The 130,932-nt window shown below is 49.7% G+C and overlaps 11 protein-coding genes across 15 annotated transcripts; 6 read left to right on the top strand and 5 right to left on the bottom strand.

The window, feature by feature from the left end:
• The first annotated feature begins 217 nt into the window (after window positions 1-217).
• LOC135442458 (cytochrome P450 2D14) lies at window positions 218-10,416 on the top strand. Its single transcript, XM_064702291.1, has 9 exons — window positions 218-613; window positions 2,671-2,842; window positions 3,567-3,719; window positions 4,331-4,491; window positions 4,626-4,799; window positions 6,615-6,756; window positions 7,299-7,486; window positions 8,375-8,516; window positions 8,643-10,416. The coding sequence occupies exons 1-9, from the start codon at window positions 401-403 to the stop codon at window positions 8,819-8,821; spliced, it is 1,524 nt and encodes a 507-aa protein (XP_064558361.1). The 5' UTR covers window positions 218-400; the 3' UTR covers window positions 8,822-10,416.
• Window positions 10,417-28,705: 18,289 nt separating this feature from the next.
• Window positions 28,706-38,849, top strand: LOC135442459 (cytochrome P450 2D17-like). Its single transcript, XM_064702292.1, has 9 exons — window positions 28,706-29,107; window positions 31,712-31,883; window positions 32,605-32,757; window positions 33,369-33,529; window positions 33,665-33,838; window positions 35,647-35,788; window positions 36,332-36,519; window positions 37,413-37,554; window positions 37,681-38,849. Exons 1-9 carry the CDS (start codon window positions 28,895-28,897, stop codon window positions 37,857-37,859), a joined length of 1,524 nt encoding a protein of 507 aa, XP_064558362.1. The 5' UTR covers window positions 28,706-28,894; the 3' UTR covers window positions 37,860-38,849.
• Window positions 38,850-39,417: 568 nt separating this feature from the next.
• On the top strand, window positions 39,418-41,777 carry NDUFA6 (NADH:ubiquinone oxidoreductase subunit A6). Its single transcript, XM_064702303.1, has 3 exons — window positions 39,418-39,625; window positions 39,800-39,915; window positions 41,104-41,777. Exons 1-3 carry the CDS (start codon window positions 39,499-39,501, stop codon window positions 41,233-41,235), a joined length of 375 nt encoding a protein of 124 aa, XP_064558373.1. The 5' UTR covers window positions 39,418-39,498; the 3' UTR covers window positions 41,236-41,777.
• Window positions 41,778-43,207: 1,430 nt separating this feature from the next.
• On the bottom strand, window positions 43,208-45,790 carry SMDT1 (single-pass membrane protein with aspartate rich tail 1). The gene is made up of 3 exons (XM_064702302.1): window positions 45,564-45,790; window positions 44,859-44,999; window positions 43,208-43,499 (listed from the first exon to the last, which is right to left on the bottom strand). The coding sequence occupies exons 1-2, from the start codon at window positions 45,717-45,719 to the stop codon at window positions 44,862-44,864; spliced, it is 294 nt and encodes a 97-aa protein (XP_064558372.1). The 5' UTR covers window positions 45,720-45,790; the 3' UTR covers window positions 43,208-43,499; window positions 44,859-44,861.
• A 197-nt stretch (window positions 45,791-45,987) lies between these two features.
• PHETA2 (PH domain containing endocytic trafficking adaptor 2) lies at window positions 45,988-52,660 on the bottom strand. Of its 2 annotated transcripts, XM_064702300.1 has the most exons (3): window positions 52,178-52,660; window positions 51,110-51,205; window positions 45,988-50,588 (listed from the first exon to the last, which is right to left on the bottom strand). In XM_064702300.1, exon 3 carries the CDS (start codon window positions 50,578-50,580, stop codon window positions 49,783-49,785), a length of 798 nt encoding a protein of 265 aa, XP_064558370.1. In that variant the 5' UTR covers window positions 50,581-50,588; window positions 51,110-51,205; window positions 52,178-52,660; the 3' UTR covers window positions 45,988-49,782. The 2 variants fall into 2 exon arrangements, with proteins under 2 accessions (XP_064558370.1, XP_064558371.1); XM_064702301.1 differs by lacking the exon at window positions 52,178-52,660 and having other exon boundaries at window positions 51,110-51,401.
• Window positions 52,652-57,947, top strand: NAGA (alpha-N-acetylgalactosaminidase). Its single transcript, XM_064702293.1, has 8 exons — window positions 52,652-52,935; window positions 53,300-53,474; window positions 53,617-53,794; window positions 54,074-54,168; window positions 54,932-55,093; window positions 55,555-55,752; window positions 55,964-56,107; window positions 56,367-57,947. Exons 1-8 carry the CDS (start codon window positions 52,766-52,768, stop codon window positions 56,547-56,549), a joined length of 1,305 nt encoding a protein of 434 aa, XP_064558363.1. The 5' UTR covers window positions 52,652-52,765; the 3' UTR covers window positions 56,550-57,947.
• Window positions 57,948-59,016: 1,069 nt separating this feature from the next.
• On the bottom strand, window positions 59,017-68,868 carry WBP2NL (WBP2 N-terminal like). Its single transcript, XM_064702299.1, has 8 exons — window positions 68,710-68,868; window positions 65,647-65,755; window positions 64,963-65,098; window positions 63,374-63,466; window positions 62,352-62,561; window positions 61,831-61,959; window positions 61,436-61,512; window positions 59,017-60,549 (listed from the first exon to the last, which is right to left on the bottom strand). Exons 1-8 carry the CDS (start codon window positions 68,766-68,768, stop codon window positions 60,502-60,504), a joined length of 861 nt encoding a protein of 286 aa, XP_064558369.1. The 5' UTR covers window positions 68,769-68,868; the 3' UTR covers window positions 59,017-60,501.
• A 2,870-nt stretch (window positions 68,869-71,738) lies between these two features.
• On the bottom strand, window positions 71,739-83,483 carry SEPTIN3 (septin 3). 4 transcript variants are annotated; one of them, XM_064702296.1, is made up of 10 exons: window positions 83,278-83,483; window positions 77,525-77,716; window positions 77,144-77,272; window positions 76,335-76,416; window positions 75,822-75,959; window positions 75,351-75,468; window positions 74,812-74,907; window positions 73,872-73,971; window positions 73,347-73,398; window positions 71,739-72,134 (listed from the first exon to the last, which is right to left on the bottom strand). In XM_064702296.1, the coding sequence occupies exons 2-10, from the start codon at window positions 77,685-77,687 to the stop codon at window positions 71,999-72,001; spliced, it is 1,014 nt and encodes a 337-aa protein (XP_064558366.1). In that variant the 5' UTR covers window positions 77,688-77,716; window positions 83,278-83,483; the 3' UTR covers window positions 71,739-71,998. The 4 variants fall into 4 exon arrangements, with proteins under 4 accessions (XP_064558366.1, XP_064558365.1, XP_064558364.1 ...); XM_064702295.1 differs by lacking the exon at window positions 83,278-83,483 and adding an exon at window positions 82,752-83,016 and having other exon boundaries at window positions 73,872-73,968; XM_064702294.1 differs by lacking the exon at window positions 83,278-83,483 and adding an exon at window positions 82,752-83,015.
• Window positions 83,484-87,941: 4,458 nt separating this feature from the next.
• Window positions 87,942-92,387, bottom strand: SMIM45 (small integral membrane protein 45). Its single transcript, XM_064702304.1, has 3 exons — window positions 91,914-92,387; window positions 89,405-89,477; window positions 87,942-88,850 (listed from the first exon to the last, which is right to left on the bottom strand). The coding sequence occupies exons 1-3, from the start codon at window positions 91,959-91,961 to the stop codon at window positions 88,642-88,644; spliced, it is 330 nt and encodes a 109-aa protein (XP_064558374.1). The 5' UTR covers window positions 91,962-92,387; the 3' UTR covers window positions 87,942-88,641.
• A 6,069-nt stretch (window positions 92,388-98,456) lies between these two features.
• CENPM (centromere protein M) lies at window positions 98,457-105,499 on the top strand. The gene is made up of 6 exons (XM_064731956.1): window positions 98,457-98,590; window positions 98,764-98,843; window positions 101,410-101,508; window positions 102,544-102,623; window positions 103,625-103,716; window positions 104,518-105,499. Exons 1-6 carry the CDS (start codon window positions 98,534-98,536, stop codon window positions 104,641-104,643), a joined length of 534 nt encoding a protein of 177 aa, XP_064588026.1. The 5' UTR covers window positions 98,457-98,533; the 3' UTR covers window positions 104,644-105,499.
• Window positions 105,500-117,476: 11,977 nt separating this feature from the next.
• TNFRSF13C (TNF receptor superfamily member 13C) lies at window positions 117,477-120,081 on the top strand. The gene is made up of 3 exons (XM_064731971.1): window positions 117,477-117,621; window positions 118,032-118,193; window positions 119,768-120,081. The coding sequence occupies exons 1-3, from the start codon at window positions 117,477-117,479 to the stop codon at window positions 120,079-120,081; spliced, it is 621 nt and encodes a 206-aa protein (XP_064588041.1).
• The last annotated feature ends 10,851 nt before the right edge of the window (window positions 120,082-130,932 follow it).

Raw genomic sequence — 130,932 nt, forward strand, 5'->3', positions numbered from 1 at the left:
TATGTACTTCTCCTTGTCTGTCAGAGCAGGCAGCCAGGGCTCAGCCAGCCCTGCCCCACTGAAGGCATTGTTAGCACCAGCTGCCGCTTTCAGCAGGAACGGAGACCTCTGGGCTCCGGCTTTGGAAGAAGAGGAGGAGGAATGTCCCCCATCACCACTCCCCTAAGGCTGAGCCAAGCAGAGGAGGAGCTTAGAGGTAGAGCCAAGTTTCACAGTCAAAAGTCAGCAAGTGCAGGGAGAGAGGAGCAGCAGAAAAAGGCAGTGTGGGGAAGCGGAGGAAGCAAGGAGAAAGGAGCAGCTGTAAGGGCAAGAAAGTGAGAGAGGAGAAGAGAAAAGGCAAAAGGAGGCAGCAACAGTCTTGGGTCAAAAGAGGAGAAACAAGGAGTAGACAGGCTACAAAATGGCATTGCTCCTGTGGCTGGGGTCCCAGCTGTCATCCATCTGGAGCAACATCTCTATACTGGGAGTCTTTCTTACAGTGTTTACTTTACTGCTTGACTTCATGAAGCGCAGAAAGAAGTGGAGCCGTTACCCGCCGGGCCCAGCCTCGCTGCCATTCATCGGGACCATGTTCTCCATTGACTTCCACAACCCTCACCGCTCCTTCGGCCAGGTGAGTGGCAGCCTCTGAGCAAAACCCTCCACATACAATCCACCATGGGCCCAGGTCACACCCTGGCATCAGCTACAGGTACATAACATGGAGAACAGGAATTTTCCTTTCCCCTGAAATTGCTAGAGAGAGTTTTAAGACTAACTAGCAAAAAAAGGTAAAGGAATGTAAAAGTATGCACACAGGATGATAAACATGGCTAGATAAACTGTGCCCCCAGTGACACAATTGTAGAGCTGGCTGCAAGCCTGACCTGTGGTCAGACCGGGAGGCAAAGGAGCAGGGAATTGTGCAAACAATGGAAGACAAATAAATATCTGTGTGCTGGGAATGTGGCTGCAGGAATGGCAGGCTTCCCTGGGAGTTACTGAAGCATGCTTGCAGGCATGTGACATTTTCAGTTAAAGAGACCAGCTTGTGGGATTTGCCCCTGCAGCAATGCCCAAAATTAGAGTAGGTTCCTATTCAAATCAGGGTTTTGCTTTCCTGAAAGGGAAATCCGGGCTTTCACAACCTGCAGCAGATAAAGCACGGGTGTTTTGTGCTTCAGCTTGCAAATTCTAAAGGCCTCTTTTCAAGGACAGCACTGTTCAGCTGCCTATCCAAAACCTGCCAAGTGGAGAAACTAAATACAGCATTTGTATGTAGTTCAAAAGCTTCTCATTTTCAAATCATATCACGTCAGTTCATACTAACCACAGTCTTGACCAGTAATAATTTTTAATGATGTATTTCTAGTGCCAGTGAAGTGCTAATCCCCTTTTCAACCCTACTGCAAATACTGTTTTAGTCCTTCAGTTCCTTTCAATGCCACAGTGAAGAAATCAAGAATCTTAACTTTTAAACAAAGAAAAAGACAGGAAAAAAAAAGTAGAAGAAAATTGTGGGGTATTCCTACTCTTGCACTGTCTTTAAACAATGTGCTTCAGAGCTTTGCTCAGTGTTCCTGACTGGCAAGGGAGCTTTGACCTGCCTGCCCAGGAGTCCATGTCCCATTAAAGGGCTTGTCTACCTGGAGAAGGCTTTGCTCCATGGCCAGCTCCCATGGAGCTGACAGGATTCCCTGTGCAGCCATCCTGATTCAGCTGTATGAGGCTCACAGATCACAGCAGATGTAGGGATCTAGTTACCAGTTGTATTAGATGTGTACACTCTTCTTAGGGAGAAAGTTGACCTGGAACTCCAGTGTGGAATTGCCTTTCCCAACCATGTTTCTGGAAACCTGTCTCTGGGTAGATCTTTAGGTACAAATGCATCTTGAAACGCAAATTACATATCACTTTAATATCAATACTTTCTTCAGCAAAAGTACACTAACTGAGAACTTACCTAGCCTTTCAGATCAAAACAAATAGAATGATTAGGAAATAATTCATTATTGAGCATGCAGTCTAAAAATTCCCACAAAGGTTCTTGACAAAATTAAAAATACTCACACAATGTTCATGACAACAGTTTGGCCAGGGTAGGTGTGTTCTAAATTTTTCCACTTACAGGGCATTGATCCCTGCTACAGCTGCTGCTTGGCACTGTTTGGAGCTGATACATTGCAAAGTTCAAGGTCAAAGATCAGCTGAATATCTCTAAAGAAAAGTACCTCAAAGTTCACTCAGTAGTAAATGCCCTAAAGAAAGATATGGTGATATTTCTGACTTTACACTCAGCTCATTTTCAGGGACATGGGAAGCGACTGCCAGAGCCTGGGCCAGCTCTTGGAACGCCGGTGCCACGCCCAGAGGGAGGAACTGCTTCGGTACAGGGATTTACCAGAGGCAGAACCTTTAGAGCCACTTGCTCTAAGGTGCCAGACACAAGCCATGACACGAACCAGGTTTAAGTGGTTAAAGTGGCAGAGAAGGTTCAGGAATCAAGGGCTGGGTTACCATGAGAGGCAGGGAAGCAGCTGGAACAAAGGGCGGGGAATGGCATGAGGGACAGCTTTGAGGAAGGGTAACACTAACTCGGGGAGAACATGGGGGTACAACAGAACAAACCACATAACAAAGAATCAAAACATAAATTCAAACCACAACAGACATGCTTTTTTATCTCGGCAGCTTCAGAAGAAGTTTGGAAACATCTTCAGTCTCCAGAACTGCTGGACCAACGTGGTAGTGCTGAATGGGTATAAAACAGTGAAGGAAGCCCTGGTCCACAAATCAGAGGACTTTGCTGACCGGCCGCACTTTCCAATATACGAACATGTGGGCTATAGAAAGAATTGTGAAGGCAAGTCCCATGACAATGGACATTCCTTGATAGCACTAGCAAGGGAAGGATTGGGTAGAGGCAAGGTTTTCTCAATGCAGTGCACCTTTGTGTGTCCCCCTGGTCCACCTCCTTGAATGTCTGGCACCCTTCAGTGGTGATAAACTCGGATTTGATTAAAGGGGGGCTCTCCTTCATGGCTGTAGTAGAGCTCCAGCAATCACACACTTCTTCAGCTGTGTAAGGACACTGTACATGGTACAACCTTTCTGCCAGCTCCCAACAGCCACAAATTAGTACTTACAGTGCTTATGTAAGACAAAATGCTTATGGAAAATGGTACATGTAAGTTGTTGCAAAAAAATGATAATTTAATTCAAGACAGAGTATTTTCCTGCATCCTGCCCACATCACATCCTCAGCTCCTGTGTGGTGGCACATGCTGCTACCCAGTTCACACAAGCTATGGGAACAATGCTGAATGTTTTGGAGAGGTGATTGCTTTATCCTTAGCAGCCCTTGTTGATCCCTTTGAATCCCCCTGCACCTTTGCCAGCCATGCACAAGCTTTAGAAGGTGCAGTGATCCTTTTCTGAATTGCTGTCTGAACAAGCTGCACAAGGTCAGACTCTTTCATCTATCCATACAGACCTGTATCTCCAGACTCACAACTACTGTTCTCTAGCACCATTCACTTGATGCACAAGCCAGATATCTGACATTTCTTGCTCATCCACAATTCCAGGGATTGTTGTAGCAAGATATGGGCACGTCTGGAAGGAGCTAAGGAGATTTGCACTCTCTACGCTGAGGAACTTTGGGATGGGAAAGAAATCCCTGGAGGAGCGAGTGGTAGAGGAAGCTGGATTTCTTTGTTCTGAAATCAAGTCTGAAGAAGGTTTGTGACATCCACAAGGATGGGGAAATCACAGAAAAAGGCCATACAGTGATGCAGAGAGAAGTAATGCTACAGCCACTGCTGTTTGCATGCAGGGCTCTCTTCCCATGCAAATGCAGTGTTCCTAGTCTATGTGCCCTCCTTGGAGCCTCTTCTGCTTTTCACAGTGGGCCTACTATAACACTAATCCATTTGAATCAGTAAACAAACAGGAAATTAGAAATAGAGAGGTAAAACAGAGTTATTCCCAGAGCTCAGTAACTCTACTTGATGAAGTTTAGTGGAACATACTGATATTATCATATGCAATAAAAGTGCAGCTGAGACTTGACAGCCTGTCATCCAGACACAGAACAAAGAGTTACCTGTCAAGTCACAGAACAGCCCCACAGTTCAGTTTTTCTTGGGAATTTTCTTCTTTAAACATAGAGCAACTAAATATTAGTAAGAATGAGATTCTTTCACTTCCTAGAGGGATGCTTTGAGTGGTTTGGGGGCATTGCCTCCTGGTGTCATCAAGGTGGCATTTGTGTGTTCTCACTGCTGACAGATGAGGTTCAGCAGTTTGGTGTTGCTGAGCTTCATGGCTTGGTCTCCATTTCCATTTTCAGGTAAATCTTTTGATATACATGTTCCCTTAAATAATGCTGTCTGCAACATGATCTGCCACATTGTCTTTGGAGACCGTTTTGACTATGGTGATGAGACATTCAAGAAGCTGTCACGGTTATTTCAAAATTCCTTGGATGAAGAAACTGGATTCTTGCCCCAGGTAAGCCACAAGCTGTAAGAAGCTGCCCTCTATTACTTGAGAGAATTGTGTTTTCCTCTTTTTTCTTTTTTTGCGTCATGTAATAAATATCTTCTCTCTCTTTCTTTGTCCCCTCTTTGGTTCTCACACCCCAGCTTCTTAACGTGGTGCCCATTTTGGTGCGGATCCCTGGAGTGGCACAGAACATCTTTCGAGCCCAAAAGGAGTTCATGGACTTCATAGATGTGGCCATTGATAAACATGTGAAGACCTGGGACCCTGCTTACACCCGAGATATCACGGATGTATTTTTAAAGGAAATGGAGAAGGTAGGGTGATACTAGCAGACCCTCCAGGATCAGGAGTAGTTCCTTGGCCAGTTCAAGCTTGTGAAGCTGACTTTCCTCCTAGAGCTGCACAAAACCTCTTACCAACTAATTTCCTAATTTTTCACTCCATGCTGTACTTTGAGAAGAAAGGTATTCTTCTTGCGGAACCTCTTTTATTGTCTTAGGACACAATATTATCTATTGATGTCCTTGTTTCCATTTTCTGCCTTCACACTTCCTTCAGAATCTAGGAACTTCCTTCTTTCCAGCCTACAAAAATACGAAGGCTTCTAAAAGGCAATAATTGAGAATTCGCTAAATGTCCTAAGTTTGCACCAGGGAACAAGTCAGCATGCAAGATTCTGTGTAATGTCAGCGCCTCAATGACTGATGCCTCAAGATCAGTCTGAAACTGGAGAAACAAACTGACTTTTTGGAGTCATTGCCCCATCTGCAGCCTCCCTTTAAACCAAGATATGATTTGAAAGCAGGGTCTCCTTTGGGATATATATATATATATATTTTTTCTATTGCTTGCTAAGACGTAGTTTGCTAGATCTCAGAGGAAGGCCTAAATTTGGAACTTCACTGAAATTAAAAGGAGTCTTTCTTTGAATTCAGTCAGGCACAAAGTCAGTATAAAATCAAAGATATTTGGGTAGGTCTGTCCATCTGCCATATGTTTCTGGACATGGATTCACTACATTTCAAGTGCCAGATAAGCAATATTACCAAATTCTGCTTGCAAATCACTTCCCCCATCCAAGTCCTCAGACTGCACTGCTGCTCTGCATTACAAACCCTGCCATGCTGTGGGGATTGGGCACCTCCAGCCCATGGGCAGGGCAACGTGATCCACGTTACTCTGCACTGAGAAGTACAGCCTGGGGGGGTGGGTGCTGCCTTTGTCACATCTCTCTTCTGTTCACTAACATCACCTGAAAGCCAGTCTGATAAATCCCTCTCCTGAGTTAACTTGGGTCAAGTCCGTCCCAAACTCCCTTGTCTGAGATCTTTTCTTGGAATAACAGTTGAGTCTTAAATGCATTATTAATTGCTATCCAGATTACAACAGCATCTAAATATACAGAATAACTTATCAGAAGCTAGTCCCTAAGAAAGGGAAGTATAGAGAGGATTAGAAAAGACAAGCAGGTGAACTCATGCAGAGAGCTTGTCATATCTCATGTGCTAACAAATTTGAGCTCAATTAGCATTTGGATGGGGGACCAGTTTTGCTAGAAGTGGTGTTGCAGATTTAGTACGAAGCAATAATCCTTTAATCTGGTAGCCCTGATCCTTGCTTTTTATTTTTCAATAGTAAGAAAACACCAGGGCAGGAGCAGCGAGAATCTGTAATGCATAGCTAGAGATAACCTCCTTCCAATAATGCTAATTTGGCATTTGCCACACCAATGAAGCCTCCTCTCTGCTCTGTGCCTTTTATCATCTGATCAAACCTGAATAAGTGTGCTCCACCTCCTCTGGGGGAAGATGTTACAGTGAGTGGCAAGGGCCTGCTGTCTGTTTGAGCTGAAGGCACAAGGTGTTTACTTCTGTCCTGAAGGCAGGAGTAGCATTCTTCTCTGAGGATACTGGAGGTGGTTGAGAGCCTTCAAATACGGGAGGTAACAGAGTTACAAAGTACATCACTCATGCTCAGACTGTTGCTTGTGCGGTTGGCTGGTCTCCCAATAGAAAGCAGGAACACATGCTAAAAAATTGATCTAGTGCTTCTCAGTACGTCTCTGGACAGTGATCTCCTTCCCCAGCAAATACTGCAGCTCAGATCACCCACTTTTTTGCTCTCCACAGGGTAAGGCAGCTGAAGAGAATGGTTTCCACTATAACAACCTTCGTCTGGTTGTTGCAGATTTGTTTATAGCTGGTTCTGAGACCACCTCCACCACTCTCCGGTGGGCATTGCTGTACATGCTTCTCCATCCAGAAATACAGAGTAAGTCTGAAATTTATTTATGGAAGTGTAGCCTCTTCCTTTAAAAACTTATTTTTACACAAGCATTACACAATGAGGAACAGCTTTGATGATTGTTATCTAGCAGAAACAGAGGAGAAACACTTCCCAAACAGCTGTTCTGGCACAGGCTAGCCATGATAAAAAGACTGGAGTTTGAAGGGCAAGTTCGCTCTCGCCTTCATCTTGAGGCCTTCATCTGGGGACTGGCTGAGGTCAGTGTAGGCTCTTCCAGTATTTGGAACAGATGCTGATTGGTTTAAATTCTCTAATGCTGCTTATCCAGGCTGCATAGAGGAGGGGTAAGGTAGCATATCAAGTGGCAAGGCTTTAATAAGGGTGCTATGAGCAAAGAACAGTTATACATAGCCACCGATCAACTGAAAAATGCCTTCCTGTCTCTAACTGCTTGTCCTGTTCTCACACAGTGCTTACAATCTCCTGCAGCCACTCTTCCTTCAGCTTGTACCAGCTGCCTCTGGTTCTCTAAGGGTCCTCTAATTCTTTATCTCTTCTGCTTTCAGGTAAGGTCCAGGCAGAGATTGATAGAGTGATTGGCAGAGAGAGACCGCCCAGCATGATGGACCAAGCAAGCATGCCTTACACTAATGCTGTGATCCATGAAGTGCAACGCTGTGGGGATATTGTTCCTGTTGGGCTACCTCACATGACATACCGGGACACCGAGTTGCAAGGCTTCTTTATTCCCAAGGTGACTGTGACCACACAAGCAACACAGCAACCTCTCCTTTTGCAGCTGCCATGCACAGGGTGGGGATGATCCCATCCAACCCTTCAGCATTGCACTTCCAGCCCCAATTACAGTCACTGCTGAGCACTAAAATAGGACATTTTGCAATGCTAAATTCAGGCAGATGGTCACATCTGTGTTCTAGGCTCACACTTGTTGTATGGGAACACAACTGCAGTGGCAGCTCAGTGCAAAGGGTTCCTTTCCTCTCAATGAGCAGTGATATTCACTGCCTGTCAGAAGCAGCCTAACAGACTCTCTGGAGGCACTGAACACCAGCTTACTGGCTTTCCTGAGATGCTAGTAGTTAAATTCTAATCTCTGAAGCTACTCAGATGCCATTGGCATTCAGGCCAGTTTCACTGTGACCAGCAGCTGCCCTGGCAGCAGTGGCAGAATTTAAGCCTGGGATTTTTTTGTAGCCACGTGGTATCTCCTCTGATTTAGAACCTTGACATGTGAAACAGGAAAGCTTTGCAATTTTCCCTGGTCCCTGCAAAAGTTAGGCTTTGAAGTCTGTCAGTCAGCTTTTTCTCTGCAGCTCTAAAACAAGTCCAGGAGGATCTGAGAAGCAGAGGCTGTTTCCACTGTGTAACCGTGAAAATGGCATTTGCACGCTACAGCCTCTGTAAGGCTACAAATTGCAAAAGTTCAGGTGCTTCAGAGTGTTGGGCAGGCACCAAATGCCATTGGAAATGGGCCCTGCTTTACCTCTGCTTCAAATAAGATGCAAAAGTGGAAATGAGTGCTATTAGTTGGCAGTCAGGGACTAAAGAGGGACCAGCACTGTTCTGTTGTGCCAAGATAATGCTGCTGATCTCACTTGTTTCCTCTTGTGGGGGAGTGCAGGGGACGACAATCATCACCAACTTGTCTTCGGTGCTGAAGGATGAGACAGTCTGGGAGAAACCAAACGAGTTTTACCCCGAACACTTCCTGGATGCAAAGGGGCAGTTTGTGAAACCAGAGGCCTTCCTGCCCTTCTCAGCAGGTAAATCTGAGGGGAGGATCCAGCTGCAGGTCAGAAGCACAGCTGGAGGGTGATCCGGTCCCCCCGTGGAAATTCCAGCATCAATTATTGCCCTCTCTGATGCACTTCCTCTTCACTTTCTTGCAGGTCGCCGTGCCTGTCCGGGAGAACAGATGGCCAGGATGGAGCTCTTTCTCTTCTTTACCACTCTCCTGCAGAAATTCACTTTTGTGCTCCCTGAGGACCAGCCCAGGCCACAGCAGGACGGTCACTTTGCACTCACCAACTCTCCACACCCATACCTGCTGCGAGCTCTCCCAAGATAGGTGCACACCACTCCCCTTTCACTGACAGACCACCACCGCCCAAACCCTGTCAGGAGCATTGCAGCTCTAGGCAGGATCATGCCTCGTTCAATCTCAAGTCTCTGCAGAAGCCACAGCTGTGTAAAGTAAGGATCTAGGCCAGTATCTTGTTGAGCTTAATTCCAATTGTGCTTCTTGAATCAGACAAGAGACCTTCAGCTTCAACAACAAAGTGACATTACAATGTAGTTTCAGCATAGTGCTTCTGGAAAATCTTACCATCCAGGACATTCATGTCCCCTTCATTCCTTCCTGTTTATTACACACTTCTGTGTGTTGAACAAATATTGCACTGTCTTCATTTCTAGCCTCAAAGAAAGTAAGTTTTAATCCTGACAGCCCTTATGTCACACTATGTCTCCAGTAGGAGTAAATACCAAGGAGTACATAAATAATCCAGATGGTGTTTTAGCCACAGAAGAAGGTAATTTGTGAAATACAGAAATTTCCATAAATACATTTAAAGAGAAATCCTGGTGTTTAGATTTATTATCTCCTTCAATTAATTTTTTTTTTTAAATTTTTGGCATTACATAAAGTCAGCTCTTGAGCATGTTTGGAACTCACCTTGGGATGGAGTTAACACTGTTTGAAACTGTATGGCCACAGATTTCAGAGCTGCCTCTCTCTTCTTGCAATATCCCTGACAAATTGTTTGCAAGATATAAAGATATGTTGTTGTTTAAATTAGGAGTAGCCCACTGTCCTGGGGTGACATTATGATGCTTGTATATCCCCATTCATCTGTTCTGTGCCTTTAAGACCGGCTCTGAAGAGTGGAAGTTTTGTTTGGGTTTCTCTTATCAGGAACACAGAGACAAGCGGTACATAAGGCTGTTTTTTCACTTCCAGCTTCAGCTTGCTGCTTTTGCTTGCTCTCTTTTTCTGCTCTGCTTTCCGCCTCTGCTTATTAGCTAGTTCTAGGTAAAGAGTCCACATTGCTTCCTGGACTGTTTCTCCTCGCCTGTTTCTGTGACCATCTCGAACCTGCTCCGGACTGGGACCCGGGAACACCGAAGGTTCGACTGTAGCAGCTGGCCCAGCGCCGGAGGGACGGAGAACAGAGCAACCACCCCCAAAAGAGACTTTCTGATTTTGCCATCTTTCTCAAAGCGGTGTCATCGAGTATTGTTCTTTTTGTGTGCTGGGGGGTGCTGGGCCAGTCAAATAAACAGGTTCTTTCCACCTCTCTCCAAGGAATTTTTTCCCAAACTGGTTGGGGGGAGGGGCCGTGTAGATTTCGCTTTCTGGAGGGGCCCTCCTTTGCAGATTCTTTAACAAATTCGCCCTAAACCAGGAGACCCACTTACCATATCTAAAGAGATAGTAGCACAAAGGAGCTCCTACATATAACCACCACTAAAAACTGATATCAAGTGCATGTGTGGAGTAGTAATTTTGTGCAATAGTAATTTTGGAAGCTATGAATGCTATGGAATTATGCATATACTTACTAACAAAATTAAGATCTGAACTTCAGCAGGAACTGCACATTTGCACATTTATGCTTTTCATCGACAAAATAACTTGAAAGAATAAAAGTGATGTGAAATCTCCTTTCTCGCCTCTCCTCTTTCTGGTTGCCTCAGTCCAGCTGTGCTCCTGCCTCAGATACTCACCTGAGATTTCTCTCCTCACAACCAGCACCTGCGCCTTTCAAGATCATTTCAGTGTTACTTTTCTGGTCTGTTCAGTGACACCTAACTGCATGTGTTCGGATTCATAGAGGCCAGCACATACCCCAATGTCTTTAAAGGGAACTTAACTTTGGAGAGGTTCCAGCACTTGCTTATTTGGATAAAACATGGGTATAGCTAAAGTAGGGAGCATCTTTTCCAGCATGCAAGAGTGACTGAGAGAAAGTCCACTTATCTGACTGAACAGCAGCCGATTGTGGTGTTCCAGGGCAAAGGGAACAAATGGCTCACTCCAAATCACAGCTCCAGCCCTGCCCTGTGGGAGGAGCGGGCTCTGAGGGGCGGGGCAGACCCACGGCCTCAGGAGGCGGGGCCCGGTGTGGGCCCAGCCAGCAGCTGCTCAGCCCCTTGCAGCACGGTGATTGGGTGGTTGGCGTTTCTTCTGACCAATTGAATAGGAGGCAGCCGGCCCAAAAGGCTGGAGTAGCCGCTCAGCCGGCCAATAGGAGCAGCTACCTTGCCCTGTGCACTCCCATGGGCTGTGGGGAAGGTGGCGGTGGCATCAAGATGGCGGTGGCTGGCAAGGGGGTGGTGTCGACTGCCGTGAAGCTGATCATCAGCCGGGACCTGGGCGAGGCAAAGCGGTGCATCAGGGACCTGTACCGGGCCTGATATCGCAAGGTGTCCAACACAGGTAGATTATGTCCTAGGTTACAATATAAAGATATATTATTTCCCCATCCTCAAGAGCTGTTGAAATCAGGGGCATTGCTTTTTCCTTATCTCCTGTAAATGGACGCATCAATGCCTTGCCACATGACTCTGAGATAGCTCCTTCAGGAGTCATTTCTGTCTAATGGGTAATCAAGGACCCACTGCATTACTCGTAGAATGATATCAGCTCATTGTGAGATGCCCCCCCAGGTGGGAGGAGCTAAACATCCCCACCTGGGTATAATCTGGAGTTTGGGACAGAACAAACTGCCCATACCCACTGGTTTTCAGAACACAAGAGCTACCAGATCTTTTCCACAGGATCACTACTTCCAACAAGACCATTTCATCTGGACTGCTACCACCACCCTAACTAGCAGAGTGTCAGATTGTATTCTGACTCAGTCAGTGTTTTTTTTCTTTTGTATTATTGCATGTATTTTGGTTTTTTTCCTTTTTTCTCCCTTTTCTTAATAAATTGTATTTCTGACTTGGAGTCTCTCACTGGCTTTGCTTTCAAACCAGAACATCATTTTGGCGCCCAAAATGGGGCACCAAAGTACTGAGAAAAGTAATGATAGTGGAACCCTGGAAAAAGTTAAAGATAGAATCTAAAAATATTGTGCTTTCCCAGGCTTTGTGTTTTCCCAGATCAACTGCACCTGCGTAAGCAGTATGATAAATTATAAAATTGTTAGATGCGATGATTGTTTAGTAATTAAATGTAATTATTATGTAACCATAAGAAGAATAGTGAGAAACTATGTTGGAAATTCAGAGAGGGGCTAAATTTATGTATACAATAGAACAATATAAGTTTAATAATTTACATGAAAGTTATGTAACGATAAAGTATAAAACATGATCATTTCGGATGTATGGTCGGAATCAGATTTGGGTTGAATATACCCCGATTCCCAGAGCTCTTAATAAAAAACACCGCATATAGTCCCCGTGATTATGCGTTTTTGAACGCTAACAGTAAGAGTTACAATTCTGTGTTGTAGAAGCCACCTATTCTCTATAATCCTCAGTATGCTTATATGGGTCTTATACCTAGCTCTCTATATTTTTCTGCACATAGGGAATTATCTCCCGATTGTAATGCTCCTGTGTAGGCCAAGGTATGCTATAATAATTGCTTTATTGTTTTATTATGTCTATTGCATGATAACCTCCGAGGCTATGAACATAATTTGGAATATGCTCTCAATTTTGTTTGCTTGTCCTAATCTAGGCTGATACGTCTGGGGCCTTAACAGTTGCACCCAACCTTTCGGGGGAGGGGTAAAGAATTATTTTTTCCAGCCTTTGAGGCTTGACACAACAGTTTTTGAAAATGCTGAGTTCTCTCTGGATGCCAAGGACAAAGTATTGTTGTTAGTTCTGCTTTGTCTTCTCTGCACAGCCTGCAACATGCTTAGAAACAAAGCACTACGTGGTGTAGTGCAGCGTCTTCTTGAGGAAAAGAGAAGCAAAGCAACGGCGTCCATGTCCACACAGAATCCCACAGAGGAGGAAAGGACCGAAGGCGAAACAGCATCTATGTCTATGCAGACTGTGGCAGAGAAAGGAACCAAAACCAAAACAACACCATCTGTGTCTATGCAGGCTCTCACAGAGGAGGAAGAAACCAAAAGTGCCATCAACATCTCCATACAGACCGTCACCAAACCAGAACATCCTGAACCAGTAGCAGTTGCCGCTGTTCAAAAGAAGAAATCAAAGAGCAAATCAGTCTGCTTAGTGACTGGCAAGGATGTGGCAGGACCTTTGCACCCAGTGGAACAGACAGACCCAGAAATCATCACTCGCTCTCTATCCCTGGGTGAGCTGCGTGACCTGTGGAGGGAATTGACTCGCCAGACAAACGAGTCCATCCTGACCTGGCTGCTCTGCATCTGGGATGCAGCAGCCAATGACACCATTCTGGATGGAAGTGAGGCCGGGCAACTGGGATTGCTGTCCCAAGATGTGGTCACTGACCAGGGGACTGGGAGAACCCAAGAAACGCAGCCTCTGGCGGCGACTGCTGACAGGTGTGAGAGACAGATACCTTTGTAAAGAAGACCTCCAGGTGCACCAAGGAAAATGGAGCACAATGGAACAAGGTATCTGATGCCTGGGGGAATTGTTTGTGCTGGAGATAATTTTCTCAGAAGATGAAAGATTTCCTAAAAGCCCAGATTGTGTCCAGTGCACATCGCAGATGTGGTTGAGATTTGCGTGGCTGGGACCAGATATATACTCCTGTTACCTGGAAGCACTACAATGGAGGGAAGGCAAAGACAGGGTGGCGTCTTGGCCAATAAACCAACAATTTATGAGAACACTGTCACCACCCCATATCCTACCCATGTCTCGTCCATGGAAACAAGGCTGGCTGAGCAAGTGCAGAGTTTGATTGAAGAGGGAACTAAAAAAGGAACTTAAGGAAGAAGTCTACCACATCTTGCCAGAGCCAACAAGAGTCTCTGCCATTAGGAGCTGGTGTCCCCACCCAAGGAGAGAGGATACACTCCACGAGGTAAACTCTGGTTTCTTTTCAGGAGCATGGAGAAGACACGAGGAAGTGGGATAGAAAACCCACCTCCTCCTTAGCCGCCCGGGTACGTGAACTGAAAAGAGCAACACCTAACACAAGAAGCTCATCTAGAGTCAACGCTGCTGCAGTCTCTTGCACACAGAATTCCAGACAAAATAGGAACGATGATATCACTGATCCTCTTGAAGGAACCTCAGGAACCTATTTACAGGAAGAGAGCAACGTGTGCCACCATCAGGAATAGAGGGGCCCTGCCTCTAACCAGGGACAATTGGATCTATTGGACTGTGTGGATCTGATGGCCTGGCACATCTGACCCACAAAAATATATGGCTTTGGTTGACACCAGTACCCAAGGTACCCTGATGCCATCAAGGTATGTAGGAGCAGAATCCATTTTTATTTCTGGAGTAACAGGAGGATCCCAGCAGCTGACTGTATTGGAGGCTGAAGTGAGTTGGACTGAGAATGGCCAGTGCATAAGTCCAGTGGAGAATGGAGACTGGTGGTGGATTACCATGGCCTGAATGGGGTCACACCACCACTGAGCACTGCCGTGCCAGACATGTTGGAGCTATGAACTGGCGTCCAAGGCAGCGAAGTGGTACGCGACCATCAATATTGCCAACGCCTTTTTCTCCATTCCTCTGGCAGCAGAATGCAGGCCTCAGTTTGCCTTCACCTGGAGGGGAGTGCAGTACACCTGTGTGGTGGTACATTTTAGTTAAATGGTATGCTCTGTTTCACGCCTCAAAAATGTACGGTTTATTCCAAGCCTGTGATCCTCCTCTGAAGTATCATGTATCTGTAATCCCATTGGCCCAAGTCTTATTCCACACCCACTCTGAATCTCCCTGTTAAGCTGTGGGGGGAGACCACAGGCTTTCCTTTGGCCCTTTGCTCTCTCTCTCTTGGCCCCTTTTTCCCCTAGGCTCTCCCTCTCTCCTCCTTCCTTCCCCTTCCCCCCTTCTCCCTCAGAAACCATGCTGCTCCTGGGGGTGGGACCCCCAATTAGCACCTTCAGCAGCCGTGTGGAGTCTCCTTGCCTGCCTACTGCTACCAGCGAACTTACACCTTAGGGGGCCAGGGCCTCTCCGGGAATCCCCCCTAAACGAACTGCAACAAATGGCTCCCAATGCGCGGGTCGAGCACCAACAACCCTAAGACGAAAATGGACATCCATTGTCCTGCCGGCACAGTGCAGAATCCCACGGAACACCGCTTCAGCTCCAAGTCTGGCATTGCGGGGCGGCCGTGCAGGGCCGCAGTTGCGGCCCCAGGCGGCCCCTCCACCACCGCGCAGAGACTTCGCACCACCATCCCACCACCGCCAACCCGCCGCGGTCCCGGGACCGGCCCGTGCGTGCACCCCGGCACCCAGAAAAGCCACGCGGAGCACGCCCGGCCCGCCGCTCACAGCACCACGCCATGTGGCCGCCACGTGGCTGCTCGGAGCCACCGCTTACCGGGAGCCGCCGCGGCGGTGGCGGAGATGACCCTGCCGCCCTCTGCCCAGAGGCGGCGGGGGGAGGCTCTGCGGGCGGGCCATGCAGATCGCTGAGCCCAAACAGCCGATGCCCTGGTCCACAGCAGCAGCGAAAGAACGAACCAAAGCCCACCAGTTTCCGCGAGAGAGCCACCAGACAAGCAAGCAGCAGTTTTCAGCTTTGTCTGAGTCCCGCATCCCCCAAAACTGCTTCCGTCAGTTCTGTGACCTCCTTCCTTGGTCTTAGTCTCTCGCCCCCTAACTGCTCCCTCCCCTAACTCCATCCCTAACCCACCTTCCCCATAACAAACCCCTGGGAGTCCACTCCGTCCTGCTAAGCCCAGCAGAGCAGCCACACGGCTAAGCCTCAACATGGGTACCGCCGTGTGTGATGTGGCCGCATGGCCTAAAGATCCAACATAGCCGTGACCACGTGTCAGCCAAGATTGCTCCAGCCATGGCACCATCTTCTACTCCTCCCCAAAAATCCCTTTCTTCCCGCTTTTTCTCCCCTATGCTCCGCCCCTTCCCTGTCTCTCATGATCCACCCCCTCTCCAACTCCTAGTTCCCACCTCCCCCCCTTCCAAATCCCACAAGGTAAGAACTGGAATTGGAGAAGAAGCTTAGTAACCAAAACCCAAAGCTAAAGTAATTTTGTAATACCAGTTTTAACAGCCTTGTATATTTCATTGAATTGAAAATTCTGCTTTATGATCTCCTTCCCCTGTTACTCCAAGAGCAGGATAATATCCTTCTCTGCAATCCATATGCCTTTTTTCCTTATTTTGGGTAGTTAACCAGAAGCAAACTGCTTGAAGGTGCAGGGTACCCCAAAAAGGTTTTTCTTTCACAGAGTCCTTGGCTACCCTTAACCTCCCCAATTCCCAATCCCTATCCACTTGTTCTAGCTAAAAAGAACTCATCAGCTAGGACTTTTCTCCTAAAACACTCTAACCGTTTTATCATTCTTATCCAAACCTGTCTTCTCTCCATTTCCCTCTCATCTCCATGAAGTAGTTTTTACAATAATGTTTTTCTAGTTTAAATGTGTGTTCATATTGCAGATTGTCCTGTCTTCAGTTTTAGAAAGCGGGGGCCTGTCAGGTCACAAGGGTAGATCCAGCAAGAAGCAATTTTCTATTGTTTCTTTAATAGCGAGTGTTCAGATAGCATTAGACTGCTGAATCATAATTGCTGTTGGGTTTATGCTATCCTCAGTAGGTTCTGGGGGTGACTGATAACCTAAAATGGTGTCTGGGAAAGTATTTTGATGGTTTTTGTGGTGAATGCTCCCTGAGTATAGGTAGTAGCTGAAGCCAAATTTCTTTTTTTCTTTTTGTTTTTCTTTAACGACCTAAAACTGGGGGTCTTCTGGGTTAAACCGGTTGGAAAGTGAAAGCAGCGGTAAAGCTCAGATCCAAGGGTGAGAATCTGAGGCTTCAAACCTGCCTGGAGTCTGGGGGGCTCCAGGTGATTCCCTCTCCCTGAGAGGGGGAGTGGAAGTTGGCACCTCAGCCTAAAACTGCAGGCTGTGGTGGTCCAAAATGCCAGTTGGAAAAGGTTAATCACCATTGGGCCAGTCACGCTGAAAAGGCCAGTCCCAAAACTCTCATATGAGCTTAGTGCCAAAGACTGAAGCCCTTTAAGCACTCACCCATGCTTTAAATTAGATTAAAATCTGCAATATGGACCCACATAACCCGTTTATTACAATTACATACTTATTCTATCTTTAATACCTACCACCAAAGGAAAATATCGAGTCAGATGGACTGTTTAAAACATAATCCTCATTGCAATTGTATTTATTTTTATGCTGCGAAACCGTGTAATTACTGCTTCATTTTAAAAATTGTTAATTGTCATATTTCTCCTTATCTTTTCTTTCTAACAAAAAAAAGGATGAATTGTGGTGCTACATTTTAATTAAATGGTATGCTCTGTTTCACCCCTCAAAAATGTACGGTTTATTCCAAGCCTGTGATCCTCCCCTGAAGTATCATGTATCTGTAATCCCATTGGCCCAAGTCTTATTCCGCACCCACTCTGAATCTCCCTGTTAAGCTGTGGGGGGAGAACTCAGGCTTTCTCTTGGCCCTTTGCTCCCTCCTGGCCCTTTGCTCGCTCTTGGCCCCTTTTCCCCCTAGGCTCTCCCCCTCCCTTCCCCCCTTCTCCCTCAGAAACCATGCTGCTACCGGGGGTGGGATCCCCAATAAACCCTCATCAAATTAGCACCTTCAGCAGCCCTGTGGAGTCTCCTTGCCTACCTGCTGTTACCAGCAAATTTACAGCTTAGGGAGCCCCCAGGGCCTCCCATGGGGATCCTCCTCCCCAAACGAACTGCAGCACACCTGGAACTGACTGCCCCAGGGTTGGAAGCACAGTCCCACCATCTGCCAAGGACTGATCCAGGCTGTGCTGGAAAAAGGGTGAGGTTCCCAAACATCTACAGTATTTCGATGACATCATTGTATGGGGGAGCACAGCAGGGAAAGTCTTTGAAAAAGGAGAGAAGATTATCCAGAGTCTGCTGAAAGTTGGTTTTGCCATTAAGTGAAGTAAGGTTAAGGGACCAGCTCAAGAAATTCAGTTTCTAGGAGTCAAGTGGCAAGGTGGACATCATCAGATCCCAACAGAGGTAATCAACAAGATCACTGCTATGGCTCCACCTACTAACAAGAAGGAAACACCAGCTTTCCTAGGTGTCATAGGCTTTTGAATGGATGCACATTCCCAAGTACAGCCAGATTGTGAGCCCTCTCTACCTGGTCGTCCTCAAGAATGATCTCCCCTAGGGCTCTGAACAGCAACAAGACTTCACCTAGATTAAGCAGGAGATCGCTCATGCAGTTGCCCTTGGCCCAGTCAGGAGGGGACCAGAGGTGAAGAATGTGCTCTACTCTGCGGCTGGGAACCATGGTCTGTCCTGGAGCCTTTGGCATAAGGTGCCTGGTGAGACTTGGGGTCAACCACTGGGATTCTGGAGCCAGAGTTGCAAAGGCTCTGAACCAAACTACACCCCCACAGAGAAGGAAATCTTGGCTGTCTATGAAGGTGTTCAAGCTGCCTCAGAAGTAATTGACACCAAAACACAGCTGCTTCCGGTACCCCGGCTACCAGTGCTGGGCTGTTTAAAGGAAAGGTGTTTAAAGGAAAGGTTCCTTTTATACATGATGCCACTGACACCACACATGGAGCAAATGGATTACCGTCATCACCCAGCGCTCCCATATTGGAAATCCAAATTGCTCTGGCATTCTGGAAATTAAAACAAACTGGCCTGAAGGAGAGACTTTTGGATTATCTTCTGAACAAGACAAGAAGCAAGTGCCTTGGCAGGTGCCAAGGAAGCCCCACCATATAATGAGCTACCAGAGACAATACACTATCTTCACTGATGGTTCCTGCCAAATTGTAGGCACTAACCAGAAATGGAAAGCTGCAGTATGGAGCCCCACATGACAAGCTGCACAAACTACCGAGGGACAAGGAGGATCAAGTCAGGTTGCAGAGCTTAAAGCCATCCAGCTGGCTTTAGATATTGCTGAACGAGAGAAGTGGCTGAGGCTCTATCTCTACACCAACTCAAGGATGGTAGCTAATGCTCTGTGGGGATGGCTGGATTGCTGGAAAAAGGCCAAGTGGCAGCACAGAGGGAAACCCATCTGGGCCGCTGAGATTTGGCAGGACATTGCCACCCGAGTAGAGAGGCTGACCGTGAAGATTCGACACATGGATGTGCACAAACCCAAGAGTTGGGCTAATGAAGAGCATGACAACAACGAACAGGTGGACCGAGCTGCCAAATGAAAGTATCACAGGTGGATCTAGACTGGCACAAGAGAGACTCATTCCTGGCTTGCTGGGCCCATGATGCTTTTGGTCATCAAGGGAGAGATGCAACATACTGATGGGCCCGTGACCGAGGGTGGACCTTACTATGGACAACATCTCTCACGTCATCCACAATGTGAGACCTGCGCTGCAATCAAACAGGCCAAGCGGGTGAAACCTCTGTGGTACAGTGGGCGATGGTTGAAGTACAGGTATGGGGAAGCCTGGCAAATTGACTACATCACGCTTCCCCAAACCCACCAAGGCAAGCGCTATGTGCTGACCATGGTGGAAGCAACCACAGGACGGTTGGAAACCTACCCTGTGTCTCATGCTACTACCCGGAACACCATCCTGGGCCTAGAAAAGCAACTCCTGTGGAGACACAGCACTGCTGAGAGAATTGAGTTGGACAATGGAACCCACTTCAAGAACGGCATTATTAATACTTGGGCCAAAGAACATGGTATTGAATGGACATATCATATCCCTTATCATGCACCAGCTGCCGGGAAACTTGAATGATGCAATGGAACACTTAAGAAGACTAAGTGCCCTGAAGGCACTTAGCGGTGGAACCTTCAGAAATTGGGAATTGAACTTAGCAAAAGCCACCTGGGTGGTCAACATCCAAGGGTCCATCAATCGAGCTGGTCCTGCCCAGTCTGAAGCCCTGCACACAGTGGATGGAGACAAAGTTCCTGTGATACATATGAAAGGTATTTTAGGAAAGACTGTTTGGATTAATCCCACCACAGGCAGGGGCAAACCCATCCGTGGGATTGTTTTTGCACAAGGACATGGTTACACTTGGTGGGTAATGCAGAAGGATGGGGAAACCTGTTGTGTACCACAAGGAGACCTAATTTTAAGTGACGACTGTGTGTAAAGTTTCATTCTGTATTGTGTGTGTATATATATATATATACATATTTATATATAGAAATATCTGTAAGAAGATATTGGTTTGTGCATGATGTAGATGGTAATATAATAAGGGGTGGGTTATGTCCTAGAGTACAATATAAAGATGTATTCTATCTTTTAAGAGCTGTTGAAGTCAGGAGGGGCATTGTTTTTTCCTTATCTCCTCTTAAAGGACGCATCAATGCCTTGCCACATGACTCTGAGATAACTCCCTTCAGGAGTCATTTCTGTCAATTGGGCAATCAAGGACCCACTGCATTACTCATAGAATGATATCAGCCCATTGTGAGATGCTCTGTCCAGAGGGGAGGAGCTAAACATCCCCACCTGGATATAATCTGGAGTTTGGGACAGAACAAGCTGCCCTTACCCACTGGTTTTCAGAAGATAAGAGCTACCAAATCTTTTCCACTTCCAACAAGACCATTTCATCTGGACTTCTAACAAGACCATTTGGACTTCTAACACCACCCTAACTAGCAGGGCGTCAGGTTGTATTCTGACTCTGTCAGTGGTTTTTTTTCTTTTGTATTATTGCATGTATCTTGGTTTTTTTCCTTTTTTCCTCCCTTTTCTTAATAAATTGTATTTCTGACTTGGAGTTTCTCACTGGCTTTGCTTTAAAACCAGAACAGTGAGGGACATGGGGCCTGCTGCGCGGGCTCAAGGTCAGAACGGCCTTAATGACATTGGTGAAGCCAGACGAGTGACAGTGTAGCGATTTTAGGGTTGAGTTGCGCGTTGCTGGTGAAACAAGTGCAGAACGACGTGGATGACCGCAGTAGGTGTTGTGTTTCTCTTAGTGCACCTGTACCAGCTGGACATCACGGTGAAACAGGGGCGGAATAAGGTCTCCACATCTTGTCCCATGGTGTCACACAGGGACAGGTCCCCAAACACGAGTTGTCCTGCACAAACCAGCTGTGAAAAGGTGGCAGTATGAGAGGAGAAAAGGGGTCCTGAGCTGAGTAACAGCACATGATCACATTGCTGAAAACGTGTGCGTAACTTGAATGAGGCAGGAGCTAACAGCATGTACCAAAAGAACGGCTGTGGCACCACCAAGCACAAGCTCCAACAACAAAGTAGATAATGTGCCACTTACCCAAAACAGGAACATTTTTACTCTTACCTTTGAAGCAATCCCAGCCACCAAGCCAGCAGGAAGCTGATGCAAATAGAGATAGTTACTTTTACATTATTGACTGCAGGGAAATGGTAACAGCAAGTGTACTTCAAAAGTAATGCCTCTCCTCATCTCCTCTTTCTGAGATGTGCTGAGCACATGCTGCTCTGAAGTCTCCTTGGAAGCCAGGAATGTTCAGCAGCCATCAGAAACAGGCTAATGAGCTTGCAGTGAAAAGATAGAGAAGTATTGCTGAAACCTGAAATCTGATTTTCCTATGAAGAGACAGAATCATCCAAGGTTATTCTGCCTGCTCCTAAGAGCCATAAGCACAAGAGAAAAATGTTCTTTTTTTAGCCAGATTATCTTCCTTTTTTTTTTTTTAATTGACAAATGACTGAACTGAGGACCTAACTATGAAAAAGCAGCATCTCTGACTATCCTTCCAAGGCATGGAAACAGTGGCAAAACACTTCCTGTGAAAAACTCCCTCTACCAGAATAAAAGATCCTAGCTAGACACTTCCTGGAACCAGAGTCTTCATATTAGCTCTTTATCTATTTTAATCTCTATTTGACATTGTCAGCAACATATATCTTTACTTTGTAATCATTCTGGTATCAGTGCTCATTAATGCTCTTTGCACCAGGATTTGTAGATTCTTCATCATAGTGGAGTAAATAGCTCCATAAAACACATTATGCAAGAGAGGAAATGGAGCCAGCAACCAGCTGAGTGCTACCCACAAAGGCACAACCACTTAGGTTTAGACTTATGCTTCAGGTTAGGCTTCTGAAAACCATAAAGCCCAGACCTTCAGGGATGTCTCAACTCCAAAATGCATGCAAAGTGAAGTACTTTATGTCATCTCATTACATTTGATTACCATCACTTCATTTCAGAATTTTGTTTTATTTCTTTATATTAAATTTAGTTTTATTATAAATATACCATACTCAGATTGTTTCACTTTCTCCTCTGATTTCAAGATGTCAATGAGTAGTAATTCGGCAAGGTTTGATCCATTTCCATGCATTTTGTGTCACCCCAGACCATTCTATTGTTTTCATTTTGTTTCAGAATTCTCTCTTTTATTTTTAGCATTTCATTTCATCCCTTTCTTCTTCTGTCCATTCATGTCATTGCCTGATTTCAGGATTTCAAGCACTATAATTTTCAATGAGTATAATTTTGGCAAGTTTTGCTTCTCACACTGCACCTCATTTCCCAAAATCAGGGAAAAAAGGTAAACAGACAGGAGAAGAAATGGAAGGAATGAAATGCTAAAAAAAGAGAGAAAATTCTGAAACAAATTGAAAACAATAAAAGTGACTGGGATGACCTGAAGTGCGGGGAAATGGAGTGAAGCTTGCCCAACTGATCCTCATTGAAACCTTGAAACCAGAGAACAAAGTCTAACAAACACTCTGGATAGGAGATATGATGAAATAAAATGCAATTGAAAAAAAGTCAGAAAATTTGCAAATAGGATGACTACAACCAAGTGTACTGAGATGAAATGAGGTGCAGTGAGAAGCACTGAAACTTGCCAAAATTATTCCCATTGAAATGCTGAAATCAGAGAAGAAAGGTAAGCAAAGACACAGGAGAAGAAATGGAAGAAATGAAATGCTAAAAAAAAGAGAGAAAATTCTGAAGCAAAGTGCAAACAATAAAAGCAAATGGGATGACTTGTCCATTCAGCAGCATGTTCACATTTCCCCTACTCTTGCTTTTGCTATCTGAGTACTCAAGAACTTTTTCTTGCTGCTTTTGACATAATTTCTCACGTTCACCTACAAGTGGACTTTGGCTTTCCTAAACATATCTTTGCATGCCAAACAGTGGTTCAGTACTCCTCTCAGGTTAACCATCCCTGCTTCCACCCTCTATAAACTGCCTTTTTATATTTGAATTTTGCCAGAAGCTCCTTGTTCATCAATGAATGAAACATTGATGGAAACTTACTATACAATAAGCTTTACAAAGAACAAGAAGTGCATCTCTGGCTTTACTTAGTAATTTTATGATACCACCTTTAATTTCTTATCATTTACAATACATTTCTAGTAGGTGGGTGAGAAGGTGTTTAGTAGGTTTTTTTCCTAAATAAGTGTACCTGTATAGATGTTTAATAATGCAGGGACCTTCTTCAGGTTGTAGCTACTAATGTCGTGACTGGGACAGAAAAACAGAGATGAAATAAAGAATTAGCTCCCTTTTCAAGTACATAATTTCGGAGTTATATCCAATAATTGACTTAGAAGCCTAAAAGTTACACATTTACTTTCTATGCTAGGGGACTTGAGGCACACAGGGTTCACGGAGCAGTCCCATATATCAGTACAGGCTCCAAGCCATGAAGCATACTGAGCCAAAAAAGATAAGATAGTCAGTCAGCAGCTGTTCCCCAGCTTACCTGAATCACGCATACTCAACAGAAAATATCTCTGCCTGCTGGGAAACAGAGGCTCCTTCTATCCCAGTTCTTATTCAGGACAGAGCACAGCCTATTCTTTCCTTTTAGAGAGGTTTTTCTTTTACTGTTTTCTCCCCTTCTCTTTATGCTCCTAAAACTGTCCACAAAATGGAATATACAGGTTCCTCTTCTGACTGAAGGAAGCTTTGATTTCCCCAGCAAGTTCCATAATTGTGAAGGTAGAGCACATTTTCCCACCATTTTGCTTTGCCACTCTTTCAAGAACTGAAAAGTCACAGAGACAGTCAAGGAAAAGCATGACTGTAGCCCATGCTAAGGGTTCTTCAGGTGACAAGCTCTCATTTATAAAACTATAAGTTTAACCAATATCAGGCCAGCGTAGGCACAGTCCATCTTAAGGCTGTAGAAATAGTTCAAAGGTTTAAAATCCCTCTCTGAAGGCCAAGAAAGTCACAATGAACCAGCTGAGGCTAAAATTTCCAGAGTTGGGGTTGTGCTTCAGGCTAAATTTGTTTGGGATCAATCAGCCAGTTCATGCTTTTCTAACAGCTGACATCTTTCCTAGAAATCCATTGTTTATCTGACCTTCTCAGAACCTGTTAAAAAAATTTCTGGTGCTATTTTCCTGTCTCAGTTGAATGCTTTGAAGCATTACAGGCAAAATGTGGCAGGAGGCAGCTTTCTGTTAGGAAGACACATTGCAGCAGCTCTCGAAAACTGTGCTCAAACTTGGCTCTGTTACAAGCACTTGAAAACCCAGTTTGTGTGCACCTTTAGAGCTCTCAGTTCTTCATCTAAAACTCCCCTGAGATGTCTGAGTGGAGCAGGTGCTGGTTATTGCTGGCTGCCAGGGCTGCTAAGGGCAAATGACAAGTGTGAAGCTGGTCTCTGCCATGCACCCCTTGCCCATTCCAGCACCAACATGCTCAGGGGCAAGCCAGCTGAGTGAAGGCATAACTGACAAAAGAGACACTGTGTGCTGACAAAACGAGGTGGGCGAAGGTTAAAAGAAAGTCTGGAACTAGGTGGGAGACCATGGGGTTTTTTGCCTTAGAAGAGGCCACCAAAGAGGAAAGGTTTCTGGGATTTACACCAGCCCCAGCTCTGCTGTAGCCTGGGAGATGGATAGCCATGGAATGAGAGCAGCAGACTTCACACTAACCAATGTTCTTGCAAGAGGCTTTGCTTCTCCAGAAGGAAAAATTGCTGAGGTTTGTGTCCATCCACGTCTGAGGTATGAAGGGGAAAGCAGTCAGCCTGATGGGATTCAGACAAAAAATTTCTGGAAGCTCATTGAAATATTCATGCTGTGTGACCAGTGCTTCCTGGTTGGCTCCAGACTTGAAGCAAAGAAGGAAGGAGGGAAGAAGGAGCGTCTCTTTGGCCATTGGAAGGGTTTCACTCACCGTTGTGGAGAGAGAAGTATGTGGTGCTGGGTAATTACTGAAACAGCAGGTTTCATAACCAGGCACTGACTTTTGACCTCCATGTCCAGGGTGCCAAAGCTGTGATCCTGCAGGAAGATCTGCAGAAGCTGCTTGCAGCCTCTGCTGGGAGCTGGCCATGTGCCGTGGACAGCTGTGTGTGGAACCTTCTAGACTTTTACACTCAGTTCCAACCCCTAGAAGGTCATTTGCCTCCCTTGCTCCTCACCCATGCAGGCACTGATGATCACTGTGGAAAAGCCCATCTAAACCACCTTTATGGGCAGGGTGTGAACACTAAGTGGAAAATAGACTTGGAAAACAAAAGTTGTAATTAAAATTAGATTAGTAAGTGATCCTCATCTACTCTGAGCACTGAATACAGGGAAGGTCCTTCAAAAAGGAAATATAGCATGTAATTATAATTAAATCTGATCTTATGTACAATATGGACAAAAAGGCTCAACTAAAGTTGCCTAAATTTTTTTAAATGGCAACTCCTGCATTATCTTGCTTCTGGATGCTTTGTTTTGCAAGATTAATAAGTTTTTTCTTAAGGTCGCCTTTTTGTTTGTACTTCAGTGCCTTCACTCAAAGAATGGTAATGCCTGCATGCAACTTCTGTAATTCCACTTGGCTCATCTCTAAATTCACTGTGCTCTGTAAAAGATATGCAGCCAGCACAGTGGGGCAGCAGTTACCTAAAATTAATATTTATGGATTTGGAGGGTTTTTTCTCTGACTTGAAAATTGCTCAAAATATTACTTTATTGAGAAGAAATGCAAATCATCATCTTCCATCCTTCAGAAGAGTAATGACTCTTTTCTCTTTCTCTGTGTCAGAAAGAGATTTGTTGCCTATTGTTTCTTTGCTGGCTTTGGAAGCTGTTCTTTTGCAATGATGAAGCTATAGCACTTGTTCCACTCCTTTGCAGGCCTGGCCATCCATGCTACTAGCCAAAAGTGGAGGAGCTGTCAAGTTTGCAGGAAAGCATCCTTTACCAAGTGACCTTTTGGAAAGATGTCAATTGGGAAGTCAGTGGCAGTGTAGGGTCTTTTCCTTAAGCTGATGTATTTCTCAGGTTACAGCTGTGTCACTTTATGTCAAGGCTGAGCCACAGGAAGCAGAGTAGCTGGACAGTTCCTATTCTGATGGCCTTCCATCACAAGGGTGATGTTCATTAGAATTAAATCAATTCTGATCAACCATCCCTATTAGAGTCCCCAGGTGAATGATGGGAGTCCAACAGCCTTTGGCTCTAGCCAGGGTAAGTAAAACTGAAAGGACCTAGGTGAATATTTTTCTGCTGAAGTTCATAAAGGTCAGGCTCAAACTAAAGTCAAACAGGCAAGGTAGCATCCTTTTACTGGTGGGGTGATGAGGAAATGCCCACTGACATTCCTGGGGCCACATTTCCCATTTTTCCTCTGTCATCTGAGTGCATGTGTCATGAAAATCAATGTGGGAGGAAGCCCTTGATCACCATTTCCCATTCAGCCATCTGCTCAAGCCAGCCCACCAAGGAGGGAACTGCTGCAGCTCTGTCTCCTGAGACCTCACACTAGAGCTGTCTGAAATGTGGAGGGTACTCAAAAGCCAACAACTGCCAGGCTACACTGCAAACAGAGTTCAGCTCTGGCAGCTCTCCCAGGCCAGACTTGCCAAGAGTGCTCTCTGTCCCATCACCCATAATAACTTAATAACCTTAAGTTTATCAGCCCCAGTATAAACACCTAAGGGACGTCACCTGTGATCATCCACTATCTGGACTCTGTACTGTTGATGCCACTTCTTTCAGCCCCACAATGTGAACAATCACCCACCCACTTTATCAGCTACCCTGGCACTGTAGAAAATGGTGTTAAAGGCTTTGCAGTGTCCAGGAAATAAATGAGACACACTGATCTCATGCTTTGAGGAGGTGGCCCTCAAAGAACAACTAGCTCTCCTGGGCAGTTCCTTCCCTCTCCAGGGCAGTTCCCTTTGGGATTCTCTCAGGGAGATCCCTGGATGAAATGAAACCTGTTCTCCTGCAGGTAAGGGCAGTAATGCTGTTTGTACTGCTGATTTCTTGCAGGATTCAGTATTTCACAGTTTCATGGTTGCTGCAGGCAAAATTCATCATTGACCATCATATCCTGAACCAATTCTTCCTATTTTGTGAACAACAAACCCAGCACAGCGTCTCCTCCTGTTGTCTTTTCAATCAGCTGTGTCATGAAGCTGTCTTGAGCACCCTCAAGAAACCATCCAGACTGTGCCTGACCACACAGCCCTTCAGTTAAAGCACACTGTGAGTTAGCCCTAAGGCCTGTGATTGTGTGGGATGGCTCTCTTGACTTTCTCTCCTTTCCCAGGAAGTCTGTAGTGAGTGCCTGGCCCATCACTCCCCATAGTGCTTTGCCACCTTCTCCTTGCCCACAGGCACTCAGATGGCCCATCACTCTCCCATGGCCACGTTCTGGGCACTCCTCTGCACAGCACACAACCACTCCTCACTGTTTCCAGCCCGTCCTTCCTGAAGACACTGTGCCCATTGGGGCAGCTCTCCAGGTGTGTGATCTACCCTGGCTTGTCTCTGTAACTCAGAAGAAATCCCAGTTCTGCAGTTGTGTGGGAGCTGGTATTCCCCCCCAGTTGTTCCCCGTTCTACATGTTTGTTTCAAACTACTTGAGACCAACCCTGCACCCTGAGTCATGATGCTCTCAAAACAGGATTCTGCTGTGGACACTCCAGCAAGGTAAGGTCAGCACACAGACAATGAGCACGGAGGTGCCTCCTCTGGCAGGGGAAAGGGCATTGGAGGCCCTGGCTGCACACCAGCGCTGCCTGCACAGCAGTTGCAGGTGCAGTGCCCTGCAGCCCGAGCTCCCCATCACTGCTGCAGCAACTGTTCCATTAGGAGGCTTTCCTCTGATCACACTGATGTCACAGATCAAGCTGTGATGGGTTTACTGCTTCTTTTTATCTAGAGCTGACTGTCCTAAGAGCAAGGCTTGTTGATCTCCAACAGCAGGAATGCCAGGAGCACACAACTGTGCTGCTTTAGGAAATACTTTGACTCCATAATTGTGTTGGCATTACTACTGCCCCAAAGGCTGGATATTTGAGGCACCTTGTAATATATGTGACTTCTTCTTGCAGCTGAACTGTGTTCCACAGAAGCTGAGGTCATTGTGCTGACTGACACTTGGAGTTTGATAAAAACTTTTAATCCTAGAAACATAAATTATTTTTAAAATCTCAGAGGACTGTTCTAAGCTAATTGCTGTAGTAAGCGCTTTCTGTAAGGGAATGTTTGATCTAACTTGAATTCTCTCAAGTTCCAATGGAACCTCTCCTTAGCCTGCAAAGAGAAACCTGTATGATCTTTGTTTAGGAACTGCTTCTTCCTTGACTTGCCTGTACTAACAAGAAGGTGACACACATTTAAACAACCTCTTTCCAAATTGTCCCATGACAATGCAGCAGGACTGGTTCCTTGTGAACTTCTCCTTGTCTGTGACAGAGGGCACCCAAACACCCAGGGCTTAGCCAGCCCTGCCCCACTGAAGGCACTGTTAGCACCAGCTGCCGCTTTCAGCAGCAACAGAGGACTTTGAGCTCTGGCCTTGGATGAAGAAGAGGGGGAGGAGGAGGGATGACCCTCATCACCACTCCCCTAAGCTGAGCCAAGCAGAAGAGGAGCTTAGAGGTAGAGCCAAGGTTCATATTTAAAAGCCAGCAAGTGCAGGGAGAGAGGAGCAGCAGAAAAAGGCAGCGTGAGGAAGAGGAGGAAGCAAGGGGAAAGGAGCAGCTGTAAGGGCAAGAAAGTGAGAGAGGAGAAGAGAAAAGGCAAAAGGAGGCAGCAACAGTCTTGGGTCAAAAGAGGAGAAACAAGGAGTAGACAGGCTACAAAATGGCATTGCTCCTGTGGCTGGGGTCCCAGCTGTCATCCATCTGGAGCAACATCTCTATACTGGGAGTCTTTCTTACAGTGTTTACTTTACTGCTTGACTTCATGAAGCGCAGAAAGAAGTGGAGCCGTTACCCGCCGGGCCCAGCCTCGCTGCCATTCATCGGGACCATGTTCTCCATTGACTTCCACAACCCTCACCGCTCCTTCGGCCAGGTGAGTGGCAGCCTCTGAGCAAAACCCTCCACATACAATCCACCATGGGCCCAGGTCACACCCTGGCATCAGCTACAGGTACATAACATGGAGAACAGGAATGTTCCTTTCCCCTGAAATTGCTAGAGAGAGTTTTAAGACTAACTAGCAAAAAAAGGTAAAGGAATGTAAAAATATGCACACAGGATGATAAACATAGAAACAGTGGATAAACAGATACTGAGGAATATGATGGGTGTTTTGGCAAGTTATGTAACAAGAAACACGCACATGACCAAAAATGTTCAAGGGAACGTCACTTGTAGTACTGAATCACTGAGCAAGTCTGACTTCCAGAGACAGCTTTCAATAACCCTCTAGGACCATGAAAGGACTTCCACCAGGAGGCAGATGCATGCAGATAAATCCTAGGAAAAGGATATCTATGTAGTAGCTGGGAAGCATGCTGCTATGAATATGTATGTTCATGATGCAATAAATACCCTGTTGTAAAGGGCATTTTATGACACTCATTCTGTTAGAGGAGTCATGTGCTACAGTAAAGCATATCTGCTTTCTAATACTTCAAATTATGTTGGAATGTTTATTTCTGGGCAACTACAGTATCACTACCCTCTCCAACGTCCAGGATGAAGCAAGTCACTGCGCAAGGACACTAACCTGCCCCACACAGACAAAGAGATAATTGTGCACCAACACTTCCCAACCTCTATCTCCCCATCGCTGTATGAGCTCAGTGGGTGACCACTGCTGTGCCCCAGTGATAGGGGCTGCTGTAGAGCTGGCTGCCAACCCTATTGTGGGCAGGCCTGGAGGCAAAGGAGCAGGGAGTTGTGCAAACAATGGAAGACAAACAAATATCTGTGTGCTGGGAATGTGGCTGCAGGAATGGCAGGCTTCCCTGGGAGTTACTGAAGCATACCTGCAAGCGTGTCACATTTTCAGTTAAAGAGACCAGCTTGTGGGATTTGCCCCTGCAGCAATGCCCAAAATCTCAGTAGGTTCCTTTTTAAAGTCAGGGCTTGCCTTTTCTCAAATGGAAAGCAGGCCTTTCACAGCCTGCAGCAGATAAACCACGGGTGTTTTGTGCTTCACCTTGCAAATCCTAGAGTCCTCTTTTCTAGAACAGCGTGTCCAAAACTTGCAAGTGGAGAAACAAAATACAGCATATGTATGATTTGCTTGCATGTAGACCAAAAGCTTCCCATTTTCAAATAATTTCATGTCAGGGTCATACTAACCACAGTCTCTGCCAGTAATCATTTTTATTGATGTATTTCTAATTAGCATTTCTAAGTGCTAATCCCCTTTTCAACCCTACTGCAAATACAGTATTAAGTACTTCAATTCCTTTCAATGCTACAGTGAAGAAATCAAGAATCTTAGCTTTTAAACAAAGAAAAAAAGACAGGAGAAAAAGTAGAAGAAAACTGTGGGGTTTTGCTACTCTTGCACTGTCTTAAAACAATGTACTTCTGAGATATGCGCAGTGTTCCTGACGAGCAAGGGAGCTTTGACCTGCCTGCCCAGGAGTCCATGTCCCATTAAAGGGCTTGTCTACCTGGAGAAGGCTTTGCTCCATGGCCAGCTCCCATGGAGCAGACAGGATTCCCTGTGCAGCCATCCTGATTCAGCTGTATGAGGCTCACAGATCACAGCAGATGTAGGGTTCCAGTTACCAGTTGTATTAGATGTGTACACTTTTCTTAGGAAGAAAGTTGACCTGGAACTCCAGTGTGGAATTGCCTTTCCCAACCATGCTTCTGGAAACCTGTCTTTGGGTAGATCTTTAGGTACAAATGCATCTTGAAACGCAAATTACATATCACTTTATTATCAATACTTCCTTCAGCAGAAGTAGACCAACTGAGAACTTAGTCATTCAGATCAAAACAAATAGAACCATTAGGAAATAATTCATTATTGAGCATGCAGTCTTTAAAAATTCCCACAAAGATTCTTGACAAAATTAAAAATACTCGCACAATGTTCATGACAAGAGTTTGGCCAGGATAGGTGCGTTCTAAATTTTTCCACTTACAGGGCATTGATCCCTGCTACAGCTGCTGCTTGGCACTGTTTGGAGATGATACATTGCAAAGTTCAAGGTCAAAGATCAGCTGAATATCTCTAAAGAAAAGTACCTCAAAGTTCACTCAGTAGTAAATGCCCTAAAGAAAGATATGGTGAAATTTCTGACTTTACACTCAGCTCATTTTCAGGGACATGGGAAGCGACTGCCAGAGCCTGGGCCAGCTCTTGGAACTCCGGTGCCATGCCTGGAATGGGGAACTGCCTCGGTACAGGGATTTACCAGAGGCAGAACCTTTAGAGCCCCTTGCTCTAAGGTGCCAGACACAAGCCATGACACGAACCAGGTTTAAGTGGTTAAAGTGGCAGAGAAGGTTCGGGAATCAAGGGCTGGGTTACCATGAGAGGCAGGGAAGCAGCTGGAACAAGGGGCGGGGAATGGCATGAGGGACAGCTTTGAGGAAGGGTAACACTAACTCGGGGAGAACATGGGGGTACAACAGAACAAACCACATAACAAAGAATCAAAACATAAATTCAAACCAAAACAGACATGCTTTTTTATCTCGGCAGCTTCAGAAGAAGTTTGGAAACATCTTCAGTCTCCAGAACTGCTGGACCAATGTGGTAGTGCTGAATGGGTATAAAACAGTGAAGGAAGCCCTGGTCCACAAATCAGAGGACTTTGCTGACCGGCCGCACTCTCCAATATACGAACATATGGGCTATAGAAAGAATTGTGAAGGCAAGTCCCATGACAATGGACATTCCTTGATGGCGCTAGCAAGAGAAGGATTGGGTAGAGGCAAGGTTTTCTCAGTGCAGTGCACCTTTGTGTGTCCCCCTGGTCCACCTCCTTGAATGTCTGGCACCCTTCGGTGGTGATAAACATGGATTTGATTAAAGGGGGGCTCCCCTTCATGGCTGTAGTAGAGCTCCAGCAATCACACACTTCTTCAGCTGTGTAAGAACACTGTACATGGTACAACCTTTCTGCCAGCTCCCAACAGCCACAAATTAGTACTTACAGTGCTTATGTAAGACAAAATGCTTATGGAAAATGGTACATGTAAGTTGTTGCAAAAAAAATAATTTAATTCAAGCAGAGTATTTTCCTGCATCCTGCCCACATCACATCCTCAGCTCCTGTGTGGTGGCACATGCTGCTACCCAGTTCACACAAGCTATGGGAACAATGCTGAATGTTTTGGAGAGGTGATTGCTTTATCCTTAGCAGCCCTTGTTGATCCCTTTGAATCCCCCTGCACCTTTGCCAGCCATGCACAAGCTTTAGAAGGTGCAGTGATCCTTTTCTGAATTGCTGTCTGAACAAGCTGCACAAGGTCAGACTCTTTCATCTATCCATACAGACCTGTATCTCCAGACTCACAATTGCTGTTCTCTAGCACCATTCACTTGATGCACAAGCCAGATATCTGACATTTCTTACTCATCCACAATTCCAGGGATTGCCTTAGCAAGATATGGGCACGTCTGGAAGGAGCTAAGGAGATTTGCACTCTCTACGCTGAGGAACTTTGGGATGGGAAAGAAATCCCTGGAGGAGCGAGTGGTAGAGGAAGCTGGATTTCTTTGTTCTGAAATCGAGTCTGAAGAAGGTTTGTGACATCCACAAGGATGGGGAAATCACAGGAAAAGGCCATACAGTGATGCAGAGAGAAGTAATGCTACAGCCACTGCTGTTTGCATGCAGGCCTCTCTTCCCATGCAAATGCAGTGTTCCTAGTCTATGCGCCCTCCTTGGAGCCTCTTCTGCTTTACACAGTGGGCCTACTATAACACTAATCCATTTGAATCAGTAAACAAACAGGAAATTAGAAATAGAGAGGTAAAACAGAGTTATTCCCAGAGCTCAGTAACTCTACTTGATGAAGTTTAGTGGAACATACTGATATTATCACATGCAATAAAAGTGCAGCTGAGAGTTGACAGCCTGTCATCCAGACACAGAACAAAGAGTCACCTGTCAAGTCACAGAACAGCCCCACAGTTCAGTTTTTCTTGGGAATTTTCTTCTTTAAACATAGAGCAACTAAATATTAGTAAGAATGAGATGATTTCACTTCCTAGAGTGATGCTTTGAGTGGTTTTGGGGCATTGCCTCCTGGTGTTATCAAGGTGGCATTTGTGTATTCTCAGTGCTGACAGATGAGGTTCAGCAGTTTGGTGTTGCTGAGCTTCATGGTTTGGTCTCCATTTCCATTTTCAGGTAAATCTTTTGATATACATGTTCCCTTAAATAATGCTGTCTGCAACATGATCTGCCACATTGTCTTTGGAGACCGTTTTGACTATGGTGATGAGACATTCAAGAAGCTGTCACGGTTATTTCAAAACACCCTGGATCAGGAAACTGGATTCCTGCCTCAGGTAAGCCACAAGCTGTAAGAAGCTGCCTTCTATTACTTGAGAGAAATGTGTTTTCCTAATTTTTCTTTTTTTGCATCATGTAAATAAGTATCTTCTCTCTCTTTCTTTGTCCCCTCTTTGGTTCTCACACCCCAGCTTCTTAACGAGCTGCCCATTGTGGTGCGGATCCCTGGAGTGGCACAGAAGCTTTTCCGAGCACAAAGGGAGGTCATTGACTTCATAGATGAGGCCATTGATAAACATGTGAAGACCTGGGACCCTGCTTACACCCGAGATATCACGGATGTATTTTTAACGGAAATGGAGAAGGTAGGGTGATACTAGCAGACCCTCCAGGATCAGGAGTAGTTTCTTGGCCAGTTCAATCTTGTGAAGCTGACTTTCCTCCTAGAGCTGCACAAAACCTCTTACCAACTAATTTCCTACTTTTTCACTCCATGCTGTACCTTGAGAAGAAAGGTATTCTTCTTGCGGAACCTTTTTTATTGTCTTAGGACACAATATTATCTATTGATGTCCTTGTTTCCATTTTCTGCCTTCACACTTCCTTCAGAATCTAGGAACTTCCTTCTTTCCAGCCTACAAAAATACAAAGGCTTCTAAAAGGCAATAATTGAGAATTCGCTAAATGTCCTAAGTTTGCACCAGGGAACAAGTCAGCATGCAAGATTCTGTGTAATGTCAGCGCCTCAATGACTGATGCCTCAAGATCAGTCTGAAACTGGAGCAACAGATTGAATTTTTGGAGTCATTGCCCTATCCATAGGCTGCCTTTAAACAAAGATATGATTTGAAAGCAGGGTCTCCTTTGGGATATATATATATTTTCTATTGCTTGCTAAGACGTAGTTTGCTAGATCTCAGAGGAAGGCCTAAATTTGGAACTTCACTGAAATTAAAAGGAGTCTTTCTTTGAATTCAGTCAGGCACAAAGTCAGTATAAAATCAAAGATATTTGGGTCTGCCTGTCCATCTGCCATATGTTTCTGGACATGGATTCACTACATTTCAAGTGCCAGATGAGCAATATTACCAAATTCTGCTTGCAAATCACTTCCCCCATCCAAGTCCTCAGACTGCACTGCTGCTCTGCATTACAAACCCTGCCATGCTGTGGGGATTGGGCACCTCCAGCCCATGGGCAGGGCAACGTGACCCACGTTACTCTGCACTGAGCAGTACAGCCTGGGGGTGGGTGCTGCCTCTTGTCACATCTCTCTTCTGCTCACTAACATCACCTGAAAGCCAGTCTGATAAATCACTCTCCTGAGTTAACTTGGGTCAAGTCTGTCCCAAACTCCCTTGTCTGAGATCTTTTCTTGGAATAACAGTTGAGTCTTAAATGCATTATTAATTGCTATCCAGATTACAACAGCATCTAAATGTACAGAATAACTTAACAGAAGCTAGTCCCTAGGAAAGGGAAGTATAGAGAGGATTAGAAAAGTCAAGCAGGTGAACTCATGCAGAGAGCTTGTCATATCTCATGTGCTAACAAATTTGAGCTCAATTAGCATTTGGACAGGAGATCAGTTTTGCGAGAAGTGGTGTTGCAGATTTAGTACGAAGCAATAATCCTTTAACCTGATAGCCCTGATCCTTGCTTTTTTTATTTTTCAATAGTAAGAAAACACCAGGGCAGGAGCAGCGAGAATCTGTAATGCATAGCTAGAGATAACCCCCTTCAAATAATGCTAATTTTGCATTTGCCACATCAATGAAGCCTCCTCTCTGCTCTGTGCCTTTTATCATCTGATCAAACCTGAATAAGTGTGCTCCACCTCCTCTGGGGGAAGATGTTACAGTGAGTGGCAAGGGCCTGCTGTCTGTTTGAGCTGAAGGCACAAGGTGTTTACTTCTGTCCTGAAGGCAGGAGTAGCATTCTTCTCTGAGGATACTGGAGGTGGTTGAGGGCCTTCAAATACAGGAGGTAACAGAGTTACAAAGTACATCACTCATGCTCAGACTGTTGCTTGTGCTGTAGGCTGGTCTCCCAATAGAAAGCAGGAACACATGCTAAAAAATGGATCTAGTGCTTCTCAGTACTTCTCTGGACAGTGATCTTCTTCCCCAGCAAATACTGCAGCTCAGATCACCCACTTTTTTGCTCTCCACAGGGTAAGGCAGCTGAAGAGAATGGTTTCCATTATGGCAACCTTCGTCTGGTGACCCTGGACTTATTCACAGCTGGTTCTGAGACCACCACCACCACTCTCCGGTGGGCATTGCTGTACATGCTTCTCCACCCAGAAATACAGAGTAAGTCAGAAACTTACCTACAGAAGTGGAGCCTCTTCCCTTCAAGACTCATTTTTCCACAAGGATTTTGCAATGAGGAACAGCTTTGATGATTGTTGATCTAGCAGAAACAGAGGAGAAACACTTCCCAAACAGCTGTTCTGGCACAGGCTAGCCATGATAAAAAGACTGGAGTTTGAAGGGCAAGTTCGCTCTCGCCTTCATTTGGAGGGCTTCATCTGGGGACTGGCTGAGGTCAGTGTAGGCTCTTCCAGTATTTGGAATAGATGCTGATTGGTTTAAATTCTCTAATGCTGCTTATCCAGGCTGCATAGAGGAGGGGTAAGGTAGCATATCAAGTGGCAAGGCCTTAATAAGGGTGCTATGAGCAAAGAACAGTTATACATAGCCACGGATCAACTGAAAAATGCCTTCCTGTCTCTAACTGCTTGTCCTGTTCTCACACAGTGCTTACAATCTCCTGCAGCCACTCTTCCTTCAGCTTGTACCAGCTGCCTCTGGTTCTCTAAGGGTCCTCTAATTCTTTATCTCTTCTGCTTTCAGGTAAGGTCCAGGCAGAGATTGATAGAGTGATTGGCAGAGAGAGGCCGCCCAGCATGATGGACCAAGCAAGCATGCCTTACACTAATGCTGTGATCCATGAAGTGCAACGCTGTGGGGATATTGTTCCTGTTGGGGTACCTCACATGACATACCGGGACACCGAGTTGCAAGGCTTCTTTATTCCCAAGGTGACCGTGACCACACAAGCAACACAGCAACCTCTCCTTTTGCAGCTGCCATGCACAGGGTGGGGATGATCCCATCCAACCCTGCAGCATTGCACATCCAGCCCCAATTACAGTCACTGCTGAGCACTAAAATAGGACATTTTGCAATGCTAAATTCAGGCAGATGGTCACATCTGTGTTCTAGGCTCACACTTGTTGTATGGGAACACAACTGCAGTGGCAGCTCAGTGCAAAGGGTTCCTTTCCTCTCAATAAGCTGTGATATTCACTGCCTGTCAGAAGCAGCCTAACAGACTCTCTGGAGGCACTGAACACCAGCTTACTGGCTTTCCTGAGATGCTAGTAGTTAAATTCTAATCTCTGAAGCTACTCAGATGCCACTGGCATTCAGGCCAGTTTCACTGTGACCAGCAGCTGCCCTGGCAGCAGTGGCAGAATTTAAGCCTGGGATTTTTTTGTCGCCGTGTGGTATCTCCTCTGATTTAGAACCTTGACATGTGAAACAGGAAAGCTTTGCAATTTTCCCTGGTCCCTGCAAAAGTTAGGCTTTGAAGTCTGTCAGTCAGCTTTTTCTCTGCAGCTCTAAAACAAGTCCAGGAGGATCTGAGAAGCAGAGGCTGTTTCCACTGTGTAACCATGAAATTGGCATTTGCACGTTACAGCCTCTGTAAGGCTACAAATTGCAAAAGTTCAGGTGCTTCAGAGTGTTGGGCAGGCACCAAATGCCATTGGAAAAGGGCCCTGCTTTACCTCTGCTTCAAATAAGATGCAAAAGTAGAAATGAGTGCTATTAGTTGGCAGTCAGGGACTAAAGAGGGACCAGCACTGTTCTGTTGTGCCAAGATAACGCTGCTGCTGTCACTTAAGTTGTTTCCTCTTGTGGGGGAGTGCAGGGGACGACAATCATCACCAACTTGTCTTCGGTGCTGAAGGATGAGACAGTCTGGGAGAAACCAAACGAGTTTTACCCCGAACACTTCCTGGATGCAAAGGGGCAGTTTGTGAAACCAGAGGCCTTCCTGCCCTTCTCAGCAGGTAAATCTGAGGGGAGGATCCAGCTGCAGGTCAGAAGCACAGCTGGAGGGTGATCCGGTCCCTCCGCAGCAATTCCAGCATCGATTATTGCCCTCTCTGATGCACTTCCTCTTCCCTTTCTTGCAGGTCGCCGTGCCTGTCCGGGAGAACAGATGGCCAGGATGGAGCTCTTTCTCTTCTTTACCACTCTCCTGCAGAAATTCACTTTTGTGCTCCCTGAGGACCAGCCCAGGCCACGGCAGGACGGTCACTTTGCACTCACCAACTCTCCACACCCATACCTGCTGCGAGCTCTCCCAAGATAGGTGCACACCACTCCCCTTTCACTGACAGACCACCACCGCCCAAACTCTGTCAGGAGCATTGCAGCTCTAGGCAGGATCATGCCACCTTCAATCTCAAGTCTCTGCAGAAGCCACAGCTGTGTAAAGTAAGGATCTAGGCCAGTATCTTGTTGAGCTTAATTCCAATTGTGCTTCTTGAATCAGACAAGAAACCTTCAGCTTCAACAACAAAGTGACATTACAATGTAGTTTCAGCATAGTGCTTCTGGAAATCTTACCATCCAGGACATTCATGCCCCCTTCATTCCTTCCTGTTTATTACACACTTCTGTGTGTTGAACAAATATTGCACTGTCTTCATTTCTAACCTCAAAGAAAGTAAGTTTTAATCCTGACAGCCCTTATGTCACACTATGTCTCCAGTAGGAGTAAATACCAAGGAGTACATAAATAATCCAGATGGTGTTTTAGCCACAGAAGAAGGTAATTTGTGAAATACAGAAATTTCCATAAATATATTTAAAGAGAAATCCTGGTGGTTAGATTTATTATCTCCTTCAATTAATTTTTTTTTAATTTTTGACATTACATAAAGTCAGCTCTTGAGCACGTTTGGAACTCACCTTGGGATGGAGTTAACACTGTTTGAAACTGTATGGCCACAGATTTCAGAGCTGCCTCTCTCTTTCTTCTTGCAATATCCCTGACAAATTGTTTGCAAGATATAAAGATATGTTGATGTTTAAATTAGAAGTTGCCCACTTACCATATCTAAAGAGACAGTAGTACAAAGGAGTTCCTACATATAACCATCATTAAAAAAATAAATAAATCTGAAATTGAGTGCACGTGTGGAGTAGTAATTTTGTGCAATAGTAATTTTGGAAGCTATGAATGCTATGGAATTATGCATATACTTACTAACAAAATTAAGATTTGAACTTCAGCAGGAACTGCACATTTGCACATTTATGCTTCTAACTTGAAAGAATAAAAGTGATGCGAAATCTCCTTTCTCGCCCCTCCTCTTTCTGGTTGCCTCAGTCCAGCTGTGCTCCTGTCTCAGATACTCACCTGAGATTTCTCTCCTGACACCCGGCACCTGCGCGTTTCAAGATCATTTCAGTGTTACTTTTCTGGTCTGTTCAGTGACACCTAACTGCATATGTTCGGATTCATAGGGGCCAGCACATTCCCCAGTGTGTTTAAAGAGAAAATTAACTTTGGAGAGGTTCCGGCACTCGCTTATTTGGATAAAACGTGGGTACAGCTAAAGTAGGGAGCGTCTTTTCCAGCATGCAAGAGTGACTGAGAGAAAGTCCACTTATCTGACCGAACAGCAGCCGATTGCGGCGTTCCAGGGCAAAGGGAACAAATGGTTTGCTCAAAATCACAGCCCCAGCCCGGCCCTGTGGGAGGAGCGGGCTCTGAGGGGCGGGGCAGACCCACGGCCTCAGGAGGTGGGGCCCGGTGTGGGCCCAGCCAGCAGCTGCTCCACCCCTTGCAGCACGGTGATTGGGTGGTTGGCGTTTCTTCTGACCAACCAGATGGGACGTGCTCGGCCCAAAAGGCTGGAGTGGCAGCTCAGCCGGCCAATAGGAGCAGTTACCCTGCCCTGTGCTCTCCCGCGGGCGGTGGAGAAGGTGGCGGTGGCATCAAGATGGCGGTGGCTGGCAAGGGGGTGGTGTCGGCCGCCGTGAAGCCGATCTTCAGCCGGGACCTGGGCGAGGCGAAGCGGCGCGTCAGGGAGCTGTACCGGGCCTGGTACCGCGAGGTGCCCAACACGGGTGGGTGAGGCACGCGGGGCCTGCCGCGCGGGCTCAAGGTCGGAACGGCCTTAGTGACATTGGTGAAGCCGGACGAGTGACAGTGTAGCGATTTTTAGGGTTGAGTTGCACGTTGCTGGTGGAACAAGTGCAGAACGACGTGGGTGACCGCAGTAGGTGTTGTGTTTCTCTTAGTGCACCTGTACCAGCTGGACATCACGGTGAAACAGGGGCGGAACAAGGTGCGGGAGATGTTCATGAAGAACGCCCACGTTACGGATCCACGCGTGATAGACATGCTGGTTATTAAGGTACACACTGTTACTTCTGATCTGTTGAAGCTGCAGAGAATGTGACTGATGGTGGTGAGTGTGATGGAGGAGAGGAACAACTTTGTACCAGCCTGTCTATGGAGTGGTTGTCTCTTGCAGTTGGATTGGTAATATCTGTGTCAGCAAACCTGTTGATAAGGGATCAGGTGGCTTTAGAATTCAGCAAGTGTATGTCAAGCAAAGCAACAATTAATTAACACTAAGCTTGTTCCTTTTTTGTGTTGCTTGCTTGCTCACCCTTTTTTTAACAACAACAATCAAAGGGAAAAATAGGTGCTGCTCACTAGTTTACTATTAAAAATGAACTTTCTTCCCTCTACAGTACTTCATTGGATCGGAAAATAGTTTTCTTCACTGATTCTGAAACATATATTACAGTGTCAGTACTTGGTGGGAAGCTGATTTTGGGTGGCAGAACACTCCAGCCCTGTAACACGTCTCATGTTGTGTTACAGATGCTTCAAAGCAATAATCAGCACCTCAGGCTTCAAAACGTGTCTGAGCAACAGTAACTCACCTGTGCAATTCTAATGCATTAGAAAGCTTCCAAACAATGACCGCCATGCTCATCTGTTTTGTTTCTTGCATTTCAAGACAATTACTCTGACTTTACATGATGAAAAAATCTGGAAACAAAGTCTTAGATAGTATGCTAGGTGACAGTTCCAGGCAGTCTCATTTTGCTGTGCTACCATCCTATAAAATGAGTACAAAAGAATGGAATTGTGAAGAATTTGCATGTCTCAGTGGCAGTGATACTGGTGCAAAGCACTTGGCAGCAGTTAATTTTACAGCTGAAGTGTTGCTGTTCACCCAAATTCAGTAGAGGTGCTCGAAAGTTAGGAATATTGTGTACAATTTTATGGGAGGTGTGGGTCAGGAAAGAAACAAAGCAGGTTTTAAGAAGGGGACAGAGTCTCTTGTCTGTGTCACAGGGCTGCAGAGAAAGCTGTGCTGCAGAGAAATCCATGGAAGTCCCAAGGCAGGAACAGTATATTTGTGTCACAGTGCAGGTGATGCATGCAGGCTGTGGGAGTACAGAACTGTTGTTGCAGCTATTATTTTTGTAGGTGTTTTTAAGTTCACTCAAATAACTTTCTCAGTACTGTGTGGTTAGACTTGGGCTCTAACTGCCAACTAGTCTAAAATTCTTTTGTGTGTGTGCAGGGAAAAATGGAGCTTCAAGAAACCATTCATGTCTGGAAGCAGAGGACTCATGTCATGAGGTACTTCCACGAGACGGAAACCCCACAACCTAAAGACTTTCTGTCCAAATTCTATGCGGGCCACAATCCTTGAGGAACTGACTCTGTGTCTTCCTGCCTTATATTACAAATAAAGTTCTATACAATAGAAAAAAAAATCCATACCAAGAGATTCTCTAGCATCTTAGGAGCCTAATGACTAGGCAAATCCATAGCATGTGCAAATGATTATGATCTGTTTGAAGAGCTGTCATGTTCTAGTTTTGCCAGTGTGTATTTTCAGTGGATGGCATTTATCCCATCACTTGCCCTGGGGTGTCTGCTGAATAACCACAACACAGCCTGGCTGCTGGTCTTTGTGCTTGGCCTGCAGCCCCATCTGTAGATGTTAGCTCTGTGAGCAAAAGGGCAGAAATGTTCTTGTGCTTGAGGGGTATGTTAGGGATATTGCAGTGTATTCATGCAGTGTCTTGCAATTTCATCCTATGACTTTGTTGACCTTGTGTTTTATATTGGACATTAGTCTCCTTCATTTCTCCCAGAGAAAATATCCTAATGGTAGGCAAATAAATCCTTGTGTAATAAAACATCAGCAGAGTCCATTTCTCTGCTGTAAAATGAAACTACCTGGAAAAAGGGGATTTGTTCTGTTTTCCAGAAAAGGAAGGCTCTGTAACAGCTTCTGAAGCCTAGCAGGAGAAGGTGTCCCACCATTACCTCATCCACTGAATCAGGAATTACTAGTTCCCTTTTGAGAGGGATAAGGAGAATTTATTCTCTCAGCAGAGAACAGGTTTTCAGCAAGTAACTGGGTGCTCTTCCAGATGTGCCCAGCACTGGATGTTTGCAGTAAACTCAAAATTCTTTTTTTCCAGCCTAAATAAACATCTTTTATCCTGTAAGTCCTGGGGCTTTCTTCCCCATGAGGACTGTAACACAGCACTCCTCAGGGACATGTACATAGCTACCTTGGGCCTCCAGGGCTGACAAAGCCAGGAGGGGCCCAGGAGGGACAAAGCAGTGAAAAGGATTTTGGCAGCATCTAAAACAGAAGCAGGTACATGTTTGGCTCCCAAGAGCAGATAAACTGGAACAATTGCCTCTCAGGTGGCTTTGGGCATGGAGGGGGCAACTCAGATACCAAGTGACTCAAGAACCTGACAGCTGCCTTTAGCTGCAGCTCTCGGGGTTACTCAGATTACAGGCTCCCTTTTCTCTAGTAGCCGTGCTGGAGAGTTATTGAGCAAACATTAAAAGCTGTGCCAAAGAAGTAAGGGAACAAATGTGGTGTTGGAACTATACACTGCTCCCAGTTCAACAGCAACACCAATAAGGAAGGAAGAAGTGGCAATCAAGAGGCCAGATCTAGTGACCAGAAACCATGAGACACTGGGGCAGTGCTGGCTTAAGAAAAATAAATAATTGACCAACCTCTCAAGGTATCATTTTGAGAGAACAGCTGGTCTGCTGTGACTAAAGATACTCTTCCTGTGCCATAACAGCAAAGAAGACCTTTAAAGTCTATGATGCAAGGATTTAAGTGCAATAGCAAACACTTTTATGAAAAGAGGAGTTGAAGTGAAGAAAACAAATACCTTAGGGCTCTTTCAGAAGGAAGTACTGAACTACCTGGGAAATATTGGATACCTGGAGCCAGCATTCAGAGATGAAATGCTATAAAACACATGAACAAGTTCATTTGCAACTTGTGATCTCAACCTTTTACCAAAGCCACTCAGAGTTTTAACTCTGTGATGATAATATTGTCTTTCATCTTCAGTGAGGTGAAGTTCATGACACAGTCCCCATCAGATACAGCTGCTAGGTTGTTGAACAGTGCCATTGTCAATGTGCACTCCATTCTTTAACAGGGCTGTGTTGTGGGGCTGCTGCTTCCCCTAGGATTCCACATGTCCTGTAGATGAGTAGTGAGTTACTGAAAGGACTCAAAAGAGAAAATAAGCATGAAGAGAGCCTCGCTATTGGAACCGACATCCAGAGATAGAAAGGTTAAGGCAGAAGTGCTAGGACATAGAGAAATAATGTATAAAAACACAGGACCAAAGTTGCACATGTCAATCTCTGGGTCTTTAATTAAGTGTTTCCCATGTTGCTAATTAAAGGCATCCCAAGCAGTCTTTGATGAGGTGAGCATGTGTGTGCAAGGACGCAGGGCCTATCAAGCATTTCTTCAACCCTGATTACAGATTTCCAGCATACAGAGATGTGCAGAACACTCACTGGCAAAAGGGGATACAAAGCCCCCTGTCCCCTTTGGGAAGGGCAAAACACAGGTGACAGATGTTGGAACCATTGTTTTGTCAATGGCTTTCTCCTTTCTGTTCTTCTGTTTCAGTGCTGCAAATAGAAAAACAAGGTGTTACAGATACACTACTGAGCTGCAGTCTGCATCCTCCTCCCAAAACTACACAAGGTGGGGTTTACATAAAGGAAGTTAACAACAGGCCAGTGCAGTCTTTGCAATCTTTTAAGTCTTAGCTTTTAGCTGCACAGTGCATGCTGGAAAGCCCCTTTATCAACTGGAATACATCCACCAAACTGACTGTAAATCTACATGATTTACAACAACTTCTCTTAAACAGCTTCTTTGTTCTATAAAGAAATACACCCAAACTCAAATCTTCACACAAGAGCAAGCTAAACAGAATAATGGAAAATGGTAGAAAGTGTAGCACAGTGCAGATAAAGGTGAATTATTTCCATTCTTCCTTTCTGCAATGAGTCTGAATGGTCCAACTACTCCAGTGTTGTAACACCCAGCAGACAGTTTGTTCTGATGGGTTCTGGAGTGCTCTTAAATTGTTCACCTATATCAGAATTTCAGACAGTACATGATTCTGTTTTAAGAGTCATTCTGTGAGTTAGGAGAAGACTTTTAAACAGGTAAACAAGTAGAACAAAATCATGGAATCGTTTAGGTTGGAAAAGACCTTCAAGTTCATTGAGTCCCAGTTGCTAACCCAGTACTGCCAAGTCCACTGCTAAAGTATGTCCTTAAGTGCCTCATCTACACCTCCTCTAAATACCTCCAAGGCATGTGACTCCACCACTTACTTCCCTGGGCAGCCTGCTCTAATGCTGGACAACCCTTTCCCTGAAGAAATGTTTCCTAATATCCAATCTAAACGTTCCCTAATAAAACCTGGTGCTATTTCCTTTTGTCCTGTTGCTTGTTAATTGGGAAGAGATTGAACCCTTCCTGGCTGCAGCCTCCTTTCAGGTAGTTGCAGAGAGTGATAAGCTCTCCCCTGAGCCTTCTTTTCACCAGGCTAAACAGCCCCAGCTCCCTCAGCCACTCCTCATAGCAGGTGTGCTTCAGACTCCTGAGCAGCTCTGCTGTCATTCTTTGGGTGTGTATGTAATGTAGGAACACTGAAGTCTCTCTGTTGTCTGCAGTACAGACCCTCATTGACTACATTTTATTTCTGATTCAGCTAGCAAGATCTAAAACACCATCACTTTTCCCAGTCTCTAAGAAATGCCTGGCATGGAGATTGCACAGACATCAGTCTGGCCTACTCTGGTACGAAACAAAAAAGTTCATAGCCAAAGGCTATATCTGTGTCCATGTGTTTAACTGCAAGTACATCTTTTAAGCTGTTGCTGGCTGTATTTCCTAGTCTGAGATTCTCCTCCCTGCCCCAAGCCAAACGGGAAGCACAAATAATTAGATTGCTGGTGTAGTTAATGACATACCCTTTAATCATCGTCATCGTCATCCTCTGGGACAAAGATATCATGTTCTTCAAGTAAGGCTGCAAAGTTCTTACTGATCTGAGTGCCAACATACAGGAAAGGGATCACGACGCTGAACACTCTGAGGAGGCCGAAGGGCGTCTGCAAGGAGTCGATTGTAAAAAGTGGATCTTTACATCCAAGCAAGTCGCACTTCGGCTGAACCGGCGCACTCCCGGCTCCCCAGGCGCGCGGAGGACCCGGGAAGCGACTCCCAGAACGATTTGCGTCCCCGGTGCCAAGCCCCGGTCACGGCACCGCGCTTTATGAGACTATTTATTATAGCGTTACAAACGTATTTATTATATCGTTACCAGCGAGCGGGCAGCCCGGGGCAGGGAACACCCATGACTTGGGAGGGGATGCGGCCGTCGGTGACAAAGGGCGGCGCGAAGGCGGGTACTGATGTCCCCCTTGCGTCGCAGCGCTCCCTGACCCGGGGGGGACGCGGGGGACACCGGCTCGGCGAGCCCGGCACGCTCGGGGGCCGCTCCCGTCTCCCTCCCGCTGCCCAGCGCTTCCGCATTCTCGCCCGCAGCCCCCCGCTGATTGGTCCCAGACACTGTCACTCACTTCCACGACCCCGCCCACAACAGCTGCGCCCGCACCGATTGGTCGCCGCTCCCACCCGTGGCTGCCGCCTCCGCCCGCTCGCCCCTCACTCACCTTAACCGGCTTGGGCAAAATGGCGCCGCTGCGGGTGACGGTGGCACCCCGGGAGGGCACCAGCGGCAAGGCCGGGGCCCGGCCGGGCCCGGCCCAGCCCGCACGCCCCGAGCGAGCCACGGTGGCCGCCAGGAGCCGCCCGGCTGCCGCTGCCATCGTCCCGCCTGCCCCGAGTCGCGGCCAAGCCCAGGCGTCACCTAGGATCTCGCGAGGCTTGTGGGGAGGCGGCGCTGTCGGCGCTGCGCATGCGCAGGTGAGGCCGCGCCCCCCGGGGTACGTGGGCGTTCTCGGTGCCCCCGCGGGACGCAGGGCCCGGGCCGCCTCCGCCGCCTCCCGGTAAGGGAAAACTGGGCCGGGGAAATGGCCAGGCCCTGCAGACATGCCAGGGGCTCCATGGATCTATTAACAGCGCACGGGCTACAAATCGAACCGGTTTATTCGGCTTCGCGACATAAAATACAAACTCTAAACAATGTAATGGGATGCGTAATACAAGTTCCGCGTGTAAAACAAACTCTGAACAATGTAATGTAATGTATAATACAAATTCCGCGTGTAAAACAGGCGCATGCAAAACCATCTCCTAAAACAGGGAATAGGCCCTACCTAAAACTGAAGCACTTGGAAAGGCAGGATTCGCTCGTAGTGTTTTCCAGGTGATTGTGTGGAGAGAACACGAGTTTGGTGCTGCTGGTGAAAGATGCCCCGTGCCTTGCAGTGGGGCTTTCTTTCAGCTTCTCTGCAAAGGCAGCCGAGAGAGGTAACACTGAGGGGTAGCTCCCCCAGGCACTGGTAGTGCAGTAGCTACTGTACAAAACGCCTGATCTTGGTCATGATTGTCCACCCCGTGGCCAAAAAACGGGCTCAAATATGAAATGCTAGCCTCAGAAAAATGTAAGGACTAAATCAACTATTTTAGCAGGCCATGTCAGAATTGCCCTTCCTCTTTCAATTTCTTTTAAATTTCAGTACCTTCCTCTCATTGCTTGTGCACTACAGAAAACTCTTGGAAAAGGATCTTAGTTCAGTACTTTAAGTACAGTACCCATTCAACATCAGTGTTCAGCTCCCCCTTTGCCTAGGAACCTGTTTAGATAGACATTCTCTACTTTTAAAACTAAAAAGGGAAAGTGGAGGCAGGAGATCAAACAGTCCAAACTTGAACGACTGGAGAAAAACCCTGGGTGGCAATCAGCCTTATTTTGCTGCCAGGGACAATGTGCAATGAAAACTCCCTGCCTTTGCTGTAACAACCTCTGCCTGCAGGAAGACAGACAGGCTGCTCCATTAGCCAGCTGAATGTTCAACCCCAGGAAGCTGAAATCCTGACCTCCTGCCTGGGGGCTGCTTCAAAGGCACTGCCAGCACAAGCAACTCAGCTGGGCTGGCTCCACAGCCCCGTCTCTGAGGAGGGAGGGCAGCACTCAGGTGCTTCCTGCCTAATGAGCAAGTGGCAGTGATCATTAAAAAACCTGTACTCCTACACAAATTTGGGCAAGGCTCCAGCCCGGCTGCTACAACAGTGGGAGGGTGAGGAAACCCTGATCAAGCCCATCCAAAGGCCCAGGCATGGATGGCTGGGCTGAGCATAAATGTGGATCGGGATTCAGCCATTTTCTTGTCAGCACTGCAGAATAAAACACAGAATGATTCCAAACACACTGAGATGGGAAGCAGAGCGCAGTGCCTCATTTGCAGGATTTGGGATTTAACTGGGATATGGGCTAACGCAAAGGTAGGTAGCGTGGAAATTGTGCTGTTTGAATGGGACAGATTAAAGCATTAAATATAAGCTCTTTAGTAGTGTTACGAGCACAATCCTGGCTTATTAAAACACACTAAGCTTCTTAAAAGTGAAACTGCCCTTAAATGAATAATACTGTCTCAGATTCAGTTCTGACAGAACTGGCTTTGTTAATTTATCTTCCCTTTCAAGTCACTCCCAATTCTTGGGTCTCACGTAGGAACTGCCACCACATTTTGATTTGTTTTGGAAGTTGGGTCTTTACTGTCAATCTGCCTTATGTTAATCTGAGACATCAGGAATATTATCTCTGTATTACATTAAAAAAATATAACCACAGGAAAAGGCTTAACAAATTTGACCTTGGTCCCAAAGTACCCATGCTCAGAGCAAGGAGGCACCAGGTAGTGCAATCCCCTGGTGCTGCTGTCCTGGCATGGGAAAAGGGACACATTTGCAGCCAGGAATGCTGCAGTACCGAACTTTTCAAGCAGCAGGATAGGGAGGCAGAAATGGCCCCTACATCCAACCAGCTAAGCTGCTGAGGAAGCCAGGGCCTTGCCCCATGGCCACCTGCTCCCAATTTTTCTGAAATATTTTCACAAAAGCTGAAGAAAAAGATTCGTCCCAAATTTGAAGACCCTTGCTGTGAAGTAATACAACCATGAACTGGAGAGGACTGGATTGTGTTACTCCCAAGTGAAGGTTACATTCTCACTGCCCAAAGTCATTTGTAAGATCTAATTTAAGATCTGATTTCCTCTAATACACCATTGAGCTATAATTAGGCAGGAGGCTGGAAGCTCATCATCCAAAACTACCAGAGACATATTTTAAAAGGCACCAAGAGTTAACAGAATTAATTTCATTTCTGCATTGGCTATCTCTATAGGCCATTGCAAAGTAGGAAGCTGAGTGTATTTAAGGCCAGAAAGGTTCCAGCCAGTCATGATCTGAAATGGGCTTTTGCTTTCCTAGCAAAGCTCTTCAATAAAAAAGGACAATAAAAACAGCTTAAATGTTTTCAGATGGGAAGCAAGCAACTAGATAAGGGAGATTTTTAAACCCCATCCCAAGGGTGTTCTAGTCCCTGGGCTTGGCACCCACCTACATGTACCGTGTGCCTTGTGGCCAAGGTTTGTGACCTACTGATGGACAAGTGTGTTTCCACAGTGAGGTGACAGGCATGCCCTCCCTGCAGCCCTCCCAGCCCGCTGGGAGGACAGGATGTGCTGCAGAGATCAGCCCAGCAATGCTGACATGGAATCAGAGGGAAGAGCCAGCAGGCCGGGTGCAGGCTTGGTAGAAGGCAACGACATGGCTGTGACACTGGAGAGGCAAGCCTGGACACTGCCAACACCCATAACTCACTCCCACACCTTCACTTCTCCTCCTGAACCAGGCCTCTCTCCCTCCCCACCCTTCAAAGCCTCTCCTCCAACTGCGCAGCACTGCCAGGAGCTGGGCAGAGCCACAGCACTGAGAGAGGCCCTGCAGGAGCGTGGCTCTGGACACTCTCCTGGGCAAGCAGCCCCATGAGCTGACTGAGCCCTCCATGGCATTTTGCAGGGGCTGTGGTCTAAACAAAGGCTGAGACATTTACTCCTGCCCAGGCAAAGAGGCTTGAGCATCCCTGTATAGGAACAGGGAAACCTTGAGCCAGAGATATTAGCAGGCTTGGTTACCGATTGACAGAGTCCAGATGAGCTCTGGGGTGCTCCTGGTGTCCTTCTGAGGCTTCAGGTCAAGCTCTGTGTCTCCATTTCAGGCTTGCTGCTGAGTATGAGCACATAAAGAGACTGTTGCAAGACCATGATATCCACATCCTGAAGGATTTAGCTGAAAGAAGGGTTAGTGCAGATGAAAGCAAAAAAACTATGCAAAAGCCCCAGCTGCTGTGCCAGCAACAGCTGCAGAGGCTCACACGTCCTGTAGTGAGAGAGGCACAAGGCTGGAGGCACGCGCCAGGGCCAGTGGCCTGTCAGAGGCACTTCACAAGAGCCCAGCCTTATCTGCAGCAAAAGAACAAAGGCAGAAGGACTTTGGCACAAGACCACAGACAGTAATAAGTACTGACCAAAAGCAAACTTCCACACTGAGAAACAAAACAACAAAAAAAAGTGGTGAAGGAGAGGTAGGGGTGAAACACCCAGAGCATCCGCTGTGTCAGGACAGCAAGTGGCCAAGCCTGTTGGCTGAGGTTCATTGCTGATTTGGGCAGCTCCTATTTCCAGCAGAGAGAGTTTAAGTAAAGGTGGCTCCCCTGGTGTTACACACTCTCCGGCTGTATAAAGCCTCGTGGAAATTAAATGTGAGGTTTAGAGATTTGAGTCCCTCCCAAGTGAAGCATACACACATCACACTCAGCCATTCAGGAGGGCAGGGGGAAAGCAGTGTCCCTCACTTTACTCTTCCTGCACGCAGGACAGGCTTCCAGGCATCAGCTGGCCAGTGACTTGTGTCCTGTGCCCCCAGTCACGGGTGTCCCCTCTTCTGCCTCTCCTGCCACTCCCGTCTCAGCACTGCGATCTCCTGCCCATACCAGTTGTGCAGCTTGGAGAAGCAGATGGTTTCTGGTGGCACTGGGCTCTCCAGCATGGCTGGTGAGAGGCCAGGTGCTGGGGATCCTGTGGCACTGCTGGCGGCCGAGCGCCGGCGTGGAGGCAGGGGCGGGGGCTTTGTTTGCCCCCCATCATGGTCAGGGGAGGTGGCTCCACCAGCGACACAACCACCACTACTCCATGTGGAGCAGCCATTTTCCAGGGTGGTGGGCTTCTCCTGGAGAGGCTGCAAGGCAGGGTTGGAGAGATGCCTCTTCCTGCCAGAGGAGGACCTCCTTGGAGACTTACGGCAAGCAGCCAAGCTCTTGCAGGCCTCCTCCAGCTGCTTCTCCAGCTCCCTCACCACCAGCCGCATGTAGTCGAAGCTGGCCCGTGAGAGTGCCTTCACCCAGGCCTCCATGGCAGCCTGCCCGTCAGCCACCAGCACATAGGCCCTGGCACCAGCATCATCAAAGCGGATGGCAAATGCGAACTCCTCAGCAGCCTCACACAGCTCCACGGTGCAGCCCTCCAGGACCACCAGCCCCATGGGCTCCCGGCTCTCCCGCTCCTCGAAGTAGAAGAGGAGGTTGCCCTTGAGGACGAACCAGCGGCGCTGGTAGGAGGTGCCATGGTGGTGGTGCCGCTCCACCCGCTTGCGCAGAAAGCCGGTGTGGTCGGCCGGCGAGTCGCAGGTGGCGTAGTGGGCCACGCTCCGCTCATTCAGCTTCATCGCCCCACCTAGGAGCAGAGGAGAGAGGGGGAAGAGGTTGTCTTGGTGTGAGGAGCATGTCACTGGCCCCACCAGAAGAGGCCTGATCCTGCTCCCAGGGAAAAGCAGCCCCCATTCCAGCAGCCACTGACACAGGACAGCGTCTAACCCAGCAGGTACCCTACAAAGGGCAGGCTGGTTCCTTGCTGCTGCAAAGAGGTCACTACCAGAGCCTGACCACCCAGACACCTGCCTTCCCTGTGAACGCCAACACCGCTGTTTAATTTCTTATTCCACAGGTGATCTACTTTGCTGGTTTTTAATGCGGCACATCAAAGAAATTTGCCTCTCTGCCTGCGAGGCACTCATTTTGCTCTCTATTAGAAGGCAGGATAAGGAGGGTGTTTCATACCCAAGGGCTCTGGAACTTGCATTCTGTCCCCTTTCCCTACTCCCTGTCTCCATACAGGACCACCCATCCCCAGCAGCCCTCCTGGAAGAACTCCCAGCTCCAGCAGGTTCACCAGCAGTGGGATGCAAGGTGCCATACCAGCTGTGCAGGTCAGACTGCAAACCCTCGCTGCCTTCCTTGGCCAGGCTGCTCCCTAGCCGAGGGTGTCCGAGGCTTTGGCGTGATGAGCACCATCTTTGGAGGAGGAAAAGGATGAAGAAGGAGTTATGAACCAGAACAGTTTGGGACTGACAGAGCTAAGAGCTGTGTCACTCCCACCTCAGAAATCCAGGGTCCTCAGTGCAGGCAAGCTGCACTGGAAACTGGGATAGTAAAACTGGGGGAACATACACTTGCTTCAAAGCCTGAGCCCTATCCCAGCTCAGGCCAGTGCTCCTGTGGGTTTGTTTTCTGGCTCCTGAGTTTGTTTTGGGTTTGTTAAAAGAAAAAACTAAATGTTTTGCAGAAGCTGTCACTGTCCCATTTGTGGAGGCCCTTTGGTAGGCGACTCAGCAAGTCAAGGAGTACTGAGCCTTGAGGGGCAGAGCCAGCACAAACCTTTCTGCATTGTTCAATTGCAAAAGGATTTCCAGCCGCTAAAACTCCACACATAGAAATATGCAGAAAACAAACCACAGCCACCACTCCCAGGATCTGGGCACTAGGAGCTCCCCACTGCTGAGCAACATCCAGAATCCCTCCCGCAGCCCCTCTCTCCCCATCAGGGCTTGTGGAGCACGGCTGAGGACATGGGGGCACGGACCCCCGCTGAAAAAAGCCCAAGACCCCATGAGACACAAGGAAAGGCTGTTCGCTCCCTGGAGGTGCTCTGCCCTGGGGAGCTCCCAGCCTGGCACACTGTGCCGCGGACAGCCGGGGCGGCGCAGGCCGGCCCTGACGCGGGGGGGCTGCGGGGGTCCCACGTGTGCCGTGCTGGGCTCTGCCTTTGTGTGCGGGCGCACGCCCGTGCGATGGGGCTGCGTGTCTTTGTGAGTGTCTGTGCCCCTCCATGGGTGAGTTCGTCGTGTGGCTGCGCCCCCCGCGGCCCCGCCGCCGCTCCCGCCCCGCCGCCCTGCCCTGCCCCGGCCCGGCCCCGGCGCCACCTGGCCCTCGCCCAGCGCCTCCCGTTCGCCGGCGGGACCCCGGCCCCTGCCCGGCCCGGCTCACCTCCGGCCGCTGCTGCTCGGCGGTGCGGGGCCCCGGCTCTGCCGCGGCCGGGCGGGGAAGGCTCCTGCGGCCGCCGGGGCCGTCCCGCCGCGCCGGCAGCACCGCCCCGCCAGCGGCCGGGGGGAGCGGGGGGGCCGGGACACCGCAGCCAGACCGGAGCCGAGTCCTCCCGCACCCCTTCGCTCAGCCCGACACCTCTGCGGGGTCGCAGCCTGGGGGGGACCTAAACCCCCGCTCCGAGTCGCTGTGGGGTGCAGCAGGCACGGGGGCGGCGGTGACAGGGTGCCAGCCACGGGGTGCAGCTGCAGCGGGGTGCAGTACGGGCTGGGCGCAGTGCTGATGGGCACCGGCTACGGGGTGCAGCCACCGTGGGGTGCAGCACGGACAGGGTGCAGGTGGAGGAGCGATATTAATGGGGCGGCACGGCTGTGGGCTGCGGTACCGGCGGGGCGCGGTAGCTACGGGCGGGCGGGAAGGAGGAAAGGAGGCGTGGACGGTCCGTCAGCTGATGCGGACGGCATCATGTGAGCGGGGCCGGGCCGGGAGAGCCGCTCCGTGCTCTGTGCCGCGGCGGCAGCAGCAGCAGCGATGGAGGCGGTAGCACTGAGCGGGCTGGCCCTGGCCCTGGCCCTGGCGCTGGCGCTGCCCTCCGTGGCCCTGGAGAACGGGCTGGCGCGCACTCCCCCCATGGGCTGGATGTCCTGGGAGAGGTTCCGCTGCAACGTGGACTGCCAGGCGGATCCCCACAACTGCATCAGGTCAGTGGATGGGGCTCGGTCAGGTCGAACTTCAGGCCCGGGATGGTTCTGGCACCGTCTGGGTCCCTGGGACCCCGCGGTGGATGGTGCATGGGAGGCGGGAGGCACAGACGCCCCGGTGCTGGGCCGGAGAGCCTCCAGAGCTGAAGGATGTGGCCAGGCTTTTCAGGCAGCCGGGGAAACGCTTCCACCTCGGTGAGATCAATAAACATGGATAGGGTTCAAATAGGAGCGCTGGAGACCCTCCTATGGCCCGGACCAGCCCTCCAGAGCCCCCAGTTAAGACCAAATCCCTCTGCCTGCCTCACCTGCTGAGGCACGAGGGTCGCAGGGTCTCAGCCTGCCATGCCCCCTCATTCCACAGCGAGCAGCTCTTCTTCGAGATGGCAGACCGGCTGGCAGAGGATGGCTGGAGGGAGCTGGGCTACGAGTACATCAACATGGATGACTGCTGGTCTGCCAAGCAGCGGGATGCGGCCGGGCAGCTGGTTCCCGACCCCAAGAGATTTCCCAGCGGAATTAAGGCTCTGGCTGACTATGTGAGTGCCTGCTGGGGGCCACTGGGGATCTCTGTCCCCATGCCAGTATGGTGGGAGAGCTGGGAAGGAAAAGAGGAGTCTGGTACCTGAGAGACCCCTTGGATCTCTTCATTTGCTCCTTGCAGCTCTGTTCTCCTTACAGGTCCATGCCAGGGGCCTGAAGCTGGGCATTTATGGTGACCTGGGCGTCTTCACCTGTGGGGGCTACCCAGGCACTACGTTGGAAAATGTGAAGCAGGATGCCCAGACCTTTGCAGCGTGGGGTGTAGACATGCTGAAGCTGGATGGGTGCTACTCGTCCGCAGAGGAGCAGGCAAAGGGTAAAAGTTCACCAGCCTCCGGCATTCCTTTCCCTGCTGCTTGGGGTGGGGCAGCTGGCCCTCTGCAGCAACACTGGGCCACCCGGATCTTCCCTTGTGCCTCCTATTGCAACTGTTGGGAAAAGAGGCGGGAGTTTGTGTGCCCTGGAGCTGGTGTAAGGAAGGAAGCCAGGCTAGCCTGGTATTCCCCGTGCTGGGTGGGCTGGGACAAAGGCTGCTACTGGGACATGGGCTGCTGCCAGCCACCCCCTTCACTGGTTGTCATATTCTCTCCCTAAGGATACCCAGAAATGGCGAGGGCCTTGAACGCCACAGGCCGCCCCATTGTCTACTCCTGCAGCTGGCCAGCATATCAGGGGGGTCTTCCCCCCAAGGTAGGGGTTTTTCCATCTGTTGGCAAGTTCCCATGTCCCCTGTGCCCTGGAGGAGCTCTTCTTGGAGCATCAGGAGCAGGGTGTTACACCCCACTTAGTTTTCCACCCTTGGATGGTGCTGCAGTCCCAGAGGGAATGTGGCCTTCCTGCCAGGCACCTGGGGACACGTGGGGGTCCCAATACAGCTAGGTGATGGGAGTTTGTGGGAAGAAGGCTCTGGAGTGTATCCTCTCCACTCTAATCAGATGGTGTGGGGTTGGTCCTGAGTCTTCTTGTGAAACAATCTTGTCTGGTTTCAGTGCTTGAAATAGGATAATCTTCCTAGTATATGTTTCTCGAGAATTGGTTGCTCTCACATATTTCCTCTTTCACTTATTAAGTCAGTCTGGTTTCAGTGCTTGAATAGGATAATCTTCCTAGTATATGTTTCTCAAGAATTGGTTGCTCTCACATATTTCCTCTTTCACTTATTGAGTCAGTCCTGAGGTGCTCTCATTCTTGTAGCAGATAAGTTATCAGATTTCCCCATGGCCTCTGTGGTTGTTTTGCCAGACATCCTGTAGCACTGGTGTGCCCAGACATAGTGGGATATGACTCTGTCTTGCCTCCTTACCCTTCCCTCCTTGCCCTTCTCCAGATTCCTGTGTCTTTTACACACTTGCTGGACAGTGCAGATCTCAACAGTTCAACAGTGCTGCCCCTGCCTCCCCCACCTTGCAGAGCAGCTCTTTTTTGTCCTGCCTGACACTGTTCTCCTTGTCAGGTGAACTACACCATCCTGGCAGAGATCTGCAACCTGTGGCGTAACTATGACGACATCCAGGACTCCTGGGAGAGTGTCCTTTCCATCGTGGACTGGTTCTTCACAAACCAGGACATGCTGCAGCCGGCAGCTGGCCCTGGCCACTGGAACGACCCGGACATGGTGTGGCTGGGTGATGGGTGCTTGGACCCTGTCTGGGGATGAGCATCTCCAGGGATCCCCTTCTAGGGGCAGGGCAAAGGAAAAGCTCCAGGAGCAGAAGCCCTGTTTCTGCAGTGGCAAAGCTGGCGTTGCCCTTGGCTAAGATGTGGGAAAAACCACTGTGGTTGCAATGAACCCTTCACCACTTGAATTTACCTCTCAAGTTCTTCAGGTGTTCTTGTCCTTCCCTGCACAGCCTTAGGGCAAATAGTGCTGAAGCAAAGGGTATTAATGAGTGTATGTTGCTAGCAGGCATGAGATCTCCTATGGCGGTGGTGGACTACTTAAGAGGAAGCAAAAGTGTGCGTGAGGTTTCCCTTGTGCATTCCCTCCCAGCAGGAAGCAGCATCACCACAGGTGACAAGCAGACAAGTTTCTAACCCTTTTCTGCTACTTCCGTCTTTTCACTGTCTCCCCTCCAGCTCATCATTGGAAACTTTGGCCTTAGCTTCGAGCAGTCACGCTCCCAAATGGCTCTGTGGACAGTGATGGCAGCTCCGCTCCTCATGTCCACGGATCTCCGCACCATCTCCCCCAGTGCCAAGGAGATCCTGCAGAACCGCCTGATGATCCAGATCAACCAGGACCCCCTGGGAATCCAGGGGCGCAGGATTGTCAAGGTTAGAGGGAAAGCAGATGCATTTGGGAGAGCAGACAGGAGTAGCGCAGAGCATCAGAATAAGGAGGGAGAGGGAAGCGATGCAGAGAAACAGGAGCAAGAGAGCTGTGGGAGTTGTGGGCCTGCTGGTGTAGCAGCCCCACAGGGCAAAGTCAGAATTCTGTTACACTGTTCCTGGCAACTCTGCCTCACCCACCTATCCCCACCCCTAGGAGAAATCCCAGATCGAGGTGTTTCTGCGCCCACTGTCGCGGGCTGCCAGCGCCCTTGTGTTCTTTAGCCGCAGGACAGACATGCCCTTCCGCTACACCACCAGCCTGGCCAAGCTCCACTTCCCTGAGGATGCTGTGTATGAGGTGAGCCCCACTGACACACTGCATAGCAGGGCAGTCCCATGGCACATGGATCCCCCTCTTCCCAGATCTTTATGCGATCTGGGAGGGTGAGAGGGAGTACTCTCACCCCATGCCTCTGGGATGAAGGGGCCGCTGCCCACTGGGTCACTCTTCTGTTGCCCACTGCTGTTCCCTTTCCCACTATTCCATGTCCGTGACCACAGCTGGACCCCAAGATGAAAGGTCTGGAATTGCTAGTAGCTCCATCTCTCTCTTTCAGGTACAAGACGTGTATGTTGGGAAGATCGTTGGGGCCTTAAGAACTGCAGACAACTTCTCAGTGGTTATTAACCCCTCGGGGGTGGTGATGTGGTATCTCCGTCCCATGGCACTCCCGGTACAACCCTGGCATGTTGCCAGGCAGCAAGCCCCTGGTGAGGGTTTCCACCCAGCCCTTCTGTGACAGGGCCCAGTGGATGTGGACCAGTGCCAGGGTGAACTGTGAGACCCCAAGGCACGTGGCTCTTCACTGCACAAGTGCCTTTTGCTGGGGAGCCCAGCAGTGCTGGGCAGTGACCATCCCCTGGTACCAGCTTTATGATGTCTGCTCCGTCTGCATAAACCAGGAATTCTTGTTACCCACTGCCTAAGGGTGTGCAGAGCATCGTGCCTCAGTGATCGCAAAGCCTTTTGAGATGCTCCTGTGGAAAATGCCATACAAGTAGAGTCCACCACTACTGATGTTTGTCAGCTCTGACACCTGAGAACTTCATTGCTTTGAGCTGGGTATTACTGGATGCTGCAGGGGTTGTTTGAACTACACTTGTAGAAAGGCTTTGGGTGCTTTAATATCTCCTAGAGTTAAGACATCCCCTTTTCCCTTTTCCCCCAGGTGTGTGATGGCATTAACCTCAAGGATTAGACTTTGTCACCTTCTTTCTTTTGCTTTTATCAGCTTGGTTTAGAATAAGGAGCTGCCAGCTGGGCTGCATCCCTCCCATGTATCCCCACCACGACCAAGAGCTCTTGGAGGCATAATGGCCCTGTGCAGTGAGGCTTTCTGCTTTCCTGCTGCCAGGATTCCAGAGGCCAGCACTACTGCACCCTACTGTGTGTGCTAGCACTGTATTAGAGCCCTTCTGGTAGAAGTTTACAGCAGGGCAAAAATCTCCATGAGCCATGCACAACCCCAGGAGCCGTGCTGTGGTACACACCAAAAACTGCAGCCATAGCACTTTGTGTAGGAGTGCTGGCAGGAAGATGCTGATACTCAGCTGAGGTAGTCTTGGGTTGGGAGTTGGTCACAGATGCCTCCAAGCTGAAAGCTGCATCCTTTCTCTAGAAGGAAATTTCTGCTAAAAGGAGGATCAGATCCTACTTCAGCAGGCTGAAAACTCAGGGTATCTCAGGGAAAGGCTTCTTCTCCCAAGGGCTCTTCAATCCACAGCTCTATCCTGAGGAGGAACCTACACTGATAAACTGGAAGTGAGCATCAGGACACTCTAAAGCCTTCAACTGCTTCACCTTCATACAGCGGATTACCTATGGAGTTCTAGGTGACACAAGATTCAGCCTCAGACTGAGGAAATAAATTTTAGATTAGGAAAAAAATTCTCTATTTCTATTCAGCTGTGGGAGGGTTCCTGGTCATCTATCCACTCTGATTCCTGAAGGAACAAATGGTTTCCAATGGTTTCCAGAAACTTTCTCGGAGGTGCAGGGTCAGGATACTGAACACAATGCTTGCAGTTCTAATAAGGGAGGTCTTGCCAACAAGACCAGCTCAACAAAACAATGAGCTGGCTTTGTTCTTGGGGAGTGATTGAGGCAAATTGATTGAAATAAAGTGAAGTAGATCATAGACTCTGTTTCATGTGTTGCTAGCTATACATGCTTGGTTAATGTAGGATTACACTGTCATTACCTCAAAACAGGAACAACTGTGCTAGGAAATTTAACTGGTTTCTGTCATGGACATATTTTATGAAAAATCCTTTTGTTAGGATCTTTTCTCCTGAGAAGCTGAGAGGCCTCAGAAACAAAATGTAAACAATAACTATCTGCTGCTGTGGAATGCAACAGGTGTATCTTTGATTGGTCTCATGTGGTTGTTTTTAATTAATGGCCAGTCACAGTCCAGCTGTCTTGGACTCTGGTCAGTCACAAGATTTTATTATCATTCCTTCCTTTCTTTTCTAGCCTTCTGATGAAATCCTTTTTTCTATTCTTTTAGTATAGTTTTAATATATCATTTTCTTTTAATGTTGTCTATACAATTATATATATAATATTATATATATAATAGAATAATAAATCAGCCTTCTGAACCATCTCATCTCTTCCCTCATCCTGGGACCCTTGCAAACACCACCACAGGTTTCCTGTCAGAAACTGCACTGATGCAGAGTAGGAAATTGCTTTCCAGTAGTTACATCATGTTCAGCAGGGTAGCAGCATTCCTTGGCACAACAGTCTATAGCCAAGTGCCATTTTCCTTATTATATATTTATTTTTCCATTGCTGGAAAAAAAATTGCTGCCAAAGAGTTTCTTTTAAGGACTTTAAAGGCCTCCCCTCTGGTGTAATGTATACAAAAGAGGTGCTGTGGCTGCAGCTGTAATGAGCAGCAGCATGATGGGACATGCTGCAGTGATGGGACAGGAACATGTGCCACTTCTGGATACCTGGGCATAACCACCGGCCCTAGCCAGCGTTTCACCCTTTCCAGGCAGAAAGGGGATAAGCCCCACTTTCTTCAGTTACTTGATTCCAGGTCCAGCTTAGCCACATACCAGGGAGAGAGATGCACTGACCCACAGGTGACCCAAGGGAACAGCAGCAGTGGCTCTAGTTCATTCTAGCCTCCTGTGGAGTATGCAAGAATTAAGGTCAACACAACACACACACATACACACCACTGAACTGGCAGATAAAGGTATCAACACTCCTGTATTAAAGTGCAATTGAAAAAGTTACAAACATTCATGGTTGATATTTTTTTTAAATACAGAGTTGTTAGAATATCTCAAAGTCAGAAAAAGTGTTTACAGATGAGGAAACTTACTTCCCCCCACGTGAAACTGCTTTAAGAATTCATTCTTTTAAGTTGTGCAAACCTGACTTGCAGGTGGGCCCTGCCATACAGGGAAGTAAGAGGGAAAACACTCCTTTCCCCTCCTTGTGAAGGAAGGGAAGCTGTAGGAAGAAGTACAGTCACCCTATTAGGATAAAGGTAAAGGATCACAAGGGTCTCCACCAGACTAGAGACTCTCTTCAGAGCAGGTTTAACTTCACTATGTCCTAAAGAAAAAGGAGAGGTTGTGGCTGAGCAGCCAGAGTCTCTGCAAGAGAACCAAGCACTGGAAACTCCCACCCAGACAGCAGCTCCCAGCCGAGGGCACTGCACCTGTGAGCAACCAGCTGTGGCATTACAGTGCCCACCTGCCCACGCTGCTCAGGTGTGGGCACACACAGCCTGGCTCCAGCAGCTGAAGGAAAAGATGAAGGCCAGTTTTCCCCTGTGGAGGTAGCACTCAGCACAAGTTTGCTCAGCAGAGGGAGCCAGGGCTGCAGGACTTGTCTCCTGACAAGGCTACTGCCAGGTCATCTGCCTAAAGTAACATACTTTGCTCCAAGGCAGGCAGCCTCCTGTGCAGCACTTGACTCCATTAGGCTGCTTGCACAGATACCGGACCTGCTTGGAGAGGGAAAGACAGACTGATCCTCAGGCCTGCCAGTCTATGAGCTCACTGCCCTGAGGCACACCTTTGTTTGCTCCTCTATTCAATGGCTACAAAGACAGGTTGATTGGGACCCATCCCCTTCCCTCTTTTGTAGCCAAATGCTTCGGCATCTCTTCGAATGCACTTCCCAAGGTAATGACCTTGTTATTCCAGAATGCCACACACTTCCAACACAATACAGCATGTCCAAAGTCACATCTCACACTGAACTGCCCTAGAATTTAAGGACATTTAACACCTTTCTAGGGCACCAGAGGATCTGTGCAGGGAACCTCATAGCTCTCTACACCTTTCCTCCTGGATGGGGCTTCAGAAGTCAAAAGTTTGGCATTCCAAGTTGTTTCACTCCAACAAGATCCCAGAGCCTTCACATTTTAGTCCTAGATTAGTCATGTGATACAGTTTAATAAGTCCATCTCTCTCCTCAAGCCAACGGCAGGGCAAAAGGTTAGTCCTCTGACCCCATGAGATAAAGCAAGTAAGTAGGAAAGTGCTGTTGTCCTGCCTTGTGTTGCCACTGGATCAATGTTTAATGAGGGCAGGTGCTCAGCTGCCCAGCACTATATCTATTGCAGAGAAAGAGATCTAGAGATATGCTAACTTGAGGGGTATTAACAGCCAAGTTGTCTTCAGGGAGAGAGAATGTGGGAGGCTGGCTGCAATTTCCTTCTGCTAGTTGTTCTTCTTATCCTCAGGAGGTGCATAAGGAGGTGGCTGATCCTGGAAAGAGACACAGTAGAGTCAACAACCATGCTTGTTTTATGGCCAGCTCTTTCCAGACATTCCCAGGCTTGGTTCACCAGCAATGAGTGCCCTGCAGTGAGCTACAGGCAGAATGAAGTCCTATGCTTTAAGCTGTCATTTCATCACACCATTCCTCTCTGGTATCAGCTGTGTTCCATGACACATGCTGTCTCCATAACATTTCTAGGAAAAGTCCCCTCAAAACCAGGTAACAAATGGTTTACTGCAAATGGACCATTTAATCTGTTTTAAATGCCATTCTCCCTTCCTGTCCAGGGCTTTGGTCCCTGTTGAAGCTCTAGCTCTGACCCAGGAGACAGCAAACCCTGGGCTGAGGGCCAGCTTTGCTGCTCCATCAGTCTCCAGCCTGCCAGAGCCAAGCAAGGCAGTGAGGGGCACAGCCAGACTGCCACATACCAGATGGAGGCTACAGACAACCTACTGGCTGCCACTGACTGAACATTAAGAGACCTCCCTGTCCCTGTGCAGCCCAGAAAGAAACCAAAACAGAAACCCACATGCCATCATCCTTAAGTGACCTATCCTTCTTTAACTCTCCTCATTTTCAGGCCCAATGGGTGCAGAGAGCTCTGTGTTTTCTCTGTGCCCATGCAAGTCTGTTATGCCTTTAGGAGTAAGACAGGAAGTAAATGGCTGTTAATGGATCAATCTTAAGGCCCTCCTCCTTTCCTGACTGAAAAATTCACCAGTCTTCCTCATGGGAGCCTCCCTCCCATAAAAATGCATTCTTTCTGTCCATGATCAACATGAAGGTACACTAGACTTTGTAAGAAAGCAAAGCACCATCTCTGCTAGTGCCAGAGGAGGGAGTAGGCACATGAAGACCAGGCATGGCACTCACCATGGGCATGTACACGTTGTGTGGGTTGGCAGGGTTGTAATATGCACTGGAAGCTGCTTCCATGGCCTTACTGCCTCCTGGAAAGGAAGGAAAAGAAGCCACCTTAAATATCTGTGGCAATGGCCCTAGCCCCAGACCCTTCTCCCCAGCTTCACAGGCAACAAAGGCCCAAGGAGCCAACAACGGCCCAAGGAGCCAAGAGGAACTGCAGCAAGCTGGGTTAGAACTCAGAGCAGCTCAGGAAAGCTGGCTAGGGCTGACCACCAGCTGTGTAGTGCAAGGCAGAGCAGCTCCCTACAGAAGACCTGGAGCTACTGCAACAACAGTTTCTGCACCCCATGCTGTGCCCAAACCCATTTGCACCCAGACCCTGGCAACCACCCAATCCCATTTACCTGGCATTCCTGGGCTCACCCAGGCTGGGGGAGCTGAGGGGCCTGCGGATTCTGCAGGAGGTGCCCCAGAGTAGGGTGGTGGAGGTGGCATGTACACGGGGTTCATGTTTGGAAGTGGTGGGTAAATACCTGAAAAAGACAACACCAGGCTCATACTTTGGATCACAGACCACAGGAGAGAGAGCTCACAGGCCTGACAGCACATTAGCTGGGACAAGAGCAGTGGTAAGGGAAGCTCTCCAGGCTTGGCAGGGATGCAGACAGATTTGATAATTTGCTAATGCCTGTCATGTCAGCAGGCAATCATTCCCTACCAAGCAGCAGCACAATTTATAAACCACATTTTCACGTATCTAGAACTATAGCGACACATGGGTGTCATCAACAGCACGTGACAGATTTCTGCAAGAACAAGGGTCCTCGATGGAGACAAAACTACAAAACTACAGCAACCCTCACTGTACCACTGTCACTTCTTCTCAGCTGACATCAGAGGCAGCCACCACGCACAGCTTGCAAACCTGGGGCCTGGGCGTAGGGGTAGCCCATGGGCTGTGCAGCCGGTCCGTAGGCGCTCCCTGGAGGCGGCGCATAGGGGTAGGCTCCGTTCGGGGGCGGAGGGGCCGCGTAGCCGCCGGGAACAGGGGCGTATCCTCCGGGAACAGGGGCGTATCCTCCGGGAACAGGGGCGTATCCATAGCCAGGGCTCTGCAGAGGAACCCCACTGGAAGCTAAGGAACACACGTTTAGTAAGCCAGACATCTTTTCTTAAAACTAAATGTAGAGAAAAAAATTAAAATAGTCCTGGTATTTTCTGGGTTTTTTCCCTGTTATTTTCCTGTTTCCCCTTATGTGAATTCACTATATAGTCCCAGCATAGTACTGTGCCTGAAAAGCATTAGTCACAGAGTGCTGAAGGAAATCAGCTGCAAAACTACAACCTCACAGGTCCCAGTCCCACCACAGAGCTCCCACTGCTAGATGGAAACACCACTCTAAAGCAAGTAGCAGCACAGCAGCGTGTTTTCCTTTTTTTTAATATACTTTCATTCTGAAAACAAGTATATTTTAAAACACACATTTTTTTAAAAAAGAAAACTTCATCAGGAAAAGAGTTCTTGTTCCTCCATTTAAAAATTTTAAAAAGAAATTGTTTTTTGAAACTTATATTTCCCCTCTCCAAATGTGCACATTAGCTTTCCCCATCTTACTGCACTAGTTTAGAAATGAGCTGAGAGCAGCTAAGTGAAGCAATTTTTCACCATCACATATTTCAACTTTCTTCCAGTAGAAATAAGGCTCTGTAGAAAAACGTGGTCCCCCCTCGGAAGCCCAAACCCCAGAACATTCTGACTGCACACTAAAAAGAAATAAAGAAAAAGGATTGAAAGGGAAACCAAAAGCTCCCCTGGAAAGAGAAAAAAATACTTTGCTGTGGAAGAGGGCCTAGGATACCCCTCTTCCCATGAAGTTCAGAACAAGTGCAATTTGCTTACTAACTCAGCCAACTATGGGGGAACCACAGGATCTGAAAATCCCTTACCACAAGAAGCAGCTTTCATCATCAGCTGTCCAAACTCAACGGCTCCTCCACTGTTGAAAGTCAGTTTAAATGTCCCCTGCCCTTCCCAGCCACCTAGGAAAGAGAATTAGGATTGAATCCAAGCCAGCAAAATTTTATACTTCAATTATTATTTTATGCTTCAATTATTATTCTGTTTATACTTCAATTATTATTTTCGTCTTTATTTCAAAACTATTTTGCATCCTATTACAAGAAGGAGTCATGGCACTGCTATCAGATGTCCCCCAAAATAACATCTCAAGAGGATCAAGAATTTATTGTTCTACCCTTTGAAAGGCAGAGTCATGTAGAAGCAGCCTACTCTAGATACAAGGTTGTTTTGTTCTTTCCTGAAAGGTTTAATGGAACCTAATAAAGAACAGTGTAAAGAAGGAACATTTATTTCACTGAGGATATTAACCGAAAGCCCTCAGATGAAGTTTTATTGATATCCTCAGTGAACTACACATCAGGATCTGCAACTCAAGCCAGGATTTAAATCAAATGTAACATCTTTAATCTCACTGACACATAGAAGCTCTGACAGACTGTTAAATGCTGAGGCATAAAAGCAATTTCTCAGGGAAAAAAAATCAAGTAGGCAATGTCTTGCAAGGCAAGTAAGACTGCTTGGTTTTTCTAGGACTTTTTGGGATTTGGTGGATTTTTTTGGTGGAGGGCGCTTTGAGTTTTGGTGTTTTTAACAAAAAATAGGTGTCATTCCAATATAAGATTTATCTTCCTTGTCTAACAATTAAATTAGAATCAAGAGAGATAGTCTCTTGGGGACAAAGTAGAAATAAAGTATAGAAATATAACAAAAGAGTCCATCATGGATAAAGTAATTTCTTTGGAGATTCATCTCTATAAAATCACTGTCTTAGTATGACTTCAGCCCAAGAAAATGGGCTGTTACACAATCCACTTTAAAACACTGTTACAAACAGAAAGCAAAAGAATACACACTTCATATGCCATGAAAACACACATGAAAGGGCTGAAGAGGGAAGAAATTTGAACCAAAAGCCATGCTTCCAATCCCTGTTTATCTTTTGCAATTCCCCATGTGGTCATAAAGACCTTTGTTAAGTATTACTGTGCCTTCATGATCAAATTGGGATCAAAGCTAAATCAATGATGGACAGCAGACTCCCAGATCCATGCAAACCACACCCAAAGGGCTCTTGACTTCCAAAAAACCAAAAGTGGATGCTAATTCTAATTCTGTGTACGAATAGGATGGGTAAATGACCAAGGCACCAGTCCATGCTTTCAGGTCAAAAAACAAGCACATGGGGAAAGTGAGTAAACACGACACACAAAGCTAGACAGGAGTTAAAGAATCACACAGAACTCATGCTGGGCAAGTCAGTCCCTGGCCTGAGGGCAGGAAGTAACCAGGCAGCAGTGCCCAGAAGTGCAGGAGAGGGGAGTTAGCCCAGTGTGGACACACCAGCTATACCACCACAGCCACTCTGCCATTGCTGTGCACATCAGCTGGTCTGGTGCTCAGCAAAAATGGGCTGTGATGCTTGGGACGAGCTCAATCTGCACAGCACTGCACGTACCTCCGGCCTCGGCCTGGATCTGCCCCTTGATGTAATTGGCAGAGAAAACGGGCTGCTCGATGGAGCATCCTTTCACCAAATAGAACGGCATCATGAAGGACAGCATGGGATCCTTGCCCTTGGTCACAAAGATCATCTGCAAGAGAGCAGGGAATGCTTCTGAATTACTTGAGTGCCACAGAGAGTGTGATGATGGAGCTCTCACTGTATCAGCATTCCAAAAAGAGGGTGACTTCACCTCTAGCATGAGTATGCACTGAATTATTTCACAGCTTTAACACTGGGGATCCCCAACAGATTTGATGGCACACGGCTCACTGACCTGAGGCACGTACAATCCAAAATAATAAACCACTTCAAACACACCTGCACATTTACCGAGTTTTATTGCTCTGCTTTTTAAGGATAATCTATGAGAGTCTGCAAAGGAAGTATCATTGCCTGACACATTATATGAAATATATTCTCTAGACAGTGATTTCCAGGACTGCATGTGCCTTTGTAGGTGATTGGGATTGTGGCATAGGTATGGACTATCCCATTTCCACCTTTCCTTCTCCTACCTAGTGCTGTCAGTGGTCCCTTCCACAACAAAAATCTCTTCTTCTGTCATCAACTAGATTTCTGGTTTAAAGTTTACAAGATCCCTTGAGAAAGAAGCAACCCTGCTGGCATCAGACTTACCCTGTAGGGGGTGAGATACAGCATTCCTTTTTTGGTGCCTTTGAAGATTTCAGGCTTGCCTGTCACATCACTGAAGGAGAGCTCCACATCTTTGCACTGTTTGAGGACACTGCAGGAAGAAATCAGACAGATTGGAGAGACCAACTTGGTGACAGCTCTGACACATACCCTCATCACACAGGGCAGGGAACAGCACAGCAGAATCTGAGCAGTATCCTGAAGTCCTGCTGCAGCCCCTGCCATTTTGACTTTGAACAGAGAGGGGTGATTTATGCAGACTGGAAGAATCCACGCTCTCATCTGAGACAAGCCCTGCCCCTCCTTCCACAAAGGCACCTTTAAAATACAGGGGGGTTTCTGTCTCCAACGGTGTCATAGACTGAGGAATTCCACTCTACACACCAAGACCCTCAGCCCAAAGATCAGGGCACAGAAAGGGCTGAGGTGTCAGAAACCATCCCCTTGATGCCAAGGTGTAATCTCAGAGCATTCCTCCCTCCCTAGCCCATGCTGAGATCAAGCCCTCTGCACTGGAAAACAGCACTGCTGTGGCACCACACCCACTGTGCAAACCGAGGAAGTGGCTGCACTGGAAGCCTCAGTGCTGACCCTGGCTCAGGTGACTCGAGCAGGCTTTTGTAGTAAACAGTGCCACGCTAAGGAATGAGGCAATGAGGCAGCAGGGTCAGCAATAACGATATCACTGTTGGAGATCTACAGGAACAGTAGCAGAGCTTCCCAATGACACAAACCCAAATGAAATTTGGGAATGCTGCAGGGTCAGGGGTATAGAGTAGCATGAAAAAGTAAATATATTTTCATAAAAAATGAGGCATCTTGGGAAAGCACGTCACTGAGTCTATGGTGCAGATCTAAACATACTATATAGTAAGAAAATCTGCAGAATAAACAAAAGAACCTTGAGGGTGATAAACCTTCAGCATATTACAGTGGCAGAAGACTCCAAGGTGTTTTGTGGTTCAAGAGCATGAAAACCAAAGTGACAAAACCCTAAACCAGCACAAGCCTGAATGGGCTGGATCTAAAATAACCCTTATGAATTCTGCTCAGCATACTGTAGAAGTCAAATAAAGTCAGGAAACTGTGCAATTATTTGGGGAAGGGAGGAATCTTCAGGGCCACCATATGGAAAAACAACCAAAAGTCCTATAGTCTCAGGTAGTTTGCTGTTTAGGGAAGAGAAGAACACTGTAGATGTATATGAAAAATGCAGCTACTCAAGAATAAACATGTTGAAAAGTCTAGCTTTGATGAGAAAAAAACAACCTGACCAAGAAATTCTACCGGGACACTACTTCATAGCTGAGCTAGATGGAGATTCTCAGACTGGCTGGAAGGGACATATTTATGAGACAGCAGAGCTCTTTCCATTTCCAAAATGCAAGGGGGAAACACATATTCTAAGCTAAATACAAGCATCTTTTTGACAGCTTTAATCTTACCAGAACACTCTCTCAATCATGTCTTGTAGCAGCGTTTCATATAATTTTGCCTCACTGGGAAGAATTTCTAAGCAGTCATTGCAATGTTTACTGCTTTGCAGCTACTCACACAAGCAAATAACATGGAGCCATACCACAGAGAGTAATGAGGCTGCTGAACCAGTCTGCACCTGAATGCCTGTCCAGGGCTGTCACAGAGGCTGTGCACCCTGTGGAGCCACAGTGCCCTCACTTGTGACCGAGCAGCACCCCAAAGAATGTATGGTTTAATGATCTCAAGCCAATGTGAAGGCTTGGAAGGGATCTTGAAGATTACCTGGTCCCAACCCCCCTGCCGTGGCCACCTTCCACTAGATCAATTTGCTCAAGGCATTATCCATTCCAGCCTGGAACACTGCCAAGGCCACAGCTCATCTGGGCCTTTGCAGTATTCCAGTATTCCAACCCATTTCAGAGCTCCACCACCCTCAGAGTGAAGAATTTCTTCCTAAAGTTTAGTCTAAATTTCCCCTCTTTCAGCTTGTACCCATTACTCCTTGTCCTAGCATTGGTCCTGCTCAGATACTGGAAGGTTGCAGTGAGGTCTCCACAACAAGCTTCTCTTCTCCAGGCTGAACAGCTCCAATGTTCTCAGCTTGCTTCATAGAGGAAGTGCTTCACTCCTCTTACCAACTTTGTGGCCTTCTCTGGACTCGCTCCAACAGTTTAATATCCTTTTTATGCTGGGGACCCCAGAGCTGGATGCAGCACTGCAGGTGAGGTCACACCAGAGTGGAATACAGAGGCAGAAGCACCTCCCTTGACCTTCTACCCACGCTGCTTCTGGTGCAGCCCAGGATTCAAAGGGTAGAGAAATCTCAAAGCTTTAACATGAGCTCAACATGTCAGAGAACCTTCCTGGCTGAGGTATGAGGAGTCAGCTCCAAACTCAACTCAAGATGGAGCATATTGTTCAAGTGTAATTCTCCTATTGATCATCAGACCCAAACCAACTCCTTTGATTCTTTTACTTCGATACTTTACTGGGCCTCAGGTTTCTAGGATTTCTCGTGCCAGGATGCTGGGAGCACCCAGCAGGACCGGACTGAAGCCCCAGTCTGTTCAGGGGGTCGGTCAATCCTCGCTCGGGGCGAGGCAGGCTGTGCTTCCACGGAGAGGCGCTTCTCCCGCAGAGGAACTCTGAATTCAAGTTCCTCACTTACGAATTCAGGTGACCAAGACTCCCACCTTAAACAGTCTCTGCCTCTCCGCCATCACCAAGTGCATGAGCTTACAAAACCCCAATTCCTTGACTTTTACGAGCAATGGTAGCGCAGTCTTCACCCAGCACGCCTGCCCGCCGGAGCGGCTTTAAGGATGCCGGAGCTCCCGCGGTGAGGTCGGGGTAGCTCTACGGACTCCAGCCAAGCCTGCCCGCCCCAGCCCGCCCCCGCCCTGCCAGGGAGCCCTTCAGTAACGCAGACCCCCGGCCGAGCCGGGCCTGCGCGGCCGGCCAGGGAACGGGGGTCGCCCCAGCGGGAACCTCCCACCATCGGGCCCCGCCGTCCCGGCCCTGCTGAGGGGACAGGGGGCGAAGAGGCCCCGCCCAGCCCCCCGGTACCTCTCGGCATTCGGGATGACGACACCGCCCTGCTGCGAGTGGTTCATGTTCACCGCCATCTTTGCCCCGCCGGTCCCACCCCTGACCCGGTGACGGCAGTGACGTCACATCCAGCGCGGCCCCGCCCCGGGGACGCGTTCCCGCTGGCCCCGCCCCCCGCGGCGCGCGCGAGGCGGAAGTGAGAGGGAAGCGAGGCGGAAGTGAGAGGCGGCGCCGTGTTCGTTTAATGGCGGCCGGTGGCTCTGGGGGGCGGCCCCGCTCGGCCCCTCCTGGCCCCGCGCCGAGCCGCACAACGAACAACACACACTGTGCCTACACGCAGTCCTGCTCGCTCCTCTGGCTCTCTCTGCTCAGGGCAACCACGTCTGTTCGCTGCCGTGGTTGCCTCGGTGGAAGTTGTCCAGCATTTGCCGTGCTTGGCAAAGTTTTTCTGGCGAACGGCTTCTGTGCTGAACGGCTTGTGAGCCTCCGAATGCGCTGAGCGGGCCTCTCTGGTGTAAGGTTTAGACTCTTCCCCTCTGCAGCATCACTCGGGATATCTCGGGAAGAGATGACTTGCTGTGGTCATCCTGGAACTCAGCTGGTGGCGCTCGATTCAGACTTTTCCCAGCTTATCCATTCACAGAGGCTTCTTCCCAACAGTATCTCCCGTTGTCATGCCCCGTGGGATTTTTTATTTTTTGTATTTGCCGTTTGTAGACTTCCTGGTAGGATATCGGCATGAGCAGATGGCAGTGAGGAGTACCTGAGCATGTTTTTCTCACAAGCTTGTAGAGATCATTTAAAAGTAGTCTATGATCCGACAAGAAATTACAGAGCAGGGTGTAAAAACCACGTTATTACAAAGAAATAAAAAATCCTAAACCTATAGGGCAAAACACACAACTTTGTCCTTGAAATCCACATTGCAGGCAAAGGAAAGTCTCTCTTCTGTTGCGTGGGTCTGCTTTGCTCTCTTTAGGCAGGGCAGCATTGTGTCCCTGCCCTAACCCCTGGCTGGGCCCAGAAGTCATAAAGATTACTATTCTGTAGCCCAGGGTGAAGGGATGAGACGTGGCTTCGTGCTTCTGTGCTGTGAAGAAGCAGAGCCCTGGCAGTGTCTTTGACGAGGTTCACGTCTTTGATGTCCTTGGGCTGAGCAGGGCCGGCTGTGTGGCAGTGTGGGTGGCAGCATGGCCAGGTGGTCTCTGCAGGGGTCCATGGAATGGCTGCTGGCACCGGGGACAAGGCTCCTGCTCCCTGCAGGACCGAGGAGCCTGGTGCAGGGGGAGGGTGTGCAAGGCTGCACGCACACACTGCATACAGGAACACCAGGAGCTGTGAACGTGGGTGGGGAAAGGACGTGGAAGTGCAGGAATGGCCCTCACGTCCCAGTGCTGCTGAGAATGGCTGATTGGTGTGGACAGGTGGGAGTGAGAGTGAAGAGAACCTTTGCTTTGCAGTGACAGCACCAGAGAAAGCCACACGATGGACACATGCTCCTGACAGTTTTGCTAAGGCTTGGAGAGCCCCATTGCCAGCCCCGGCACCCACACAGCTCCATCAACCAACATCAAGTTTGACTTGAGTCTTCCTCTGCTGCTCATTTGCTGTTTTCTTCCTCCTCCCTCCAGTGCCCGCCTTTCCAACCCCCATCCCAAGCCCTGCTCTTCCCCTTGCTGGGTGCCAGGCCATGGCATTCCAAGTGTGGCTGGCAACTCTCCTGGAGGGGACAGCCCCTGGCAGCCATGGGACATGCAGAGACAGGCAGACACTGCCAACCTCAGGACATCTCTGGTCTTCTCCCCTCCTTCCTTCTGCCCAGACAGCCCTGACACTTTTGACCTCGCTCAGGGACACCCAGACTGTGCCTCTTTCTGCTCACAGGTCTTTACCTTCCCTCCCCATCCCCTCCAGGGAAAGGTAAAACAACAGCTTCTCAACAGGACACAAAAGCACATTGTTAAGAAGGTGTGAGAGCTTGGGAGAAGGAGGAAACAGCCTGGAGAAGAGAAATATTCAAGTACTTGGAGAAATGAAGGAGAGACTTAAAGGATAAAAAACAGGAAAGAAAAGAAGGAAGCAAGCTACGGAGGGCTAAAAGGGAATGAGGACAAAAGCACAGGAGTGGAGGAGGACATGACGCAGTAGGAGAGCAGAGGAACAGCACTGCTACAGTAGCAAATGCAGCCATTTCAATGAGGAGAATGGGGAAGAGGTGTCTCTTGTGCCCCACCCTGGCCCGGTGCTTCTCAGTCCATGGCTGTTTGCACTCCTCCAAGATCCCCAAGGTGCTATGCTGAGTGGAGCTGTCCTTGGGGGAGGTCCCAGCAGGGACCCCCTGTGGCACTGTCCTCCCTGTGCTCACACAGCAGCGGGGCCATTTTTGGGGAAGGGTTTGGCCAGGACCTGCTCGGTGCTGCTGGAGAGAGACCAGTGCAGCAGGGGCATGGGGTGACTCCCTGAGCTGGCATGGCCCCAGCACTGCTTGGTCTGATCTGCACAGAGTCGAATGCCTGTGACACAAGCATGGCTTTGACCTTCTTGCTGGGCAGGGCAAATGCACTCTCTGCAGCAGGAACATGTTCTTTCCCCCCAGGTTTTGCGTCTTTTGGAAAATATATCCATTTTCCCCAAGTACTTTGATGCTTCTCAAACAGATGCTACAGGCCAAGAACTAATTCTGTCTCCTCCCACCAGTCACTTGCTCTGAACCACAAAACAGTGCCAGTCTTCTCTCATCTACCCTGTTCCAAGCTGCCATTTCCCCTTGGGAAGCCACAGCAAGAAAAGGGGAATAATTGCCAGGCCACCATGCCCTCAGACCAACCAGCTGCCTTTACACCCATGGAAGATCCAAGAGAAATCTCTGCTGACATCTCTTGAAATATGCATGCACTGACTCCACCATCTCTCCCAGAGTCTCTCCTTGCCTTGTGTCCAAGTGATTAAAACAGGACTACAGCATGCCCCACACCTCCCCCCTCCAAAATCCACACCCCTAGAAATCCTTCCCCCCCACCACTATTTCCCCCAGACAAGATACACAGCTGAGACACAGGAGGGAGAGCAGGGAAGCTGGGGGACAGTGCACTGTGCACAAACAGACCAAGGATGGGGACACTCTGGGAGGGCCGGGGGGATGCCCTGTCCCTATCTGGCACACAGGGAGCACACGCACGCCGCACGCACTCACACTCGCAGCCTCTCACTCCCACGTGCTGCAGAGACAGGCCCGTGGCTGAGTCAGGGGTAGCAGGGGTGGGTTGTCTGGCCAGAGTCACCAGTGACCATGGAGGGGGAGGCTCTTTCACAGGTTACTTTCGTGGTTTTCCTCTGTCTCCACAGTCATGGGGGGCAGCCCTCCGTTGTCATTCAGCCGTTTGGCTCTGTAGGTCTCATAGTGGATGTTGTGGGTCACTTCTTTTAGGTCCTGAAGGTGGGTCCTGCAGGGGACAAAGTGGGTTGGGAAAGAGGATATGATAGACAATATCAGCACAGTAAGTATTATTCTTCTGATGATAATTTTATTCCCCAAATAGATGGAAGATTTTTTCAGTCAGTCAGTTTAGCTAATTATTGTTGCCCCTCTTTCTGCATAGATAGCATGGGTGCCATCATACACAATTGAGAGCTAGAGCATCAGCATTTGAGAACACACAGGCAGGGTGCAGGACATGGGCTGCAGTTCCTGGCTGTGCTTGCCAGTGCTCTGGCCTTCTCTCACCTGTGCAACTGGCCCAGCCACTGGCCCTCCTGGTGTGTCAGAGCAGACTGGGGCTTATCTGAAGCAGTGGTGAGGCAAGGAAGCAACAGGAGGTGAATCAGGTTCACTGCAGATCATAAGCTGCAGAACGCTGCTGTGAGCATCATCCCTGACCTCCACTCACAGCATGGGGGCTTGGATTGTTACAGGCTTTGTGATGATCATTTGGGTAGGATGTTTTTACTGAAAGACTTTGGAAAAGCACCTCTGCTGCAGAAGGTATTACAAAACAAAAAGAGGAAAGTAGGGTGATGTCAAAGCATTGTACCTGGCCAAATGTCTCAATTGCACCATACCCACAAGTGGAATTAGCCACAGGGCTTTGATTTTGAACTGTGTTTCTCTTTTTATAGGGAAGAGAGGTCACCCTGAATCTACAGTTCTCCTGCGGAATTTGTGCTGAGGCAGCTTCATGAAACAGACTAGAAATAAGGCAGGACAATGAAAGCTATTGAAATATGAAGATTTTCCCTTCCAGCTCAGATGTTCCAGCACATCCTTCAACCTGGAAGGAAACACAGTCTAGCACGTGGTAGTGACCTCTTTATTACTGACCTGTTGTCAGCAGCAAATAAAAGTTTTTGCAACCAGAAGGGATTTTTTTTTAAACTCCCTTAATGGGAGTTTTTGCAACCTTGAGAAGGGTGGTAGTATCCTGCTTTTCTCCAGGCATCCAGCTCATACATGAAAACTAGCACCTACCTGACACAGTGTCACTAAGAGAGGCACTAGAATATCTACCCCTTAACTCAATCCAACCCTATACCACATAAGCTTTCCCTGCCTGAAATTTACTTTATTTCCCTTTTAGTAGGGGCTATTTAATTCTGACTGGATCTCAGGAAGACTCCCAACTCGTCAAGAGCAAACTGGTGCATGACCATGACCTTACCTGATGACAAAATCTCGAAGTAGGGCAAATTCACAGTGATTGAGGTTTTCCACTGAAAAGAAAGCAAGCAATTGTTACATTTGATTTTTTCAACAGCCCCTTTGTGGACACAGAGCATGGGAAAGTCACTTCCATGGGGACAGGTTCCAAGTGGGTAGAGCTTGCATACTTCAGAAAGGACAGACAGTTGTCTGAACGTCACACTGTCGAGCATTGGGGAGACACACTAAGAGCAGTCACACATGAATTTTCATTTGAAAACCAAGACAACCTCAGGAGCTTAGCTTCACACATCATGGTGTTCAGAGTGGCTCCAGTTTCTGCCAGGTGGTGACAGTGGCACCATATTGACCATGGCAGTTCCCTCCTGGCACAGGTATTTGAGAATTCTCCTTTTGGCTGGTTTCAAGCAGTTTGTCTCAAATGGGATGGGAAGGTAGCCACAGGACATGCTATCTGGCCCCTTGTCTATTACTGTGATCTGCAGACAATACTTTCAGCTCCCATAAGCAAGAGGTTTTTTACCTTCAATGATTCCCCAAGGTGTTTTCCTGCCCAGGACTCTTTTGCCATTCACTTGGTACTCCTTGTCACTGCCCACTACTGCAAAGGGCATGCTTTCCTGCTGGGGAGAGACACGTGGAAAGATCCATTGAACCCATTCCAGAGACCAGTACCACCATGGTTCCCCATCCACCTTTCCACCTCTCAGTTCAACAAACACAAGGCCTTCTCCAAGGGAAGAGATCCTCCAGAGCAAAACTTCACTGGCTGTCCTTTTCACCCCTCAGTGCTCTCCCTAGAATTCTGGACTCTTGCTTTCCAGGTGTTCTTGCACCCCAACAAGCTGTGTGGGTAGCTTGCAGCAGTGCCAAGGGCTCTGGAGCTGGGGCAGAGCTTTTCTGCACCTATCTCCAGCATTTCTGAGGAGGGGGATCACCAGAGAAGTACCTTAGCATAACCAACAGAGGGTCTGTCAGCCCAGAGCTGCTTCTATGGATAGTTGAAGGTGAGTATTTCTTGACAGATTTTTAGTCCTTTACAATAGAAAGATGGGACTCAAATAATCCTTCCCCATAAGCCCCATGAATATTCATCAAGTTTAATGGCTGAAATTGTACTGAGGAAAGCCAGAAATGGAGTAAGTGTGCAGCCTTCCAGGGAAGTAGGACAGTAGGTGAAGCTATTGGGGACCCAGATATCTCTAAGCACAGGGAGAAACTATCTGTTTCCAGAGCACAGAATGCAGGAGACTCTGCAATCCATTGGGTTGTGCAACTGTTCACTGCTGCTTTACTCTGCTTTACATTACAGATATCCCTGCAAAGAGACTGCAATTACCACAGAAATGGAGATTAAAAAGCAGTTTATTTCTTATGTGTGAGGGCAATAATGCTGAAGTGCAGAACAAAATGTGGTGCCCTCCTCATCCACCCTTCCCCTCCCACAATAAAATGTTTCCTACCCTGATTTTGTCGTTCTCTGTTTTATCCTCCAAGTCCTCATCAAATTCTTTCTGGGGATAAAACTCGATCCCATTTACTTCTAGTTCCTTGCGCACCTAATCAGAAAGACATTTTGGAGCACAAAGCAGCACAAACCTGAAGGGAAGGCAGTTGGCAAGGCCAGGCAAACACATCTGGGACATCCTTCCAGGGGGCAGAAGCTGGAGGGATTGTCCCAAGGAAGTGCACAGTAAAGCGAGAACACAAGGCAGCAATGATGAGTCTGTTTCCCAACCTCAGTTACTTGTCTGGCTCTCCAGTTCCCATGACAGAACATATCACAAGACATCACAAGGATACACACATTTCTTCCTTCTCTAACAGATGCCCTCAGAGATATAAACAGCAGCATCTTTAGGACTTAACCCAGCAACCCAGCGCTGGACTCTGTGCACACCCTGGGGACTGCACTGCAATCCCAGGAAGAAGGATACCACTCATTTCTCCCACCTCCAAGCCAGGGCAGGGAAGGATCCTATCCAGAAGAGGAGATACTCACTCTTTGTTTGAATTCAGTCTTCTCCTCCAAGGTCATGGTGTCAGCCTTAGCAATAACTGGGATGATGTTCACTACCTTGCTGAGATGTTTCATGAACTCCAGGTCCAAAGGCCGCAAGCTGCAGCCCAAGAAGGAACAAGATGGAAGGGGTCACTTTTTACCCTCCCAGCCTGTCATCCTAATGACTGTCCAAGCACCAGGGCACAAGTGAACCCTCCCTTGTACATACCCTGCTTGCTGCCACCATGTTCTCATCTCCTTCTTCCCATCCATTCTGCCCTCTCCCAAAAACCACAGTGGCATTTCTCCCGCTCTTGTAAGCTTAGACCCTTTCAAGCCCCACAGCTCCCAAAGTTAGGCTAAACAGTGCCCAGTCCTGCTGGATCCATGTCTGAGGTGCAGCAGTGTAGGGTGCATATCTGGCACAGAGGTACCAAGGGCTGGAGGAAGGACAAGGGACAGTGTACATACGAGTGCCCTGTAGGGGAGATGAAGTAGAGGCAGCAGTGCACGCGCGTGTCTGGAATTCGTTTCTTCCTTGCAATATTCACCTCCTCTTTCAAAAACTTTTCATATTGCTCGTTGATGTATTTCTCAATAGGCTCCCAGCTGTTAAAGTGGGAAAGAGATGAATAGACTGGTACAAATCTCCTCGTGTTCCTGCCCACAGTGTTCCCAGCTCTGTCAGGAGCAAAGCAGTCTCAGGCATAAAAAAAAAAATCCACCCGAAGCATCTCACCATCAGCACAGATGATTAAGAGTTTCTGTAACTGGTCACAGATATAAGCACTCACCATGTAATATGTGCATACCCCCAGTCACACACACAGACCCATGGTTTCACAGTTCCACAGCCCCATTATTAGTCCCCAAGTGCAATAGGATCCCAGATGCTTTCAAGGGCCAAGCAGATGACAGTCACTCATATACCATCTTAACTTCATCCCTTTCTGGGACACAAGGCCTTGACCTTTTAAAACTCACCAGTTCTCATTGTTGATCTGGTCTCCAAATCCTGGTGTGTCAATCACTGTCAGCTTCATTTTGACACCACCTTCTTCAATGACTGGGGGGAAAATTGCAAACAATCATACTCCTCCCTGGGGACCTGCTCTGTCATGAAACATGTCTTTGTGTCCCACAAGGGAACAAGAGAGCTGTGCCCTCGTCCCTGCCCAGCAAGCATAACCAGACCAGCTTGTGTCATGCCTCAACAGTTGTGACCCTCATTTCCATGTCTGACCCCAAATTTTGGTAATATCTGCACAAAAGCCACCTTACACCACTCTGTCACAGGAAAATGGATTTGTGCTCAGTCTGTGGCCCAAAGGTAGTACCTACCCTAACACAACTTCTCCCCTCTAATGCATCATCCTGAATCTGAGATGATGTTCATTACCCTGCACCACCACAGGAGTTGTTCTGATGCTTTATGAGGAGCTGTGCACTATCAGGCTTGGGATGGGACCCAACAATGCAACTTGTGTAGCTTATCAAATGTTACTGCAGGTGAACATGACTTACAGCAAGGCTTAATCCACAACTGCAGACTAATGTCTTAGGTGATGAAGTCTCTCTATTTGTCTACCCCTCACTTTTGGCTGTGGCATCTGGGGCTTTTCAGTTTAAGAAAAGCCTTTTCTGTCTCTGAGGCCATCTAAAACTGTCCTTTAGCTTCCTATGGAGAAAGAGCTGCCTAATACCAAAGAACTCTTTGCACAGACTGCTGGGATCTTCTGCAAGACTATGCTGAGGCATCAGTATTGCTTCCACCCCAGCAGCCTGGCTCTTACCGTGCCCAATGGCTTTGATCTCCACTGTCTTGGGGATCTTCTCCTCCCGGTTCCAGCCTGAAGATTTGCGGCTCACCTGGGATTTGAAGAGGGTATTTACCAGCGTTGACTTTCCCAGTCCACTCTGACCTGAGGATTGCAGAGAGGAAGCTTGTGACATTTGCCACAGCCTGGTGATGACAGCAGGCCCAAGGAACACAGCCAGGCTGGCAGGGGAAAGGGCTGGAGGTCTCCTTGTCTTGTGCAGGCTCTGTTTTCCCTCAGAGCAACTTCTGCCTGCTCCCTCATGCCCTCCCAGCAGGGCTTGCTCTCCCACCTGGCCTCAGTCCCTGGGACAGTCCCTGGCCATGGTTCCCAGTTCCTCAGCTGGTCTCTGCCTACCTACAACCATGATGTTGAAGTCGAAACCTGTCTTCATGGTTTTCTTGCGCATCTGCTCAATGATGGTGTCGATACCGATGTAGCCCAGCAAGCTGGTGTTGATGCCCATGGGCTTCATTGGTACGACTGGTTTTTGTCGTGGCTCTGGCACCAGCTCAGACATGGCTGCTTCGTTTTTGCTGTCCACTGGTCCTGCATGGGGACAAAGATTGAAAAATCATCATGGAGGTGTAACAACAGCCTCCTTGCTTATCTGTCACAAGGGCTGAGGGCAACACTGAGCATTCTTTTCAAGGGCTACTGAGGATAAGTGAATGTCAAGATTTTAGTGGTAAGGCTCATCATGGAGAAACATCTACTTGAGTTTCCAGCACACTCTTCTGTGTCCCACTCCAGATGAGGAGGTGAAGGGGGTTTCATTGAGAATGTAGTGTATTGATGGCTCCCTCCAAACAGCAGGAGCAGGGGCAGCAAGGATGGCTGGGCTGATAATCAGGTGCTCAAAGTTCCAGGTGTGTCTCCTTATTTTTGTCTCCTGGTTCTCAACAGGATCATCAGTGTTTTGGCCCTCCAAGTTCACCATAAAATTTGTGATGGAACAGACTTAAAAAAATTATGTGTCAAGTCCTGGCACTGAAACCGAGTTTGGGATGTACCAGGAGGACTTTCACACTTGGCCCTTGCCAGGGGTGGCCGCATTACTGGCTGTGGTGCATAGGCTGAATTCCTCAGAGGAAGACAGTGATGGAAGTGAAAGCCTGGCCATAATCTCTGTGCTTGCCTCCCACCCATAGACCAATGGTTTTTGTCATACTCAAGAAACTAATCATCATGATCAGAAAATTAATTATCTGCATCTTTCCCTCCTCATCTCTGCTTCCTCACTTCTTCCATGTAAAACAAACGGGTGAAAAGAAAACCCTGAGGGCTTTCCAGCCTCCCTGACCCTTTTTTGGGTGATGGCACACATTGCTAGGGGCAGTCCTTGCCCATTTATCTCTGTCTCATTAATGAGTAGCTCCCACCCGCTGGGAGGAAGCGGAGGTTGGGAGAGGACAGGGCATGGAAAAAAAGCTCTAATTGGTGGGGAAGGCAGGCATGAGGGATGAATCTGGAAAGGAAGATGAAGGGGATAGGAATCAAATACCTTTCATATACAAGCCAGCTGCAAACTAGAGGTTCTCCCACTCTAATTACTTGACTCCCCCATGCTTTGTCTCATTAGAGGGTTATTTTTCCAGGATAGAGACAGAATGCATTTTTGCTTGGTAAGTACTTCATTTGTTTTGGATGCCACTTCAATTCAAGTATCTCACACTAAATTATCCCTTTCCATCATGTTGGCAGAGGTTTTTTTCTCCACTTATCAGAATCCACTGGCAGCAGAAAAGAACATGAGCGGCTAGGCAGGCAACTGCCATTTGGTGGTGACACATGCCCCTCTTCACAAGGAAAATGACTCAGAAGTCACTGGACTAGTGAAATTGATGGCACCAATCTGGGGTTCCTGTCACAGCTTAGTCAAGCCAGGCAGAGACAGACTGAGAAGAGGTCAGAGAGATTTTGTTCAAGGACAGGGTTAGGCTGGAGCAGGCTCCATGGCTGAATGGGGACCCTGCCTGGCACTCCCACATAAAAGCTCCAGTGCTGACACAAGGGCTGCTCTACACAGTGAAGATTTTACATTTTTTATAAGCTGTAATATTCCACTGTCACGTGCTAAGGAAAGACATTGTGGAAGGGTCCCCCTTGACAGGGGGAAGGGTGCCTCCACCCAGCTCCTTTTCACCGCTTAGGAAGTCTTTTATATTAAACTGGGAGAAAGAGTTTTCCCCTGTGTGAGATGATGGTAGCACAGCCACTCATGTACAGCACTGTGGGTAACATCTGAAGGCTCTTGTGCCACCTCTGTTCCACCTTGCCTACACAGGAGAGGTCAGTGGCAGGATGGCAGGCCCTCCTGCTTTTCCCCACCGAGTGAAGGCACCCTGGACTATCATCAGCCTCTCCTGAAGCAGCGAGCAGCACCCTGGGGCAACCAGAGCACAAGATGGACCATTGGCTTGAGTCAGACTGGCAATTTGGAGCACCTCATGCTGCCAGGCAGCTGCTGGAGGAGGCAGCCTGCCACACCAAGTGCTTCTCAGCTGCAATCCTCTCTCACACCCATCACAACTAGTATGTGCCTTTCCTGCTGACGAAGCATCCCTTGAGGCTCCCGTTGTCTTTTTTCAGATTTATCAAAGCTGATGTGAGCCAGGAAAGCCCATCTCTCTGGTACAGCACAGGGGGCCAGGCCAGCCAGTTCTCCCACACCCTACCCTTTACTCGCTCTCTGCCAGGCTGCCCACATCACCTATATCCTGTATCATGGTTGTGTGGCTGTGCTGTGTCCCTTTTGCTGCTGCAGCGTTCTCCACATACACCCCACACAACCCTGCTGGGCTCCTACCTAGCCCTAAGAGTGGGAGAAGAGAGAGAAACAGAACAATGAGGGAATTAGGGACAGGGGGCTGTGGCCCCAGTGAGGCACCTGGCTACTGGAGAAATGGGGGCAAATAAACTCCAAAGGTAGAAGGGAACAGGTCAAGATGGGAAGAAAGCCCAGCTGAGCAGCTGCATGGGATGGGTGCAGAATAGGGGCCATGTGGGCTGTGACCCTTTCATTGCCTGGGTGGTAGCTTGTCCTCAGGGAATCTGTTGCTCTCTCCTTTATTCCTTCAGCCCTTGTTCTTACACAGGGAAGAGGAAGGAGGGAATTTGCTGTCAGCCTCAAGGCTCACTAAGAGGTTCATAATTCATCCCTCAATCTCACCAAGGAAAGCCTTGCCCAGAGCCAGGAGATGTTGCTAACTGCTGTGGACATCATAATACAAGCTTCAGTGTTGGAGCCAGGAGCTTGCAGTGACCAGGGCAGATATTTCAGATTCAGGTTCTTGGGCAGCTATAGAAAACCCTGAGACCAGGAGAAAGCCACCTGCTTTTCTCCTCTAGGTCACTTGCCTTCTTCTCTGTGTGAGGTTGCTTCCCATACAGCCTCAGGCAGGGAAGCCCCCATTTTGCAGAAATTTGCCCAGAGTTCATCTTTCTGCACATGACTTTTCACCTTTTGCCTCCCACAGATGAATTCAACTAGCCAGCTGAGGAACAGCCTGCTGGGCTGTGCAAAACCAGGACCAGAGCTGTCCCTGAGACATGAAACACGCCTGCCTGCTCTCCTGGGAGTGGCTCTGTTTTATGTGCACTAAAGCTAATGGTTCTAGCCCCCTGAGCACACTGAGTGGCTGATCAAGGGGTGGCATTCTGTGTCCTGGGCACGTCCTGTAGCCCTTGCAGCTGTCCCCTGTAATGATTCATTGAGAGGGCACTACAGCCAGTACAGCTGATAATGAATAGAGGGCTAGCCAAGGTTAACCACTTACATATGCTGTTTACAAGCCCCCCCTTTTCCCTGCTGCTTTGTTCTGTGTGCTAAGAGAAGCTCATTTAAGAGGGCTGTAGCTGGTGATGCCCCCCTGCTGCCCAGATCCGGTAGGAGGTGGCTCTGGGCTGGGCTGTTAGGGAATAATATCTGGCTCAGAGGAGATGCTCCATGTGACTGGATCAAGGGACGGCACAGCTTTTGAGGCAGGGACAGGCAGAACCACAATGAGTGCCCAGAGAGGTCCCCATGGTCCCAGCTAGCTCCTGCTTCTGACACCCACTGATCCACCCCAGAACCTCCTCCTGGAAGGCCGACATATATGGCCAGCAGCAGACACCACCACTGATCTACCACCCTTCGTGCTCTGATGTTCACAGGACCTGTGTGGGGACAGAGGTGGCCCTGCAGGTCCCTTGGGGGCTCAGGTAGTGGGGACCAACATCTACTATGTCCTGATAACCCAGATACAGTCGCATCCCCTCCCCCTGCCTTCCCATCCTTTGTCTGGCAAGAGGGAGGGAGAGCTGCAAACAGTGCTCACCACAAACCAGCTTCCAGCAAGGAAAAGCTATTTAACCCCCACGTAACACATGGATGGCCTTGCTGCAGCTCTCCTCTGGTGCAGCACAAGGCTGTCCCTCTGCAGCTGGAGGCAGTGGTCCTCACTCACATCTCACCCCAGCCCCTTCCACCCATACCGTTCTGGACCTCCTCCCTGTTCCATGTAGACAAGGAACAGGGAGGAGGAATGGGTTCAAAACCTGAAGGTGGCTGGCAGAAGCAGGCCCTCAAAGGGTGATGCCAGGTTCCTAGGAAAGAAAGCAAGCAGCTGCTTCAGCAGTACAGCCTCCCTGGAGCTCATGGCCATCAGGACCCGCTCCTTGCTTTGCTTCAGATCCGCAGAGGTGCTGGACTGAGCATCTCTCCACTGGAAAAAATACCTTTCCCTCCTCAGTTCCTATGATGACCCCAGCGCATTTCTTTCATCTGTGCAGTGCAATGGCTGAGCCCTGCCGGATGTACTGCCTGACCTCAGAGTACAGAACACAACCATTCTCCTTACCAGATCTTTTTGCCTGGCTTGAAGATCACCCCAATCCTCTGGGCTGCTGCAGCCTTCCCGACAGCAGCCTTTCTTCCCCTCAGCACTCTGCAAAGGGCTTGGGCAAGAGCCCGGCTGCAGTGAAATGTAGGGCAGCGTGTGCTGAAGCCTCTCTGGAGATGCAGAAGCTGGAGGTGAAGGAGCTAGGCACATCCCAGCCCAGCCACCACAGCCCCAGCCATGCCCTTGGTGCTGCTCTCCAGCCGTACAATCCTTGTCCCATGTCCCAGCTCACCCCCTGGGTGGCACAGCTGTATCACACGGCGAGAGGATGCTGAGCACCCCTGGACCATGGCAGCCACACCACCACAGCTGCCTGTGCCCCTGCCTGCAAGCCTGCTGGCTCCTGTGCTGATGCCCAGGGAGAGGCACAGCACATCCCCACTGCTTGTCACTGGCAAGGGACAAGCCAGGTGCCTGTGGCACTGCCCAGCTGGATTATCCCTTCTTTTCAAAGCAGTGCCTGGCACTACCTACTCCCCATCAGCACCACGACCAGCCCTGCTCCTTCTCCTTTATACAAGAAGAACAAACAGAGGAAAGACAAAGCCGAGACCGATTTCCCCCACTGCCCTCCGGGGTTATCCCTCCCCCATGCCCAGAGCTGGGCAGCGTGGGGGCACACAGAGGATGCCTGCGCAAAAAGCCCCAGCGGTGTCCCTCTGGCGTTGCCCAGCCCTGCCAAGCCCGGAGCATCCTACCTTTGAACATGAAGCTTCCTTTGTCTCCGAATCCTCTCCCAAGGGGGTGGGTCTCCCCCCACTTTTCTAGCCTGACGCTGATGAAGCAGCACGGTGGGCGACAAAGCTCCACTTGCTTTTACCTTTGTCTTTCTTCCCTGTGTCCTCTTGTCCCCCCCTCTCTCCTTCCCTTCCTTCTCCAGTGGCTATTTCAGCAGAGCGGGGATGCTGGTGCTGCTCCTGCTGCCATCGTCATGTGACCTGAATATTAAACATCTCCGCAAAATCTCCCCCCGCGCACCCTCCCCCGGCTCCATCCCAGGCCCCCGGCTCCATCCCAGGCCCCCGGCAGCCTCCCTGACTTGCGGGGAGCCATGGCCTCGGGCTGGAGGGGCCGCTGCCGATGGGGCCCCCGTGTCCTGGAGGGGCTCTCACTGCACACCCACACCCCCCAGGCCTTTTCTTGCCCTTTTCCCTCCCAATTCCCCAGCCTTTTCAGCATCTCTGCTTGTTTAGGGAGGGGCATATTTAACCCTTCACAGCTTACCTACGGCGGGGCTGAGAAAGGGCGCTCTTTGCCCCTAGGTATTTCGTAGGATCAGGGGATTGCAAAATCTCCTTCTGCTTTCCCAGAGGGAGGAAATTGAGAATGTTTTGGTTCATCGAAAGCGATTTGCCCTTCAGCTTTGCCGTGAAGGTGAGAGAAACCTTTTCTCCTCCAGCACCACGATTGCTGGCTGTCAGCCTAAGGCGCAGAGGCAGAGCCAGCGCTGTCCCCTCTGCGTGCGTGTGTGTGCAAACCTGTGTGTGCCTGTGTGCGGTGAGCAGGGACAGGTCCTCCCACTTGGACCATGTTGGGGTACACAGGTCACATCCCCCTGTGCTCTGGCAGGCAGCTCCATGTGCCCATGTGGATGTGGCTGTGCCTGGAGAGCCGTGTGGCTGCCTCTGGCTGCTGGTATCTTTGGAGGGGGATGCCCTTTCCCTGCTTTGCATGTCCTCCTACATCTGTGAGCCCTGGCCCCGACAGGCTCTGTGTCCCTGTCACGTTGTGCTGGGGCACCGACATCTGGGAATGCTGTGACCTCCAGACAGGAGCACCCCGTGTTCCTCCACCACAAGACAACCCCCCTGGGTGGGGGCTAGGCTGTGGGATGCCTGGCAGACTTGGCAAGGGTTTGGGGTTCCTCTTTTTGCAGTGCTCTGGGACAAAAAGAAAACTGCACCCACTTCAGGTTTTGGGAACATTTAGAATTGTCAGCAGTTACCCCGGGCTAGGCTGAGCAGTGAACAGACTGGCTTTGGACAGACAGACAGACAGACAGGCAGGCAGGCATACCAGCACCCAGAAAATCTGACACAGGGACCATCGTGTTGGCTATCTTCCTGCTGGGTGCCAGGCTCACAAGCACACGGGCTATCCCCGCACCAGCTGCTGCCCACGCCTGATTCCTGCGTGGGTCAAGAGGAACTCACTCCAAGGGGAGGAAGCTCCTGTCCTCCCTCTCATCACCCTACCTCCCCTGAAGGGTCCTGCCCCATGCTGGGCTCATGTCATCGCCAAGGGACCCCTTGGTGCTCCCTCCCTCCCTCTGCCCAGCCCATCCCGTCAGCGGAGACCCACCGGAGCGTGGTGGGACGGAGGACAGCCCCATCTTCGCCACCAGAGTGGCCTCGGTCCCGTCAGAGCTGCGGTGTCGCTGGGGCCCCTCGGTCGCCACGGGCCGGGGCCGCGGGGGGATCGGGGTGACCGGGGCCGGGCCCCGCAGCCGCTCCCAGGGCAGCCCCCCGGGCCCGGCCGCCCGGCGCAGCGTGACCGAGAGGCAGCTCCGCTTCGTGGGGGCGGCCACGGCCAGGGGCCCGTCCCGCCGCCGTGAGGGGCCCGGGATGCGGCTGGGGCCGCTGGGGCTGCCGGGGGCGGACAGGCAGCTGCGAGGGAGGGCGATCTCCTCCTCCATGGTCGGCTGCCGGCTGGAAGCAGAGGTGCGAGGGCTGGGCCCAGGCCGTCCCTGCTGTCAGGGCTGTGGTGTCTCGGGGTGCAGAGCTCCCTGGGGCTGCTGTCACCCACATGCTCGAGCCCCCACCTCCAGCCCTGTCCGGCCAGCCCGCCTCCAGCGGGACAATGGGGCTCTTGTGGCCGGCATGGCTCGCTCCCACGCTGGGCGCCATGGCCACTCCTGCGAATGACCAGCACCTTCCTGACCTCCGCCACCAGCAGCCCCACAGCACGGGCAGCCCCACAGCACGGGCAGCTCCCTGCTCCCGTGGCAGGAGGTGCAGGAGTGATGCAGAGGTCAGGTCAGGCCTGTGCTGTCTGCTTCCAAGGACACTGGGTGTGATTAAAAAAAAAAAAAAAAAATTTGAATTTTTGAAATGTTTTCCCTTCTTCTCTTAGTTTTTCCCCCTCAAATGGCATATTCCAGTGCAACAATTTATATCCCACTGTACAAGTTCAGTGGTCACTTTTTGGATGTTTGTCCAAGTTGTTGCTTTATTCCCTTATTCTGATCTTCTTTTGCTTCTTCCTTATAATCATTATTATGATTGTGTCTTAATTTTGCCAGCTTTGTGGCATTTTCAGGGTCAAGAGGGATTCAGCTTGCCACTTTACACCTTCCTCACTGTAAGAGACTTTGAAGGGCAACACAACAAACAAGGAGGAAAGAAGAAAGGTGTTTTGGTGGGATGGGATGAGAATATGAATGGTTTGGTGGGCAAGTGGGAGCAAACAAAAGGAGAGACAGGCACCCACAGTACCTACAGTATGGCAGGGACAATGATTGCATGATCTCGGGTGACCAAGGCTGAGGAAGGAGATGAGGAATCATCATCCAATGACCCACATCAAGTCATTGGGAATGCGGGTGGAAGGCAGAGCTCAGGACAGTGTGAGTTCTCTGCTTCTTTAAGGGCAAAGAGACAGAAAACATTAAAAAAACTAACCTGATACTGTGTAGTATTTCCAGCAATAAGTATGTTCTCTGATTCTTTATGCAGTTTAATTCAGTATCTGTGACTATTTCCTTCTCCCTGAGGTCTTTCTGGCTGCACAGATCCCACAGAGGAGAAACAATCTCAGTTTTCAGGCAGCATTTGCTTTTAATTATTCCAGGATAGCCCGGCAGTGTAGCTGGCACAGGAGCCAGGTGGATGGAGACCTACCCTGTTGTAAAGGAAACCTCACTGCAGACTGCTCCTTGCTGCCTGCCCAGAGCTGGAGGGAGGCAGCTCCCAGGGGGAACAACAGGAAAACAAAGCATCAACCAAGCAGTTTGTCACACGCTTCCACTGTGCAAGCCTTTGACACTGCTGACAAAATAGTCCTTCATAGCCATGGAAAATACCTGGCTTAATGCTGATTGTGTCAGGGCTAAACAGCACAAAAAGTAAGCCAGAGGAGATGAACAATTAGTTTTTCTCTAATCCAGCCCTCACCCATTTGCTGTCTTCTTTTGCTCAGTTTCTGCATGGAGTCATGAGCAGTGGAGCTCAACACAATTACAGCAGCATGCAGAGGAGAACTCAGAGCAGGGGAGAGCTCTGGGACCCCTGTGAGTGCAGGCTCCCCTTCCTCCAGTTTGACTTCTTCCTGACTGCTCCAAGCCCCTCATCTCCAGTGGAGAGGTTTTTATGCTACCCCACAGCTCAGTTGTGTTTGTTTACAGAGCAATCCCACCCATCAGGGAGTTGAGGAGAGGAAGCAGGTTTCCAAGCTGGTGTTTGGAGATATGGCTGTGATGTGCCAGAGGGCAAGGAATGTGAGCCATGCAACTGAGGGTGGCACATCATGCCATGCAACCCAGCCCCTTGTCATTTCCATTTACAGCCCCAAGTCATGAAAATGTATCTGTTTCAGACTACACCTGCTCTATTGAGTCTTTGCTTGCCAGGGCAAGTATAACTTTGGGCACAGCAGTAATCCTATTCACTGCATTTCCCTGCTGAGTGAGACTCCCCAGTTAGGGTACTTGCATCACAGTCTCTGTCACTTGGCTGAACGAAAGGACTCTTGACTTGTCCTCTGTCTGAAACAGAGCCAGAAAGCTCCTGCCAGCGTGCCTAGTTTTGGTGTGGAAAAGAATGGTAATGCAATTGCAGTCTGGCAGATGAAATGTCCCAGGAAGACCCAGGATATTTGCAGGATGTCCTGATCCATTCCTTAGAGCTAAAAATTAACTTGGATCCCCAGAGAATTACCAACTTTCAGGCTGCACCTGTGCTATGAGCCTTTCCTTGCCAGGGCAAGCAAAAGTTTGGGCACAGGGGTAATCCCACTCACTGCATTTCCCTGCATAAACCACTCACAGCAGCCCAGTGAACTCTCCTTCTTTCTGTGGGAATGGAGGAACAAACTTCCTGCTCCCAGGTTCACAGGTGGGGCAGAGTGACACAAGCCAGGGGCTGTGGCAGATTTTCACAGCTGGCCTGAGGAGCCCTGCTGCTGAAAGGAGCCATTGGGGACTGGAGCACAGAGCCATAACAATGGAAGGACGCTGGAGATGTGGTTGCCAATATCCTGGCTGGCCCAGATGGTGGCACAGGATGCACAGACGTGCACATAGGATGGTGACACCAGCTAACATACCTGGGAAATGCAGGAGAGGGGCACACAAGATCCCTCTGTGTCCAGAGCATTCACAGGTAGCACCATAGCACCTACATGCATGCAAAGGGTGGATGTTGGGGTGGGAGGAGAGGAGACACAACCTCCTGCCACAGGCTCCTTGGTCTCTCAGGCCTTCCTGTACACACTGGGCATTGCACTGGGCTGTCAGGGAGAGAGAGGATGGGGATATCCCTCTCAGCCCAGTGTCACAGCTTCATACAGCACTTTGGTGGCTGGTCATCCCCATGACAGTGCAGGAAGCCTATAAACGTGGGATTTTGTGCCAGACCCACATTATATGGCTTGGGTTCAGGAAGCAAAGGTGGTGCAATGGGCTTATTTATCTGGCAGGTTCATTGTTCCTTCTCAGAGACATGCAGGGTGGAAAAGAGCTGAGGGATGCTTCACAGCTCTCATTGGGAAACAGCTGAGAAAGAGAGCCTGTCCAAGGGCTCTGCAGTGCAATGAACAAGTGCAAGTAGCTTCACAGACTATCCCATCTCCGCTCATGACAGAGGAGCAGGAGGTCAGGCAGATCAGGAGTGGCTGATGTGGTAAGTCTGGCAGCACCTCTGCATGCAGAGCTGCAGAATGTTCTAGCTTGACACGGGACTTGAACCAACCTCTTTAATAAAGACCTTTAATTTCAGTGTGGTGCATCTGGAATGGATGTAGGGATGGATGTTCTCCATCTCCCAAACAGACACAGAAGGGGTGTGCATTTAGCAAGGATAAAGACGTTCAGTCTCTGAGGCTCACTGAGCCCTTGGTCCCTCTGCGCAGAGCTTCAGCAAGCTCACCTCCTAGCATCAAGAGTGGGTGCTGGGAAGAGCTCAGCTGAAGCAACAATTTGTATTGAAACCCCATTTATCTTCCCCAAAATACCCCTTGGACTTAGACAGACTGTGTTAGATTTAACCTAGGGAGTAGGAGTACAAGGTTCTGTATCCCTTTGCAAAACCTGGTACCTTTCCTACTCAAGATCCTGTCAAGGTGCCAGGCAGCTCAAACTCAAGTGATTAAACAAGGGATATTTCATTTGAGTGGTTAGTCAGTCTTGGCCACAGGAAGGAGCAAAGTCCTTGGCTGGCTTAAGAGCTGTGAGCACATGGAAAGCCCAGCCAAACAAATCTTGACTAAGAAGCAAAGGGGCAGAATGGTGAGTGATGAGTACGAGACCCACATCAGCAGAGAGCAAAGTGAAGACCAGCCCCACTTTTACCAGGGCAGCACTGCCATCCCTAGTGAGGCTTGTGGTCTGCTGCCCACCCAGGAGAGATTCCTCCGGCTGCAATGGGCAGCTTGTCAGACCTCAGGCACCCCAAAGGCCAGGTTGTCCCGAATCATCAGCGTCTTCCGAAGGTCTCGCTCCATGATTGGCCTCTGTGTTCGCCACTTATGGGCTTCCTGGAGTCCCGGTTCAAAGTAGTAAATGCAAGCTCCAAAGCCCACCAGGATGAGAATGGAGATCATCAGATACACGGGCACAAACCAATCCAAGAAGTGGGGCATGGCTGCCAGAGAAAAGGAGAGAAAGCTCATGCAGTGGGAGCACCCAAAACACACTTTCACCACCCAAAACCACCTCCTCCACCAACACTGATCATAAGACATCTGCCTCATCAGCAGTGCCCAGTCCCTCCTCACAGCCCTGCTGCACCTGGCTCATGCTTGGTTGCACATGAAAACACCTCATCCACTGGGAGAGGTCAATGCTTTTGGGGTCATTGCTGGGAGCCCAACACAGAGTATCAATCCTACTCCCTCCCTACAGAGAGGGTTGAGCTTTCTTGCCCCCAGCCCTGCTGCCAGTGATTAAAGGTAGGCAGTGGGTAAATACAGCTGCTTTTCACCTCCTGCTTGTGGGAAAATCTGCTTCCCCTGACACCCCATCACCCTTTTGAATTCCCAGTCTGAGCTGGTCTGGCTCAGGATTGAGCCCTCCCTTACTGCACCTCTATTTCAGGTCCTGCTTTGCCAGGGCACAGGGTCCTTGGTTCAGCACCAGTCTGTGAGCAGGCCTGAGATCCCTCCACCACATCAGCCACTGTGCAGTGGGGGCACTCACCGGGAGCAGCCGATCCGCCTTGCCAAGAGCCCCTGGCCAGCCGGGTGTGAGGTGAGTCCGGAGCAGCGTTGCCCTGGGGAGCACAAAACACCACACCGTGTGATTGCTGCTAGGCCAGCGCTAAACATGGGAGAGCAGGAAGTAGCAAACATCTCCTTGTCCAGAGGTCAGGGCTGAATATTTCTGGAGGGATGAACAAATGGGGTCTCAGCCCCATAACCTGCTGGTGCCCTGGTACATTCTCTGCCCACCATTACAGCCCTGCTGATGCCATGCTTAGGGCATGCACCCTAACTTAGGGCCATTTAAATCTGTAATGGCATCACATTTGATCCCATCCCTTATCCCCATCCTTTGGGAGGGAGACAGCAACCCACATTGCAACCTGCAAAGGTACTCAGCTTGTTCAGCTCTGCTGCTTGCTCTGCACCAAAATGACAGGCAAGGTGTGGATCATGCAGGGACAGAAAAGGGGATCAAAAAGCATCTCACACAAAAAGCACAGCTACAACTTCACCAGGCACCAGATCTTCTGGGTTTTCACTGCGAATGTGCTGCTTGTTAAAGGCTTTGGTGGATTAAACCTGGCACCCTCACACTTGGGAGAGCACAGTGATGCCAGACTCAGGCACAAAAATGCAGTCCTGAAAGGGGGCTTTCTGTAACCCTCACCCCTTGGTGGGAATGATGAAATGCCCATTGACTTCAGTGGGGACACAGTGTAGTGCACCCACATCCAGCTCCTGGTTTTCCAGACAGATGAAAGCTGTCATGTCTGACCATGGCCCAAGTCATCCCTCTGCAACAACAAACTATCCCCAAATTCCTTGCACAGGCAGGGCTGTTTAAAAGGAGGCTGGGGAGAACTCTGAGCATTTGCATCCTCTTCCCTGCTCCTGGCCCATAAGGTTGGTGCCTTTTTCACACCAGGGGCTGGGCTTTTTTTTTTTTGTTTTGTTTTGGTTTTGTTTCCAATGTGCCCAGCAGCATTTATCTTCTGGACACCTCTTGTCCCAGAAGGACCTGTAACAGTAACTTTTTTGTCAAAGGGTAAGATCTGAAACAAGCTGCAGTTCTTATTACCATAAGAAGAAACTGCAGAAAATGCCTGATTTCCTCCCACTTATTGGCATGGATCTGATCTGGGCACTGCTGCTGCCTCTTCATGGCTGCCTGTGCCTTCCTAAGGTGAACAACTGCTGAGGAAAGCTCCCACCATAACTTCCAACAACATCACAGAGTTGTGAGGAGCTGAGGGGCTTCCCTTAACGCACCTTAGGGGACCATGTAAGGAATTAGGCACAAACTCCTTCCACAAACCCCTCCCCTCAGCAGCTGGGACTGAACTCTGGGCCAGAAACCCCTTAGCACAGCTTTCTTACACACTCTGCAAAAGTAGCTCCTTTGCACCCCCTGCACCCCCCAGCTGCAGCTGCAGACATCCTGGGGATCTCAGGCTGCTGCTGCACCCCCCTTTTTCAGGTGTCTCAGCAGCTGCTCTCTGTCCCTGGCTGGCAACAGCAATGGGCAGGATTAGGGACACTGTGAAGGTGAGTTCAGCTTGGATCTCCTGGGCTGATGGGAGGAAAGCCAATAACCTCATTCGCTTCCCTGATCATCCACTTTCCAAATGTGTGAGTGAAGCTGCCGTCCAAAAAAGCACTGCAATAAAAAGCAGCCCTGCACACTTCCCAATTCATCCTTCCTCCATCACTAGTAGAGCCAGCATTTCCTAGCTCCTCGCCAGCAAGCTATTCTTCATTCTACTTGCTATGCAGCCCTGTCCTGCTGTGTCCTCACGCTGCTCACCATCCCCACCCCCTCAGTGAAGGGTCCTCATCATGGCCATGCCGAGGGCTGGATGAGGTGTCAGAGCCGGCTTTTGTCAGGCAGGTGAGCAGATTTTGGCTGCAAATACTGAAAAGAGGGAGTTTCATTTAAAGATGTCAGCTTTCTGGGGCAGTTCTGCAGATATTAAATGTGCCTTAACCTTGCCAGACCAGTCGATCTTCAGCACCTCATTTTGCAGTGGGACATCCATGTCCCCCCAAAGACACAAAAGAGTCCTTGGTCCTCAATCCAAAACCATGCCTTATATAGATAAGCTGTGTGACTCTTTTAAACCTGTGCTACACCTCACTCCAGCTTCTTGCCTTCAATGTCACCCGTGGATCCCCTATGCCACCTCCCACCGCCCCCGAGGTGCTGTGGGCACACTGTGACAGGAGCCCCAGGGGCCACGTTGTTAGTGGCAGGGCACAAACTGCCTGGGGGAGGCTGGGAGCAGCCCACAGGAGAATTCGGGTACAGAACCCTCCCGTGTGCATGGCTGGGAGCACAACTCATTTTGCAGCATTACAAGCCGTGGGCTCACCTCGACCGCAGGAGATTCCCCCAGACCTGGCACCCCGGGGCACAGCTGCCGATGGCTGGGACCCAGACATGACCTCTCTGCCACGCACCGCATCCCCAGCACGCACCGCTCCGTGCCCTGACACCTGTCACCTACCTTCCTCCACGGGTGCAGGGGGCGGGATGGGACTGCTCCCTCCGGCATCTGCCGGGTGCCAGCCGGGATGAGTCAGGCTCCTTTCCCGGCCAGGCAGTGCCAGGGAAAAGGCACCCCGCGCCGGGAGAGCTGGGCGACAGCGGGAGGCGACAGGCGCGGCTGGGCGGGAGGCAGGCAGGGAGGGAGGGATGGCGGGAGCAGCCGCGGCGGGCGGGGGAAGGACAGGCAGCCAGCAGCGTGGCCTCATTGCCCAGCGGGACACCCGGGGGCTTCCCCCACGCCTCCCCGGCAGTGTCAGCCCCGCTCCAGCCTCCCCGGGGCACCCCCACGCACGCAGGAACGGCTGCAGCGGGCTGCATCCCGGCGCGGGGAGGGGGGAGCGTTTTAGCAGAGGTCGCTATGGCAACGAGCATCCCCAGCTCCCCCGCACATGGTACCCGGGTCAGAGCCACGAGGGAGCTGCCCGCGGGATGCTCTCCCTCCTCCCGCATCATCCGCAGCCCGGCTGCAGCCCCGGAGGAGGAGAAATGCTGGGGCACACGTGTGTGAGCTAGAGCTGATGGAGATGGACAGAATGCTCGGGCTCCACAGATTTACCAGCGCGTGCAGCCCAAGGACTGGGGGCTGGTGGTTTTTCATCAGAGGATGGGAGGCAGAGAGAGAGAGGGAGGTTAGAGGCAAATGGGGGTTAGTACTCCCTTCAGGGCTTTTATGTAAAATTAAACCGATCAACACTTTGACCAAAAGAATCTTCCATCAGGAAACAGAAAAACAATGCTGTCTGAAGTACTATTCTTGCTTTCAGTGAAATACCGTTTTCCTGAATCCATACCTAGTTCTGTCATTGCTGTTGCTGACAAGAAATGTTTTGTTAAAACATTTTCAGCTTTTCAGCAGCACAAAAATAGGAACATGCAAATAGGTTTGTTTTTTTCATATTGAGGTAATTTTGTTGTTTGGTTTGTTTTTGGGGTTTTTTTTTACAAAGAGAATTTTTCACCATGACCCAGAAATTGTTTAACACAAAAGAGTTTTAGCAAAATCAATCAAACAACTGGCTCCAGCCCGAAGAACTGCCTGCTCTCCTGCCTGTGCTGTCCAGCTCCACCCACTTAGTTTTTGACACTTACAACCCTGCAGGTGTGCCACAGTGGGTTATTGTAAAGGTTTTCAGGATTAATAGTACCCACTGAAATGTATGAGGCCCGAATTTGTGTCTGCTACACTCCAGGAGCTGTGAGATTTGAGGTCTCAATTCCCAGTAGGTTGTGTTTCAGACACAAAGGAGTTCATCCTCTCTCCAAGCCAAGCTGTGGATGGTGACAGAGCCCATGCACACCTGCCAGCTCCAAGGGTAATGCATGACAAGGTTCTGTCACCTGGTCTGTGCCAGGGTTTCATCCACCAGTGCAGAGACAAGGCTGTGATGGAGCCGTGGGAGCTGACTGGTATGCTCTCTGATTTCCTCTTCATCCTCTTTAGGTCCTTCTGAGCCTCACTTCTTCTTCATGTAACTGCCAGGCCAGGTATATTCATGCCACAACGTGTGAGGTCCTCCCATTGTCCCTGGCCAACAGTCCTGAGTCTCTGCTCTAGGTCACCTCAGGGGCACATCAGAGCCAGTGTGTATCTGCCAGTCTTCAACTCATTCCCAGATTTAAGCTCAGGCTTGATGCCAGCATGCTGCTCATGCAGCCAAAACCCCAGAACAGCAATAGTTTTGACTCATGAGGTCATTTTTTCCTCTGGCTCGCTTCCCTGCCACGCAAACACTGGGAGGACGTGACAAGGAATGGTGATCATGTCATTCTGCAGCCACCACCACAGCAGTGGGCAAGGTAACAATGCGGCAGCCTCTCTTGCTTCAAGCAGGAATCCCCCCAGATGAGTCTGAAGCACCCTTGGACACAGCAAGAAAAAACCACGGGGCTTTGTGCTGCTGGAGCTGGGACACGCTTGAAGACCCCGTGCCTCTGATGCAGCTGCTTGCTGCCCGTGACTGGGCTCTCAGGTGCTGTCACAGCCTTTGGTTTCCAGCAAGAGCTAAAGCTGTGAGACAGCTCCAGGCACTGATGTGCCAGTGCAGCTCAATCTGCATGGAAACACTTCAGCTGCCGTTCAGCTTCCACCTCAGATGAGGCTGCTGTGTGCCACTCAGGTCTTCCAGGCATAAGCTTGTGCATATCATTCTGCCTGCTGCCTTGGGGCCTTCCAGCCCCCTTCACCTGGCTGGCAGGAAGCCTCTGAGTGTCTGTGGACACACTGACCCCTCAAAGCCATTCATCCCAGGACACCTGCCTATCACCAAGCCTCTGACTCCCTCCATGTCTCTGGGCAACCACAAATTCACCTGTGGGATAAAGGCAACATGGGGTCAGGTTTGATGTGAGAGGGCCACCCAGCCAGAGCAGAAATCATGAAACCCTTCTCAAAACCACAGACAAAAACCTTGGCTGGAAAAAAAGGAGATGGTCAGGCAGCCTCAGGCACTTGCTTCCTGCTTGTAGCACATCCATAAATCACAGCACAAACAATGTACTGAGCTCTGCTTAATCCCAGACCGAGTAAAGTGTTATTGCAGTCTTTCTTAACAAGTTTTTCCACTGTTCTTTAGTGTCTTTTAGCCCTTTATCAGCATCTTCTCAGATGACCAGACCCAGGTCGATGCCAGTCTTTAAAGCAACACCCACCTCCCAATATTGCTCTCCCAATGTAGGCAGAAGCATGGGAGAAGATGGAGTTTATCAAACTTGCCCTCCCCAAGGTCTGCAGTAGAGGACAAATCTTCAGCAAGGGTCACAGAAATGCTTCCCTGCTCAGCTGCAGGAGGTGAGGGAGCTGCTGCAGGATGCAGAAGGCACACAGGATGCATGGCAGGGCATCAGTTGGGGATACTCTGGTGGGAAAGCAGACTAACCCAACTTCTGGGTGCTTCTGCAACTTCGAAAAAAACCCCAACTTATTAGAGAAGCTTTGCTGAGCTGATCAAAAATGAAGGAAATGTGTATAGTGAGTTAAATTAAAGAGCAGAACAAAAAAAGCTGACTTACTTTGGGTCTAAATATAGCTGTGAAGAGCCTTTGCCAAAGGAAGCAGAAGTTGCCAGCAACATATGTGAAAATGTCATTAATTTCTCTAATAATCTGCACTTGCTGCAAATGATATAATTTTTGTCTATTAGTGAGAGAACAAGTGCAATCAAATACACACGAGCTCTATTTTGCAGGCTTCCCAGGAGGGACAGTGAGAAGTCAGCCTGGAGCCAGTAATGCATGAGAGGGTGACATCTCACAGAGCTCCTCCTGAATGGGCTGTCAGGAGCTGGGAGTGTCACTGAGACAGCTGGGACCATGCTGAGGTCAGTGCTCCTCTCTAGACCTTCTCCAAAGCCCGTCTCCTTTGCTCCTCTGGCTGCTCAGAGAGAGCCTAGGGAGAAATCAGAGAGAAAATATCTCAAGATGCAGCCACTGCATGAATCGTACAGCAAATTGGCCATGGATGTGTGAGGACGAGGTGTGCTTTTTAACATTTTTTGTACTGGCTGGTGCGGTCCTGCTGCAGGAGCAGCTGCCCCCTTCCAAGGGAGCATTCACGATGGCCAGGCCAACTCTTGCTGATGTCAATTGTGTTTTTTGGGCAGCGTCAGAACATCTTCATGTTGACTGTAATACATTTCTACCCATTTGTGGAATGGTTTGTGCTACCAGAGCAATGTACAATGGCCCACTGAGTAAAATCAGGAGCTCTCTCCTTCCATATCATGCCCTGCTCTTGTCCCATCTGCTTATACTCTGGGCCAGTGTACCGACACCCATCTGTGCTCTCCTGCACCACTCAAAGCAAAGATCAACTCATTACTCCCACTTTGCAACTGGAAATGGGGCAGCAAGAGGTGAAACAACCTGACATAATTACTCAGGAACATGCAAAATACATCCTGGTTTCCAACACCAACCACATCTCATCCCTCTCCCCTCTTCTCCTTGCCAACTTACAGATCTAGGCAAGAGCTGCAGGCACAGTGCCTGACCAGTCTCCACTTCCTTACAATGTCCTCTACCACGAAAAATAATTTTCTAACTGTGGGTGAGTGGTAGCTTATCTGGATCTGCTGAATATCAACAGACACCAGCATAGTGAGAAGACGGAAGCCTGCAGCAGCAGGGTACAGCAAACATGTCCCTGACCAGACCCTAAAGCCCCCCAGGTCCTTCAGTGGGGCCAGAGAATAGGTAACAGGGGGCAGAAAGACAACAAACACCTTTGAGGTGGGTGCCAGAGCCTTTACCATATTTCCACACCTTCAGCAGCCCAACAGGAACATTGTTCTATTTGCTCCCTACATCCCCCCAGCCTGGGAGCTGGCTCTTGTTGTTTATTTCATCTGCTCATTTCCCATCTTTAGGACACGTCTGCCCTGAATTCATCCTCCCTTCCCCCCACTAAACTCAAAAACAGCCAGAAGTATCTTGTAATCTCTTCTGCTTCACCTGTAATTTGTCTCATGCTGGCAATGAGGGAAACCGTCTGCCTTTGTCAAGATCAAAAACGCCACAGTGGCCATGTGATGTCAGCTTTCTTTAACCCTGTCTTGCTCCCCTTTGCATCCCCTCTCCAGACTGTTGCAGAGTGGCAGATGTGTTTTCATTCTCCTGCAGGCTTCTTTCTCCCCTGGCACATCTCCTGCCTTTTGGAGGTACCCTGATTGAAAGGGCAGGGAGAGCCAGCACCAGCAGGCAGCAGAATGGGTTTGGGACCCCCTTCCACACCAAGGTGGAGCCAAATCCAGGCCTGAGGCAAAGATCAGGAGATGCAGCAAGGTGGACCACAGGCCACTGAGGTACACTAGACTCTGAGGTTTTGCATAACTGCATGTCATCCTCTGCTTTGACCTCAGAATGAGAAAAACTGAGTCTATCTCTGTTACTGCAGTGCTTCTGCCCAGGCCCCTTCCTGCCTGTACCACAGACAGGGGAGCACTGGGCTGGGGAGAGGCTGACCAGACTGGAGGGTGACAGGGAAGGCACCCAGGAAGGGGCAGGATGGAGGTCAAGCCTGCTGGAGCTACTGCAAAACCTCACACAGAATAATTCAGTGTGCAAAGCCAGTTGCTACTGCCACACAGTGTTAGGGAAATTCCCTTCCCTAGCTATGTTATCAAGCAGTCTTTATGGTATGGAAGTGTATTAACTATGTTAATATTTTTCCCTCATACTTGCTACTGGTGAGGCCACAGCTCAAATCCTGTGTTCAGTTTTGGGGCCCTCACTACAAGAAAGACATTGGGGTGCTGGAGCATGTCCAGAGAAGGGCAGAGAAGGAGCTGATGAAGAGTCCAGAGCACAAATGTTATGGGGAGCAGCTGAGGGAGCTGGAGTTGTTCAGCCTGGAAAAAATGAGGCTCAGGGGAAGCCTTATTGCCCTCTACAGCTCCCTGAAGGGAGGCTGCAGCCATGGGGGGGTTGGTCTCTGTTCCCAGGTAACAAGCAGTAGGATAAGTTGCTCCAGGGGTGGTTTCCACTGGATTTTAGGAAACATTACTGCACTGTTGGTGGTCAGGAAGTAGAACAAGATGCCCAAGTGTGTATTGGAGTTACCATCCCTGAAGTATTTGAAAAGCTGTGGCAGGTGGGGACATGGCTGTTTTGAACATGACAGGGTTGGGTTAATGGTTGGACTTGATGATCTTAGAAGTCCTCTCAATCTAACGATTCTACGATTCCATGTATTAGTTCACATTATAAATTGGAATGTAAGGAGGCAGTGGAATTTTACGGAAGCCTTTGTTGTCTTTTTTTTTTTTTTTTTGTCTTTTTTCAGTCTTGAGTTAACAAAGGGGCAACAGCTCACGGCAAGGGCCAGGGAGCAGCACAGCCCTGGAAATAAGGGCTCTGCTTCTCAGAAGCTAAAGGCTGTTCATGATCCCCCCGCATCGCCAAGGCAAGGCCAGTGTCCAACCCTCAGCATCCCTCCAGTACTGCCTGTGGGTGCCTCAGGCCCAGCTGATCCCTGGGATATCTGGACGCCACAAGTACAGTGCTGCTTCGCAGGCTTTGGTGGTGGTCTGTCAGGCCCTGTGGTGCTCAGAGGGGCCCCAGGCTGTACCCGTGCATCACTGCAGTCCGCAACCTCCTCGTGAGGGAGAGTGCATGGGCAGCCGCTGGGCTCTCTGGCAACCAATGCAAAGACCCAGGACAATGGCCTGAAGCAGTGTCAGGGGAGATTTAGGTTGGACATTAGAAAAAGTTTCTTCACCCCGACGGTTGTCGTCCACAGCAACAGGCTCACAGGGAAGTGGTCACAGCATGCAGCCTGACAGCGTTCAAGAAGCGTTCGGACGACGCTGTCAGGCACATGCTGTGACCGCTGAGGCTCCTGGGGCCCGTGGTGTGACCCCTGTGCAGGGCCAGGGGCTGGACGCGATGGCCCCCGCGTATCCCTCCCCAGCCGGGCCAGCCCGTGAGGCGATCGCCGCCAGCCCCGCAGCGCCCCCTGCCGCCCGCCGGGCACCGCGCCCGCCCCGCCCCGCAGGCCCCGCCGCCCACGTCGGCGCAGGGCGGAGCGCGGCCGCCGCCGTTTGAATTCCGGCGGGCGGGCAGGAGGCGCCGTCTGCCGCGGGGATGGCGGTGCTGCGGCCCTTCGACAAACTCCCGCGGCTCAACTCCGGCATCCTCCTGGTAGGTCCGGCGATGGTCTCGCCGTCCCTTGTCCTTCCCTTTCCCCTGCGCGGCCCCGCTGTGGGCGCCCGCCCGTCACCTGCCCCCGCCGTGTCGGGCCCGGCCCGGCCCGGCCCCGCGCGGGGTTTGGCAGTCCGGGGCCGGTGTGCAGTGTGCTCTCGCTGTGCCCGCAGCTCGTGGGATCGGACGAGGCGCTGCAGCGGCAGCTGGCGGAGGCGATCCTGCATGAGAAGAAGGACTTCAACATCAGCATGTGAGTGCTGGCGAGCGGGACGCGCCGCCTGCGGCCCCGGGCCCGTACGGGACCCGCTGGCACCTGGTCCAAGAGGCGCAAACCAGCGGCTGTGACGCGAATTCACGGAAAGCTTCCGCTTCAGATTCCCGATGGCCCGAAATTGGTTAAAAGCGCGGGTTCCGTCCCCGTGGCAGGAGTCGGAGCGGTAGAGCACACGGTTCAGAGAGCGACTTCGCTCTTGCGAACGCTAGAGAGCACCAGTGCCCAGATGTGAGCGCATCTGCGGCGGGCAAACCCGTCTGTCCTCAGGGCAGGCGCTTTGGGCATGCTTGGGAACGGAACGGGAGGCGAGGTGGAAGCATTTCCCACGTTCATGTTCACATACCCTTGCCTTTTGCATGTTGCTCAGATGTTTCATTACTAAATTGGAAAGGTGTGAGAGCAACACATTTTTTTCCCCCGCCCGAGAGACAGAAATTAAACATCCTGGGATAAAATGGGACAGGTACAATGCTTGCAAGTACTTGCAGGAGAACAAGTGTTTCTGAAAGATGTCCGTTGCTTTGGATGCTCTTTGTAGCTGTTTTCTGGTTTGTGTGCACACATGTGCGTTTCCTCCTCAAGCTATTAAGACGCTCTTGAAATTTCAGCTTTAGCCGCATGACATGTCCTGTCTTAAAAGCTTGATTAACTAACTTTTTAAAATAAAATGTCCTTGACAGCTCTTTTACCAAGACCAAATGAGTTTAGTCAGCTCTTCAGAAGGTGTTTGTGTTATTTCTCTGCTGTAATCCATGGCTATGCAGTAAAAGCAATCCAGGCTAATGTTCTGCTGGCTAATTAGAGTGACTGTAGTGCTCTGATTGTGGCATCTTGGATGTCTGTGCTAACTAATTTTAAATGAATTACCCCGTTTTCTTTGTGAAACCTGCAGCCTCTGCTGAGCTGTGGAATGCCATAACTAGATGGCTGCTGGGTAACTGCCCAAAGGCACAGAATCGTGTGCTCGTGCTACAGAGCAAGGTGCAGCCCTGTGTAAATATTGCTAGGAAAGCAAAACCAGTGGGGTTCTTTCCCCCACTGAGTTGCTTTGGGATTGTACACATTACAAACAAATACAGTATCTAATCTGACAGCTCTACCTGTCAGGTACAGCTGTTGGGTGAAGACTTACAGGGCTTGGGCTCTTTGTGTCTCTTATTGCTGGGTGGGGGGGAAAAGGCTTCTGCAGTGCATATCTGGAGACTGCTGTCATCATCTAGTCATGTTGGTTTAAATATAACAGAATTCCAAACAATGCAGTGCTTTTTCTGGGTCACTTTTATCTTCTCCCCCAAGGAGATCTGATACTTTCATCGAAGAGTCTCCCTAAATTTCACCTTAAATTAATAAGCTGCTTTGTGTTTCAATTAATAAGCAGTGTGTCTTTCAAACTCACTTTGCTCATCTCTTGTGTTAGTTTCAGAGTGTTTTTGTTAAATCATATCTCCCATAAATAGAAGAAACAAAACACCTTCATTTGGGGACTAGCAAACAAAACTACAAACTAGGTAGGATTAATAGAAGGGAATGTGTGCCATGGTCTGTGGCTGCTGGAGAAAACTGTTAAGTCCTTGAGACCGAATTGCTAGAAGTAATATTCCCAAAGAAGACCAGAATCAGTGTTTCTCTGTTTGCTTCCAGAGAGAAAATGGGTTGTGAGGGTGGCTGAACTTATGGGATGTTTGTTTGCCCAGTTTAAATGAAGGTGATCTTCCAAAAATGCAGTGCTGATAATGGTCTTCCCTGTGGAAGATCCAGTTCTGTACTGCTGAAACCTTTTTTGGTAGAGTTTTTGGTTGGTTGGTATGCTTGTTTGTTTTTTGTTGTTGTTAGTTGTTTGTGGTTGTTTGGCTTTTTTAGTGGGCAGAGATGCAAAAATCCCCACCCTTGTTATCTCTAATTAGCAGTTGTAGTACTGTGTAGAAGGATGCCTGAACTAACCTAGTAGTTTCTGACATAGCAAAAGGGTTAAAAGGGAGGGTAATGATATAATAGAAGCTCTTTTTGAGTTATAACTTAATCTATAAAGCTGCTCTAGAGACAAATTTGTGGTTTAAGGTTCTTCTGTACCTGGAAACGTTGCCTCTCCTGTGTGAGCATATGAGCAGTATCTCTGGAATGTGACAGAAAAACATTGATGCATTTGAAACAACTGAAACCTGGCAGCAAAATATTCCAGTAAAGAATTGGGGTTTGCTTTGTTAGAAAGGATTCTTTGTAACAATTAAATGAAATGACTTGCCATAGAGATCTGCATGGAGAAAACGTTTCTGTGAGTCTTGTTATGCTCTAATAAGCGTCCCATTATAACCAGCCTTGTCTAGCAATTACCATTGTGCCTGTCAGCAACTGTGAGTGGGCCTAAGATATGAGAGTACCACTTAAACAATCACAGTGCCTCTTCAGTGCCCACGGATTCAGTAATTAGCAGGCTTCCTGCTAACTTGCTACAGGGTGAACTGCAGAGGTTGTGTGATTATGGGTGAGTGGGTACTGCCTTGCCAAGCTAGTTGGTTAAACTGGCAAATTTGTTATCTCGCAGTCACCTTGCTACATCCCTCCCCTTACCTTCCGAGAGGGATCATCTTCGACCCAGGATGGATCTGGTTGTGTTTATGATCGACATCAAGAGCAAGTACAGGTAAGAGAAGGGCAAAAAGATGAGAGGGGGGCTGATATTCTTTCTTGGTTTGGCTAAATCTGCATTTTTACTGTATTGGAGTTGCTGAATAGTGGGTTTCAAACCCAAGATTTGCTGTGGTGGAAGAACTCAGTAATGTATACAGTGGCTTTCTGGCCTCCAGCAGTGGATTAGGACTGAACTGCTCTGTCCAATAACATGCCTGTTGTGCACTAAGTTGCCATAGCAGAGAAGGCAGAATTTATTTCTGGATCTGGATGTGTGACAATACAAACTGAGCTTTGGAAAGATGCTGTCTGTAGAATTAGATGGAAGTGCTGGTGGTGCTGTGAAGATCTATAACGTGCAGAAATCTGATGTGCACTGGGCAGTGCTGCCCAACAACCAGCAAGTGGCTGTGTCTGTGTCCTCAGTTCACTGACACTCCTGGTCAAGTGGGATCAGCACTATGGATATCTCTAGGCAAAAGAGAAAAGTCTGCAGGGATTGATCCCTTTTCTATCATCTTGTGCTCAACTTTGTAGAAATGATACTTGTTTCCCCAGGCCACAAGTAAAGACTTGCTAAGGCACAGAAGTCAGCATTTTATTGCTTACTTAACTTGTGACTGATGATCCTGGGCTCTCATTTACCAAAAATGACAGGCCCAGCTGCATACTTAGAGCACAGATGGTGCTGCAGAAATGTGTGGGCAAGCGCTTCCTGAAAGAGCCGAAGTGGTGCTGAAGTTTCATTGGATATTAATGAATTCAGATGCTTAGTGTCTGTAAATCATGGAGGACACTGTTCAAACTAACTCTAACTGTTGAGTCTTGAGTAGAAAGGATATGTTATGGGTTATTAAACAGCTGTGGGTATTACAGAGGTCTCTGATGTCATGCTTTTAGCATAAAGCAGAACTTTGCGAGCTCACAAATCAGCAGATGTTAACATCATTGTTTTTCTAATTGTGCTTCTGAAAATTATTCCTGTTATCCTTATGCTGCACTGATTTAACCTCCCTGTCCAACTGGATTGCCTGTACTTTTCTGACAGCTTGAAGAATGTTGAAACTTCCCTGGCTTATGTGGATGCCAGCTTCTTCCTGGGGAAAGTGTGCTTTCTTGTCACTGGGGGTATGTATGGCACCTCTTCCTCCTCTCCAGGCAGCACAGCTCTGTTGGTTTTCTTAAAACAGGGCCCTGACTTAACTTGAAACAGACTAAAGGAAACCAGTGGGTTTGTTGCAACTTTGTTTAAATTATTTCTGAACTCCTCTGCCTTTTTTATTTTTCTAGATAAAACACGCTTCTCTCATGCTCACTTGCTCTCTCCTTTTTGTTTTTGTCAGTCAGACCTCTCTTCTCTGTTCCTAATCCCTGAATGTGATTTGTGTTACTGGGGTTTTTTTGTGTGTGTGTGTGGCACTCCAGAAGTCTGTTCTATCTGCTCTTGCAGATCTGTCTTAATGATAGTCCTAATGAGCAGTGAGAAGCATATGATACTGTGGTAATAAAGTGAATCTAAATGGATGAGCTACAAAACTATCAAGTGTAGTCTCAATATAGTATCCCTGCTGTGTACTGAGGCCACGTTGTGCCTCTATTCTGTCTCCCAGTGCTTTCCTGTGTACCCTCCCTGCTTCAGCTCTGAGGAACTGGAGGGGCCTGACTGTACTGCTCCGTGTTGGAATATAGGTGCCGTGTCCCTGGAGTTTGGGGGTCAGGAGGCCTAATTCTGAAGTAGAGCAGTCTTAGCATTGTCTTGTGTTATGGCTCTCTTGATGAAGTTAATTCCTTGGAGACCAGACCACTCTGATACCAAATGAGTCGGGAGGACTTCTTTGTGAGTGAGTGGAAGCTGATGGTGTGCTGATCCCTTATGCAGTGTTAATGTTACATGAAGAATGATGTGGTACTATTCCTGCTGTTAGTATTATGAAAGACTTCTGTGCTAATTTCATTTCAAATCTTGTACCATTCTGTTTGCACTGCTCACTGTTGCCTTACCTTCTATTATGCTCTCAAAATTAGCTCAATCCAATCCTCAGCTCTGGATTGTTCTGTGGATGTGGAATTTACTAAAACTTTTCTTTGCTGATAATGAGGCTTGTAATTGGGAAAATGTTTTTTTTTAGTTGGCAGGGTGAATGCTTGCAGCATTGAGACGAATGCTGTCCGTAAATTAGGAGAAACCTACTGCAGCCCTGTGCTGTTCTGTGAGCTGGAGGTAAGGTGCTTATTTGACATCTCAAGGGATTTCTGAATTCCACTGCCCTGTGATTGTTAGAAACTGGATTGTTAGAAACATTATGTTAGCAATAAATACATGTAACAATAAATACATATGCTGCTGGCCTTCATAAGTGTCCAGAGACCAGACTCTGTCTACAAGAACAGTAGAGGTTCAGGAGTCTGGCTGTCCTTGAAATGAGTCTTCTAGTAATTTGGTCCTTCCTGTGCAACTTCAAAACTTCACAAAGCCAAGCCTAAGCTAACAAAAACCATCTCTGATATGCAAAACATTGGAACACTTGTTCCTTGCTGCATTTTCTCTTCCTGGGAGCCCCTGAACTGTTATTTGCCATGTGACTCCCTTGCCCATGTAATGTTTTGTGTCAGCCAAACTTTGTGGCTTCTCTGACAATTTTACCATCTGATATCCAATTACCTGCATGGTCTAAAAAGCTGGAGGGAGAGTTTGGCATTCAGCAGCAGCACACTTCACTTTTCTGTGTACTTGTCCCTGCATGCTCACAGACAGTTTCCCTACCAGCAGGTAGAATCTGTGCCTTTGGCAAGCCCTTCAGCATTCTACCTGGCAACACTGTACCTTCCTTAACGTTAGGGAAGTAAATGGGCCTGTTTGGGGTTTTCTGCAGCTAGCCACTCGATGCCTGCTCTGGTTCTTTCTTTTGTCAAAGCTTACCGTTGCTTCTCTTCTTTTGTATTGATTAAATAATGTCTCCAAAGCTTACCGTTGCTTCTCTTCTTTTGTATTGATTAAATAATGTCTCCATTTTGTTTCCAGTTGGAAGGCATTCGAGCTGCTACTGCTCAACGACTTGTGCGGATGTTAAGGATCTGTGCTGGTCTTGTACCGGGAGTTTCTGCCTTGTCCTTTGTCTCGCTGATGAGGAAGTCTGATGATGATTAGCTTCTCATTGTGGTACTTCACACACATTCATCAGGTTTTTTTTCACGTCAGGCATTCAAGCTGCTGCAGTTGGAATCACATTGGGAAGCTTTTTTTGAGTGACTTGTCATGACCACTCATCCAGAACTGTTCCTAGTTGCTCACTTCTCGATAAAAGTTTGATTCCTATTCCATGGATAACAGATAGGGAGGGTAGTTTGAATTGGGGATTCCGATCCATTATTACATCTGAATCCCATTTCATGATCAGGTTTGAGTTTTTTCCACTTGGCCAGTGGCTACATGTTCTTCTGAGAGAATATTAGAAGAACAGGCTGATGTCTCCAAAGTACCAGAGAAGAGGCAGCAGGTTCTTTCTTTCAATTGAAATGCAGCACCTTAGTCTAATGTGAAATCTTGCTGCCAGGTTTTGTCTGTCCACCAAGAGAAGAATGGGGAAGGAAGGCTGGCCTGCAGCTTCTAGATAGACTGCACTTGCTAGTTAATGATCCAGCTGTGTGAACATCTGCCCAGCAAAGGGCTCACTATTTCCATGTCTGGTTCCTAATTGGGAAGGAAGGGACTAAAGATGAACAACCTAGCACTTTAGCTTTCTTTTAGATCCTCAAAGAAAAAGACTCCACCTGTCAAGCCCAAAGGGAGCCCCAGTAGTGCAGCCTCTGGGGCTGACCAGAGGTGAAACCCAGCAGCCAGGACCACAGCAGCACACAGAAAACAGGTTGTCTCAGCTGGTTTGGCATATGCTGTGTATAGTCCCTTTACTAACAGGTTCTGACCAGCTGTAAGTTGTGCCTTGTGCTTACTGCAAGTCACTGAGATTTGAGAGTTCTGATTTAATAAAGCAAGTGATATGTAATAGTTGTATGCTCTTTATTAGCCATGTGGCATGGGCTCTAAACCCTGCAAATGCTTGCCCTGGCAGGCTGGTCCTTTCTGGTAACTCCAACTCCCATTTAGTTGTCTTGCTGCACTCGTGGCTTCAACCATGTGGTGGTGGCAAAAGCTTTTCAAATGCAGCCCTTTCTGTTCATTGAGTTGAGCCACCTGCCAGAATACAGTGCTTTTGGAAACGCTGGGATGTTTCTTACCCAGAAATGAAGCCTAGAGAGAATGTGTTAAGCTCCCCTCTGCTTTAATTTATTTAATCCCTAATAGTCTGCTTTAATGTTCCTAGGTGCAGAGCTCTAGCTGTGTGCACTGTTTCGGTTAGCTTGTTTCTGACATCTGTCTGTGAGCAGGAAAAGCAGAAAGCAGCACTGCAGGCTTAATCAGCTGTGAGTGTTGGCAGTCCTTGCAAAGACAGCTCAGCAAGGCACAAAGCCTGTATCCTTGCTCAGAGGACACACAAATCCCAGCTCCAGTTGTATTGTTGCTCATGGGGGAGGGCTAGGGTGTTTGTCAGCTGAAACAAAAGGAGCTAAACCATTCAGCTGTGTTATGATGCCCAAAAGGGCTGGACTCTGGCTAAAACCCAAAGGAGAAAGACATGTGCAAACTGTCGTAGCTGTGTAAGAAGGATTGGAAGCTTAATGGGCATGCCCTACTTTCAGCTAGCTTTGCCATCCTGAAGGTACTAACCAGGACTTGGCCACCACAGAGGGGAAAATCATGCTGAGAAACAAGTTTCTGTGTTGGTTATGCTGTCTCAGCCCTGCTCTTGCTTTGAGTCCCTCAAAATAAAGGAGACCATGGCTTAGAATAGGCTGGTTTCGATTTGCTCTCGATGTGCAGGTGCAGTCCGTGGGAGGAAAGGAAGGGAAGTGGCATAAAATGAGCCACTCTTTTGTGTCCTCTGCAACTCCTATAAGGCAAGGAGACTTTTCCATATCCTAGGTTGCTCTCCAATTCAGTCTAATAACAGATGGACTCAGGTTAAATCCCTTTGGCCTCAAGAGTAATTTCACTGTGTTTTTTTTAACTAGTGAAAATGAAACTTTTTTTGGTCCACCCAGAATGCTTTGGAGTAATGCACATGTGCTGCTGTCCACTCCTGCACCTTCAAGCAGGGTTTTTTTTTCCATTGTTATGTTTCAGATGTGGTATTTCTTTCCTTCTACTACTTTCAAAGAAGAAAGATGCTGGTTTTGCTTCCTACAGGTGGCTGAATCTCAACTGGTACATAATAAAATCTAGTTCCTTAAGAGCAGCATCTTGCTTTACCTTGGGGCAAATATTTTTCTTACTCTTAGGAGAAAGTATTTACTAGAACTGGCAGGGGAAGCGGAGCGTATCTAAGAATATGACACTGTGTCTCAGGTCCATCATGTTTTACAACCCAAAGTAGTTGGGACACATCTAAAGCTACATCTTCAACTAAGTAAATACCTCTAGGAGCTGTCAGCTATTAGTTTAGACAGGCCATAACACTGCCCTTACTACCAGAGCAGACAAGGCAACTGAGGATATCTTTCATCTGGATGGAGTAGCCAGGGCTAATGTTTGATAAAGGTCTTGTGAAAACTGGGATCAGAGGCCTGGAAGGCCTGAAGCTGAGTTAAGGCTAGTTACTCAGGTTCTGTTGTGTTCAAACCTCCTGAAAGAGCTTGCCAAGCTGACTGAAATCTAAACTAACAGAAACATTTTGAAGTTACTTCCTTTCTCTTCTTCTCTCTTGCTTCAGTTCCCTATCCCTGTGGAGATTTTCAAAGAGGAATCCCCCTCTCTGTGGTGAAAGTGCCTGTGAGCTTTGCTGGTTTGACTGTTTCAGTTTGTGGATGTGTCTCTGTTTGTCAGTTAAGTCAGCAAAATCAGAATAAAAGCAGTTTAATTGGTATAGAAGAGCTCATACCAGTTGCACTGGTGTAAGCTTTGGCTTCACAGTGCTTTTTGGGGGGGATGGAACTAAATGAGGTGGTAATATGGTCTCCTCTGCTATGGCAAGTTAACCCACAGCATTTCATTTTCAATCCAGTCCCTTGAAGGAGATCTTGCATCCTCAGCCTGCTAGCTGAACAGCTCACAGAGGTGATCTGAGAGAGATTTCGGCACAAATCAGTTTGCTTGGCATTACCTGGTGGGATTACAGCTCTCTGCTGAGGCAGGTTTTCTAAGACTAACTCTGCTGCACCAGCAGTTAAGCATGATAAAACATGATATGTTCAGTCTATACCAATGGGAGAGAAAGCCTGCACACTGAAATGGCACCTGCAGTAAAAGATCTCTCTGTTCCTGGAATAACGATCAGAGCTAAATCCAACCCTGGGGATGTATCTGTCCCTTCCAAACCTCAAAACTGGTGCTAGAGTTTTAGATTCAAGGCCACCTCTGATATTTGCTTTTGGAACTCGTTAGAACTGGATGTCCTGCTTGCCAAGACCTGTAGTTTGAAGGGAGTGGCTGGCTTAGGTCAGCAGTGGTGCTTAGCATCTGTGCTCGAGCTGCAAGAGCTCCTTGGTTGCTCTCATCATGACCACTGTTCTCAGCAATGGTGCACAAGAAGGGGCTCCTGCTCTGCTGCCTGGAGCTGACTGCCAGAGCTGTGGCAGAGGTCAGCTCTGCTCCGCTGCCAAAAGCAAAGAAGAGGCTTCCTCATGTGGGGTCTTTAACTTGTCTTGATTTTGCAGGAGCCCTGGCTGGTTTCCAGCTGCTCTGTTTCCATTCAGCTCGCCCAGATCCCCTGGCAGTCCCCTCTGCACTCTGAGTGTTCTCCACTCCCCATCCTAAGCCTGTGTGCAGTGTTGCTGTGGGCTGCTGAACCACGGCCACTTTCCATTCAGTGGCCAGCTGTCCTTCCCTGGTGGGGAAAAGTGATTTATATGCAAGAGAAGGCAAGAGCTGGTACAGCCCAGAGGCAGGAGCCAAAACCACTGGATTCGTTTCACTTCTGTGGCTGATTTCTTGCATCCCCCTGGGCACGTGAGTGAAAATTCACTGTGCCTTGAGTGAAAATTTACTGTGCCTCACTTGCTCTGTTTCTACAGCAGGATCTACCTCCACTGGGGGTGTGTAAGGAGGCCAAATTGACATTACTCTGGAGTTTCAAATCTGGAATTGAGTGGAAACCGAAAAAAAAAGGTGGAATTCCAAAAAAACCCTATTTTTTTCTTCTTTAGAGGGGTTTGACTTTTACCCAATTTCTTTGAGGGAGGGTTTGGTGGGGCCTGCTGGTTGGGCACCTCCTGAGATCAGCTGGTTTTGTGCTGCCTACGTGCCTGACTCCATTGCAGGGAGGCTGCCTGAAACTGGCTGCAATCCTTCTCAGAAGGCATTGCAGCATGTTAGGTTTTGGTGTGAACTGGAACGAGACCACCCTCTGAAATGCTGAAATTCCCTGCACAGTTCAATTATCCTTGAATTGGCCAACGGGGAAATCAAAGTCTCTGGATCTGTTCCTCGCTGTTAAATATTAATAGGGCACGGCGATGCCAGGCAGAAGGCATCCCCTCGGGTCAGCTCTGTGCAGGAGGGGCTGTCTTGGCTGTGAAGAACCGACCTGCCAGAGAGGTCGGGCACGGGGGACTCTGGAGTGACGTGCCTTGCTCAGACTCGCTGGCAGCCAAGCAGCGCGGGCTCCCAGCCCGTGCTGGGCCACGTTTCCTTTGCCACGGGCTCTTCTGCAGGAGCTGCCACGTGCTGCCGTGTCGCATCCCTCGTTCCCCGGGGCTTACCGTGTGCCGGGCGCTTTGAGAGGAGCCCGGCAAGGCACGGTGCCCCTGTGCCCCGCCCCGCCGCCTCCTGTGCCGGGGGAGCCAGCGGTGTGTGACAGCGAGCCCGTGTTGTACATCCGTGCAGGCAGCCTCCCCGCCGGCCCAGGTGCAGCTGCGGGCTGGGTACCACAGCCCCGTGGGCTCTGCGTGTCACGGGAGGGAGCACCGAGCTGGGGCAAGGACAAAAACAACGAGAGAGAACACCTCCCCTTGGGAAACACGGCCCTGGTGTGCGGGGTCTGCTCTAGCCTCTGGATGCCAACACCCTCTTGTCACTAGGACAAGCTGAAGCACCTGTGCTCAGGCATGCTGGAAAAAAACTAAAAGCCCAGCCAGCATAAAAAAAGGTGCTAAGGAGGCTTTTCCTATTTTCTGTCAGTATGGAGTATTGCTTTTCTGTTTTCCCATGAAAGCTCTCTGGTCCTCCTCTGTGCTCACCGTGCAGTGACAGGGTGACAGTGCCATATTGTGACTGGGCCTGCCTTGCTCCTGCCCTGTGCTCGGACTGTTGGAACACCTCGGGTGTTTGTTGAGGGCTGGAGGTCCTTGGGGCACTATCGTTGTCTGCACTGGTCAGCTCAAAGCTCTCCTGAACCTCTGTGCTGGCCACTCTCCTCGTTTTGACAGCAGCATTGGCATTGCCCCAGTGTGAATATTCAGTTTTTTCCCCTCACTGCTGTTTCTTTTGCTTGCTCTTCCAGAGATCACAGACGTGAAGCCCGGGCTGCATTTGCCTCAGCTGAGAAACAACCTGTGGCTCATGTGGTGGTGGAGTATCTCTCTTTAAAGAGGGGTGCCAGAATCAACTAATTAATCCTCATTCCCCTGTGGGACTGAGGGGTGACTCAGTGCCTCGTGCTGTTGTGCTGAACAGCAGAGGATCAAAGGCATTGGAGCTGGGGAAGCCCTGGGATAGCAGTGTCACAGGCACCTGTAAAGGCTCAATATTGTGCACTTATCTCCAAGACTTTTTTTAGCCCTGCAGGGAACTGAAAACTCTGCAGCCTTAGAGACAAGGCTGGAGCTGCCCTCACCTTGCTCCAGAGGGAGTGTTTTCACCTGGGGTTGCCTTTTTACCTTTTCATTGCAGCCCCACTTGGCCATCCTGAGCAATTCTCCCTCCTGACCTACAGGTTCCTCCCTGCACACACTGTGTATCTGTCTGGGTGAAGGGGAGGCTTAGGCACTGCTGACATCGAGCTGTGGTGGTGATGCACATCCCTCTTGGGCATTGTGACCCCCAGCACGCTGCACGCCAGGCTGTGCCAGCATGGCTTGGCAGCCCTGAAGAAGTGCAAACAAACCCCTACACCTGGCCTTGGGCTGCCCTGGCATCCATCATGCTGCTGTGTGAGCTGCTCGCAGGGAAGGCAAGGAGAGCTGCTTGCACGCAGATGTTGTGTAATACAGACCTAGTTCAAACACAAGTTTGCAGGCTGGGAAGCCTTTGCCCAGTCTAGGGGGAAGAGGAGGACCCTCTGGGACAAGGGCTGCTGCACTGCATCTTCTGCTCTGTGTTATAAAAGGGGATGAAACATGAAGCATGTGCTTTCTTCCAAACCAGGGTCTTACCCAGGCTGCATGTGGAGCATCACCTGTGAGAGCCCCCCTGAGTGTGCATGAGCTGTGGTTTGCCTGAGCTCAGCCACTGTATGGGACTAATACATAGTGATGGTGTCCTATAAATTATATAGTCGGCATGTTCACCATCTGCTCTGCACTGAAAGCTGACTGTGATTGAGATCTTCCCCACTTCCCAGAGCTTGACTCTTGCCAAGCTTGAAATGTGTGTGTGTATCTCCTGTAAGTGGTTCTGATTGAATCAGGTAAAGAGGGAATTTTTTAAGCAGGCTGCAATGTTCCCTGCACCCAAAGTGAGAGCTGAAGCAGCGGCCAACATCCCATTATAAGGCTATGAGTAAAACTGAGTCTGATTTCATGTTAATTAGGTTCTAAAGGGACTGAATCTTGATTGCAGTGGTCATATCAAAGATTTAAAATAGTAATGCAAAAAGCAAAGGAAACCCCACAGTGATTCATATAAGAAGGGGAAATAAAGACAGTCATGGAGGAAGAAGGAGTTTGAGGGGGCCTGAATTGCTCTGCTGCCCAAAAGCAGGAGGGGATTTGAATCAGATTATCCTCATTAGATGTCTCTTTAAAGCATCATCAAGCCAGATGAATGGTCTGGGGGAGAGCTTGCAGGCATGGTGGCTGTGATTATCACCAGGGATTTGCAGTCCTAGTTATCTAGCTTAGAGACAAGATTATTAGGGGGTATAAAGCTGTTCCTGCCCTCAGCCGCTAATGTGCATTTTCAGGCTGGGTGATGGGAAGCACTGAGTTGCTGCACAGCCCCTCGGAAGGCTGCCTGCATCCTCTGGTGGTCTAGCCCTCTGCAGGGCTGGCCAGGAGATCTTCCAGGGGGATGGACAGGCAGCCTTCCCTGGGCACTGTGGCAAAGGGCACCAGCTCCCATACAAGTGCTTACACTGTGATAGGAAGTGTGGAAAGGATCTTGGGAGGGGGGATTTTATCCGCCTGCCTTGGCAGAACCGTTTGCTCCCCACAGCATCTCCCCTCTTGTGACAGCCTGTGCCAAAGCAACTCATCCTTCCTCCAGCTAGAGTCTTGAAGCCACAAAGGCTCAGAAGCTGGTGTGGCTGATACAGAGGGAATGCCTGCAAGCTGTGAGGAGGGCTCTCCTCTTGAAAGGGAATCAATGGAGATTGCCCACAGGTTCCTTGGAGTTCATCCTCAGGGGTGGTGGATATGGCACAGGGCTGCTGGCAGTCACTCTCCACCTCCTCAGCCCTGCAGCTGCAGCAGCTTTTCATCCTCCCCTTTATCTCCTTCCCTACTCTGCGTGTTGTACTCCTGTTTCTTCTCTGACTTTGGCAGGATGGCCAAGGCATTGTGCCCAGGTGCCAGCCAGGAGAGGAGGTGCACAGGCCAATCCACCTGTCAGTTTTCTTGTAACATTGCATCCTTAGTACACTTGTGGAAATTCATAGCATTACTCTGCACTCAAGCCTGTGCAAGTAAAATCACTCTGGCCTTTTTACAGCAGGCTGAACCTAAAGGTCTGTGGGAAGCTGGAGGATATTGTAGAGGTGCTGGAGCAAGTGTGGCTTTGGTTTTTGGCTCTGGGGTCATCTGCTGGAGGTTCATGCCTTGAGAGTAAGTGCTGGGGCTTCCCACTATGAGTACTGGGGAGATTTCTGTTTCAGCATAAAGGATGCCTGACCTGGCTGAACCCACCTGTGGTTTTTCCTGTGAAAAACCTGAGGTTTTTTTCTGTGGCAGCACATCACCCTCAGCCACTGGTTTCTGTTTTGGTGCTGGAGGTGCTGCCTGGCCTTGTCAAGGCACGTGAACACTCCCCATGAACGGCCACAGGACAAACTTGGGGGACACTTGCCCCCCGTTCCCAGTTGCCCAAGGGAGATGGAGCAAAACGCCACTTCTCAGGATGGGAGTGGGGGCAGCATCCCTGCTGCAAGGCAGAGTGGGCAGGGAGTTTGAGTACTGTTTGTTCACATTCAGGCAGAAGAGCCAGGCTCAGCTAGTGCTCTGTTGCTCATGGTGGGGGAGGGGGGAGGGCTTGCAAGAGCCAGGGCAGTGCCAGGGACCCGAACCTCGCTGAGTCCCCCCCACACTCTGCAGAGCAGCAAAAGCAGCCAGTGCAGCGGCTGGAAACACCCCTCACTCCTCCCCACCAGGGGAGATCAAGGGCTCAGCCCCTCCAGGGCTGGATCAGACAAGGGAGGTTTTTCCCATGTCCTCTGTGCTGCTGTGTCCCTCTTGGGCTCTATGGATCAGGGAGGGGGCATGGACAGAGGGAGTTTGAGCTCAGGAAGGATTGACGCACCCTTCTGTAACCCCAGAGGGTTCTTCAACAGGCAGCCCACTGAGAAGGCTAATTTGGGTGTTCAGCATTATCAAGGTCCCTTTGCAGAGAGAGGAGGCAAGGACACCTTTTTTTTTCAGCCTTGCAGACAAGCAGAGCTCCAGGGACATATAAACAAGGAGCAGAGAGACAAATTCCACTCAACAGGATGGGGCACTTCCCCACACCAAACACCCCATGCAGGTGGCTGAGCAGTGTCACAAATGCCCTTGACACGAAGCACCTACAGAGGAATGTGAGATTTAGAGTGACTGTGAATCTCTTGAAAGCTTTGGTTTCCCATATTATTCCTAAAATCTTCCCAGATTTTGTCCCTAAGCCCATCTGGCTTCAGGAAGGATCCCAGTGGATCCTGAGAAGGCTTATGCTGGAGCTGTGAGAAATCTGCTCCTAATAGCCATAGTGGTACTTTTTGGGAAGGGATGTTTCCCACCAGCCAGCAAAGGAGTGTTGGGAAAGGGTGCTGGGATGAGGTGCTGAATGGGCTTTGGGGATTGGCTCCAGCCAAGGCATTCTACTGGACCATCTGAACGGGGTGCAGGTGTCAGGCTGTGCCGAGATGTTCCCGGGACGCTGGGTGCATCCTGTCAGAGGTTTGTCCTGAGGTAACTGGGTCTGCTCAGTAAACACCTCACAGCTTCTCTGATCGACAAGCCTTTGGGTTTCCGGTGTGCACGAGCACAAGGTGAACTTTCGGGGGATATTTTCTGCTACACGCGGTTTTGCAAGTGCGTGTGTGAGTCACTTCACCTCCCCCTGACACCAGAGGAACTGCTCACACGAGTCCAGTCACTCATGTGTGCATGAACCCTCACAGGCCACTGCCAGCCCTCCATGCTCCTGGAGCACCAGCCCTGCCCTGTCCCCCACCTGTCCCAGGGATCTCAGGTGACCTCAGCCAAAGGCAGCCCTCCAGGTGTGGGATGGGAGCAAACAGCACTGGAAATCAAACTGTCTGACTCTGAGATGAAGACGTAATTCTTGAATCGCTCATTTGATATCTTTTCTGGTTTATTTGTTTAATAAAAGGACTTAGCCAGAGACCCAGGCTCCTGGGGTTTTCATTTCTCTGCAGAGGAGATAAGAAAAGCGCATTTCCTTATCCAGTGAGTCATTTTTTCTGCTCTTTAATTATGCATTTGTGCGATTATCAAGCGTATTCAGCTCTGAGATGCAAACAGCTCAAACTACTCACCAAGCTTTAACTTTTGCTGTTCCAAAAGCGATCAACCACAGTTATGAAGGGTAGGGGAGGCAAAGATGGGGGAGACAAAAAGGGGGACAACTGATGCCCAGAACTCAGGCCATGCTCATGGGGAGGCCCACATGATGCTGGGGTACTCAGCACTGGTTTTCTCCTTGAGTAAGCATTATCATGTGTAATTTCAAACATATCTTCTTGGCCCAGGAGGAGGTGACAAGCCAGGACGAGGGCAGGGCAGGGAAGACCTGTAGAGCCTGATAAAGAGGGATGAGAAAATGGGAGGGAATAGGGTACCGTCAGTGGCAGCAATGCGGCTGCAACCTCCTTCCATGTAACAGGACCTGGGAGCGCTTCATTCACAGGAGGGCATGACAGCTGCCATCCCTGGGCTCCTCACCATGAGTTTGAAACTTCAAGTTTTTTTTCCGTGTCCTGAAATGGGATCTGTCGGCTCCTGAGCTTTGATGTAAATTTTGCCCTCCATGTTGAAAGCGCTGTGTAGGTTACTTGGTTTGGGCTTTCCCCAGCGTGCTTGTTTGACTGGGCTCACAGAGTTAATCTGTAAGTGTGGTACAGCAGATGCTGGGAACCACTTCTCACCCCGCACTTCAAGCCAAGCAGGGAGGAGAGACAGGAGGAAGGGGGACACGGTGACAGTCCTGTGGTGGTACCCACAGAAATGGGGGCTGAGGGTCCCTGAGAGATGATTGACATGGGGGAAGTACAGTGGGGGCATTTGAGAGGTGAGGAAAACCGGGATGATGGAGAAGCATACCTCTGGGAAAAGGAGACTAGCTGATGGAAACACCTCAGGGCAAGAGGAACAGCAAAGCCTTTGGAGCAGGGAGGTGGTTTGGGGATAGGTATCCTGACAGAGCACCAGAAGTTTGGTGGGGATCCTCTGCCTACATGCATGTCCTCAGCCCCACCAGCCCACAAGGCAAGGTATTTTTTTTGCCCTGGACCCTAACTTGCACTTCTGAGAGCTGCCTACTGGGGACAGTGAAGATTCCAGGTGCCCTCTCCTTGCCAGGTCTCTCCACTGTGGAGCTCAGATGTGGACTGGAGTGAGCCTTGGCTTTTATTTTCCCCCCTGCTGTGGGTCATGGCTCTGCATCACAGCTTTCCATCCCTTCGCACTGCTGGACACTTGACTCTCCAACTTGCATGCCTGCAGCCCAGCCCTGGTCCTCACCTGGGGTGTGTGGGAGGCAGAGGGTCAGCTGCAGTGGGATATGGAGAGATGTGCTGCTGCTTGACCCAGCTCCCCCAGCAGGTACAAGCAGGGCAGAGCCTGCTCACAGCAAGCATCGAGGCAGAGGCTGCTGAGCTCTCTGTGCCCTTTGTGCCTCAGGGCTCTGCTGAGAGAGGGAAGTGTTCGCCATGCCCCCACTCGACTGGGGAGTTTTATTTTGGCTAAGATGGAGTGGGAATAACTGAGCCACAGGCACAAGAGTGGCCAGCCTCTCACAGCTCCTCTGGCAGCCATTCCTGCTGGCATGGCACAGGGGTGAGGGATCAAGCACCTCGGCACACTGACTAGAAGTGGAATCATGGCAGGTTTAGAACTGGTGGGCAGTGACCAGGGTTTTTTTTTTTGGGACTTTGGCTTGCCTGGAGCCCTACAGTGCCCATGGTGGGGCTGAGACTCTGTTGGAGCTGCTTTGGCATTGCTATGATGCAAACTATGCCCTGGAAATGCCAGTGGCAGGGAGGGAGATGTGCTGTAGGGCAGCTCCTCCCCTGCAGGGCACGGGGTACCAAAGAACTGCACTTGGGCTGAGATCTAGCATGGGGAGCTGGTGACTGCATCCTGCTCAGAACTTCAGGAAGTGGGATGTGGAGCCTTTGGGCTCAGCTTGTCCAACAGTTACCTTGAGCCAGAGCACCCTTCAGATTTTTCCTTCTCCCCTCCCAGCCTTGATCCAGGACCGTGGGCAGTAGAGGCCTTACTAGAAGGAGTCCAGATGCTGTAGCTGCTGGAAGGACATGACTCCAGCAGTAAAACCCTACTAGGGATCTCCTGGGTAAGGCGGGTCACCAGTGTTGCTTCCCTCAGCTGAGAGCCAGCAAACAACTCTGGCTGGCCTCTTTCTTTCCTATGGAGTGAAGAAAAAGAGTTTGTGACTTTTGTTCAGTAGGAATGGAAGAGATCCACCTACAGCACTTAAATCCATCTCTTTGGGTCTCAAGGATCAGGCTTTGATGTGTGGGTGTTGGTGGCAGAACAGTTCACCTGCTCCTGATCAGGAATACCCAAGAATATGAAAGGGTTTTTTTAGTCCCTTCCAATGGTTTGAGGACCAGGCTTGCTTGGTGTGACCTACTTTGCCCATGCCCTGCACATTTACTGAGCAGAACCAGATTTGAACCCTAGAGAATGAGAATGGCTGAGGAGCCATGGATCTAGGTCTGCGTTGGAGAGGATGGAGAGAGCAAGGTGATGGAAAGCACCATCAGTAGGGGTGGAGAACATACAACAGCTGGCCTGATTGCAGAGCAGTCACTGGCAGGATGTGTCCTCGGGGCAGTGGGAGCTTTTAAAAGGGGAAACATCCATGCCCTTTCACTCTTTTCTTCTCTGGTCCTTTGCATTTTCAATCCAAGCCAGATCTGTGCGCCTGGAATGGAGTCTTGTAAATATATCTGTGCAAAGGAAAGTCCCCTGTAGACACTGGAGGGGGCTTTTCAGTGTAAGCAAGGGAGGGGGCAGAGTGGGGGACATGCCTGGGCTGGGGGCAGCACGCAGGTGGGCAGGGGAGGAGGGAGGATCAAGGAGGTCAGGCTGGGACACAATACCCCTGGGTACGAGGCTCAGGCACACAGGGGGCAGCGGGGATTTCGGCAGCATATTTTGGAGGAGAGGGGTAGTTTGAGGGCACATTGCACAGGCAGGCAGGGGTAGGGCTTGGTTGCTTGCTCTCCTCCTCCCTGGTGAAGATCCGCCCCAGGCCAAGCGCAGCGATTGTGAGCCCCAAGGGAGACGACGCAGCTTGACAGACTGTATCTCCCTCTGCCACGGGGCCTGGGGCTCTGCGATTTCACACTCCGGCGGCCCTGTCACTGCTACGCCATGCAAGAGCTGGGCTCTCGCTCCCACTCTGCCATGTCCTTATCAGGAAAAGCTGCCATTGCCCCCTCCTGCCTCTCCTACGAGTGCTTCGACGCCCTGACCAAGTCGTGCATCAAGTGCTCCGACCTGTTCCAGGAAAACACAAGTAAGAGGACAAGGGCAGCTGCAATCTGAGCTCCCCAGGGTGGGGTGGTGGTGGGCCAAGGAGGCTGGGGGCACCCCAGGGGTGGGCAGGTGGAAGGCACCTTCTCCTGAGGATGGCCATGGAGGTGGCAATGCAGGAAGGAGCCCCACCTTCACCTAAAGCAGAGGGGAAGAGGTCAGCAAGTTCCAGTGAGAGGAACATGGTGTAGGGAGAAGTTGGATGATCCACCCTAGCAATCTCATCAAGCAGGGGGATATTTTGTTGCTGGTGGCAGGTGGGTCACAGTTAAGTGCCACACCTCTTCCCTGTGACCGCAGCTGGCAGGCCAGCCAGCCAGGTGAAAAATGCTGCTGCCCTCCTTCCTCCTTCAGCTTTGCCCCTCCTGACACTGCCGGCATCTCACCCCACAGCAGAGCCTACCCTGGCACCCACCCTGAGCAGCACCTTCCTGATCTTCGGGGTCCCGGTGCTGGTGGGGCTCATCCTGGTTCTGGCTGCCGTCTGTGTCTTCCTGGCCTGTAAGGAGGGAAAGCAGAAGAGAAAGAGGAAGGCAGCAGATGAAGAGGACAAAGGTAGGAGTCCTGTTCCTCTCCCTCTCACAACACCCTGAGGACCCTGGGGCAGGTGGGATCACTTACTGATGGCTCCACTGAGGCACAGCCCAGGCTAGCTCCTCCACCTCAACATCAGCTCCACAGGCATCCCATGGCATTTTGGGGCATCTGAATCACTGCCTGAGTGACAGTGTCCCGCATTCCCTGGGAACCTATGCTTGTACCTGACTGCCAGTGCAACCCTGCTGAGCCATCCCTCCCTTTGCTGGATCTCCCTGTGCCTTTGTTTGCTTAAAGCATGCCCTGGCACCATGCCCTCTCCACAGGGGACACCTATGGGGCACTGGTAAGTAGGAGCTCTGTGAGCTCACTGGTGAGAGCCCTCTCCCCCACTAGCCAGAGGAACATGGATGGAGAGGGAGTAGTGGGGGCTGTGGTTGATACCTGGGGTTGGCTCCAGAGGCAGCCTCTCCCTGTGGCACTGCAGTGGGGGTCCCATGTGGACCACCCAGCTTGCTTCTTGTGCTTGAGATGCCCAGCATTCTCCAACATGCATCCCAAGGATCCCAGTGGGATGTCAAGGCCAGCCCCTTTGACAGTACACTGCAGCACTGCACAGGGTTATCTGGTGCATCAAAATTAGGGCTGGCATTCAAGGAATGGGGCTGAGCCTTTCCTAGCAGGGTACTTCCAGGAGAGTAAGGCCACAGTGCTCCATGATGGCCCATTTTGTTGGGGTGGCTCTTTCCTCCGTTGGCAGCCCCTGCACTGGCACTGATTCAGTCTTGAACAATCTTCTCCAAAGTGGTCTTGCCTGGCTTCACCCCTCCCCATTCCCAAGGAGGGGGTATGGCTGCCCAGGACCCTCAAGAGGGGCTGCCACATAGGGATGCTGGCACCCACCTCTGCCCTACAACCTGGGGGGTGTCCACAGTGGGGCAGCTGGTCCTTGTGCCTGGGCTTGCCTGCACCCTTCTGGCACTGCCGGATGGTGACTCAGAGCAGGGGGACATTACCCGGGGCCTTTGTGCTCTGCGACAGCCCGTGACGCACATGCCTAGGAAAAATACCAAAAGCGAAAGAGAAGGGAGAAATCCAGCAGTGAGAGAGATCTGGCCACTATGGAGAGTGTTAGAGGCGCTGCTCAGTCTCCTGTTGCATACCCTGGCCCACATCCCCCGTGTCCCCCAAGGCTGCACCACAGCAGGCCCAGCACTGCGGCACTGGATGTGTGGGAAGTGGCAGGAGGCTTGGGGCTGGAGGCACACGCCTGCGTTCAAAGTGTGTAAACAAGTCTATTTTTAAGTGGGAGGCAGTCGGGGAGGGCAAGCTGCCATGGGCTGGGCTCCTCTGCTGCCAGCAGGGTTGAGAGAGAGGACTCGAAGTGGAAGTGCAAGTTTCGGCCCTTCCCTCTTGCCTTTTAGTGGGGGAAAGCCCATAAGCAGGAGAAATTCTGCAGCAAGAGATGTGGGAACCTTGCAGACTCCTCCTGTTCCAGATCCATCTTCTCCCCTAGGGACAGCACCATCTCCCTGGGACCTGCCTGACCCCACTCCAAGAGCCCAGTAACCCCTTTTCTTGTCCCTTCCCAGAAAACATAGAGACCGCCAGCCCCCTGCCCAGCCAGGACCCTGCCAGGCCAGAGGGAGATGGAGCCCTGAACCCAGCCCCATGCCTGCATCTTGCTGGGAGCCTGAAGATGCTGGGGCCACCCAGGAAAGCCAGGGCAAAGCAGGGGCCGTGCTGCCAGGGCGATGCTGATGGTGACATCGTTCTGCTCTCCGCCGTGTACCCCCGGCCTGAGGAATGCAGCCACAGCTTCCCGCTGCCCGCCACTGAGCTGGGCGCCACAGCGCTGGTCACCACCAAAACCACCCAGAACTGTGCCAGAGAGGAGACAGTCTGAGGGCAAGGGCAATGCAGCTGGAGTGCTCTGGCCAATCCCTGTGGACACTGACTGTTTGTTCCCGGGACAAGTGAAGCCTTCCATGCCTTTGAGCCCTGTGAGGACTAAGATCAGCCTTTTAAGATGACTGTCATTTTTGTGCTGAGTCCCAAGTTACACCTGTAAATGCTGGCAGAAGCCAAAGTGGATCATGCTGAGTTACAATGAACTGTTGACAGCTGCCATGGCTGAGCCATTGGAAGGTGGCAGAGACACAGCCTGTGAGGATGGAGTGTGGCAGGGACTGCTGTGCCATTTCCAAGGTAGCCATTGTGCCTGGACAGGTCTCCTGCTGGATAGGTAATTGCTGGGAACATGGGGCTGGAACACCAGAAACTGCAGGGGAAATGGAAGCAGGGAGTTACTTTAGGACCAAATCCCACACAGCAGTAACTTAATTTTTGCTGACCTCAATAAAAGGACACCTCAGGCCACACGAAGCAAGACACACTCAGCATCTACTCCATTTGCAGTGCTGCCACCCCCTCTTCTGCACTCTGTGATACTCAGGTCTTCCCACCCTCTGGGCTCTCTCACATGGTGGCAGGCATCCACTGGCATTCATGGGAACCCCTCCACAACCCTGGGGGTAGGAAAAAATTCATCTTCCCAAGCAGTGAAGAGGGGAAAAAAAATCTGTCCTTGCTCTGACCTGTAGTCCCTGAAGTTAGGGAGGACCAGGGGCAGGCAGTGGAGACAGCTAGTCCAGAGGAGCTCCCTGAATGTGTCATTACAGCCCCAGACAACCGTCACTCCAGCTCACTGTCGCTGCAGAAATACTGTGTGTCACTTGGGATGGATGCTTCCACACTACACAAAAGCAGTCAGGGAGTGATGTGAGCGTAGGCAGGATGACTTAATGTATGACAGAGTCCTCGAGGCTTTGCCTGTGCGCCAGAGCTGGCCGGCACTGCTGATCCCAGGCATTTCCCCGTAGGTGAGTTTCTTCACCCGCCTGTAAGTGGCTTTATGGCACGGGAAGGGCTCTGTTTGGGAAATGAACTCATTAGTGTGGGATTGCTGATTCTGAGTAATTACAGCAGCTGATGCCCACTGGCTGAACAGAGACTCTGGGCTGGGTGAGGAGCCCCTGGAGAAGGTGATTAGTCACTTAGAAGTGCTTTGAGGGGTTTTTTACATGAAGCACCATCTCTGGGTCAGCTCTTCCTTAGATGAGGTGGCTTCCTCGTCCAGGAGGTTTTAGACACTGAACAGAGCTGGACAAGCAAGGTGTGGGGGCACTGACACCAGGTGCTAATGGGCCACCAAGTGCCATATTCCCAGTAGGGTCAGCTGGAGGCACTGTGTGGAGGGGATATTCCCCTGGTGATGGGAAGGTGACTCCCTGCCCAAGCCTGAGTTCTCTCTGGGACTGCAGGACAGATGCTACTGTTGAAGGGGGACCACCTCTGTTCTCCCCTTTCTGCAATGCTGCCAGACTCATGGCATCTGTCCCATAAGGGCAACCACAGGCACTGCCACAGGTGCCAAGGCCAAAATTACTCACCACAATTCCTCTCCCAGATTAACAGACTGGCAGAGGTGAACCCTCATCTGACTGAGGCTCTGCATGATCCAGGGTGGGATGGATCCCCATCTCAGCCTTGGGGCTGAGGATGGTGGATGAGGTGGTCCACGTGCCCAGTGACTGTCTCCTGGGGCTCCAGACACCTGTGGCAGAAACTGGGGGCTCAAAGGCTGGTGTCCCAGCCACCCACACCAGCCATGCTGCCCTTTGCAGAGGAGCTACTGCCACGGCATGGATCAGACATCTCCTCATCCTCATCTCCTCATCCATGCTCCGCACCCAACCCTGTGAAGTAACTTCAAACAACCTTTGTGTATCTGGAGCGGGGAAAAGAGCCGAAGCCAGCTTAGGAGATGTTTTGTCACTAGAAGGACTAGATTGGTCACTAGAGGACTGCTTCTGGGAGACAGAGCAACCTGTTTCAGGGGAGATGGGGGTGGTACAGAAATGGAGCAGAACTGTCAGGAGCCACCTCCACTTCCTTCCCAGTGTCAGCAGCAGCCCAACCCTGTGGATGCAATGCCCACCCCAGATGATCTGGGAATTTGAAAAAGAAACATCCATACAAATCCTATTGAAAAAACTCCTCTTTACTCAGATAACGACTTCTGTTCTCATTTCTGCTGGAGCTTAAGCCCTATGGATGTCTCCCTGTATGGGATCCCCCTGGCATTTGCAGCATGCAGAGTGGCAATTGGATCCACACTGTATTCCTCAACCAGTGAGTGCCCCTTGGATCTCCGCTCTGTTATGGCATGTGAGGTGTCTTCCCTGCATCATGTCTGCCCCACGGCCAGCTGTGGTGGGGCAGAGGTCCCCTTCTGCCCAGTCTGCCCAGGAACCTGCTCTGTGCGCTTCTCCATCCTTACATACAGGGCAGAGGATTGTCCATTTTGTCTGCATGGAAAGCCAAGGGAATAGAGATTAACAATATGGCAGTGAAAATTAAAGAATAAAGTGAATACATTGTCAGTGCATGCTCAGAGGTCTGATTGGGGTCCCCATTTTCCTGGCTTTAGGGGTCTCCAGCATGAGAGTACAGTAGGGTACAGCAGGGATTTGAGTTGAAGAGGCTTCCCTGGCAGTGGCTTTATCAACACATTCCCTATCTATGGCCACCTTCATGGCCAGGAACCAGCCAAGCCTGGCCACTTGCTTTTCCCCAGAGCCATGCCAGGAGCTGGCCATTAGGACAAGGACTGGGGAAAGTCTTTTATTTGGGGGGGGGGATGTTGCCTGTCTTTGACTTTCCAGAGCAGTTTCTCACTTCCCTCTGTGAAGCAGGAGCTGTGCTTCCTCTTCAGCGTGGCACTCACCCCAGTGCCCACACAACTGCCTTGAAAGGCTGGTGAAGCTGGGCTTCAGTTGGCTGCACGCAGGGGCATGGGGCTTCAGAGGGAGCCAGGGGAAAGTCTGAGGAAACCCCTGGGCAAGAGAAAGTAATTGAGGCTAAAACCCTTCTCACTGCAGAATCACCTCAGTATCTCCCTAGACATTTCAACTCCACTGATCCTGTTTTGGAGGAAGCCATGAGCATATCTGAGCTCCTGCAAGTCTCACCAAAAATGCTGGTGGTAAAGGAAAGAAGCCTTGGTGTCCCTATGGACATGGGTTTGGTTTTGTCCATGGTTCTAGAGGCAGGAGCCAGCTGGCCAACAGAACATGGCAGTGTTCTCCCTCTGAGGAGAGGGAACACCTGGCCAAAGGTCTTCCGCAGCCAAACCCTTCATGTCTGCCAAACCCTTCTCAATCCCATAGGCTCCCCAGACTCCAAAGTGAGGCTTTCCTCCCTCACTTGCTCCTCTCCACTCCCATTACTGGTTCACCCAGCAGTGTAGACTCCTGATAGTTCACCCACAGGCCCAACTACTCCAGCCTAAAGCCCCCACAGGCCCCCACAGGCCCGGCTTGCCTCTCCCTGGGCAGGCCTTGACAGCAGGCAGGGCAGGCAGGGCAGGTGGGCACCATTTCATCCCATACACAAAGTAATGCCCCGATGGCAAATGTCCAACATGGTCCATCTGTCTCTGGGTGCAGCCTCTGATCCCCCCCTTGCTGCAAGGACGGGGCTGTGGGGCCACCCCATCGTCTGCTTGAGGAACATGGATCTCATCCCGGCCCAGGAACCTTTCCCACCGCTCATTCCCAGCGCCAGCCATGGCACAGCGACACGTGGGTGCCCCTGCCATGCTCGGGGGGCACGGTGGGAGGCTGCGGGAGGAGAGCCCATCGGTCCCGGGGCGCCCGCCACGAGGTGGCACTGACACCACACACGGCAGGGCGTGGTGGCCGCAGGGCCAGCGCCCCAGGACTGCCAGGGGCACCAGGGACAGCCAGGCACGCTTGTGGCAGCGCCACTTGGGCCAGACGGAAGGGTGACGGCGGGGCCTGGCTCTGCGACCACACAGCCTCTGGGCTGCCCAGGAGACATGGTCGCTGATGGCTGGACACCTATGGGGCAACCAGAGGCACAGAGAGCTGCTGCTCCATCCCCCAAGAGCACTGAGCGCCTCGACTATCGTCCTGCTCCCTGAGCAGCCCATTCCCAGCGCTGTCAGACCTTTCTGAGCATTCTCCAGGACATAGACCTGCCACCCAGCACCTCCCTTCTCCATCCCCTCCCTGTCAGCCCCTGCCAAAAAGGAAAATACTGTGCTAGCCACAGGATCCCCAGGTGGAAAAGGCCAGGGCTGGAGAGAAAGGGCTGGCCAGCTCCCTGTGCGATGCTGTCAGGGGACCACAGCCTTCCTGATGCTGCTCATCAGCATCCCTCCCTAATTGCTACCCAGTGCCTAATGACAGTAATTAGGAAGAACGAAGCTGCCTGGGGACTGGAAGCGCTGACGGAGTTGGGGGAGACAGATGGTGTTCGCACTTAAAGAAAGATTGAAAAAAATTTCCACTCAGCTTCGATCAGCCTCCTTTTCCTTTGCTTAGTGTCAGGATCACTTGGGTCCACAGGCACACCAGGGAGAGGCAGAGATGTTGCCCTGGTCACTTTCAAACACAATATCTGCACACACACACACAGACACGCACACACACACACACACACATACACACACACGCGCGCAGAACCGCCGGTATTTTCGAGTACCGAGGGAGCTGTGGGAGGGGGCGCAGCGCCTGCCTGGGTACCTGGCAGGGAGGGGATTTCCTCACTGCCTTTGTGGGCTGGCACTCTCCCCTGGGGCCGCCCCCACAGCTTTGCTGGCTGTGATCAGTGAGCAGCTTCCCAGGGGTATCAAGTGAGGGAACAGCCCAAAACCACCTGAGTGCCTGTGGTGAGCAGACAGAAGCTCTCCTGGCAGAAAGAGCTGGCCAAGGGACAGTCCCACATTCTCCCCATCACTGTGGAGTGAAGACACAACACTGGGCTTTCCAGGGAGCACCCAAAACTGTACCTCAGCAACCAGTAGCAGTTGGACAGCGACTGCAATGCACCCAGCTTTACCTGCCTGGAGAAACCCCACCTGCAGGAAACCCCGCCTGCAGAAACCCCCCTCCAAACCCTTTCACAGAGCCCCTTCTGCCCAAGTCCTGGGGTGATGCCACCTACCTCCAGAGCTACCTGCCAGACTGCAGCTGCACTTGTGCACAGAGATGATACTGGGCTGTGAAGGAAACCCCCTTCCTGCCCCTTAGCAGCTGTCCCAAATGCTCTCAGGATGCCCAGGACCTCCATTCCCCAGAGCACCCTGGGGATGCAGGGTCAGGGTTATGCTAGGGAAGGCGCTCAGCCTCATGGAGGAGGATGCTCAGCCCTGCACTGTGGTATCAGCCTGGCCCCATTCAGGGGATGCTCCAAGGAAAGGCCCAAGGCAGGCATAGGGCAAACCTGCACATCCCCTGGGCCTTGGGAGGGCAACTTCTCCTTCTCCCACAGCAAATGGGGTCTTTTAAAACCCATTCTGCATCCTGGACACAGCTAGCGAGGCGAGTAGAACCTTGCCGAGTGACACAAACCTCATGTGACACCTGAAGTGATCGGTGGTGACAGGCAGATTGTGCAGGGAGAGCCTCTGCACTCCTTTCAAGGTGCTGCTGTGACAGGGACTGACCCCTCTCTCTCACAGGGACACCTCCAAGGAATGCAGGGCTCTCCTGCTGAGAAGCTGGCATTCCCAAAGGGCTGTGGAAGTGGACACAGGATGTGGAAGAACCCCAAAAGTAAGGATCCAGTTTTGGACCCCCCCTCAAAAGGGTCGTCTGGGCAGCAAGGTGGCTGGTGCCAGAGCTAAAGCACATGGTGCAGCCTGCCCTGCTCCAAGCTGCATTGCATCCTCCCCTCCCTCTCCTGCCGTATGTTATTTCTTCTTTTTCTGAGCGTGGGGCTGTGATGAGAGCCCGGGTGCAGCCACAGGGAAGCAGAGGGAGGAGGTCACCAGCAGTGGGGTGCTATGGGGACGGAGCCCCATGTCCTTCACTGCTGTCTCCAGTGTCAGCTGGGCACAGCTCCCTGGCTGCTGACAGGAGCTATTCTGAGCCTGGATCAATGGGCAAGTGTGGGGGTTTGGGTCACAGCCACAGGAGGCATGTCGGGAGGAGGGCTGCAGGCAGGGAAGAGCAGGTGGGATTTCTCAGGAGATTCCCCCATCTACCCCCCCAACACACACACTCTGCTGTCCTGTAAGGTTTCAGTGATGCAGATGTCTTTCTCATTTCCTTCCCTATGGGGGTTGCAGTCTGACTGGGTCCCACTACCCAGATGTCGCTTGCTGATTCGAGAAGCGCAGGCATTTTGTGGAGTGGCAAAACTCCAGGATGAAGGCACCTGCAGCCAAAAACTGTGGCCAAGACTGAGCTCAGGATGGCAATTTAAATAGGGTTTTATAGTGGGGGTGACACACAAAGGATCATCTTCCTCCTCCGCCAAAAATAATTGCCATTCTTATTCTGTGACAATAATAATATTTGGTAAGGCTGTTAATTCTTTGTGAAGTGAGGATAATTTTAAAGCTGGTGATTTAAATTCAGCACTGCAAAAGTTTTTGGATAATTAAAAAAAAAAAAAAAAGCTGTTTCCCTTAACTGAAAGGTTTGCCTTCTCCATTAGCATTTCCCGTGATGTCCAGTAGTTTCCCATTAGCAAATTTGCAGATGATACCAAGTTGGAGGGGAATGTCAGTCTGCTGGAGGGCAGAAGGACTCTGCAAAGGGACATGGACAGACTGGATAGAGAGGATGAATCCAACAATATGAGGTTGAACAAAACCAAGTGCTGGGTCCTGAACTTTGGCCACAACAACTCCCTGTGCACTACAGACTGGGACAGAGTGGCTGGACAGGCAGAAAGGGACCTGGGGATATGGATTGACATCTGGTTGAATATCCAGATATCTGAGTGGCCAAGAAGGCCAATGACATCCCAGCCTGTATCAGGAATAGTGTGGCCAGCAGGACTAGGGAAGTGATTCTTCCCCTGTACTTGGCACTAGTTAGGCCATAGCTTGAGTCCTGTGTCCAGTTCCGGGCCCCTTAATTTAGAAACAATACTGAGATGCTGGAGCGTGTCCAGAGAAGGGCAATGAAGCTGGAGAAGGGGCTGGAGCACAAGTCCTGTGAGGAGCAGCTGAGGGAGCTGGGATTGTTTGGCCTGGAGAGGAGAATGCTCAGGGTGACCTGGTCACTCTCTTCCAATACCTGAAAGAAGGCTGTGGCCAGGTGAGGGTCGGTCTCTTCTCCTGGGCAACCAGCAACAAAACAAGAGGACACAATCTTAAGCTTCACCACAGGAGGTTTAGGTTGGACATTAAGCAGAATTTCTTCTGAAAAAAAGGTGATTGGGCATTGGAATGGGCTGCCCAGGGAGGTGGTGGAGTCACCATCCCTGGAGGTGTTTAAGGAAAGACTGGAGGTGGCACTCAGTGCCATGGGCTGGCTGACATGGTGGCGTTTGGTCACAGGTTGGACTCGATGATCTCAGAGGTCTTTTCCAACCTCATTGGTTGGGTGATTCTGCAACAAGCACCTCAACCCTCGCAGAAGGGATCCAGTCTCCTTTCCTGGAGAAGAATGAGCACGCGAGTGTGTGAGGCTGCAGCTGGTCACCCTCGCTGGCCTCTCATGGCCACCACTGCCCTCACTTGATGGTGGCCCTAGTTTATTTGCAATGTGAGCTGATAAAAACTTTTCCTTCCCCAAATGAGAGGGAGCATCATTTTGTCACTGGACAATCCTGTCATGGACAGTCAGAAAGAACTGGAACAGTGGATTGGGATGAGGGGCAAGGAGAGACCTGTTAACTCCTTCCCAAACCCCTTTCAGAGCCACAGCCCCAGCGTCTCTACCCCCTTAATACACTCCTGATGCATTCCCTTTTTTCTTTCTTCCTGTCCCTCGCCATTAATATAAAAATTAAATCTATAAATGCTTCTGGGGCGACACATTTCCCAGTGTATTCCCAGGAGTGGTCTCTCTGGGTTTGCTCTTCAGCTCCTCAATTATTTATCTCTGCAAGGGAACAGGAAAACAAACTCAGCAAAGCAAACTTCATGCCCTGTAGTGACACCATGAGTTATTAAAAAATATAATAAAAATTCCCCAGTGAGTCATTTAAGAGGCACTTAAGCAGCTCCAACCACAGAGACGACAGTCATGACTAACTGTTTACAGCCAGCACTGGCTAGGGAGGGCCAGGGGCAGGACAGAATCCGGATCCTCTCATGGCATTTCCCAACAGGGATGTTGGGGGGAACCCTGCTGGTGGACAGTAAACATAAAATGTCCTCATTTGCAGTCTAAGGTAATTGCAAGCTCCCTGCAAGTTTCATATGTTCTGGGGTGGCAGAATGAGGTGATGCAGAGGATGTGGGGGATGTAGGGGATGTGGGAAGTTATAGAAACTGTGGTGGGATGCAGGGGATGGAAAAATGCAGGAGCATTTGAGGGATGCAGAGGAATGTGGGGGATGTGGTAGAAGGTGAGGAATGTGGTCGGAGGTGAGGGATGCAGAGGAATAGAACAGATGCAGGGATGAAGAAGATAGAGGGGACTGGGAGGATGCAATGTAGAGGGATGTCCATCTACATGGGCAGATTGTGCCAGAGGGATGCTGGGAACCCTCTGCCCCAGCACTCCCCTGCCCCCCTGAGCCCCATTCCAGCTGTGATGCCAAACGGCCACGGGAGCAGCAGGGAAAGAGCCCCCTAAACACAACCTCCCTGTGCCAGTGAGTGTCCACTGCAGCCAGTCGAGCACTGAGCCCATGCTCAGGAGAGACCTCCTTGACCTCTCCACCTGCTGCCTCTCACACCATGGCCAGTCCCCTCTGCTCCTCAGCCACAGGCACCTGCTGGGGCACATCCAGTTCTCCTGCTCCCGGCCCAAAGAGCAGCAGTGGCAATGCAGGAGATGGCTGAACGCTGTGCAGGGAGTGTGTACAGCCCAGCAGAGAGAAACTGTGGGGGAACTGCTGGCCTTGGAGGTGTTAAGAGGAGCTTATCTTTAGCTCATCCCTTGCTTTCAGCCCAAATCCAGAGCCCTCCACAGCTAAAATGCCCATGCCTCAATTGTGACACGCTTTGAGCCCAGGTTTATGAGCGCTGTCACAGGGGCAGTGCTGAAGCCCGTCTTGCTTCAGGGCATCCTGAGATCCAGCTGGCACTCCGGGAGCCCAGGCAGCAGGGTGGGTCCGTGCGGATCCCTGCTGTCCCCGCTGTGCCCAGGAGCCAGCAGGCAGCGAACGCTCACTTGGGCAGCGCTTAACCCCTCGCTCCGCTGCCCCCGCAGCCCCGCACGGCCGGCTCGCTGCTCTGCCTGCATGCCGCTGGCACACCGGGCTCTGTGCAGCTTGAACGCCGGGAAAAGCAAAGGGCATAATTTTAGGAGAAGCGTGTGAAATGTGTTCTGGCAGATCAGCCGAAGAGCTCTCCAGCGCAAGGAAAGCATTAACATTTGCTAAAGGTCCTTGCAACAAAGCAACAAATTCCCAGCAGGCAAATCCAGATGTGGGGATGTCCGAGCCCTGGGATGCAGACGGGGATGGGACAGGTCCACTGGTTTGGGAATGGTTCAGGAGTGTCCTGGGAAGGAATGTTACACTGCAGGGTTGAAATGGTGGAGGCAATCAGAGTGGGAGGGACCGCTTGCTCCTGGCTGGGATTGACAGCACAGAGACGTACAAGGGGATGGATTTAGGCTTGGCTGGGACAGGATCTCCCCTGGGTCTGAGCTCCTTTTCTCCATCAGCCCCTCTCCCCCACATGATGGATTTGCAGAGAAAGGATGGGAAAAAAACCCTGAAGCCTGCAGCCTGTGATTCATCCTTACTATATTTGCACATATTATTAGAAAGATGAAAATATAGCCAGAGCTGGAATTACAGATTTAGTAAGCAGGACTGCCTATTTCAGCATATACTGCTTCTCCCAATGACTGTAACTCTACAGGGGACCAATTTACACCCTCACTAGCATTAAGGCATTGCCCTACACAGTCTACTTATATATCTGGGTGGATATATTCAGCAAGCAAGTCCTTCAGGGACAACAGTGTTTGGGTTCTGGTGCTGCCCACTCAGCATGCTGTGCAACTGGCTGGTGCCCATAAACCTCTGTCTCAACCTCTGCCAGTCTCCTGCTAACACCCACCCAGATTTTGGGGATATATCAGTCCATGAAACCCATAGGCAAGAGAGACTTGTTTGTTTGCTGTTTTGCAAGCCTTCTCCATCCCTGACAGGGAGTTTGGGATGAGCGAAGAGGGAGGAAGCCAGAGCTTGCCAGCTCAGTGTTGTAACTCAACCCAAGCCCCCATCTTTTTATGAACAAAATATCAGCAAACTCCACAAGTTTGAACCCATGCCTGGCCCATATCCACGCTTGTCCCCAATCCTGGCCAGTGGGCTTTGTGCCCAACAGGTAGGGAAGGTGGCTGATACCTCCCTCTGACACCTCTCTGTGCTATCCCACGTGAGGAGATCTGGTGCCCCCTGTGAGCCTGGGCACAGCCCTCTCCTGCATGGGTTGCTCTTCCTTGCTAACTTGTTAAATGAAGTCAAGTGGATGGGTTATCTGCTGGAGTCCACTTGCTTGGTTTGAGACATTTTGGTCTGCTAATAAAGCGGGTTGATTCAATATTCTTCTGTCTGCAAAAGATGTCTTTCAAGGTTTAGTAAAGCAGCAGGCAGCTGTGTGACCTGAAGAAGACCAAATAAAATATGAGGTACCAGGTGTGGTTGCTGGTCTCCAGCATCTTGCTAGCAAAAAGACTGTGTACGGAGCCCACTCCAAGTGCAAGAGCTCCCAGGTGCGCCAGTGTGGAGGGGCCAGGAAGGCAGCACT

Source organism: Zonotrichia leucophrys, chromosome 1A (assembly GCF_028769735.1).
Source record: "Zonotrichia leucophrys gambelii isolate GWCS_2022_RI chromosome 1A, RI_Zleu_2.0, whole genome shotgun sequence".
Classification (NCBI taxonomy): domain Eukaryota; kingdom Metazoa; phylum Chordata; class Aves; order Passeriformes; family Passerellidae; genus Zonotrichia; species Zonotrichia leucophrys.

What these genes read in the sequence shown, in the direction of transcription:
- LOC135442458 (XM_064702291.1), top strand. Translation starts at nt 401, where the DNA reads ATGGCATTGCTCCTGTGGCTGGGGTCCCAGCTGTCATCCATCTGGAGC. An exon ending in CTATAGAAAGAATTGTGAAG is followed by an intron (nt 2,843 to 3,566) that starts GCAAGTCCCATG and finishes CCACAATTCCAG; the next exon opens with GGATTGTTGTAGCAAGATAT. An exon ending in TCTCCATCCAGAAATACAGA is followed by an intron (nt 6,757 to 7,298) that starts GTAAGTCTGAAA and finishes TTCTGCTTTCAG; the next exon opens with GTAAGGTCCAGGCAGAGATT.
- LOC135442459 (XM_064702292.1), top strand. Translation starts at nt 28,895, where the DNA reads ATGGCATTGCTCCTGTGGCTGGGGTCCCAGCTGTCATCCATCTGGAGC. An exon ending in CTCACCGCTCCTTCGGCCAG is followed by an intron (nt 29,108 to 31,711) that starts GTGAGTGGCAGC and finishes TTATCTCGGCAG; the next exon opens with CTTCAGAAGAAGTTTGGAAA. An exon ending in TTTTAACGGAAATGGAGAAG is followed by an intron (nt 33,839 to 35,646) that starts GTAGGGTGATAC and finishes TGCTCTCCACAG; the next exon opens with GGTAAGGCAGCTGAAGAGAA.
- NDUFA6 (XM_064702303.1), top strand. Translation starts at nt 39,499, where the DNA reads ATGGCGGTGGCTGGCAAGGGGGTGGTGTCGGCCGCCGTGAAGCCGATC. An exon ending in CCGCGAGGTGCCCAACACGG is followed by an intron (nt 39,626 to 39,799) that starts GTGGGTGAGGCA and finishes TGTTTCTCTTAG; the next exon opens with TGCACCTGTACCAGCTGGAC. An exon ending in TAGACATGCTGGTTATTAAG is followed by an intron (nt 39,916 to 41,103) that starts GTACACACTGTT and finishes GTGTGTGTGCAG; the next exon opens with GGAAAAATGGAGCTTCAAGA.
- SMDT1 (XM_064702302.1), bottom strand. Translation starts at nt 45,719, where the DNA reads ATGGCAGCGGCAGCCGGGCGGCTCCTGGCGGCCACCGTGGCTCGCTCG. An exon ending in TTTTGCCCAAGCCGGTTAAG is followed by an intron (nt 45,000 to 45,563) that starts GTGAGTGAGGGG and finishes GACTCCTTGCAG; the next exon opens with ACGCCCTTCGGCCTCCTCAG.
- PHETA2 (XM_064702300.1), bottom strand. Translation starts at nt 50,580, where the DNA reads ATGAAGCTGAATGAGCGGAGCGTGGCCCACTACGCCACCTGCGACTCG.
- NAGA (XM_064702293.1), top strand. Translation starts at nt 52,766, where the DNA reads ATGGAGGCGGTAGCACTGAGCGGGCTGGCCCTGGCCCTGGCCCTGGCG. An exon ending in GATCCCCACAACTGCATCAG is followed by an intron (nt 52,936 to 53,299) that starts GTCAGTGGATGG and finishes CTCATTCCACAG; the next exon opens with CGAGCAGCTCTTCTTCGAGA. An exon ending in CGCAGAGGAGCAGGCAAAGG is followed by an intron (nt 53,795 to 54,073) that starts GTAAAAGTTCAC and finishes TCTCTCCCTAAG; the next exon opens with GATACCCAGAAATGGCGAGG.
- WBP2NL (XM_064702299.1), bottom strand. Translation starts at nt 68,768, where the DNA reads ATGGCGGTGAACATGAACCACTCGCAGCAGGGCGGTGTCGTCATCCCG. An exon ending in GATGAAAGCTGCTTCTTGTG is followed by an intron (nt 62,562 to 63,373) that starts GTAAGGGATTTT and finishes TGTGTTCCTTAG; the next exon opens with CTTCCAGTGGGGTTCCTCTG. An exon ending in ACAACGTGTACATGCCCATG is followed by an intron (nt 60,550 to 61,435) that starts GTGAGTGCCATG and finishes GTCTCTTTCCAG; the next exon opens with GATCAGCCACCTCCTTATGC.
- SEPTIN3 (XM_064702294.1), bottom strand. An exon ending in CTTCAACATCATGGTTGTAG is followed by an intron (nt 77,273 to 77,524) that starts GTAGGCAGAGAC and finishes TGCAATCCTCAG; the next exon opens with GTCAGAGTGGACTGGGAAAG. An exon ending in GATCAAAGCCATTGGGCACG is followed by an intron (nt 76,417 to 77,143) that starts GTAAGAGCCAGG and finishes TTTTCCCCCCAG; the next exon opens with TCATTGAAGAAGGTGGTGTC.
- SMIM45 (XM_064702304.1), bottom strand. Translation starts at nt 91,961, where the DNA reads ATGCCGGAGGGAGCAGTCCCATCCCGCCCCCTGCACCCGTGGAGGAAG. An exon ending in CCCTGCACCCGTGGAGGAAG is followed by an intron (nt 89,478 to 91,913) that starts GTAGGTGACAGG and finishes TGTGCTCCCCAG; the next exon opens with GGCAACGCTGCTCCGGACTC. An exon ending in AGGCGGATCGGCTGCTCCCG is followed by an intron (nt 88,851 to 89,404) that starts GTGAGTGCCCCC and finishes TTTCTCTGGCAG; the next exon opens with CCATGCCCCACTTCTTGGAT.
- CENPM (XM_064731956.1), top strand. Translation starts at nt 98,534, where the DNA reads ATGGCGGTGCTGCGGCCCTTCGACAAACTCCCGCGGCTCAACTCCGGC. An exon ending in TCAACTCCGGCATCCTCCTG is followed by an intron (nt 98,591 to 98,763) that starts GTAGGTCCGGCG and finishes CTGTGCCCGCAG; the next exon opens with CTCGTGGGATCGGACGAGGC. An exon ending in GTGCTTTCTTGTCACTGGGG is followed by an intron (nt 102,624 to 103,624) that starts GTATGTATGGCA and finishes GTTTTTTTTTAG; the next exon opens with TTGGCAGGGTGAATGCTTGC.
- TNFRSF13C (XM_064731971.1), top strand. Translation starts at nt 117,477, where the DNA reads ATGCAAGAGCTGGGCTCTCGCTCCCACTCTGCCATGTCCTTATCAGGA. An exon ending in CCTGTTCCAGGAAAACACAA is followed by an intron (nt 117,622 to 118,031) that starts GTAAGAGGACAA and finishes CTCACCCCACAG; the next exon opens with CAGAGCCTACCCTGGCACCC. An exon ending in AGCAGATGAAGAGGACAAAG is followed by an intron (nt 118,194 to 119,767) that starts GTAGGAGTCCTG and finishes GTCCCTTCCCAG; the next exon opens with AAAACATAGAGACCGCCAGC.